Raw genomic sequence first — 121,656 nt, 5'->3', positions numbered from 1 at the left:
GGAAGTAAGATTGGAAAAAATTATGGATGGTGAAATATGGAAAATACTTCTCCGGTGGAAAAAGGAACATACCTGCATGTAAATGTTTGATATCCACTTACATTGATATCAGATAGGAGATGAAAAGGTAACTGAACTTGATCTTGGGCATCACAGTTTTACAAGTTCTCTTTTTCAGTATCCTCTTACCTAGATCATGATATTTTCCACCAATGCTGATTTTGGACCTGTGTAAACTCATATTACAGCCAGTACTGGAGATGGTTCTGATAACCTTATGTCAGGATTCAAAAATCCTGACCTATCCTAAATTCAAAAGCCATCCCTTTCTGTCCAAGGAACACCTGTAGCAGTTAAAAACAAATAGGCAGATTTAAGTTATGCATATTCTCAAAAGTCAGCTGGACTGGCTTAGGTATTCCCCTCACCGTCTATTCATCTCTGCCTGTGGCAGAATACCTATGGGGGAGCTTCCCTAATATGTTCTCCAGTCTGATTTGTCTGGAATAATCTCAGACTGGTCCTCCAGCAACACCAAGGGCTCACAAACCTGTGCCAGAGAATGGATGAATGTCGGTCGTGGGCTGAGGAGGTCTGCCTGTGTTGGGGCAGTTGTGGGGGAGCAAATACGAGAAAACCTGTTTCTTAGCACAGTGTGTTTAACCTGAGCACATACAGCTCATGTCAAAATACCAGGGAAGATGAGGAGACTGTTCATCTCAGCTTGGATAAACAACTCAAGTGCAAGCCTGTGGGGGAATGGATGTGTGTTCCATTTGAAACTGCAGATCAACATGTTTTAAAACCCATAATTAATTTATATGCTAGTCTGAAATAATACATTTGAAACTTACTAACAATGTGCAAATACAAAAAGCCTGTAAGCTGGAACAAGAGTGATTTCTGGCCTGTTACTTTGTGTCCTTTCAGCACAACTTAAACTGATGCAGATACATTTTTACATTTATAGTAAATGTCTTTTACAGATGGTTGTATCTTTCCTAAAGAATTTCTGAGCTGTTTGATGCTGGTTTTGATCTTTGAGATGACAGCTACGGCCATGCTGGCCAACTAATCAATTGAAATACTTTTCCAAGACAAAATTACCTGCTTTCCCTAAGGAATTTTCATGCATCACCATTTATTATAGCCTGTACCTGCCCTAGAGAAGAAATCTAAATTGGATATTACCTGATTGTTCAGAAAGTGCCAGCTTAAACTTTTTAAAACCTTACTTGAAGAGCTAGTACTGTTACAGGCTGCCTTTTCTCAAAAATCTATTAATTAGCCACTGCTTGAGCCATGTAAGAAGATTTTTGCACTGTTAGGAGGTGGAAAATGCAGGGTTGCTAGAAAATAATAGGAAAAAGACAAGGTGTGTATACTTAATTTAACCCCTTGTATATTGCAGCTAATGTTCTGAAAAACCTTAAAGCCCCTTTGCGATTTGTGAAGTTTTTAGGAAGGGAATTTTCTTGGAATGCACTATGTCTTGCTTTCTGCTTTGGGAATTGAAAGGAAAATACTGATACTGGAGGACTTTATTTACAAACCCAAGCCAGCCCAATGCTAGAAAATGTTAGAGTTCGCAGGGTACCAAAGCTGCCTCAGAGGCACAAGTAAAAGGGAGTCAGTCCATTAGGACTGAGAAATAACCAAGCTCTGTTTTCTGTGTCAGGCAGCCTACATTGCCACAGCAGTCTGGGAGTCCAAATACTGATTTTTAGGCTACCAAGCACAGAATAGCATAATAACGACAACTTGAACTTGTCCACCTTTACAGACTTCTGAGTCATCTTAAAATAAAATGGACTCCACCCTTTGCCACCATCATAAAAACCTGCTAACTTCAGTTTACATTCAGATATGACATAATGGGTTAAATCAAAATAATCTCTGGTCAGTGATGCTGTCGAAATCTCACTGCCTACAAATGATGTGCATGTCATAGGTTCCTTTGTATGCCATGGTCTTCCTAAAAACCAGCAGATGAAACAGAAGAAAGCAAAGGTAATACTTGCCATGCTTCATCTTGTAAGGTGTGAAGTCAGTAAGGCATTTATTCCTCAGCTCATACCTCAGCACCTTACTGCATCCTGAGATTGAGAAGTAGATGGTGTGGGGAATGTGACTATGGAGGAATAAACTACAGACCAGGAATTCCTTGCAATGCAGACTTTCTTAAAAGGGGACAAGACCCCATGAGGAAAGGAGCATATCCTGCTGCATTCTTCAGAAGCAGCCAAATCTATGGTAACCTGACAGTTGAGCATAGGGAGCAATCCATATTTCTCCTTTACAAAGTTACTTCTCCAGCTGAGCACTCATATCAAGGAGACACTGAAGCAAGTCCACAGGGTCTGCATATGTCTGAAGTATTTGATCAAAATGATCAGAAGGAGCTGTTGAAGCATTTAGCATGCTCAGCAGTGTTATGCATCAAGCAGAGTTCTGGTCAGATATCCTGTGATGTGTTGTGTTGTCTCTATTCTGGCCTCATCCTAAGACTTGGGAGTTCTACTACAAATGTTCATTGTGGATTTTCCCATTTCTCCTTTATTTTTGTTGGCAGGCCTGCTTCTTAAGAGTTCTGTATCACAGAAGAAGGGCTGGTAAATGCAGCAGTCCTTCAGCATTCAACAGGCCCAAATTACAACACCTAAAATACCCAAGAATCCAGATTAAAGTTGGCAGGTAGATATGGAGAGCAGGTGGTGGCATTTGTGCTCATCCTCTGCTGCACTCCATGGACACAGTGCACTGCTCTTCTCGGGCTGTCAGCGGTGACCCTGTACTTCTGCCACCTTCAGATGACCAGACACAGCAAAAGGACTGGGCTGGGTCAGCCCTTAATGTGTCAGGAGGTGTGTGGAGAACTGCAGGTCAGTGCAGTGATGGATCACGTGCAGAAGTTATTCCTGCTTGTGGCTGTTATCCAGCATTGTTTAAGTTCACTGCAGTAGGAGGGAATACATTCTCACTAACAAGGTGTATAGGAGAGACAGAGAAGTTGTGTACTCAGAAACAGAGGGGCTAGAAATGTATGTCAGCACTTTTGACAGAGATGTATGATGGATTCATAGCCCATCCAAGCCAGGAGTATCATCTAGACACAGATAACTAACTCACTGTTATCCAAAGTCACCCTGCGTTAGGCAGCAACTGCTGTACAACCAAAGAGTCCAAATAACAATACTTTTCTCAACTCTGTTTTGGGAATGAAGTATGTAGGGATTGCTTCTGCATCAATATAAAACTTTCTTCTGACTTTTAACTGAAAACCTTAAAACTTTAGTATTTTGAACACAACAAAAATCACTGGACAGCAAAAACTTCCATTAAACAAAATTTTCAGAATAGATACTGAATTCACAGTGTCTTATATTGTGCCTGATTAAGTTTTTCTTGTGCTGTCTGTAGAACAATTTTTACTTGGTGAAAGCAAAGAGCAAAAATGACATTTGGTCCTATGTAACCGGTTATAATGCCAGTATTTAAGGTCATTTGTTGTAGTTCTCAGAAGAGCAATCAGGAAAATTATGTGAGGAGTCTGATCACTATAAAAAAGATTTGCAAGTTTAGTGATGCCTTAGGAGACTTCATCATTTTGAATGCAGCTCATGGGAAAAAAATCCAATAAAGTTATCAGGTACTATATGCTAAAGTACTTAACTTCATATCCACCCATTAGCAAAACATGAGCCTCCCCACTTTAAATTTCAGGTTGGACTTTGTATGCCATACACAAGCCTTAGAGCAAGAGATGTTTTAAATAAATAATGCCTTGTTGTTTGTGTATACAGTGCTCCTTTGCTGAGATCTATGTACTTACTGGGCAGATCATAAAGCAAGGAAAAAAAATAGCCCCTTAACAATAAACAGTACAAGGTAAAAAACTCACCTTATTTGTCCCCAAACTTGAAGGACAGTGTAACCACATACCTTTATGTCTAGAGGTTAGTCAAGGGCAGCAGGTGTGGGTGTGGGGGATATCCAGTGTTTCGTAAGGCAAAATACCAGATTTAGATGTAACTTGAGAAGTTTATCCTGATTTTAAAAACTGAGTTACAGGTACGTGAAGCTGTACCCACGTACTGTTTGCAACAGATATCAGTCAAAACACAAGACTCTGAATAGGACAAAGAAAAGAAACATGGAATTATTTTGAATAATAATTAGTTTGAATAATAACTTTTTTTAATACATTTTCTATCTACTATATTCCATACAAGGAACTCAAAGCATCTATTATTGATAATGATCTTGTCAACCCTTGGAGGGGGAAAAAAGGCAAAATTTCCTCTTTCACAGTGCTTTTGTGTAGAAGTCCACAAGACCTGGTTGTGCTTTGCTTCTGTTATACCATCAGGGACAGTGGTCATGGTGGGGATAGGATGGTTTGTTGCAGGAGCTTCTGTGGTCACACTCTGTCAAGTGTGAAATAGTTGGCATACCATGAGGGACACCTGTCACACAGGCCTTGGGACTTCTGCCTTTTGTAAGAAGCAGGTACTTAGATCAGAAAAGCTGCCATTATTTCACCCTCCCTACAAACACCCCATCTCCTCGAGGCAGTAGTTTTTTGGATATTATCAATGACTTACTTGTCCACATAAGGGTAATATTTGAAAAATCAAATGAAGGTAAGAGACTGAATGGGCACATTTGCTGTGATGCACTGTGTTTTATTACAGCCTTCTGTTGTGGTCAGGAGAGTAAAAGCTCTGGTAACAGCTGGGCAAGCTAATGACAGAGAACTGAAATCAGAGAACTAAAGCTCTTGCTCACTATCTGCATTCAGAATACATGGGCTGAACCCAGACCAGTAGCTGAATCTGCAACTGCTTGCCTGGGCTCCCCTGGGGTGGTTGTTTTCAGTGACAGCAAATTTTCTATCTTGTTATTAAGAACAAATCTGCAACCCTGATATATGGTGTTTGTGTTACTTAAAAATATCAAAATTCTAAAAGGAGTAGGAGCCAAGTCTATGCTAAAGACAAAAAACAGGTGTCTCAAATGCTTTGCTCCCAAGTTCTGTCTTGGACTTCACAAAAAAAGACTAATCAAAACTGCAGTGTTCCTTTTCATTTGCATTCTGACAAATGAGCATCTGTCAAAAGCAGTGGGCTGTTTGAGGAGGGGAAAAAGTGTTGGACAATTTAAAGCCACATGAGTCCTGTGGGATATGCATAGAGAGGTGGGAGCCATTTTGTGGTAGAGCTCTCCGAGTGAAAGGGAATCTGTCGTATTGCCCTTTCCATTTCACAGAAACACAAGTCACAGAACAAAACATGACTTCCTTCTACTTGGGAAGCTCTTGTAAACCCCAAAGGAAGGTTGTGAATGTGTTTCGTGGGATGTGTAGTTCTCTTCCTGAGAATAATCAGTGCAGATGGTAATGGAGCTTCCAAATAAATGCACTGCATGCATTTAACTCGTTTGCTGAAATCTAGGGCTGAAGACAGAGTAGCTTTATTTTACAACTTACTAGTTTATGGAGCAAACTGGATACCAGGATATATATTCTTTTCCTACAGTCACTGAAATCAAAATAATTATTAAAAAAATAAAACAGTGATCACTGGGAGATGTGCAGCCCTTTCAATCTGTGAGGATGCTTGTTTCAAGTCTGTCGTTACAGAGACATGTAAGAGGAACAAAGGAACAACTAACCTTGAAAAGACTCATCCAGCTCTCATCCTTGCAGGACCAAAGATCAGTTTGTGTGCACTAGCAGATCTGTGTCATAACAGCCTTCCTCAAGGTATTTACGTGCTGCTTGGAGGAGAGTAATCTCAGAGTCACTAAGGCAGCAGTCCCAATTCTTGTCTGCTTTCCTGGGCAGTGTCACCTATGGGTGTTTGTTTCTCATCCCACATTTACAGTTGCTCTGCTATTATTCTGTATCATTATATGTTGGGGACATGATTCTGCCTCTGCTCTACTCTGGTGAGACCCCACCTGCAGTGCTGCATCCAGCTCTGGGTTCCCAAGCACAGGAAGGACATGGACCTGTTGGAGCGAGTCCAGAGGAGGCCACCAAGATGATCAGAGGGATGGAGCACCTCCCCTGTGAGGAAAGGCTGAGAGAATTGGGTTTGTTCAGTCTGGAAAAGAGTTGGCTTAAGGGTTACCTTACTGCAGCCTTCCAGTACCTGAAGGGAGCCCACAAGAAAGACACAGAGAGACATTTGATTATGTAGTAACAGGACAAGAGGGAAGGGATTCAAACTGAGAGTAGGTTTAGATTAGATAGTAGAAATAAATTCTTTGCGATGAGAGTAGTGAGACGCTGGAACAGGTTGCTCATACAAATTGTTGCTGCCCGGTTCTGGAAGTGTTCAAGATCAGGCTGTATGGGACTTTGAACAACCTGGTCCAGTGGAAGGTATCCCTGCCCATAGTGCATGATCTCTGTGATCCCTTCCACCCATAGAACCATTCTATGATTCTATTCTTTGCTTTTTGTTTGCATTGTTTGATGTTAAGTAAATAGAGTAAATTAAGAGATAATTGTCTGAGATGCTATTAAAAAATCCCCAACCAATTATGCTTATTTGAAGCTTTTTTGGCTGCTACATATTATTATCATTTTAATATTAAATAATTCCTTTTTGTTTCCCAGAATCTTGCTCTCTGATGTCCTGATTCTTATAGCTTGTGTGTTGCCACAATATTGTAATATGTTTTAAAAGTATCTATTTATAGAATAAAAAAAAAAAAAAAAAACCCAAACCAAAACTATTTGTCTACTATTGTCAGTAGTCCTTCCTATTTCAAGCAGAATGGGTGCCCTCTGCAGGTAACTATTTTCAGATGAGGATTTTGGATGTGTGCCTCCTATTACTTCTGAGTGTCAAGGTCTTTGCAGTACCAACCTGTACTGTTCTGTGTGTTTTAAAATTGATACTGCAATCCTGGCTGAAAATTCCAGCAAACAAATGGCACTGAGTGCACCAAGCAGCTGGTTTGCACCTAAATATGATTTTTCCCTAAAGTGTGGGTGTGAGGAGTGGTGTTGGGTTGGTGTTGGAGTAAATATTTTTCCTGCAATTTGACAGTGTTTTCATCATTAGGTTGGGTTTTTTTTTTTAATCTTGGTTTGTGGCAAGAAGGTAACTATAAGGTTGCAGTGTGCCTGACACCAGAGTGAAATGAACAGGCAAAAAGGCTGCCGTTTAAACACTGCTGAGAAGGCATCTTTCTCCCTTAGAGAGATCTTTGTGTATTCCACCTTTTTTCTTTTTCTCTGCAGTCAGTCGTGCCTATGCAGGTTACAGTGCTCAAGGTCTCTGGACTGTGTAAAGAGGGAGCTGGGTGCCTCTCTGAGGCCAAGTGCAGTGAAACAGGGTTTGCTTAGTGACACTCTAGGACAGTGTGGGGGCACAGGAGGAAAGAAACAGGGATGCTGGTGAGGTCTGAGCTGCACTTATGTCACATTGGTAGTAGAAAAGCCCTGCAGCTGGGCAGCAGCAGGAGCACAGTGAGTCTGGGGAGCAGGAGAGCATGTGGGGAGCAGCCAAAGCCATTGGCTACCTGCCTCTCCTGGAGGGAGGGACAACTTGCTGGCAGCAGCTGAACGTAAGGGCCTGAGAGCAACCCGACAGCAACTGTAATCTGAATTTGCATGTTTGTTTTCTCTTTCCTATCTCCCATCACTGCAGCGACCATCTCTTAGCTGAACACAATGCTTCACCTCACCCCAAAATGCTTTTCTGGCACAGCCAGCCTGAACATTATCACCACCACCAGTATCCCACCAGTAACAACAGCTACCTGCGGTAAGTGAAGAATGGGGGTGACTTTTAATCATCATCATAATAATTATAATGCTATAATACACAGGAATGCAGATTGTACGTGCAATCTTTGCTAATCCACAAGTTGAAGCCCTCAAATAGAGCTGCTGATTTGAAAGTAATTGGAGCAGTAGAGTCAATATGGTGGAGGCTTACTTTGCTGTAGCCCTACAATTTTCACAAGCCATGTCACTGTATGTGCATGCTGCTAATAGTGTTAGGAATGGTTTACTGCTTAATATGATATTCACAGATGTGTTTCATTTGTTGTTTTTTTTTTAATTACATTTGCAGTCTGTAGATAAAACTCCGTTTATACGAAAAAACACAGAAATACCTTGATGTCTCATAACTACTTTGATTATTTGCTGCAACTCAATTGATCTGCGGGACCAGGGTTTGGGCTGCTTGTCGTATCAGTGCAGCTAAATGCTTTCCATTGAAATTCTCATGGAATATACATCTTATTGCATCAGCATATTCCTGTGAGCTACGAACCTACTTAACCTCTGCATGATTGAAATATTATTTGTGTACAGTATTCAAATTTCCTTATAATTAAAAAAATGATTGTGCTTTGACAAGAGCTAGGCTCATAGATTACAGATAATCTTGATGTTAATTAAGTTTCAATTTATTATGTGGTTCACTCTTTGTATTAAACTTTAGCTTATTACTTTTTGGCTAAATACAATGTACATAAACATGACAGTGTTTAGTAATTTATCTTGACATGGCTCTTTCTATATTGGTAGCCTTACAACTATTGCTGAATCACAGCATTACTAGTTCTCTTGCAGAATTGTTGAGTAGCATGTTTTTATTAGAAATGTGTTAAGTTTTAGATTTTAAAACAAACAAACCAGCCAAAAAGAAACTCAAAGGAACTGAGCCTGTATTTGGGTTCCAAAGTCTGAAACTAATGAAACTGCAGTGGAGTTTTATAAAATCAATCCATCTCAGTACAAAGGTGAGAGTGATTTGATATTTAGATTGGCTAACACAAATAGATAGCAAACACAGCGCTGTTTCTATTGACTCAAGCAATAAAGTAGAAATGAAGGACGGGTGCTCGAGTTCCCTGACACAGCCTTGTTTACAAGTGACATGCATGGCTCCAGCACAAAAGGAAGAAAACCACAAGGGAAAGTGAGGGTGGAAAGTGTCCACTCACTCCTCCAGTCTTCCCTTCTTCAGCCTCTGTGCAGCCTCGAGGAGGTTGGTCCCCTCACAGCTTTTTTCAGGGTTTGTTTTCACCATGTCCTTGCCTTTCCTTTCCTCGCCTTTGCTCCTTATATTTGCCTCTATTTTCCCACCCTTATCTAAAAATCTGCCATTTGAGTCCCTCTGAAGTTGCTCTTCCCACACACTTTTGAGCAGCTGCCTTTAGGTTTGGATGGCAGCCTGCATCTGTGTTTTGGTATTGAAATGCAATACCAAAAGGGGGGGACCCTTCCACCATCAATTATGGGCTGTGTACAGGAGCTGATCTCTAATAAAACTGCCCCTCAAGGCCAACTACCTTGAGGAGAAAGAACATAAACCAGTTCAGGCACGAGGCTTCAGTCTGGTCTGAATTATTGAGTTGCTTGGCTCTGTCCTCAGTCCACCTTTAGTGAAACAGCACACCTCAGTCCCACACCTGGACATCAGTAAGGCGGGTAGAGAAACAATCACCCTCAGGGGAGGATGCCAGCCAGCAGCAGTGATAAGCAGAGGGAGAAAGGAATGTCCCAGGATCCCCACATCCCAGCAGAACTGTACCTGGAATGCTTCACCCCGAGGAACTTACCCGGGAATTTTTTTTTTTTTTTTTTTTTTTTTTTTTTTGGCAAAAGCAAAATTGCTTTGGCAAAATCAGCCTTCCAATGCCTGCACTTTCTCTCTACCACATCATGTCTCCAGTTCCAGTCACTGGGTCTGCAGAAGTGGAATGGCAGGGCCACAGGCAGTGTTGTCTCTGACAGGTTAGACTTGTGGATCTGGCTTGCTCAGAAGCAGTTTGTGTGCATTGCTGATCCTCAGGCACTGATCAAGGAACCTGCCCCAAAGAAACACATCACAGGCCTGGACTTAAAAACAGCAAAAATCAAACAATGCACACCTCTGCAGGAAACTTGTTGTCAATGAGCCAGGGATACAGATAATGCTAAAGAAAATATACCTTCCCTTTAATATTCATGTTTTAACAGAAAAAGGGCATTTTGTGTCCTAAAATAGGTGAAGATAACATCTGCAGAAATACTAGCAGTCACTTTGTTTATCACAGAAAAGCTACACCCAACTTTTAAAGACTGAAATGCAAGAGGATGGCTTTCACTCTGTCCACTCAGGATACCCTCAGGAATGATTGGAATTTATGTCACAAGAAAACAATTCCCAGTATAAAAATCAGCAATTTATGGTCTCGTAACTGCTATGTAGCTATGTTGGCATAGGTCTAGTAAGCAGAGAAACCAGTTTTGCTATGCATAAATCAAACTGTATGTGGCCTCTCTGGTCTTATATCCTATCTGTCAGAAGTAGAAAGTGTTTTAGTTTCTCACAAACCTCCTTTTGTAAAACTTACAAAAATGGGGTTTTGTGTTACTTCTGCTGCCTGGGTATTGTTGTTGTCTTGTCAGGCTTAAAAGAGGAATTTTGCCTGTGGTAATTTCAGTTCTTCTCACTCAAAGCTCTAACATGGTAGCTAGTGCCCATGTTAGTGGCTTGTCCATGAGCCCTTGCCTTCTTAATAAATTTCACTTTTTCTAAGCTTCCCCTTAGATGCAGATGAACTGCTCAGACAGGCAGAGAACTCTTACAGCAATTACAGCAGGAAAAACACCAGTACTTTTTTTTTTTTTTTTTGAGAAGATGGCAGTAATTTTAATTTACAAACTGCCTTTGAAGATCATAAATCATGGTCTGTGTACCTCTTTATCTTTGAGGATCCCATATGCACACTTTGAACAACAGCTAGTATTTTGTTCACCTTTAATGAAGTTAGGGCCTTCCTTCCTTTATCTTTTGCATAACTTGTGCAATTGTACTTAACGCATGTTACTATACGATCAAAATACATTTTACAGTCTTAATACTGTTCTGTAGTTTGTTCTCCAGACATAATACTTTAATGAAATGTTTCCTAAAATTATGTAAGTATTCTCTGAATTTTTAAATATGAAGGGATTTTTTTTGAGAGTAGAGAGGGGCCCACATCAATATCTATCACTATCAGAAGAGAGGATGTCAAGAGGACAGAGCCAGGTTCTTGGTGGAGCCAAGCAATAGGATGAAAAACGTAATGGGCAGAAACTGATGCACAGCACGTTCCACCTAAATATGAGAAAGAACTTTACTGTGTGGCGAGCGTGCACTGGAACAGATTGCCCCCAGAGGCTGTGGGAGACTCGCTCACTGGAGATATTCAGGAACCATCTGGATGCAATCCTGTGCCATGTGCTCCAGGGTGACCATGTCTGAGCAGGGAGGTCGCATCAGATGACCCAGCGTGGTCCCTTCCAACCTGGCCCTGGTGTTCCTCGAGGATCCAGACCTGAGATCCAACTCAGAATATTCAGTGATTCTGTGGGGTTTGGCTGTTTTTCTGGGAAGGCTCCTCGGTGTTCTCTGGAAAAACCAACCATGCAATGGTTTGGGTTGGAAGGGGCCTTAAAGCTCATCTCGTTCCAGCCTCACACCGGACCCGGCTGCTCAGGGCAGTCACGGCCCCGGAGGTCACTGGGGGGCGATGTGTGCCCGGGGGGGCAGGCAGCCGCCATTCCGGGCCCGCCGCCGCTCCCCGCTCCTGCCCCGCCGCTTCCGGGGCGCGCTCCCGCCATGCCGCGGGGCTGGGGAGGAGCGCAGGGATCGCTCGCGCCCGTCACGCTGACGTCACCTGGCGTGAGGAAGTGCCTCCTCATTGGCCAGGCTTCCCCCTCACCCCTCCGCGCCTGCCCCTGATTGGCCCTGCCGGCGGAGCCCAGCCAATCGGCGGCGCCGATCGCGGCTAGGCACCGCCCCGGCAGGCGCTCGGGGGTGGAAGCCGCCGCCATGTTGTCGTGAGCGGCGGCGGCGGGCGCTGCGGGACGCGCCGGAGCGGCGGGCGCGAGCCCCCGGGGCGGCCGTGACCTCCGGCGGCGGCGGCTCCTCCCCGGCGGGCGCCCGCGGTGCTGCTGCTGCCGCCGCAGCCTCCCCCTGCGAATGATGCGGCGGGAGGCGCCGCTGGGCTGGGTCGGAGCTCGGGCGGCGGCAGAAGCGGCGGCGCTGGGCAGTGTCCGGTCGGAGGAGGAGGAGGCGGCGGCCGCCCGGTCCCCAGCGCCCCGCGGCGGCCGGGCGGGCGCAGGATGCTGAGAGCGACCCCGCGCCCTGGTCGCGCCGCGAGGAAAGGGCCCCGCCGGGGCTGAGCGCGGAGTCGCCCCTGTCCCCCCGCCCCGCACGTGCTTTTTCCCCCCTCTCCCCCCGTCTCCTCCAGCCCGCTCGCCTGCCCGGCACCGCCTCCCCGGCGGCGCCGGTGCCGAGCGGCTCCGCCCCGTCCGGCTCCTCCCGCGGCGGGAGCGCGGCGGGGCCGGCGGAACATGGCGTGGGTGCTGAAGATGGATGAAGTGATCGAGTCCGGGTTGGTGCACGACTTCGACGCCAGCCTCTCGGGCATCGGGCAGGAGCTGGGAGCCGGTGCCTACAGCATGAGGTAATTCGCCCCGCAGCTCATCCCCGCCGCTGGGCGCCGCGTCCCCGCCGGCCTCGTCGGGCCGCGCAGCCCTGCCCGTGCCCCTGGGCAGGCTGAGGCTGCTCGGGAAGGAGCCGGAGAGTCTCCTTTTCCCCACACTTTTTTTTTTTTTTTTAAATAATTTAATTCTGAAAGCTTTTCCCGAGGCGTGGGCACGTGTCGGAGGGGCTCCCGCCCTGCCCTCCTGTGCTGCTGGCAGGTGGCGGCTCGGGAAGGGCGGGCAGCTGCCTGCGCTGGGGTGCTGTTCCCTTTATATGAGAAATTCCTGCCCTAAAACTGGCATTTCGCTGTGCCTTCAAGGTGTAACCGGACCCCACGTTCCAAACTATGGTCGTCTTACACTCGGTAAATGTAGTTCTTTCGTGATAAACAATAGGTGTTTCCTGCCAGGTTTAAAAATGTTCTTTCTCGTCCAGGTAAACGTTGTGGTTAATAGAGTGGTAGTATGGTTGTACTTTATTCAGTCTGTTTATTCTGTATTTCTGTGTAGCGATAGGCTTTTTTCTATGTAGTATGTCCTTAGTGATGGGGTTTTTTTCTTGCTGTGTAGCTCTCTCTTCGTAGTCAACTTGGCCGTTTCCTTACCTTTTGATTGTTTTCCAGGTTTTACAAAGTTAAAGTAGCATTTGGTTGCGCCTTTTCGAAACTAAGTTAAAAGTGTACTTGTTTGAGTAAATTTTAGCTTGCTCACGGGCAGAATGTGTCGATTCCTGAGTGACGACTTAGTGTGAAAAAAAGAAACTGTTTCATTGGTATTGCTAGACTGTCGCTGCATTATTGATAGAAGGCACTGTGAATGCAAACTTTGGGATATCATCAGAGTGCAAAGGAATAGCAAAAAACCAGTCTTTTAAATCAACAATCAAAATACCACAGTTAGCAGGTATCATGGTAGGAGATGGCATCCCAGGCTGTAAAGCACCCACACTTTCCATAACAGCATTAATTTTTCTTAAATCATGGATTGTGTCTGGAGAAGTAAAACGCTTGCGTTTGATAGTTTTGGTAGTCTAACCTTTAGAAAAGGCACGTTCTCTCTCAGGGGAAACTGAAGCTTGCAGGTGACCACGAGCTTCATCTATTATGTATGCTTTGAGGCAGTACTTCCCAGGTAAAATGTTTGGAAGTACAGTGTCTTTGCTGGAAGTTACAGAAGAAGGCTTCTGCTGGATAGAAATGTGGACAGTTCTGATAGTATTTGGTGTTGTGAGTTTAGTGGGTTCATGGTGGGACATGTGTTTGATGGGGGTTTTGTTCTGTGTGGGGTTTAGGTTGTGTTTTGGTTGGTTGTTTCTTTGTTGTTTTGTTTTGGGTTTTTTTTAAATTAAAAATAACGTTGAGAACTTGCCAGTTCAGAGAAGAAAGTGATTCATTTCTCTAGAAGAGAATATTCCTGATTTTATACTCAGCTTTTCTGGATTTTATCCCACTTGTGTCCCGTTTCTGTCTTAGCAAACCTTCAGACATTCATCCCATGAAGTGGTGTGCCAGTTTTTGTGGGCAGCTGTGCCTGGTTGTTGCCTGGATGGGTTCTAAGTGCAGACACCAGTGGAAAATGCATGTGCTCCTGTTCAAGAACTGCTCTTCTCTATCTTGATTCAGTTCTTTCTAGGATCTCTTATGATTAAAAGTTCTGCATTTTGACTGTTAGGTTTTTTATGTTTTCCTGTGTTTTCATAACTTCATTTCTCATCCAACTGATGCATTTACTTCAGTTTCTAGGAACTGTAAGATTTATCATCCTTATTGTTGTGGGATAGATTGTTTTTTCTGGTCAAATCATCCTGTTATGGTGGCTGGCTTTTTGTTACATATACCTGCCTATTGGGGCATTTTGAATTACCACAGAAAGAGTTGTAGCCATTAAAAGCAGCACTTAAAAAGTAATATTGTATAAGCTAAGCTGTATATTAGTCTTGAATCTTGTTACACACTTAGTCTGTGGAGTATTTTTGGAAAACATACAGCGTAGTGGTAGTATTTGTAGCTTAAGTTATGGACCCTATAGTTAAAGGGTTCATCTAATTGCCATTAGTGTTTGTTGGGTTCAGAGTGGTTCTCAGCACGTGTGTAAGTTATTCTATGTAGTGGTTAGATTTCTGCTTCAGAGAAATGATGGCCTGTCAAGTGATGTGAGAGGGGAAAACCTAGAGAAGTGGCAAAGCAGGAAAGATACTGCTCTGTCACTGTTCAGTGTGCCACTAGAAGTTAGTTACTTGTCGCTTTCTAACAAAAAAAAAAGAAGAAAATCAAATATTGCCTAGAGGATAGTCCTCAGAGAACTCAAGGTATATGGCCCCTTGATTTTGTTAGGAAGATCTGCATGTAATTTCTTTAACTGTTGAGGTTGTATATAAAGGAGTTGATACTTCCTGGAGGTGATGCTAAGTCAGTGCCCTTAGTCAGAATTTGTGGCATTACTCCTGTGTTTATTCTTCCTGAGAAAGTTGCACATGTTCATTGATCATCAGTCCATTGTAGGACTTTTGTTAGAAGGCAGCTAAGTGCCTCCTAAATTTCCCTGCAGATTCACACAGTTTTAAATAGTTTTCAAAATTTCCTTATAAAGTCTCAAAACCCGTTTTTTTCTGGTTGCTGTTCTAGCATCTTCTCATGCAATAAGAAACTGCCTGTAATCACAAAACTAAATTAAATCCAATTGGTAGTAACAGTTGTCAGATGTGTCAAATAACACCTGTATCAAAACCTGTATAAAAACATTGTAGCCTTCAGGGATGCTGAGTTTTGAGTTAATTTAAGGGAGTTAAAGTTAGTTTCCATTGATAATGGAACACACCCATCGTGTGTTCTTATGAATCCCTCATAATATCTGTTGTAACACAAAAGTAGCTGTGTGTGTTTGAGGATCACTCATGGTTGCTATGAACTACAAAAAAATGAATGCTATTTAAAGACAAGTTTCAAAGAACTGCCTGTCATCTTTCTAGCAGAATTCCATTTTTAAATCAAATTAATTATTTGATTATTAAATCACTATATATTGGGTTAATTGAGCATTAATAGACAGACAAGTACCTTAATGACTAAATTTTTATGTGTAATTTGAAAGCTTAGTATATGGATTTATTTAAATTCTTGCAGTTCCAATGGTGTTTGTAGTGGTACAATGTAACCCTGTCATGAAGAACTTGAAAATTTTTTCAAAAGTAGCTGTTTTGGTACATATTTGTAGGTTAAAACCTGAAGTTTATCAAGCTAAATAAAAAATAATGACTTCTGTTTCTGAAATGCAAAAGTCTCTACAAAAGACTATATGAAAATACATCCAGAAGAATGGGATGTATTTGGAGAATCAAGTCAGTTTGACTCTGCTGCATCTCCCAAACACTCAAGTGTCTTTGGAGAACGCAGCTGTCTGCTGCCTTGGTTGATAAGAGGGAAAGCCTAACGCAGTCTTCAGCCTTGTCTCCTTACTGTGGTGTGGGGAGCCTTGGCTGGTGGGGGGACTTTGTGTGCTAACCTCTTGAGCACAGTTCAAGCTGAAGTAACTCCAAGATTGTTAGTCAGGAGCTGGGGGAACATTGTCTTACAACTTAGAGCTTGCTTTTCAGGAGAGCTGTTCTCTTCTCACAGCTTTTGGGTCCCTGACAGCCTTTTTGGCTTCTGATAAACATGATTGGGTCATGACAGTTACTGCCTTAACTTCATAGTTGCTGTGCAGAACCAAAAAAGAGTTATCTCATTCAGGCCCTGGTTTTAGCTGCTTTTACATTATGACAGGCAAATTGCTGTTTATGTTTCCCCTAATGTCTCCCACTCTTTTGAGACTCTACTACTGGTTATATTGGATTTTTGAAAGAGGAATGTTTACTGATGGTATCCTGATTTTTTTTTTCTTCTTTTTTAGATGTACAAAGTGTTTTCTGCAGAATATGTTATAAAGCTTCTGTTTTAGTGGTCTATTTTTTTATGCATTGCACTGTAGAAAAAATAATTTTCACTCACATATAGACTCTAAAATGAAATGTCAGGTACTGATTAGATTTGGAGCTGGATTCTTTGTGCAAGCACACAAATAAGTAAATACCTGTGAGGAAATAGGCATTTGAAGGAAAAGTGTATCCATAAACCTAAGCTTTCTTGTTTTATTAGCACAGAAAAAACATGTTGAAAGGTAAACCTCATGTTCTAGATCATTGACGTTGGCTTGGGTTTGAGTTTTTTGTTGTTGTTTTCATCCAAGTTGAGTGTGGAATACATTACAAAAAGTCAGGGGCCAGTTTAATTTTTAAGGGTAAGACTTCAAAGTGCAGAACTGTTCCCCTGTCACCGCTCATGTTGGATGGACATAGCAGATTGAGAGCAGGACAGCACGTCTGCCTTCATGTGCTCTTCAGGCATTCTCCTGCGTAGGAGCCATCTGTACTGGAGCCTGCTGCATGTGAGAGTGGCTGCCTGACCTCCCTGTGTCAGAGGAGTTGATTTGTTATGGTGAACATTCTTACTTCTTTTCCTTAGTAGGAAGGACACAGGTTTGGTTGTTGGTATTTTCTTTTTTCTTTGACTGGTGGTTTCTTGTATTTTGTGCCGGACTCCCCTTAAATTGAAGCCATTCTCCATCTGAGTTTCTGTGCGATGGTCTGTCGGATTCCTAGAAACAGCATTACATTTGCACTTGTTTCTTATGTGTTGGATTTCTTGGACAGCTCCTGCAGAGAAGGTTGTTTCCCAGAAATTAATTCCATGGGTCTTTCTCCCCATCAAACTTGCTTTTGTGGACACAGGGAAAGTGTTAGGAAGTACCAGGTCTCCCATTGCCTTACATTTTCCTGTGGCTTGCTCATACCTCTGAACAGTTCAGAGCTTGGTCTTGAGATCATAACTCTTAATTCAAAGACTGCTTGAGAAAAAATTTTCTTAAAGGTATTTGTCCTCATAAAAAACATGCTTTAAAGTTTCAAAAGGCCTGTTCAAAAGGCCTTGGGATGCTTTAGTACTCACACCCAAAAGTATACAATCCAGAAGATAGATAAGGCAGATGATTGATGGAACATCAGTTTGAATTTTGTTGACATAGTAATTCCTGTTCTTGTAAGAACAGGAAGTTCTTCATTTGTTTTTTGACCCTATTATTATTATTAGGGAGGGGGTGTTTTTTGTATGTATGTGTTAGGTTTTTTTTTTAAATGCTTTGGACGTGTGTGGAAAGAAGGTTTCACGTTTTTAAGGAAGGTGATTTTGAAGGCTTACAAACACATTTCACAAGCATGGGGAGGATAAATTGCATTTTTCTTGGTCTTTTTGTACTATGCTTATCTAGAGTACATGACACAGGACAGCTTCTCACATATGGTGCATCCCACTGGATGCTCAAGTGGTAGTGTTCACCTTGCTTCCTCTTCTAAGCCTTCCTGCTTTTGTATGGTGATGTTTCATGTATGCACCTCTGTAGCATAAGTAGCTAAGACTTGTGTTGGAGGATAGGTTTGCTGCCTGCGTTTGCAGTGTAATGAAGACTGTTTCTGTTGGGGTTTTTTCTGGGTAAATTTTCCTCCTCCCTATAGGAAGAAAAGAATGCGTTTCATTTGAATGCTTTAGATAACACATGTGAGGAACTGAGATAAGACTTTTCTTACTAGAGCTAATAGTTTCAAAAACTTGGTCTCAGAGTTCCTTCCATCAGGAGAGTAAACCCTGCTAGATGGACTTTCTCAAATGATGCTAGATTACTTTCTCAGAAAATATAACAAAAGGTGCTACTTGTCCTTCCAAAGGTTACTACTCGCCCATGCAGCAGCTTGCTTGTAGTTCAAAAGCTCACTTATGAGACAAGTGAATGAGTCTTTACTTCACAAGATCAAAAGTTAATAATGGCAAAAAAGGAACAGAATCAGTCTCTTCAAGCTCTCTGTTGTCCTGTAGTCTGAAATAATTTCAACAGTAACTATTTTGGAACACTTGGCCATTCCTCCATCTGGGCTGCTCTGCCAGTGGGCACTTCAGTTTAGTTAAGAGGTTCTTTGCTGTGTGAAATAACTTAAGCAAAGCTGGCACTACAAGGCCCTGTCTCTGTACTGGCCTAGCAAAAACAAAATTTCACCAGGTGAGTAGGAAAATGACTAAAGGATGCCTACATGAGTATATATAAGCATGGAGGCTGCCAGGGATTGACTGTGGGCAGATGTTTTGTTTTGCAGGGACATTGGCTCATTGTAATGGGGGTCTGAGAGGAAAAAGGCTGGAACTGACAGAGCTAATCTGTTCTCTGTATTGTGTTTATGGGATGTCTTTGTGGTTTGTGTTTTTGTTTTTGTTTTTTTTTTTTTTTTTTTTTTTTTTTTTAATTGTTTGTTTCTTATTGTTGGGTGTTAAAATAGAGTCAGTATAAGATTAGAGAAAAAGGTAAAAATTCCGATTTAGCATCTCCATAGCTTCTGGTAATTGTTTTTTGGTTTTTTTTTTGGTTTTTTTTTTTTTTTTTTTTTTTTTTTTTTTTTTTTTTTTTTAATTGTTTGTTTCTTATTGTTGGGTGTTAAAATAGAGTCAGTATAAGATTAGAGAAAAAGGTAAAAATTCCGATTTAGCATCTCCATAGCTTCTGGTAATGTGATTGATGCAATAGCAAATATTATATGGAGTTTATCATCTTCAGCTTAAGTAAAGAGCACTGTTAAAAATACTAAGTTTCTGTTTCCCATTGTGAGAAAAGTCTTTGCATGTTTTCTTCACTTATGCTGCAGTGAATTTTATTTTGTAGAAAATGCTTGTTGCTGTGAAATGTAGCTAGTCCCTATTTAAACTGATCCTTCAGGTCTTAATTTGAAGTACTTTACTCATACCTTATTGACTGTTTTAATTGCAGCTTTAATCTGTTTTTAGATGGGGAAACAGTGTATGTTGAAATGCAGAAAACACTAATATTTCATTCTTTGCAAGTGAATGAATCAAAATATTATTTAAATGATATTTATTTAAAGATGGTCTAGGAAGGAGTTTACATTGCATTGGCTTGTCTTTTCCTTTGGAATGTACTAGTATTCAGAAGAGTGTTATAAGAAAAATTTGCCTTGTGCTGTCTTCTGGAGTATTTTTTAGAATGGTGACATTTAAGAATGAACATTGTGCTCTCTTTACAGCTAAATTGTGGGGTTGTAGAGCTGGATGTCTTTATTTTTCCTTCTTCTTCTGCAGTGGCAGTTAGTCATTATGCTTTGTAAGTATTAGCAAAAGCTGGTTTAAAGCTGCCTAAATTGGTGTATTTGTAGGCTTCCAATGCCATGTCTCTTAGCTAATTCGTTAACCACATCACGCTTTCTTAAGCCAGATCAGCTACATTTTAAACTTCAAATTGTGAGTATAAAATGAAGGCTTTAAAGATATTTTTCATGAGTACACAAAAGACTTCTCTTTAATCTTGTGTGTTATGTGAAGGCAAGTGCTGCAGAACTTAGTCGAAAATTGTTGTTTCTGCAGCAGAGAATTACAGGTAATTTATTTGGTGAGATACTTCTCGTGCCTTGGTTGTTGCACTTTGACTCATGTGTGTATTTTAAACATTGCCATTGTTTCCATGTTCTTGCCATTTTAAAGTTCCTCCTCATAATGGTACTTGTGTTTTGGGTGCTGAAGTGTGTGGCGAGCATGGGTTCCTGGTGTAGCAGTTCTGTCTTGGGACCAGGCTTCCCTCTGCTTGTCACTGTCACGGCACTCCCTCTTGTGTTAGGCTGCTCGTGCTGCCCTCCTGATGACATCAGGGCTTGTAGCAGCTCCTTGTTTTTCCTGAGTCATCCTCAAGGAGCACCCACCTATATGGATTTTGCTGTCCTACTCACGGATTCTTGGCTCTGTATGAGAAAACTCTTTTAAGGGTGTCTGCTTCTCTTAAGTGGTTATTTCACATATTCCTTTGTAACTTACTTAATTCTTCTCTGGGCTACGGTTTGAGGAGGTGGTGTCAGAAGTAGCTAGGACACGGTTCAGTAGGCTTGTAATGCTTTTTTGGACAGTGTACTGCCTTGTCCTGCTTACATCAGTCTTTGTAGCATCTCCTGTGTTTCTTCCTAGTGAAAGGGAACCTCTATGGGTGTCTTTTTTTGCTCTCTTTTTGGGGAGATACGGTACAGTCTCTCCAAGGTATAGACAAATTTCTTAGACTTTTTCACCCTTCATAAATATTTTCTTGTCAATAAAACGTCTTCCAAGTAGCTCGAGGAGTAATATCCCTAACGGAATGTGGCACTTGCTCTGAAAAAAAGTTGGGGTGCCCCACCTGCACTCTGCATATCTAAGACTTAAGCAGACCAAGTCTTACATTCTAAGCCTATGTGAAATGAAAATATTGACTGTCATTTCCTTTTTTGAATTTATTATGATATACGTTCTTCAGATATGAGCTGGAATTCAAGAGCAATTAATAGTTTTCTTTAAATAGGGCAGACTTGCAGACATTAGAAACAGTAAAAAAACAGTTTTACTTCAAAAATTTTAGCGTACAACCTACAAATAGTAGTGCAATACCGGCAGTTATAACTGTTTTACAAAATATATTGAGAACATGTTTGTGATCAGTGCAAAAGATACAAACAAGCTACATGTTGGTTAAAAACTAAATGAACAGGTGAGATGGTGTGAGATTTTAACTCACATTGGAAACATTTTTAAAGAAAGTTGCATGGATATGCAGATGATGTCATCATGAATGAAAATTCAGTGCAAGAAAAACTCCTAAAAATGTAATTTATGAAGTATTTTTGTATACAAGGAAGATTATTACCAATACAGATTGATTTCTGTAGAAAGCAGAAAATGTGTTTGCTGGTTGTAGTGAAGCTGTCTCTCTTACCACAGCTTGTGGACAGCATGGTTTGCTCTTTATTCTCTAGAAATGTAGCATTTCCAAAGTTTTTCTGGTGGTTATGCATCGTAGATAAGTGAAGTGAATCCTGGCATAAACTTTATATAGCTTATGTTTTGTAAATATGCTGCTGCTTAATCATTTTTGGGCTAATCAGTGTGCGAAAGCCTAAGAAAAGCTTGAGAATGCCAAGAGAATTAATAGCTTAGACATAATGGTACTAAATGAGGAGAGAGGTACTTTCATAGTGTAGGTAACTTACTTTGGGAAATACATTGTTTCAAAGAAGAAAATGAAAGCCTTTCTTTCATTTGCAAGTTTATTGGACAAGCTTGGCTGTGTTGACCGGTGAAAAGTTAAGAGAAAACTGAATTTTTTAAGTGGAGACAGATACAAAGATTAGATTTTCAAAGGATCAGCACAGCTGTTTGTCTGCTTAAGTCCCATGGTACTGTTTATGTATCCTCGCCTAAAGTTCTGGTGGAAAATGTTTTTGGTACTGCTCATATAGATTTTACTAATAAAATGAGTAACAAAAGTCTGTGTGTATTTCACTGTGGGGTTTTTTAAGTCACAAATAACTTTTTTTCTTTAACTTCAATCAAAAGAGGGCCAACAATCTCGAAGTTGTCTGTTTTTTTTTTTCCTTTTCAGTGATGTTTTGGCGCTGCCTATTTTCAAACAAGAAGATTCCAGCCTTCCACAAGAAAATGAGACCAAACATCCACCTTTCCAGTATGTTATGTGTGCTGCAACATCTCCAGCAGTAAAATTATATGATGAAACTCTCACATACTTGAATCAAGGTTGGTATATATGTGTGAATGCAGTTTGTGGTGCAAGTCTGAAACTGGAGTGGTATTTCATGTTTTAATACACGTGTGTCTATATACAAAATAAATGCATGTCAGAAATGAGGTTGTGGACATTGAGGTTGTAAGGATGCCTTACTAGTAGTCCTTTTTGTCCAATTTGTGGGCTCACAGCTATAATATAGTGTTACTTTCCCTTTGGATTCTGGTGGGGGTTTGGTTTTGGTTTTTTTTCCTGTTGTGTGTTGCCCCTCTTCATCCCCCAATAAAATCAAGCCAACAGAGCTTTTAGGAGACAAATTTCAGGCAGTAATAGCTGAAAATGTGGGACTAATTTGGCATTTATATTTAAATTTGATTGATAAGAACAAGTTAATTTGATATATGCATGAGGTACACACAGACAGCCCTCAAAAGTAATAATAAATGTTAAGATGTCAGTCCCTGAGGTGTTGCACAAAAGGAACCACTGTAATTGCTCTCAAATTAGCCAGACATGTCTGTCCAGAACTGTGTTATGTTTAAACATGATCACAAGTGCAGTTACCTTTGGAGTTTGTATACATTTACCAGAAATTAACTAGATAAATACTTCATGTGAATCAGGCTGGTTTTTTTTTCCTTTTCTCCTGGGTTTTAATTTGCATGAAAATTGTTGTTTGTTTTTTTTTTTCCTAGAGAGACCACTGACTGCTGGGTAGAATAATCTGAATGTAGTCATTGCCATAAGATAAAACCTTTCTCTGAGAAAGTTCACATTGAAAATTATATTGGTATCCTAAGTTTAGTCAGCTAGTATTCTGAACTCAAAATCATTTATCATTTGTTTTGGACCATATCAATGGCTTCATATCCTCCCACCTCTTCTTCCCCCTCCTCTGGCTCTAAAGCCCTAGGATCTCCAATCCTTTATCTAGTTCAGCTTTCTTTGTCTTGTGGATTTTGATTCTAAATCTCAGTAGACTGTGATGGAATATTTAACATGATTAGATGTTCATCTGAAGCTTATTCTAGAAGTTCAGATCCTGGAGCGATGATGGTTGGTTGTTCAGGGGTTTGCAGGGTTCTTACTGTGAAATCTGTTAAATGGGTCCGTTGGAAACATATTGGAGTTGTGGGACAGTGTTTTGGGTTGGCTGCTGCTCAGCTAGATATATATGGAACAGCAGAAGTGGTATGGAAGAGAATTTTTAAAAGGGAAGCATTCTTTAGGTTGGTTTACACAGTGCAGCAAAGCTTGGAGTTCTGTGAATGCAAGTAACTGCTTGCTTGCTCTCTTGGGAGAGATAGAATCCAACTTGGAAAGGGCAGTGGAGGTATCTTAGCCAGCTTGTGGCTGACCTGGTAAAGAGGGCTTTGGAGTAGGAACAGTGAGGAAGGGAGTGACTGACAGGAGCACTGTGGGGGAGTGAGGGCCATGGTTGATAAGCAAAGAGTGTGAAAGGGAACACAGCATCAACAAAAGGAGGCTTAAACAGGGTCATCTCCGGCATTTGGATATGAGCAAGTAAGTGCCTGTAGAGCATCATTCCAAGGAAACACCAAAGCCCTTTGTGGTGAGTCAGCATGGTGAGGTTCCTCTGGAGTGGGCACATGTCAGTACTGCAAGCAGCATAGGAAGTAAGCATGAGGATTTCAGAGATCTCTGTGATCTTGGGATCACGGTGACATGATGGGATGGCTTGCCAAGTGCCACCTTACAGTGTGGGGATATTAGCACTTAAGGAAAGGCAGAACAAGAGGATAAGGGAGGGGAGGTTAAGCATTATGTGGGAGAACAGCTGGAATGTCTGGGGTTCTGCTTAGGGATATGTAATGTTCCAGTTGAGAGCTTATGGGTAAGGATTATAGATGGATTTTGTCATATGGATGACATTGTAATGAGGGTCTGCTGTAGGCCACCTGACCAAGATGAATAAGTAGATGAGATGTTTTTTGAAGAGCTGGAGGTAGCCTCACATTCACAGGCCATGGTCCTTGCAGGAGGACCTCAAGCACCCTGATGTCTCCTGCAGGGACAGCACATCAGGGTGTGACTGGAAAGTGCTGATTGACAGCTTCCTGATCCAAGTGGTAGAGGATGGCTCTGCTATACCTCATGGAACAGGGAAAGGCTCATTGGGGTTGCGAGTGTCAAGGTCAGTCAGGCTTCTTTGCCTTAAGATGGTGGACTTTATGATCTTGAGAGGAAGAAGCAAGGCAGGAGATCAAGATCACATCTTTGAACTTCAGGAGAGTAGGGTCCCAGGGGATAAAGCCCTGGAGGAGAGAGGGCCCAAGATAGCTGGTTCAAGGATTAGCTCCTCGAAACTCAAGTGCAGCAAATCCTAATGAACAGTAAGTGAGGCAAAAATGCAGGTGGCTTGCATGGGTAAGCAAGGGAACTCAAATACCAAAGATAGGCATACAGAATGTGGAAGTAGGGACAGGTAACCTGAGAGGAGTACAGAGATACTGTCCAAGCCTGTAGGAGTGCAGTCAGAAAAGCCAAAGCCCAGCTGGAACTGAATCTGGTGAAAAATGTAAAAAGCAAGATGGTCTTGTGTAAGTATGTAAATAGCAAGAGGAAAACAATTGAAGTGGACCCCCTGCTGAATAGGACATTTGCCATGATGACACAGGCCACTGGAAAGGCTGAAGTACTGAATGCCTTCTTGGACTCAGTCCTTTCTGGTATCACTGGTCTTTAGGAATCCAAGGCCTTAGAGATGAAGGGAAAGTCTGAAGCAAGGAATATGTACCCTTGGTGAAAGAAGAGCAGGTCAGGGAATACTTAACCAAACTGAACGTGCATAAATCCACAGGTCCGGATGGGATGCACCCATGAGTGCTGAGGGCAATGGCCTGTGTCACTGTGAGACCACCATTAGTAGTCTTTGAATGATCTTGGTGACTAGGAGAGGTGCTAAAGACTACATCAAAACTAATGTTGCTCTGATCTTCAAAAAGGAGGACCCAGCAAAGTACAGGCTTCCTGGGAAGGTGATGAAGCAGTGTTTCCTGGTAACCATTTCCTGGTACACCATACTGCTGCAGTACTCCTTGCTTGAAGAGCTCCACTCCTGCAGAGGAAACCAAAACACACTTCTGAGGATTGATAGTAAATGAAAAATCATAGAATTAAAGGACAGAATGGTTTGGGTTGGAAGAAACCATCAAGCTCATCTTATTCCAACCCCCTGCAATGGGCAGGGACACCTTCCACTACCCCAGGTTGCTTTATGTAGCCCAGGTACATAAAAGACAAGGTCATCAGGAGTAGGCAGCACAGATTTCCCAAGGGGGTATCATGCTTAACCTGCTTGATAAACTTCTGTGCTGAACTGGGTAGCTTGGTAGACAAGGAGAGGGTAGTAGGCCTTGTTTACAAGTGATTTCCTTCAGTAAGGCTTTTGCTGGTTTCTCCCATGTGATCTTTACCAAGAAGCTTATGAAGTATGGTCTCAATGAGCATCCTTTGAGATACTCAGAACCAGCCAGGCTTAGTGCTGGGCAATTGGCTGTAGGTGGCCTTGCCTTGAGCAGGGCAATTGCCGAAGATGACCTCCAGAAGTCCCTTCCAAACTTGAACATTCTGGGATTTTTGTGAATGAAGCTGCCACAAGTTCAATGTGAATTTAGTTCACACTGGATTCACTTACTGTCCATAGCCTGTGTCACCTTGTTCTTCTGGCTGTTCTCTAGGAAAGAACAGAGAAAGTAGTGTATATAGGTGTATATAGGGATGTGTATATAGTGTATAGGGATGACAAAAATCAGTGCTGTAGTGCTTTTTACACTTTCAGAGTGGCTATGTGTCTAAAACTCCAAAATGTATTTATTCCTTTGTCTTGAAAATTTCCAGAGCTGTTTTTACATTTTCAAGTCTCGTATTCTTTGATTTTTACCTTTACCAAATCTACTGTCTTAATACTATTTTGTACCTATGAAAGGCTAGCCATACGTCTTGAAGAAACAATCAGAATTTTTTTTTCTTCATCCACCTCCCTACCCCCCCCAAAAATGTTGAGAGAGCACAGAGAAATATTTGAGAAAGTTTATTAATATTGCCAGATCCAAGAAATGCTGACTTTAAATGTAGTTGAACTTAAGTGTTATAGCTGTGTGAGTAGAATAACACTGGTAACTGAACAAATCACTCTAACAGGAAAAGTTTCCTCCTTAGAAGTTAAATATAGGAGGAGGAATTATATATTATTTACTCAGCTGCACTAGGTGAACATATATTTCATATGGATTTATGTTATCAATGACTATATCAATGTTCACATGCTGCTTGGGTAAGGAAAGCCTGTACATGTGTAGAGTATATACATAAATATGCTTATTGTGTTTGAGGAACAAATAAAAACCCTGAAACGGTCCGTAGTTGGAAGTAACATCAGTCTGTGAAAAGTGAAAGGAAATGAAGAAGTTATCTGCTCATTCACAGGGTTATTGCCTTGTAGGGCATGTCAGAATGTCTTAAATGTGTTGTATGTGGGACCGTAAAGGTAGCCTGAAGGGCAGTGTAGGTGATGATTTTACTGCATTTCATCTTAGTGAAGATGTTGAAATTTATTTTGTCCCATATTTTAGTTAGGGAAATACGATGATGCAAATGAATATGTGCTGCTCACTCTGGAAGGAAAAAAAAATCTTTGTAATTAAATAAATTGCTACAAGCTTTGCTTTTGAAGCACAACAGTTTATCATATTCACTGGAAAGATAGGTTTGCTTATGCTGTTGATATAAACAGTAACTGTCTCTTTTAAAGGTCTATTTCTGAAATCATACAGAGCATGAAATCATACAAAGACAGCAGGTATATGGATAAAATTAAACATGGGAGAATAGTACTTACGTTTTGGAAAAAGTATGAAAACTCTACAAAAGTTTTTTTGGAAGACCAGTTAATGGTTCTCAGTATGTTGCCATTCAGCATTTTTTTAAAAAAAGAAAGGAATTCAGCCTTGAAATGTTTTGTTTTCAGAAAAAAAAAAATAAAGAAGCAAGTAGTTACACTTGACACAAAATTAAATAATTAAACTTTGAAAATGTCTCTGGTTTTAAGGGGAACAAAAATGTCACTTTGTTTTGTTAATTTGCATGGTGTGAAGTGCATGTTGCTATCTGGGTCTCTCAAACTCAAGTTTCAGGTACTGATGTTCTCGTGTCCTGTGAACCAAAAGTTAATCTAAATGCATTAAATACAAAATAACCTTGTGCTTTTGCTCTTTTAACCATGCAATTTTTTTTTCTTTAAAGGTCAGTCCTATGAGATCCGGATGCTAGATAATCGGAAAGCTGGAGACATACCAGAGATCAATGGAAAACTGGTGAAGGTGAATTTAAGTTCACTAGATAGTGTTGCTAACAAACCTGAGACTGTTATTCTATGGAATTTTTTTTTTCTACTGTCACTAGGTATTGGTCAGAATATGTGGACCAGTGATGTTTAGATGTTTACAAATAAAAACGTATGGATATAAGTACCCGATGCGCGCTTGTGTGCGCTGTAGACCTAAGTATTTATGCAAAGCTTAAGGTAGTTGTCAGTAGATTTTGTATCCGGTGTCCGTAGATTTTGTATCCAGTGTCTTCTGAGCCATCACATTATCCATTTCAAGTGATTAGGAGAGGTGAGAGGAAGGTAGAGGATCATTTAGATAAAAGTAGAGGTATTGTGATCGTGTTTCTTAAGTGTCACAGAAAACATGTGGAGCCAACCTGTGGGTTTTGCAGCAGTGGGTTATTGGAGATAGATTCATAGGAGAAAGGATCTCTAATTCTGCTGCTTGTTGAACAGTTTGTTCCACAGCTGAGCCCCTTTCCTCAGTTCCAGATTTGTCTCCTTGTGCTTCAGTGTTAGTAGAAGGTACTGTTGATAATATTTTATGAAGTATGAAAATGAGGCGAACTGAAAAAATTAACCAATTTGGAGTGCAAGTGATTAAAAGAATGATGGAGGGATTTGGATTTTTCTTCTAAGCACCTGATGATTATTGATTTTATTGAATTCTCAAAAAAAACCAAAAAACAACTTATTCAGGTATTAGGAAAGAAGGGAAAAACTTCAATTAAAGTCACTTTGAAAGTGGTGCTGATAAATGCACCAGAGCAGTGTGCCTGTGCGATGCTAAATCTTTACCTGCCAGCTTTGGGCTGTGTAATTGGTGAACTTTGGCTTGCTTATAGAATCCTAGGCCTTGTTCTTATTTGCCTGTGGGATGCTTGTTTAGAGATCATTTCAGCAAGAGTTAAGCACGAGCATAAAAGTGGGATTTGAGTTCTGTAATAAACTTTTTACATCCTGGCATGGTGACTTGCTGTAATAAGCATGTGAACTGTTTTGCCCCCTTAGGTGCTATTTCCTTGTAGCCTTGAGTGTCTCACTTATGTAATTGTCTAGCTCTGTGTGTGGGTGATGAGTCATTTGGTAGGTACAATAAGGCAAAGCAGTGTAAAAGTTTAGAAAAGTCAATTTTACCATAGCAAGGTATTGTAATGCTGCATCAATGAATTTTCCATTTTGCACAATTAAATATTGGAATCCTAGTATTTTACCAAATAAATAATTCCATGGAGGTGAAGGTGGCTACAGATATTTCCAAGATCCAAACATGCCAGTTTGAAGTGCAGAAGGAATGGTGTGTTTGTGTCTGTCTGTTTGTCCATGTACATGCACGCACATTTGCTTTCCATTATCTTTGAAATAAACCCAAAGAAGTGTAATCCTTCTTGAAGAGGCACTCCATTTAAAATTTCTTGGGTTTTGTGGACACTTTCAGCTTCTGTTAATACAAGGAAGACTGTAGAATAACGGAAAAAAAAATGCAAATCTGTCTACATTCTATTTGTTGGGTAACAGTGAATGTATACAGTATTTTTCCAACCTCTTTGTAACAAATTACTTGATATGTGCATTCATTTAGCAGTGCCAAAACTGCCCACAAAAATAGGTATTGTTAGAGAATTGCTTCTAACTGAACAAAATTAATCATGTTGTAGTTGTTCTGGATGAATATTTCATCTAGAGTAGTTGAGAAAGTTTGGAACTTTTTAATTCTATTAAGTAAAATCATAGAGTTTTTGTAAATATCTTATAAGTACTAGGAAGGGAATTTTCTATTTTATTTCTTAAAATATGCTGTACAAGTTCACAGAGTTCCCAGTGAAAGAATGATCAAGTAATATTCACCACTTTTCTTACTAAATGAAATCTTTGGTGTTTGCTTTCTAAAATAATTTGGTGTTGCCTACACAGTGTTGCTCAGTTCACTGTATGTAATTCATAGTGACCTTTTGAGTATCCAACCAGATGTAATTCTCCCTTGCATTTTTACCACATTTTCAAGTATCTGCTGCTGCTCAGTTCTATTTCTGTGTTCTGGAATATTTTGGGATACTGATGCTTGCCAAATTTTTGCTGTAAATAATGTATTTGTTAGCACTGGGGCTATTTTGGGATAGTTTAGTACTTTTATCTGTAGTGACTCTGTGGCTCATCACAGACTTGTTTTCTTCTTTGTTAGAGCATTATAAGAGTTGTGTTCCATGACAGAAGGTTGCAGTACACAGAGCACCAGCAGCTAGAGGGCTGGAAGTGGAACCGCCCTGGGGACAGACTGCTCGACTTAGGTATAATTGTTACTGTTTGTTGCCACTGTATGGAATTCAATTTCCACATTTAAATGGATCACATTCACATTGATGCTGAGGCTTATGAAAAAGGACAGACCAGATTTCTGGATGCTGCTTTGTCATAGTGTGTGTTTTGAATATAAACATTCTTACCACTTCTACGTTCTTTTTGAATTTCAAGTGCTGTAAAAGTAAGATAGCGTCTCTGCAGCCATACACATTTAATATTCTTTCTGATTTTGATTGCTAAGTGTTGCAGTGATTAGGAGAACACAGACCGAAGTAACTTCCTCTGTTAGATTGTGAAAACAGTGCCAATATGGTTTTTGTACTTTGTGTAGCTTGATCATTTTTGGTGCATAACCTCAGGGGTGGCAGCAGGGAAGGAGAATGAAAAAGTGCCCAAAACCTTGAGCACTTTGCATGTTGAATCTACTAAGATTCTTTGTATCAGTCCTAAGAAACTGGTCAAGCCACCAAAGCCCACATTTTTCCATCCTACCTTGTGTATGGTGCTGTTAACCTTGTATTACAATTTATTTATAGTGTTTACTCGCTGTATACTTTTCTGAAATATATGCTGCTTATTTTAATAGATATTCCAATGTCTGTTGGAGTCATTGATATCAAGACAAATCCAAGCCAACTCAACGCAGTTGAATTTTTATGGGATCCAACAAAATGTACATCTGCTTTTATTCAGGTTTGAAACTTTATTTGACTGGATGTCTGTGTTTGGTGCCTTTCAGGTCACAAACAGCAGTATACTTGTATTACAAAGCTTCTTGGTTTAGTATTTGTGGGATGGCCATTACATACCATCTTGGTGAAAAAACATGGGTTCATAGGTCTGTTAGAGTCCCTAGTAAGGTTTTTCTATTTAATTTGGGTTTATAGAAAAATTTAAAAAAAAAAAAAAGCTTTCAAACAACTCTTTGAAGAAAGCTGTCATAGTTAAAATATTTAGTTGTGTGAAGTATAAGAATTAACTTACATTCCTCTCAGTAACTTACTACTGCTTTCAGCAGAAGCTTAGCTTAAGGATTCAAAATTAAAAGTATTGTCCTACAAGAAAAGGGTTTTAAATTAGGCACTCAAAAAATGTTTCTTACTATGTCAGTAGGATTCCTTGTAGGAATGCTATTATTTGTGTATTTGATATTCAGGGCAAATGAGCGTGCTTTCTTTGGAAATTATTTAGATTAAATGTTTGTATTCACATTGCTTACTTTTGTCTCAGACCTGATTTCATTGTAAAAAAGTATGGCTGTAAAGTTTCAGGTAGCAACGTTTCTTCCTCTGGCTGTCAAAATAGGTTAAATTCTATATTGTCAGTAAATTAACTGCGAGGTAGATAAAGATACTTTTTTTAGTAAGAGTTACATAATTGTTAAAATGTAGTCTTCTTGAAGATCTGTGAGATAAGTTAGGGAATAGTTTTGTTTATACATTTCCTTAGAAAAAATGGTAACAGACTGAAAATGGAACTGATATTATGCCACTATAGGTGGGTTGTTCTACAGCTCACTTAAAATTCCATAAGGAAGCAAAATAAATTGGGAGCACTGTCCAGTGAGATTATTCCTAATTCCTTCTATTGCACTGATTTGCTCCCTAGATACCCTTAAGGGGTCTTTATAGCTTATAAACACAGTGTTCACTCTGATCTAGCAGCTGAAGCAATTGCACACTGATTAAAAGGTCTCTGGACTTTAAAAGGAGTTGGGTATATTTGAAAATACTCCGAGGTGAGGGTGCATGAGATGAAAAACTCTTCCAGTCAGTGACCTTTTATAGCTTTGCTATATTTTTTACAAGAAACTGTTCATGTGATGTAGGTAACATATAATAAAGTTCATGCCTGAAATGCTTCTGAGGGTCCTTTTTCTTTGGTCATTGTTTTTTTTTCAGGTACATTGTATCAGCACTGAATTTACGCCTCGTAAACACGGAGGAGAGAAAGGAGTTCCTTTTAGGATTCAGGTTGACACTTTTAAACAGACAGAAAATGGAGAATATACAGATCATCTGCATTCAGCCAGTTGTCAAATCAAAGTTTTTAAGGTAACATTAGAAAACAGATCCTTAAGTCTCTGAGTTTTCATAAAGTTGTTACTGCTTGTAATGGTTAATGTCTGAGATCAGATTTCAGTTATAAAACCTTTTCCCACTTGTGTTTATGTTCACATAACTGTTCATTTTTAGCCCAAAGGAGCAGACAGAAAACAGAAAACAGACAGAGAAAAGATGGAAAAGCGAACTGCACATGAAAAAGAGAAGTATCAGCCTTCATATGACACCACAGTTCTTACAGAGGTAACAATAAAATTGCATTTGCTGACTGAGGAGAATATACATAGATGCAGCACATTACTGAGCTGCAGGCTTGGAAGGGTTGGGGAATAATTATTTCTGCATAGAGAGAAAATTTTTATTTGACAAACTTGTCCAGCAAGCAGCAATGTTCAATTTTAAGGTTTTGTTTAGTAAACTTGGATTTAGATACTCAATAGATGCTGTATGAAAACACACTTTAGATTAAACACTGTTTGACTGACTGTACTGAACCCTTGAGCAAGACTTGATACAGATTTCAAAATCTTGCAGCTGAAAAGTAAAAAAACCAAAACAATGAGGGGGGACTCTTAAAGTTTATTTGCCAAATTTGAGCTTCAAAGTCTGTTTTTCAGAGATTACTGAATTGAAGGCCAGAGCCTCATTAGGTTTTTGATTTAAACATCAGTGAGTTCTATGCAGTTTTCTAAATATTTCAGAAGTTTTTTAAAGGCTTTTAGATCTTTCCTCACTGTATAATGAAAAGAAATTGATCCACATCTTTGGTGTTTGTCCAGATGAGGCTTGAGCCTATAATTGAAGATGCAGTTGAACATGAGCAGAAAAAGTCCAGCAAGCGGACTTTGCCAGCAGACTACGGTGATTCTCTGGCAAAGCGAGGCAGTGTAAGGGACTTCTGCTTACCTTTTGATTATGCAAGATACCTTGTGCAGTGTTAGATATAGGAGAAACTTCCATTTTGTAAAGTAAAAATACTTTGATTGCTGTGTCTTAACTTAATTCACTTCTTTGTATCTCAATTACTCCATGTTTGTTTTCAGTAAAGGAATCCTTCCTAAATCTAACACTTAAACTGTTGCAGAGGGACTGTGTAACTTGAGTCAAGAGCTTTCAGTTTATATGACTTGAAATGAAGTAGCATTTTGCTTTGCTATACATGTGTAATTAGTGGAAGTAAGAACAGTTAAATTTAGTGGTTTGTTCCTATTTGTACTTATATTCATTAGAAGTTTTCATGTACATCAGTATTTTTAAAAAGCCATGTTGTGTTACAGATAGTTGTTATTGATTATTTCTTCAGCCATCTACATACTGTGCTCCAAGCAGGTTTAATGCAGTTTAGAAGAGTCAGCTCATCTTCATGATCTGTGTTATGTTATCCTATCTGTGCACCTCAGAGGGAATCTGACATATTCTATGCCCCCCCTGACACATATCCTGTGCAGTCATCCTGCCAAGGGTTAGCATTTTTGATTTCTTAAATGTTGTTCCTTAAGGAGGAATAATTCCGCATCTTTCATTCGGCAAGTTAATAAGGTGACTGTGGAAGGCCATTCTTTGACTGTTCTTTGAACACAATACTGTGCTGAAGCTCTTTACCAATAGTGCTTAAGCATGATTTGGTTGGTATTTATGATCTGTGAAAGTGATGTGTAAAGTTTTATATTTCAGTTATAAAATACTTCAGTATATGCTTCTTGTTGTTTGTAACCCATGTAACTGGGTGGGAAGGAACAAGCAGTATTAGTCAGATGGGTTCTTTGGAGGATATTTGGATTTTTTGTTTTGTGCACCCAAAACTATTGTATGCATTGAGCTGTCTGAATTTACCTTCTAATGTTCTTGGCTGTTGGGTTTTTTTTGGTTTTTGTTTTTTCTTTTGAAGTGCACCTTTATGATTCTTTAGCAGTGCATTCTTTTACTTGTTCCAGCTGGCCCTGGGGGAGAGCCGGAGAAAACAGACTTTTATCACTTTTGCTTATAAAGCGTCTTCTGAAGCTTGTCCTTGGATGGATTTCTGCGTTTTTCTCGTGCTGTTACAAATATTTCATTGAATGATTGTTGCATATAGGAAGATTAACAGAGAAAGGTATTTTTAAACAGATAAGACAAAAATCCGTTGTCCAGAGTAGGACAAACTGTAGGTAAATCCTAACTGGAAGTTGTCTAACCTTTCCTTTACAATCTCTTGGAATACTAAGCTTCTATGAATTACCTTCTACATTTCCTTAATTGTTGTGAAGAAGAGCTTAGATAGAACAGTACTGGACTTCTGATGTCTTACCCAAAGTACACCAAGGATAATGGCCCACAGGCTATTTTGAATAGGAGCTATGTACAGCTTTTCAGTTCTCTTAATCATGTAGCTCACTATTCCTGTTTCTCATTTGCCTGTAATAAAATGCTGCCTTGAGATGATTTGGTCAGTTTGTTGAGACCATTTTGAATTTTATCCACACTGGATGAAATCTTTTCAGCATCGCTAATTTTGTATTGTTTGCAGATTTCAACACATGCTAGTTCCATCATTACAATGTTTTCTATCATTAGCAAAATTATTAGAAATCACCAAGCCCATAAAAAATACCAAGAAACAGTATTTTTTCTGTATTTATAGAAAAGCCTTGGTTATTTCTATGCATTCAGTACTGGTTTTAGAAGGTGAATGTAAAACAAGGTAAAACTTGTTTGCTTGATGTAGAAAAGGAGTATCTGATCTATATCTTGAAGGCCAATTCATTGACCTTTTTCTTTTGTCACCAGACATGCTTATTTTTGTGGGCCCTGTAAATATGGACAGGAATGATAAATGTTTCTACTTAAAGCAGTTCTGTCCTTGCAAATCTGTCTTCCTAAACGTGGCCATCAGAAGTTTTGGCTGTTTCCAGACTTCCTCAGACGTGCAGATCAAGTGTCCTAAATTGTGTGGTACTGTTGTCACAGAGGTGCTGAGACACAAAAAGTGAAGACCTGTTTCCCTATGTTTAAGTATGAGATGGACACTGTTTCACATGTTATGTGAAACATAGTATATATGTCCATATATAGTATATATGCTGACTTAGTCAGTGCTGCTTACTAGTTGCCCAGAATTTTGACAGTAATGTTGATCCTGTCTATAATTCTCTTTGATTTTAATCTAAGTGTGAATTCTTATCTTCCTGCTACATCTAACCTAACCTTTCATTATTTGCTTTTTGCATCTCATTTTGTATGTTGGCTTTTTTTTATTTTACCCCTCCAAGATTCTACTGTTCTATTTGTTAGATATTACAATTTTTTTGCTGCTTTTTTTTTCCCTCCTATGTGATTATTTCCAGCACAGTCACAATTGGATTTGGACAGATACTGTGCTTCCTTCAGAAAACATTGAATCTAATATGTTTTCTTTCCAATTTAATTCTTATAACTTTCTAACATAATGTAAGGAATTTAGTGGAGCTTCCATTCTGAGTGGTTGTTCTGCTCTTCTGTCCTTTCAAAGAACCAGAGGGTTTTTTTCTAACTACCATCACCCATCTTTTCCTTATCACTTATTTTCATAAGAATGCCATCTAGATAAGCTTTTCCATTACATCTCTGAATTCAGTGGATGTATCAAACTTCAGTGCATTCACTGCAGTTCTGCAGTGTTTGTCTCAGTGTTGTCCAAACAGACAGGACACAGTTGAACTGCTCATTACACTCTTCACACTATGGAGCATTAACTTATTCAGTAGGTATAAAAGACTGCAAATTTAACCTTGCCTTCTGCACCTCAGAGTGGGTGTTTACATACATGTTACCTTCAATCAGGGGCCACTTTATGAAAGAGGCACTTTGTTTTCCTCTCTCTTTGTACAAAAATGTTAGTTCTTATCTAATGAGAAAGGGGTAAAAAAAACCCCACTGTTTTCTTTCTCCTGCTTTGAATTTGTAAAAGCAGGAAGATTTGTGTTTTAGTAGTTGGGCCTTTGCACTTCTTTCTGTCTGCAGTATTTTGGTTGATTTTTATAAAAATACTGTGTTTTATATGTCACAAGCTTGAATATATAAAATACAAATTGATTAAACTTGGTCAAATGGTCATTTTTTGCAGATAGAGTTGATTACAGAGCACATGGAAGTTAAAAGACTTCCAGGTATAGACCTTGAAATAAACTGGAGTATTAAATTGTAGACATGAAAGATTGCTCCGTACCATGTATAAGAAAATTGATGCTTTATTCTCTAAGGGGTGCTATGTGTTCAAGTATAAGTCTAAATTGGAGAACAAATTAGACTTCCTGTATTTTGGTTTTGAATTTTGTTTTCATGTTTATTTGGTCTTTGAATATAGTCTAGAGTTCTTTGTTAAGGTTCAGCTTTACTCTCTTGTAAGGCATGAATTTGGGCAGATTCCAGTATATTGGAGGTAGGAAGGGATATTACATTAAACCACGGCTTAGAATAACTTGAGATTTTGCAATTCCTCTGCAGTTAAGAATGTTCTGAGTTTAAATCCTAAATGATTGATAAGTCATACTTAGAAAGATCTCTTACATTTCTTTTTAACTCAGTAAAAGTTCATTCATGGCCTTTACAGAAGGCTGTTAAACATCTGAAACCAAAATAGTTTTTCCCTGAATTAATCCCCATTTGGAAATAAGACATAGTTTCTGGAGTATAGTAGTATCAGTAGTATAGTATGAGTGTGCTAGTAATGGAGGGCATTTAGTCTTGAGACCTCAAAAACATGATCTTGGTAAATTCATCAGTATATATTGATTGCTTATTACAGGTAAAGACACAAAGCCAGCCTTCTTTCTGCTCTGTGATGGCGGGGTTGAATGCTTCCTTGTGACAGGGTGATATTTTCTCCTAGGTTTGTGTTACTGGTCAGGGACTTCTGTATTAGTATCATTAACTTCCTGAATGTCCTTTGGTTAACTCAGTTTTGGCTTAGGAATGTAAGAAATATCCTGATGGATCAGTCCACAAGGATGAAGTCGTGTTCTGTCCCTGACAGTGACAATAGCAGGTGCTTTTTCAGGGAAGCAGGGCTGCTTTCTGTGATCCATTCCCCTTGTAGCCCTCACCCCCTCAATCCAGAATCATTGTGCTGCATGTTAGAAAAGAAAACACATCCTTGCTTAGCCTTTGTAGTGTTAATGGATTTGGTCTGCCAGGCATTTGCTTAATCCGGTTTGTGAAGTGCATGAGAGTGATTCCAAAAGCATAATCAGTTCAGGTTGATTGCTAGAAGACTTTCTTGTTCCTTGAACCTTTCAGAATTAAGTATCTCAGTGCTCAAATGCTCATTTTTCCCTCCCCAACCTGTAAGACAGAAACAAGGAGAACAGAGGCAATAGATGTGTTGCAGTAGTATTACACTTATTATTTATTGTTTCTTTTTAACCAGACTGTTGAGTCTCAGTGGATAGTTAGTGGTGCTTTTGCTGGAACAGGAGACAAGGCAGGAAACCATGTTTATGGGAGAAGAAAGGCTACTTGCTTTGGGTTGGTTTTTTTTTTTTTTTTTCTGAATACTTTAAATGTTTTCTGAATACTTCAAATGTGCTTCTTCCTGGATTTAAACCCAGAGCTTTGTTGTGATGAACTTCAGCTGGGTTTGAAGGACAGAAACACCAGCTGCAGTATCTACCTTGAAAATGGCTCAAAAGGTGTTCTCTGGCACCAGTGCATTCTCTGCCCCTGAATTTAAATATGTGGTGGCTAGAATCTTGTATTGGAATGGTTGCCAAGGATGTGGAACTTGCATCTGTGTGTCCACATAAACATCTTGGATTAAAATTTAGGAGGAGAATGTGACAAAATTAAAGAATTTTAATTGCACTTTCAGACTATTTCAGAACAAAGTTAATGTTACTATGTTGAGCTTTTATTTTAAAATTACAGCCTTGGATCACATATTTAGGGAATGAAGGCTACTTGTAACTACCTGATGTAACATCTTTAAGGTTAATATTAAATCAGCCTGAGAAGAGAGACAACAGGTGGGAATGAATGTACATATTTGGAGGAGGACTGTGTCACCCTACGAGGTTATAGAGGAGCATGCTCTGTCTGGGGACACTGTTTGTAGCCCAATGGGTGGCTTTGACCATGTAATCAGACTATGGACTCTGTGGTGAATAAAAATGCTAAATCTCAGACAGATAAAGCAAGTTCCTCATTTTTAAGCTATTTGCATGCAAGACAAATTTATTTTAATTCCATGTGCCATCCTGGGGAACTTGCCATCTGATGCTGAGAAGTGAAGACTGGGGTCCAGCACAGAAATGTTGTTAAATCTCTTACAGAAGGTGGCAGCTGGTATTGCCCTTATTTACTGTTTCCCCCAGATAAAGGAAGGATTTTTCAACACAAAATTGTTGAAACAAGTTTCTATTGGTATTAAGTCATAGTTGTTCCCCTCCACCCTGTTCTACAAGGCTGTGATATAAATCTGGAAATTTCTTACATGGTATTTAGCTGGTACATGATAAGTATATCAGAAATCTTTGTTGTCTGAACAGGCATGGTCTTAGCTTACCTGATCATGGGCTGCTTGCTTGTTTTAGTCATGTCTTTGAACATATCAAAACTTGTTTGGTTTTTGTTTTTCTTTAAAATACTAGATTTTTAGTACTGTTTGAAGCACTAAAAGGTAGCCTTGTTTCAAAAAGCTTTGTCACAAAGATTTTAAAAAATACCCAAAAAAACCTGACAAAATTAGACAGATGGCTTATCATATACTCGTGATGACTTAATCTTGTTTAAAAAATTCCAGTTTACCAAGCAGTTCAGAAAAATCAGTCCATGTAAGTAAGCATAATTTTAGTCCTGCAGTAAATGATTAAAAATTTTGAATTCACAAAATTTCCACTGAAAATTCTGTTTGTATTTAATTGTTCTCAGGGCAGAGACATGAAATTAATCCCCAAGGTGCAGTCTAGCTTCATAACTTAATATTATGGTACACATTTTGTTGTGGGGCAGTTTAAACAGCCCTTGCATCCATACAAGACTTTTTTTCCAGCAGGTGGCTGTGGGGGTTGGTTTGTTTTGGTTTAAATTGAATAATCTATACATTTTTTTAAAGAGAAGACAGTATAAATAGAAGCCTTCATAAAAGAACAAGATAAAACAGAGCTGATTTTTACCTGGAATATCTGCATGTAATGTGTGGGATAGAGGGAGTCTTTATTTGGAAGTGCAAATCAGAATAGTCTGTGGATAAACCCCTGGCTTTAAATGAGAGAAGTGTGCAATCAGAATAAAAAAGGTTTTGTCAAGAGAAACTTAAGTTTTAATTCTTTATCTTCAGTGCTCACCATGGCCGGATACTCCTACAACATTTGTGAACAACAGTCCTACTCCTGCTCCAACTTTCACCTCTGCTCAGCATAACACCTACAGTGTCCCAGACAGGTAGGTTTCTCTTCTGTATCCCCATTAAAGGCAGCATTTTAATCAGGCTTATTCAGAACATGTTCTGACTAAATTCAACTGTGTTCTGTTTGCACTGGGGAATTGGGAGATTCTTTTGACCTATATATTCATTTTAGAGTATGACATTTGTATACATTTTTTTAAACAATTTCTTGTCCTTTGTCGTATAGCCAATACTTTACCTTTTCACTGTCGTAATTTAGTCCTTGTCTATGGAAACTATTTTTAGCTTTCTTCAGTAAGAACAGTCTTCATTTCCATCATACACAGTTAGTAATTTGCAAGAAAAAGGCCCAACAAATATCTTCAAAAACTGTACAACAAAAATTGCATTGGTGAAAGCATTTTGTTTTCAGGTGTTAATTAAACTACTGTAACCAAACCTGCAGTTCATCCAAAAGTTATTGGCAGTGGTGTGGTCTGATCCATATACTGTGGAATGGTCTTCCTCTTAAGTTTAACAAGTTGCAATCCTTTAATTCTTTTAACTGTGATATTTATTGTTTTGGAAATTTCAAATTAATTTTCAACAAGGGTTAAATATTTTGATTTACAGAATTTTAGTAATACTTGGTTTTATTTTTTTAATCTGTAGCAATTCTTCCTCCCCAAATCATCAAGGAGATGGAACCTCTCAAGGGTCAGGAGATGTGAGTGTTTGCTTTCTGGTACTGATCATAAGTGTATTTGTGTAACTGTGTCAGAATATTTGATTTACACTTGATGTTATAAGAAAGTGTTGAACTGAGGGAGATCTTTTTTAATTGCTTGGGTTTTGTTTGGGTTTTTTAGTATCCAAATTATTGTATCCAATCTTTTTTCTTACAGCAGCTTCATCCTTCAGCCACAATCCAGGAAACTCAGCAATGGTTGCTCAAGAACAGGTTCTCTGCCTACACAAGGCTTTTTTCAAATTTCTCAGGTATCTGTAGTTTACTTTTTTCTTTCTTTGTGTTACTGAGCAGGCTTTTTGTGGGAAAAGAGTTCTCTAAGAATATTATGGTGTACATAATTATGCATATTTATTTACTAGTTTGCTAGTTAAAGAGCAGTGCAGTTCCCACTGTATGTCTGAAGACAAGACATGGCAGTAGATGAACTGTGTGGGGCTGTGTTTTGCTTCCTCAGTATTCCTTGGAATTGTGCAAAGAGTGGTATGACACAGTACTCACTACATGTAAATTCATTTTTCTTTGGTGACACTTGATGGGGACGGTGTTGTGAATGATGCCAGCTCTGCCTCTTGGCTTAGCTCGTGCTTCTGTCAGAATTTTTTTTTACCAGGCTTTTTCTCTGGGAAGGTTTATGCTTCTGCTGCTTGTTAGTTTTTGACCTGTGCTTCTTGTATGAGTGTTGCTGAGCTTTCTCTATAAACTGTAGTACCAAATTTCTAACAAAGACTCTTGGAAAACTTTTCTTCTTTTTCATTATTATCTTTTTAAAAGTCAAATACTAGCTGCCTGTTTGTTTTTTTTTTTGAAGCAAGAGGTGTAGCATACCTGAATTTTATTATGCTACCTCAGGTCTGGGTTTTTTTTACTATAGTATATAAGGGCTTTGATCAGTTATTTTTGCTGGCTTTTATTTGTGCATTCCTGGATAGCCTGTGGAGTATTTTCATGCATAAAGACTATTTTTTTTCCTGTTTTGCCACTCATCTATTACAGTGACTGATATTTCAGAGTGTTGTTTTCTTCTCTGATACTCATGCTGCTTCTCAAAAAATCTGTCCTCCCATTTTTTGCTTCAGCAGCACCTTCTATACTCGAGTGCATTGTTGTAACTTAAGTGCACTGAGGAAGTGATGGATGGGTAGTTGAATGTCTGGGGTAATTCACTGCGTGACAAAACATGGAATATTTTTGCTCTGTATTTTGATTATGTACTAAATACAGTGCCCTGGGGTGCCAGCAAAAATCAGTGTTTCTCTAGAACAGTCCTCTCTCTCCACAGAAATTCTGTGCCTTGCAGACTCGTATTGTTTCAAAGCTGTAAACAGCATAAACTGTAACTCACCACCTTTGGAAAACAGGTTTGATTTATTTGGCACTCCCTAGAGCCTGGTCTGAAGTTTACTTATTCCTGTGTCCCAAATTCTGTTTTTGTCATGGTGACGTTTGGCACTCTTGGTTTAAATGAACATACCATTTATTTTAGAAAGAATTTATGTGCTGCAGTAGTCTTCATTAAATCCTCATGTGTTTGTCCAGGTGCTGATTTATTAAAGCTGACAAGAGAAGATCTGGTACAAATCTGTGGTCCAGCCGATGGAATTCGGCTGTATAATGCACTGAAATCCAGGTGATGTGCTGACTGTGAGGCTGAGTGGGTTTAGATGGGGCATTCTGGAACTGGGAGATTTGGGAAGTTAGTGTCAGGATGGGCCTTGGTGCCTGTGTGATGTGCCTCAGGAGTTGGCAGCAATGTGTTTAAAACTCTCCTCCTGTGCACACCTCCAGGGTATGCCCAGGTGGGCTGTAAGGCTGCACCAATGCAGTTGGGCCCTGCCAGTCTCTTGGACATGGATGAATTTATTGCCAAGGCTCAAAACTGGTCATCTGGGGAGCTAAGAACAACCGCTGAGGCCTTTTGAGGTTACAGGTGTTGAGTGCTAACACAGGCAGTATCCCAGGATATGTCTAATTCTGTCTGAAATGGGTGTTCAGTACTATAGGCCCTCCTGGAAGAATTGCTGTTGTTACTCAGTAGTCCTGCTACAGGGGTCCAACAAGCAGCATCCATAGGAGCTCTGAATGGGTTGAAATTTTGTTTAAATTCAGCAGCATCTGAGAGCACTTACTTAAGTAGAGATTTAATTTTTTTGGACTTGGTGATAAAAGCCATATCAAGTGTGCTGTTATCATAACAAACCTACAGTTGTGGCATATCAGCCTCTGTATTTGCAGGGCACGCTGCTTTTGTGTGACGCATGGTTTCCTTGCCTTGCAGGTCCGTGAGGCCCCGTTTAACAATCTACGTGTGCCAGGAGCCCTTACGGAGCATCCAACTGGAACGGCAGGACGCGGGCAGCGGAGACAGCAACGGTGCAATATACGGTACGGCAGGCGGGGCTCGCCGCGCACGGCTGGGGCTCACGGCAGTGAAACTGGATAGGTGGGGAAGGGAAGGGAAAACAACGGGGAAGGGGCTGAGTTGCTGCTCCTGGTGTACAAAATATCCCTGGGATGTTGTATCACAGCAGAATTGCTGCTTTAGCAGCACAGAGCAAACAGAACCTGAAACCTCTCAAGGTTAAAGCATTGAGCGTTTTCAGTCCGTTGATAAAACTGACTCTAATTACATGGTCATGAATGAAGGCGCTCTGGAATCAGCTGTGCGTGTTGTTACAGACAAGGCATCAGCCATATAAATGTAGGTGCGTGTGAAAGCTTCATGCAAATAAAACAATTCTTTCCCATTTTCTGTTAGATTTTGCTGTCATTTTCTGTGCAACTGAACTAAAAATGTACAGCCTGGACAAGGAAAAACAGCCAAGTAGTGAATGCACTCTTGATTTTAGTATTATTTCCCTGACAACTGTTGGTTCAACACAGATGGAAACGTAACTGTTTATTCGTAAATCCATGTCACTCTTACAATTAAAAGAATGAAGCTATTTAAAATTATTCTTTACCTGCTCTTGGCTTTGAGAGAACTCTCTCCCCAGCAAAAATCTGCACAGGCTATTTCAATAGTGCTTGTGGATTTTCCTTGCAAGAATTGAGGTGGAGGAGGATTTGTAAATAAAATACTGCTGCTTGTCAAGCACATGTTTTCTCTCAAGATGTCTTCAGCCAGAAGAACGTGCAAATTTAGAGCAGCCAAGGGTTTCTTGCACTGATATCGAACTGTAAATACAGCTTCAAACTTAAACAGCTGCTTTGTCTTACTGTTCTCTTTGCTGTATTCCATTCAGCTCTGAGGTCATCTGTAGAAAGTTAATTCAGACAGTTGCAAAAGGCTTTATTTACCAAAAACCCAAAATCTACATCTGTATTTAAAGCAGCAGCATAGGCATGTAAGTGGGATGTAGGTATTACCTGATTCTTTTGCCACTGCCCAAAATGGCTGTCAAAACCATCTTTAGGTGACTCAAAAGATCCATTTTTAAGACTGTTTGACATGATTGTGCTTTTTTGTGCAGGATACAGGAAAAAATGTGGAAGATGCCTTCAGTCTCAGAGCAAATAGAAGCCTCCCCCATTAGGGTTGTGTTTATGACTTTTCCCTGAAAGAAAAGTTAGGGCAGTTCATGCTTTTAATGAGAAGAGGCAGAGAGTAATCTTAAAGTTTTAGGTTTAAAAATTTTTGAAAGTATAAAATAAACAAATAAACAAATTCAAATATTTTTTATATAACTATTGTTATCCATTAGTACCATGCTTATGTGAATGATTTTTTTTCTTGTAGTTTATCATGCAATCTACTTAGAGGAGATGGCAGCCTCAGAAGTCACACGCAAGCTTGCTTTGGCATTTAATATTCCTTTGCATCAGATCAACCAAGTTTACAGACAGGGTCCCACAGGCATCCACATTCTTGTTAGTGATCAGGTAATTGAATTTTTTTTTTTGTTTTTGGCATTTAATTTATGACTGGGAGTGGAGGGTTTTCTTATGCTTGCTCATTTATTACTGTTTTTCTGTTTGATAATGCAATCCTAGTGTTTGCTGGCATTTAGAGTATTTTTTCCTTTACAATAAAATGAACAGAAGGATTCTTTAAATGTGACTTTTCCTCTGCCTGACTAAACTGAAACTACAAGAAGACAGAGGCAGCTGGTTTATATAGTTCTGAGAAGCTGCAGCAGTTATTTAGTGCATATTTATTTTGAGCACACCCAAAGGCAGAGAGCATTTAAACACTGTTGAACTCTGCTTGTTCAAGTGTCTGCTCCACAAAGTTCCAAAACCATGGCCAGCAGTAATGGGCTCCCAGCTGGTTATCACAAGAGTAAAGAGCAGTATTTTAATAGTAATGGATTTTAATTTGGTATATGCCTGTCACTTGCTGAACAAAACCAAAAGGACATGATTGCTCACAAAAGGCTGTGTTTAATATCGGGATTGTTGAGAGTTGTTTTTGTTTTGTGTTTTGGTCATACTCGGAAGGCTTTAAAACTTTTTTTTTTTAGATGGTTCAAAACTTTCAAGATGAGAGTTGTTTCTTATTCACCACAATAAAAGGTATGTTGTCTTTTCTGACAGTCTAAAACTTAATCATTTATTCCAGCAAGGAGCCTTCTTTAAAAGTTATATGTTTTGCATATGCAGTGGCAGAAGATACTCAGAATTCTTCCTCTCCTAGCCAGATTTCAGCCTCTGTAGCATTTCAGGCTCTTCTCTGAGCTTTCAGTTCAGAACCAGTGCAGGATTTGGTAACAAATCTTATGTAAAATTCAGTCAGCCATCACTGGATAGGGATGCTGCTAATAATTGTTGAAAATGGTGAAGTTTCAAAATAGGTTAAAAAAAAATCAAAAATCCTGGCAGTAGTACCTCTGAAGTTCAGAAACTGAATCTTAACTGAGTCCTGAGAGTCAGCAGAACTGAGCATAACATTCTGTTATTCCTCTGCTAGTCAACAGTCAACTACATTCAATAGGCTGTTGTTGAATCCCACTATTCCATAGAACTCCAATTTATTTCTGGTACAAATGGCTCTATCAGTGGACAAGTCTGACTCTGTGCAAACTTTACCTACAGAAACTGTCCCTCTTTGAAGATCCAGTTACAAATAATTAATCATAACATTTTTGTTTAGCACAAGTAGGAAACCTCTTAAGTTTTTGTTGTAGATGAATTTATTTTCAAAACCAAGTCCATACTAGGGTGTTTTAGTGCATTGGCTTGCATTTCTGTCATTCTGTTCAGGAAAGACAAACAGACATTTCCTTTGGGTTTTTTCAGCTGAAAATGGAGAAGGCTTCCATATAATTCTGAAGTGACATCACAGACTTGCTAGACTGATACTCCAACGCAGAATGAAGTCCTGCCTAAAGACTGAAGATCATCCAAAACCTTAGGATCTAACTTCACTGTATAAGATGTTTCATATTGAAAACACAAAATGACCTTTCTAATGAGCTGTTTGATAGGTGAACTTTCTTATCACTGCCATAGCTAAGTGTCCTCATGAGAGGTATAATGCCATGACAGCTTCTGTACAGGCATGGAAGACAATGTAAGCAAAGGTGCTTGCCCTTCACTGAAATAAGGCAAACTATGGCCAGTAGATACAGTTTATAGAAGCAAAGCAGCGCTGCTTTTCTATTACCTGTATCCAGTTGGAGATGAATGTAAACTTATTTTGGGGCATTTACCTTTCTGTGCCAGTTTGTCTATTACGTGCTTGTACCTTACGCTGGTTTTATTTTTTGATGTTAGCAGAGCACATGCTAATCTGTGTGGAGATGAGTTGTTAAGGTGATAGTGATCAGGTTGTTTTTGAGAGTAAAGCTGTCAAAACAGCTTCCCGTGTAAATTATGTATAAGAGTGTATGTAAGAAGTGTAAATGCCAGAACAGGGCTTTTAAGAAGCCCTAGACAGATGCAATATATGCATGCAGCAAACTGCATTATCAGTAGTACCTTATTGGAGGGATTAATATAAATCCTATGGGGTACCAAGTAATTGTGTTTTGCTTTAATGAATTTAATGGAAAAGAATTGCCTATGCATCCTTTATGTTTAGTTTCCTAGGTTCTCTGCAGAGCACTGCTGCAGTTTAACTCTTTGCTTGTAAAATTGTGGGTTTAAAAATACTGGCAGTGAGAAGTGGGGTTTTCAGTGGAATTATGCAGATGAGGGAACATGACCCACTGGCACCACAGGGCTGTCATAGCTTTCAGCAGCATCAAATAAATTGCTTGAGAAACACTAAATACACACCCTGTAAGTTTCCTTCCCAGCAGGTGAATGCCCTGCTGGAGCTCCTATTCTGGACGATTCTCTTCTTACCTTTTCAGTTGACCTTCCTGCACCCTCCATCCATCCATACTGTACACCTGTTACAGTGCCTCTTCCATATGACCAAATAGTTACTTTTCTCTGAAACAGGCAATGTGCTTTCTTGGCATTTTGGATGTGTCTTTAAAGTCATGGCACAGCATTTCCTAGGCTAACATTAAGTTTCAATTGGTCAGGTACTTAGAGGGGAGTATTTCCAGAGGTATTAAGCAACAGAGGTGTTATTCTGTGCCTTTGGAAAGTTCCAACTTGATCTCTGGCTTAAAAGCTTGGGAATAGTTTGCTTTTTTTGCTGCAGTGTTCCATGTAAACTAATACTACAGCATGTAAAAAAGCAAGTTTGACTTTTTCATTTCCCCTTCCATAGCTGGCTCAAGTGCTTAGCAGAAGAGCTTCTGAAAGCTGTAGCATTTTGAAAATTTAAATTCATCAAACCTAGAATTTTTTTCCTATTTTTGGTTGGGTTTTTTTTTTCTGCACTGAAAGTAAAATTGTATGTACTTAAACATTTCTGCCTATAAGTTGTTCATCTTTGGGTATTGTTTGGTCCTAGTATTTTCCTGAACTGACAATTGTGTCTTTTTAGCTCACACCATAATTCAAATCCAAATGTTTTATAAAAGTGGAAAAATCCTTGATTGGAAAGTATCCAAATATCTAATTTTAAAGAATATTGAAAGTTGTACAGTAGTTTGTCCAGCTCACTTGAAATTGGAAGTAAATTATGGCACCAGCAAATGGCTTTTGTTTTTTAATAAGATGTACACATTTCAATTTAAGTATAATAAATGTTTTTCAATAATTTTGTAAATGTGCTTTTCTTTTTGTTTACTTCTTTTTTTTCTCCACACCCACATTCGAGACAGTCCATTGTTAAGGTTTAGATTAATTGCCAGACCTGCCCTAGCAAGAATCGTAGGTCAAGGTAAGGAGGGGAAGTAAACCAGCCCTGCAGTATATCCTGCACACAGTGCATTCACACGGATCTTCTGCTTCTAGTAGAAATCTTGCTTAGATTTGAAATAATTCCAACAAATTCAAGTTTGACATCAGCTGATTGTTTATTTAAGTGTCCTATATCTGAGTAGGTTCCATTTGTTTTTGTACATCTTCAATGCAATAGACTTACAAGGTTCATTATGGTCTTAGAAAAAAAAAATGAGCCAACAAAAGGCAACACACATTGACATTGGTACCAATGGCTGCCCTGGTACAGCTGAGAATAAAATCTGGTTGAAACTCTCATTAGACCAGCAGTGTCTGAATGGAACTCTTAAGTACGATTGTAACAGGCACTCCACTACTGTGCAAAAGAAGCCCAGATTGGCTTACTTGGTACTAGTAAAGAAATCTATGTACTGTAATCTAAGGTGTGATTTAACCCCAAAGCTGAGGTCTTAATTTACTGTCCCCATCCTCTGTGAGTCCACACAACCCAGCCATTGCTGGCCACAGAAGTTCATGTTCACACTCACTCCTTTTTAGAATTTGTTTAAAATTTGCAGGGGGGAAATGGCAGTACTGTCCAGTAGTAGCTTTTCCAACTGCTTTTTAATTTTCAGTAAACACAGGCCCTGAACTCTTAAAACACACACACACACAGTCAAACTTACACATAAAAAGCTTTCTGAATTGTCAAGTAGTTTCTCTCAGATAATTAAATTGCTTAATATAAAAAGTTTATCTAATTGTCTAGCACTGAAAAACTAAGGATGTAAGCATGGCCTTAAGAGTTAATACATAGATTTTTATCATCATTATTATTCAGAAGGTGACAGCTTCTTAACCAAATGTGAAGAGTTTGGCTTTCTACCTTTGAAAACCACAGGTTTGGTATGATTCAACTCCTGCCTACAGACTGATGAGCCCATATGCTTGTCCCTAAAATGGGTGGGCAAAACTGAATTCCTTGCTCCATCCTGTCTTCTGTAGCTGCACCTGTTTTCCTTTCATCTGTAGAAAAGCACATGTGCTACACCCCTTCCTCCTGCAAGCGCTGCATCCTTTCCTTCTACCCCGCGGCGGTGCCAGGGGACGCGGGGATGGCGTCAGCACAAGCACCATGGATGGCCGTGGCAGCAGCTACAGTAGAGTGCACGGGCTCTGCCACAGTGGATTTCTCACCCCTACTCAAGGCCGATGGCATCGGGCAGAACGGGCGTCAGCAATGGGCAAGCTTTGTACCAGCAGAGTTCAACTGAACCAAGTCCAAAAACTTGGGAAGTATTTCTAGTTCTATGGGTATCTGGAGGTACTACCTTACCTTTTGACATTAAATATGAAGCTGAATTACGAAAAAGAACAAGCTGCTGTTTTACTGTAAGAGCTTATGAGTGCTTTGCATTTTTTGGTCAACATCTGCTAAAGCTGAATTGTCTTTAAAACCTGATACTTGATCTGTGGTGTTATTACAGAACAGCAGGCTCAGTTCCTTGCCGTGGCAGCCTCGAGCCCCACGTTACAGCGGAACCTCACACCGAGTAGTGCTGACAAATGCAAATTAACTTCCAAGTTTTGTGAACTTCCACCAAGTAGCTGCTACGCTGCAATGCCCACATGTCTTTGACACGGTACCGCAGTTCTCATGCCAACAGAAGGAAGGAGTTACTAATACAAACCAAAGCATCACCAACTTAATCCACAGCTGCACATTACGTTAAGATTTTTACCTGGGAAAAAAAAAAGCTTTTCTTGTCACAAAACTGGATGACCGAACACCACCATTAGGACTTGTCAGGAAACCGACTCCTTCCACTGACTTGCTGTCCCATTCTTCAACAACATTTGCTGTGTGGCTGCCCTCACTGTCAGAGGATAATACAGCATCTGCAGAGGCGCTGTCCGCTCCCTCCGACCGACGGAGGGGGAGTTACTGGAGCAAAGTAAGCATGAACTTTCACGTGAGGTAGGTGAGCCTGTGGGTGAAAAGGCTGCATTATAATGGGAGAGAAAATAGAATTGAAAAGAGAAGCAGCACACCTCAACTGTTGTGCCAGCAAGTGCTATCTTATTAAAGCTAGCTATGAAGAAAGCATCTACACAGTGGATACAAGCGAAGCTGACCCATCCAGCAAGGCACACCAGTGTCTGGGCACTCAGCTTGCACAGGGCTCCCTCTGGTTCCCCAACAAAGCACTGATGAGCCCAGACAGCTCTGCATCAGGAGAGCCACGTGCTTCACTGCAGGGGCGAGAGGGGTGGACTCTGGCTACTGAGGGACAGCTTCTCTGAACCTTGTCTCCCATATTTCTGCTGCTGTTCTCATCCTGGAAAGGAGGATGACATAAAGTTGTGCTTCCACTTTCAATTTGAGTCTCTATCAGGGATTGATCTTTCCAGTTGCAAAAGTGTTTGGATGCAAATTTGGGATACAAAGCTGCAGACAAGTTTAACTTCAAGGCTAAAACGCTGCCTCCACAATGCAGGTGGCCCCTGACATAATGGGCGAGATACTCAGGGAAAAGGTTTGGGGCTGGATTCCAGCGCCTGAGGGCCCTACAGCCCATCAACTGAAATACCCATGCAGATGTTTTACTATTGGCTCTGTGTATTAACATATATTCAGGATTTAGCATGCCACTACACCATCCTAAAGACAGAGGACTCTACTTGAAAAAATACAGAAGGCAGAAGATCGAGCTCATCATTCTAACAGCAAAATGTCACGAGTTAGAACTGACAATTACTGATGTTTATAGAGGGAAGTTACACACATGGGGACCTAACAGAAGGACAGTCAGATGGTTTATCCAGCCTTCCATGCCTGGGACACCTGCAGGACTCCTACAATCTCTACAATCTACAAGCAGTACCAACAGCTCTGGCTTTTCTATGGGAACAAGCCAGGAAACACATACTCTGATCCGTTTGATTCCAGCTCGTGTGACTTGCTGACAGTCATACAGCTCAATTCTCTCCAGGTTGTGGCAGTTCTCCAGGTGTTCCAGAGTCACATCCGTGATGAGGAGACAGTTATCGAGCTCCAGCACCTGCAGCCTCTCGTGCCCACACGTGCTGTTGCTCAGATGAAGAATCCCATCATCCGTGATCAGTTCACAGTGAGATAAGCTCTAAAACAGAAAGGCAAACAATTAACAACATCCCTCAGCCATAAGTTATTCGAGCCTCTGGACATCAGAAGTCCTCTTCAACCTCCTTTGCTCCAGTGGTTAAATAGCTACAAATAATGCACAGCTGAAACCCATAAGAGTAAAAAAAGAAACTGCTTTACTTAACAAAATGGCTGTACTTGATTTTAACTTTGCTTCAAAACAAGCTGAGTCCCAAAACACATCACTGGCAAAACTCCTCAGGCCCCTTTGCTCTCTATGAATGTGGGAATTCTTTTCCAATTGTCCCACACAGTGCAAACAGCACTGTGCCAGAAACAGCTTTAAAGGATGATTGAGAACATGGGGGAATAGATGAGTATCTACTCAGGGGCTACTGTTGCACAGCTGCAACATGTATGTTCTCATACATACACCAGGACCAAGCCTGTGCACGTCCACACAGATGGAGAACAATCACAATAAACTGATTTGCCAAATAATGATTTCAAAGAAAAGCAAGCCATGAACATTTGGCACCTCAGGCTGTACAGACAAGGAGCAATAAACATCTTGTACAGCTGCAGGAGCAGTCTTTTCTGCAACAGTCAGCACAATAAACCAAAAAAATCTGCTCCTCTTCAGCATATTTTTTTACTCCCTTGAGTTTGAAGAACACGGAAAATGATGTTGCATCTCGGGCAGTGGCACCACATAAAGCACTCTCCTCATTTCTTTAGGGAATTCATGACTTTCGGAGAAGCACGGATGATGACAACAACAGGAAACAGACATTCCTCAGAGGCGGCGTAAAAAAACCACTCTTTGTCGCCACTGAAATGAATGCTCTCAAGTCTTCCCCAGTGAAATGTGCAGGATCTGTGAACTCTTCTCCTCTTGCCCTGGGCTCTGAGCTAGTGCCTTGCTTTATGCTCAGCCCTGTGTTTTGCCTGTACTTGTATCTAAGTCTAACAGTGCCTAGTTCTGAAGTAGCATTTCCTTGCCCCAAGTAGGTTTTTTCAGACAGCAACTGATGAAGAAACACTTGCAGCGGTCCAAAAGCACTTTTAAACTCAGAGCAAGCAAATAGCAGTGCTTAAAAAGGATCTCCTGCCAATCCCCCAACTCTAACATGTAACTTTTCCCCTCTCTGGGTACAACACATCTTTTCATTCCAGCCTGACAGGGCAACCTGGGGATTTCCAATTTTCTTCACCTCAGCTACAGTCGTGAGCATTTCCTTCCTGCTACCAGACACACGGGGTCCATCCTACTCTGTGAAACAATTTGCCCTCAACTTTTTTTGCTTTTGCTCTACAGAACGAACAGGGAACCCAAGAAAGGTTGGGAGACAGGTCTGCATCTCCCCTGGAGTCTGATGGGAGCCACCTCAGCAGCTTCCCTTCAGCTCCAGCTTGTCCAATTTTACATTCCAAGTGTGAGCACCTAGCAGGGATTCCAAATAACACCACGAGGGCAAACCATCTCCAAAAGACAGCAGAAATGAAGCTCTTGCCCCTACCCAAGTGTTTTAACTCCTGACACCCATTCAGGCAGTCTCTTAAGTCTTCAAACACATCAGCTCTCTCTTTTATCTCCCTTCTCTGTGTTCGTGCTCTGAGCACTTGGTTTGGCTCAGAGCCTGGGGACAATCAGCAGCTGCAGGGTTAACCAACGTTCATAACAGACCTGCTGTTCCAAGGAAGGACAGGAGGTTGTGTGAAACTGTTGGCTAATTAGGAGTGTTCCATCCCAGGAAGTAAGCAGCTTATAAAATCAGCTTTCCTGGGACACGGTATCTGGTACTGCAAGGACAATACAGAATGTACAGCTGAGTTTGTAGAACTTTGTAGAACAAATATGCCAAATTATATACACTTCATATTAAACCACAGGATTTTTCTGACTTTCCAAGCCTGCTAAAAAGCATTAATAATGTGGAATTTTACAAATACAATTGCTTGAAATCTTAAGAACAAAGAGATATGGTCAAATTCTTTGTTGTTGTTGTTAATACATACTAAATGCTGTGCATAAATCAAGTATGGCATGACACACTATTTCACATGCTGTGAAAAATTCAATTGAGAATTTCACATGCTGTGAAAAATTCAATTGTCTTCTCATCTTCTGGACTATCATGAGTATTTCAGTTTCTCTACAAATTTAAATGTATAATTAAATACTTTAACCAGAAATTATTTCTTAAGTGCATGAGGCAATAAAGCACTCTAATACTGAAGAAGATTTACCTATTTCCACCATCTACTGAGTCTCCAAACATGACAAAAGCAAATCCAGAGTCTGTCTCTGCAACTCCAAAATGTTTGTTCTAACTAGAAATACACTAAAGCACAGCTGCAAAGGAGTTTACAGGACATTGGAAGCACCAAGATTACCTCATGCACTGCCTGCCTTGTCTTGTCTTTTCCTGTAATTCTCAGCCACTGCTGTTCACACACAATCTCTGAGTATGTATCCTTCCTATCCACAGTTTATATATAAAGATATATATATATATATATATATACCAAAGAAATCAGCTTTTCTGGTTCCCTTAGAAAAGCTGTGATGTTTTACCAATGCCACACTTCCCTGTCTGTAGGCAAACACACAAAAGCCAGCAAAGAGGAGCAGGCTCAGAAAAAAATGCTTGGGATTTATGAGTTTTTATGGTATCTCTGTTGAAGCACTGACAGAACTGGTACAAAAGATGTCTTGCAAGAACTGGCTGCAACTGGGATTACAATATAAAAATGTGTCCCATATAAATGGCACCACAGTTCCTGACAACTCATTTGGTTTAACATCAAGAATGATGGTTCAGAAATGAAGCTGGATAGTTAATAAGGAAAAATAAAAAAACAACAACATTAAATAGTGAACAAGCTCCTTTTAAAAGGCATCTTTCCTCATGTTGCTACCTTAGTAACACTAAGTAACACTAATCATAACACAACTTAATTAAGGAAGCAGAACACCTTCCTTTAATCCCATCTAAGAACAGATTATAAAGATACTTGTTCTCTCACGTAGATTTAAGCAGCTATAACAAATCTACACTAAAAGGACAACTGGCCTGAAATACAGGAACTCCCACTGTAAGAACAATCCAGCAATTTTAAAGTACCTTGATTGAAGAACAAACAAATTTATGTTACCTCGAATTGGGTTTGATGATCTGAAAGATCTAAGCTACCACTCCCTAGAAAACAGTTCTTTGAAATCCAGTAAGCAGGGTACTCCACTCTCAATCCTCTCCAATTATGTTCAAAAGTCAAGTCCAAGGAAACCTTCCATAATTTATTATGTAAATGTAAAAAAAGTGCTTGGAAGAAACTGCTTACAGAGTGATTACATTGTCTTCTCTGGGTGGTTTTGTTTATTCAATATTTGATGTAAAGTGTCATACTCCCTAAGAAAACCATTACTGAACACTTGAGAATATCCATAAAGGATCTAAGTGCTTTAAGTAAATCAAATATGTAAGGAATCAAATATGAAGGATGTTAGCCAAAAAGTAAAAGTTTTTGGTTTTTACTCACTGATTTGGTAACATTTTTTTAATCACACAATGCATGTAAATATTTTAGGAGCAACGTGCTGCTTTTAGAATACTTATGAAACTTGCACATATTTTGCACAGTGTCACTGTACATCCGGAATTATTTCTAGACACAGAGTGAACAGCCTGGGTTTGTACTGAAGGAGTTGTCCCTGTGTGTCATTCCAGGGGGAGCACCACAGGCCACAGACCAGTAGTTACACTTACCAATGCTTGAAGCTTAGGACAGTGTATGGAAAGTTGTATCAATGTGCTGTCAGTTATCTGGGAATAAAAGAAACCAAACATCAGCTATAAGCAACAGACAGCAGGAGAGGCAACCCTCCAAAATGGTATCTCTTTCTCTACCAAATGAGGGTTCTGTTATTTCTGGAAAACAACTCATCACCTGTTACTCTCCAAGTATTTCCCTGTATAGAATTTCCCAATAATTATTTTATTTCCTACCATAAACACAACACTATTTATAAAAACCAGAGAACATCTAGACAAAGGTGTTAATGTATTGCATTCTTACACTGGACAATCAATATTCCTTTTCATATTAAATCTCACCAAAACACACTCTTCCAAGTCCATCTTCTCCAGCTCATGGCAATTCTACAATAAACAAAAAATGAACAGATAAAAAAATGAAGTAAAACAACATATAGACATAAAATAATGCACAGGGCTTATAATATGGGATAGCACAGCTTGCAAGAGGAAACTGTGATATAAATCCCTTCAAATATTTGATCACCATCAAATGACAAAAAAACCTGTTAAAATAAATAAACAGACGAATTAACAGGCAATACCCCCTCCCTCTGAAACATCTAGATTTCAGCCTTTCTCCTACAAAGTGAAATGTCTCCTCCTTGTCTTGTAAGGTTTGAATAGGACACACCAGTGCTCAGCAGCCCTGCTCCCCTTCCCTCCTCACTCCAAACCCATGGTATTTACAGCCCGTGCACTAAAGCCAGCTCCTCTGCACACACATGAACCCAACTTCTGTGTTTATCAGCTGCATCTAACTAACCTGGAATACGCTTCAGCACATGGCACATTTCTCTTCATTGTCATACATTAGAAAGAAGCCTTAAAACCAAATTGCTTTGCCAATAAATGCTGAAAATATTAAAATGGGGTCTACTGTAAGGGCAGAAGGAAGCTGCGTGTCACACCTGCACAATTTTGTCAGAGCAACATTCTGAGTCACCCCAGCAAGCTTTCAGAAGTGCTTTCAATATCTGATCATGACTGACTTCAAAAAAAGGATGTAACCTTGTGACCTTGCAGCAGACCACACAGTGCCAAAGCTTGGCTCAATTTCCAATCTGCTTTTTCCAGGAATAGGAAAAAAAAGGTTAAGAGCAGGCTTGAGATGACTACCAAGAGCCTGAGGACGTAGTGCTGGACAATCAGAAAACCACTCTGTTTAACTACTGTGGCTACCAAAAAAACACCCTTTCCATTCACATTAAATATCAGCAGCAAATCCCATTTACAGAGTATAATTTTTGTGTTCAGATTTCCTAACCAGCAAACACCTAAGTCTAACATGAAGCTTCTGACACTACCACTATGCTTACTGTACATATTTACAGCATGAACCAGGGCACAAGTGCTTATAATGTATAATGTAAGTGATCTGTAATTTAAAGTTATCTTCAGAACAATCAATTATACGCTGATTTTTTGGATGTAAATATCACAAGGGTGTGTGCCATCAATATAAGGGAAATTTGGATAGAATATGTAACATGAGTTTAGAATTGTGCTAAATAAACACAATTGAAACAAATGAAAAAAGAGAGGAAAAAAGTGAAAAATGCAATGATAGATGGCAAAATAGATCAAGTTGCAGATCTAAGTATAATCCAGAAATGAAATGAATAGTGCCCTCCTCCACTGGCTTCTTTCTACTTTAATTTTCCTCTCCTCATATTGCTTCCCAGCAGGACTACATCAATTCACAGCTGCTCGGCAGCAATGAAACAGGGCGAGCTGTGACCTTCTGAAATGACCCTTACCCGTGCGAGAAGGGTAAAGCCAGCATCTGTGAGATGTGAACATCGTGCAGCTTCCAAAATCCTGAAAAAGTTTTAAATGTTAAAGAAAACATTAACATAGAGAAAAGCAAATGCATTTGAGATATAAATCTCTCTTCTGCAACTTAAAAGTTCTCCATAGTAAAAGTATGTGTATATATACAGAAATACACACACACACACACTCTCCCCTATTTTTCACTGTGACTTGAAATTAAAAAGCAGAATTTTCACCCAGTTTATCAGAAGATTCTGACAGTCAGAGAACATTTAGTGGAAAAAAGTACATAATTAGGGTTATTTTAACCTTTTGCTTCACTAAAAGCATAGTGATCAAGTTTTCTTGTGTGTTATCTGAGGAAAGATAAGGAAAAATAAATCCTGAGTTAAGGAAAATGCAGATGAAGCCTGCATCTAAAACCTGTTATCTAAACACAGGCTGCTGGGAAACCACAAAACTGAGAAAGTGCTTACTAGAAATCCCCTCAGAGCCTCTGCATGAAGCACAGTGAAGCAAGTTACCAGAAAGCATGGAGCTAAAAACCTCCAAGCCCGGAGTAAGAACAACAAACTATATCAACACAACCTTAAAGAAAACGACAGTGTTTTGGAAAGATAATTCTAACACTCTTCCAAAGTCACTGGGAAGTAGTATCAAGAAAAAAAAAAAACCCAGGTCAACTGCCCCAAACAGCACAACTAATATGCACAACAGGCCTCCATCCCATTTGTCTTTGTTTTCTTCATGCTTTTTTTAAGGAACACTTTCCTTTGCAGGTGCAGTGAGTATCAAGATGAATTAGGGGAAACCACAGTGCCACAGGATGAGCAGCACAAACTAAGTGCAACTTACAGCAACCACTGCTGCTATACCGGGGCTGGCAGGGAGGAAGCAGGGGAAGAGGGACTTTTTGTGGCAATACTGAGAAGCCTCCAGATCCTTCCACTGCTCTGGGAGGCCATTAGGACACTCTCTCTAGAGAGAAAGTGCAAAGGGAAAAGCCACACTGTGTGCATGAACGAGTTAAAAAGTACAGGATGTGGGGCTCTGACTATGACTTTGCTGGATCAGCCTCTTCCAAGCCAAAAGCAAGAGGGCACCCAAGTTTAGAGCTGAGCAGCACCACAGGCTTGGAAAGCCACTTGCAGAGTTCCAGTCTTCAACAAGGTTCAGAAGTATGAGGGAAACTCAATCTAAGTACAAGACAGGCATCTCTTCCCAAATGGATGGTTCGAATACCTCTGGGACTTATTTTACAGACTTAGATTCAGGAATTCTGTGCCCTTCCATCAAGGGCAGTTAGCAGCCTGTCATAAAATACTCTCAGCTACTCTGAAAATTGCCTGTGATACCAAATAAGAAGGGGAAAAACAACACCACCACAAAAAACCACCGACAATTCAGGTCACATTTGTCACCCTTCTAGCTCCTTTCATCAATTACTTGCTACAAACCCCATCTCATTACATGGCTGACTTTAACGGGGGGTGGAGAGGCAATGACATCTGCATTGATATCCAAAATAGCGAGGACGCTACTTCCTCCACACCCAGTTGAAAAGGCAACTATAGAAACAGATGAATAAGAAACCAGAATATGAGCAGGTCTAGCTTTCCTGAAATTGGGTGTGCAGACAGGGCAGGAGAATGGGGAGTGAGCTGTATCACACATGCTGCATTAATCAGGCCCCAAAATGAAAAAAACAAGCGGGATGGCATTTGGTTGCATGGAAATAATGACCAAAGTTCTAATTTTTGCTATTGTTTTAGTGATTGTGCTTAAATACAGAGGGCTCTTCTTTTTTTCCTGTTACAGCTGACATGAATTTCCTACCCAGTGACTTGTGAAAAAGTACTTAACATAGGAGCTGATGAGGCAAAATGATATTCAAAGGGGATTCTCCACTCTTATGAAGAAATGTTCTCTGAGCCAGATTCAGAGTTGCATTCATTGCCTACAGCTGCTTTTTGGGCACACCTGGAATGTCTCTGCACTCAGCACCTCCCTGCTCCTGTGGAATTAAGCAGCTGGTGGGGCTGAAAGGAATATGATCGTAACTTTCACAGTCCCACCCAGACAAAGGCATTCATGGCTCACAGGTGCTTTTCTTGACAAGCCCTGCAAAAATACCTACATGTATTATAGCATTAAAAAGTGCTAATAAAGAAGAAAAAAAGAAATGGTACCAACCACCTGAAAGAGCAAATGTAAAGAGGGATGACAAGACATTTGTACGTTGATGTGAGATAAGAAATACGGCTGAAGGGTCTGCTGAAAGCTTGACCTAAGTTTTTGTCCAAGGAGATATTTGTGACTGATAACAACTGAATCAGGGAAATGCAGCAGTATCATGGAAAGCAGCATAATAGGACAATCAAGATCCCAAAGTGAAGTGAGAGTAGTATAGCACAGAAAATACTCAAAAATTTCCTGACAAGGTCAGCAAGTCCAACAGAGGCAGCAGTTTTTTTTTTCACACTCAACACTGAAATATTCAGAAGATGCAGAACAAGTGTGGAATTACATTTCCCTTTGATTTCCAACATAAATTTTATCAAGTACTTTCCATCCATGGTCCCAAAGTCTAGCTGTAACCAGCTGTATCCTCTGTCCTTCCATCATGCAGTAATCCTCAGCAGTAATCACTGCAAAGGGTCATTTTCTTTCCCTGTGCTGCTCCTCATTACAGGAGCAGAGCAGCAGACGCCTTCCCCCTCGTGGCTGACAGTTTTCCTACTGAAGCTGAAACAATTCCTGCTGTACTTGCACTGCTCTTGGAAAGAATTGCACAACTAGCAGCAGTTGAGACCTCCTTTTATTGCCCATCTGAGATGCTAATTGAGAAAACGAGAGAAATGGTGGAAAAAGACCAGCAGTAACAGCACAGCTTTCTAGGGAACTCCAGTAAGTTTGCCAAAAGGCTCCTAAGCTCCTAATAAATATGAACAGGGACACAAAGAGGACTGTCAGCCTGGAATTGTTTTAAGGACAGGTTTTCTACAGTAACAAAAGCTCTTTTTCATCCATTCAGCTAAAGGAACATTGTGTGTCAGCATATGGTACACTGGCATCTGAATGCAGCATCCCCTAATTTTTACAGACTACTCGCTCCTCCCCTATCTGTGATTTAAGGATAACAAGTTCTGACTCCTGCATGTTCCTATCATGAATGGCCATTTGTGATCCAAAAATATTTTTATTTAATTTACATTAAAATTAGAAGTATTATCTGTCTCTACAATATGTCTCCATAACCAGGGAGCTGCTGCATAACTGAGCCTTGGTTTGAAAGCCCACCATAACATATATGTTTGCATAAATTACACCAATGGGGAAGCTAATATTATTTTTAACTGATAAGCCCCTATTGTTCAAAACATCTCTCATAAATATCAGTCCATGCTTGCAAAGACATGAGCACACTTTATTTCAGAGTTTAAGAACACCAGGCTGTACTGCAGAGTATATTAAAAGCACTTTTATAATAAAATCTTTAAATATAATAATCAGATACAATTTAGCTATTTTCTAAGAAAAATGACTGCATAAAACCACATCACAGTACAAACATCAAAAGAAACAAAACAACCACAGATGATCTTATCTTTTAAAAAAGTAATGGGCTTTATATCTTCTTTCTTTCTCGCTTGTAGTTAGTACCTAAAATATTTAGCTAGAAGCACAGAATTAAACTGCTGGGTTCAGCACATCTGATTTGTTATATATTAACTCTTGTTTTTCTGATATACAGCGAACTACATTAATATGAAGCTATAGAGGACCATCCCTCAAGTTTATGTACCTAGTGTTTTGTTTGCAAATGCAACTCATCTTCAGAAGTGAATTTCTTAGATCAGGCCAGTAAGAACACGACATACAACACACTCATGACATACTCACTTCAGCCTTGGACAGTTCAGACCAAGTGCTGTGAGAGAAGCATCTGTCAGGTTGCTACAGCCTGAAACACAGAGTGACTGCAGTCTATGGCATCCTCTACAGATTTTCACAATGCCTTCATCTGAAATTTGCTGCAATACAGAAGAAGGTTGAAGTTACTTCCTTATCAAGTAATCAGCCAAGAACAAAACTCAAGACACTGCCACTGAACTGCTACTGTCACACTGTATATAACCAAGGCAACCTAGATTTTCAACTTCATGAAACCACTGAAGATAATCAACATTTACAATTCCTCCTTAACTACATATTTTTCCACAGACCTTAAGTTCTGCTGTAAGGCAGTGAGAATCACGAAGTGAGAGTTGTTTGTTGCTGTCTTCCTCTTTCACTTTGCTTTTTGTTTCATAATTTTTCACTTTTTTTTAAATTGTGCTCACTTCTTATATATTGGTGGGGTCCAGGTCTTCTGTTCCAGTAACTGTGTACATTTGGGAACAGTGCAAAAGAGATTTCAAAGCCTCACAGCCAGAGAGCTAACTACCTAATTTGCCCTGGAGCATTAGAACCCAAGGGCAAACCCCTCCACCTTCTGATAATTTTTGAAGCAAGAGTTACAGGGAAACAATTACATAATCCATTTTTTACAGAAGGTAAGTGTAAAAGCCAGACTTGCCCTAACCTATACATACCCCTTTAGATGAAAGATTTAACTCAAAAGTGGACATTTAATTTCTCAAAAACATTTTGTAGTAGATATTCTGTCAGGAGTAATTCCAAATTTAGAATATGAATAAATAAGTTTTCTCTCTGAAACAGGAACTATAAGAAATAGCCCCATTGCAGCTGCACACAAAATAGCAACAGGAACTGGATTACTGTGTGTGTGCAAATAATATTTTGTTTACAAGTCTTCTATCCTGAAAAAAGCTCTCTGTCCTCCTCCTCCTCCTAACACTATGAACTTAATTCTTCTGCTCTGTGGAACAGATTGTTTTATTTCCTGGCTTTATAATACTCTTGCAATAATAGCAAAGACTTCCGCTGTATTTTTAATAGAAAGCCTTGTATAAGCCCCTTATTTGAGTATGCTCATACAACTGTAGCATATTTCTGGTGCTATTACCACAAAAATAACCATTCCTAGATAATATCAGAAGTTTAGATTTTGCAACTAATTCAGTCAAATTATTATCAGCAGAAAATTAGAAGTATCGTTTTCTTTTTGGGGATTCAGAAGGATTTGTATAATCTACAGGTAAGAAGATAAGTTTTGGTGTTCTGTCCAAGTCAGGTATTTCTGGATTTGACTATCCAAAACCATGTTATTTTCTGGAACTGTTCTGTTTGCTTTGAGAAATACACATGATGCTGTTACTGGAAAAAGGGATGGCTTCAAAGGCAAGGACCATGTAAAATTTATTCTGCTGTAACAAGCCCTCAAGTCATAAATGAAAATTTTCCACTCTGAAATTGCTTGTGATTTCAATGCCCATATCACTGTCAGAAAAGAAAAGCATTCAAAAAATGCCTGCAAGTCCCTGCAAGTTTATAAAATCTTTCTCTAAAGATGGTACCTTTCAGATGTGCAGTTTCCAAAGCTAATGCTAGCTCATTCCACAGCTGCTGGAGCTGGCCTGGCATTTTACAGGGCCCATAAAACAGAGTCACTAGAATTACAGTGGGGGTCATACAAAGCAAAAGGACACCTGCTGTATAAAAATCTCTTTGATGATATGGAGCCTCGAAGCTTCTGGAAGCATGCTTCCAAGCCATAGCAAGCAGGACACACCTCCAGAGAAATACAGCTTTAAAGCACATGTAATTAGGTAGGACACACAGACTAGCAACTCAGAAAACTCAAAGGAAAAAATACTTCCCCTTGGGAGGATTTTTTGTTTATACTACATTACAACAGACATCCTGACCAAAGGAAAGCTCTGGTGCACTTCTGTGCCAATGCCACTGTTAAGTGGGAGACATAACAACTAATTATCATCCGACCGCTTGAGATCCTTCCATAAAAATAGTCAGAAAAGGCTGGCCCTGATATATCTCATTAGTCTCAGGCAAAACACAACAGAAAAAGCACTTGTGAGAAGGGCAGCAAAAGGATGAGTAAAAGGGGAGGAAATGACATACTGACTTTATTTAAGTGTGGTTCTGACCAAAAGAAGGAACTTTACTGCCGTTCTCTTTAAGTGCCCAGCTTCAGTGGGCACGTACAGTCAGACTGAAAAATTCTCTTTCACTAAACATCAGTATCATGGAAGCTCAAGCTTTGTATTCTTATTCTTATTTTCTGAAATTTTAATGTAACTTTAAGTAATCCCTAACACTTAAAAATACTCAACACTTTAAAGAAACCTATTAGGTTCAATCTTAACAAAAAATGTTCCCATGCCACATTCATTCTAGAACAATCTGTAAAACAGATTTGAAAGTTTTGCAGGTTTTTATGATGCCTTCTAGCAATAAAACTAGAAAACTTTTCAAAAATAAACAAACAAAAATATAATTTCATTATTCAACTCTGCATGACTAAAGCACTGAAATTCTAATTGATTTCAATATCTTTTAAGGCTTATTTACAAGGAAAGAATGACTTAGATATATTTAAAATCGAAAAGGAGTCCTTTCCCCAATCCTGAAAAGTCACATCAGAAACAATGAAAAAGACAATATAAACCAGAACAAAGAAAATTTGTGTTCTCTAAGTAGAATTACAAATACATTAATGATTCCCAGTCATTTCATTACTAATTAATGTGTTCTCCATTATTATTGGAAAGGCATGCCATTCTGCCACTTAGATGGTTCTGAATCATTTTCAGTTATGATGCCATTATGTTTTACTCTGTATTATGTAGCCCAGAAGATGACTTCTGATCAATTAGAAACCTTAGAATTATGAATAGACCAAAATGCTACACAGCTAATGAAATTTGAATGAATGCAGTTAATTCTTACTCCAGAGTTTACCACACTTAAAAGATGTAATGAAGGGGAAAAATAACCCAACACTTCAAGTCAAAACTCAGCTGTAGAAACAACCAGCTCATTTAAAGCTACTATTTCACACAAAATCCTGTAAACTCTAGAAATGTACTATCTTACTTAAATGCATAGCAGATCAATTGATTAGCATTCAAAATAATTTCTGATTTTTACAGACTGTACCTTTGGAAGCTTCAAATACTTACTGTACACGATTGCAAATTCAGGATTACAAGCTCATGACAGTGATTTTGAATGTGTTTCAGTGCTTCATCTTCTAACTGTATTTAGCAATTAAATTGGACATAGGAAAAGAAACAAGAAATTAAAAGCACAGCAAAGCAGCCCAAAAAATGTACACATCTTGCAATATTGAACAAAATACTACAACAAAAATGACATTTTTTAATTCATGGAGATTTCAAAAACCCAAAATAAAATTTTATTCCTAAAGGATCACCCAAGCAATTATGTACCTGTGTGCAACCTCTAAGAAATAGAGCTTTTAGTCCACTACACCCTTTCACCAGTGCTTCAATACCATCCTTCGTAATCTGATCACACCAGGAAAGATTCAAATGTTCCAGATTTCTGCAACCCTCACTGGGAGAATTAAAAAAATACATAAAGTTAAATCCAGCCTTCAAATAGTCATAACAGTGGGAAACCCAAATTAAACACACTGTTAGAAATTAATGATAGCCAGTGGACTGTGCCAGGCCTCCACAGAAAAGTCATGAGAAAAGACCACACACAAGCACCACAGTCTACACCCAAGAAGTCTTAGACATAAAATACAGCCCCTGCTGACCACAGCACAAAAGTTCAGCACCAATATTTTAACTTTATTAAATGCTGAACAGCTCTTTATACACTTTTCTTTAACACAGAACACTGAATATTCTTACCTTAAGCCTTTTAAAGAACTGTTTGTGATGGCTACGCAGGATGTCAGATCCAGATGTTTCAGCTTGGAACAGAATCTGCTAAGACTGTAACACGTGCTGCAAAACAGCAGACACACTAAAAATACCTTCAGCTACTTCTTTTTCCAAATTTTCCCATCAATCAAAAAACCTCTTTGACTTACCTGTCAGTGATTTTTGTGCACCCATTCAGATTTAAGTGTTCAATGTTTCTGCAGTTCTGTGCAAAGGTCCTAAAACACAACAAAAAAGTGAATTAATAAAATGTCCAAGGCAGTCACTAGAGTGCGCTCTGTCCCGTACCTCCTCCCACCTTGGTCAAAAAGCCTGATCTTCAAGCCACAGAGTAACTGCAAAGTATGCTTCAAACACATTTGTCTCAGTGGTTGCTTCTTCCTTTTCCTACTGCAAGTTTCTGGTCTTAGGAAATTGCTGTTTCTCTCTCAAATACCACTCGGGCAATGTGGTTAATTCTGTCATATATAAGTCAGAACTTGCTTCAAATACTGTAACAAAAAACTCAAGGTCATAAACAGAAAGCTTCAAGTGTTACATCAGTTAAACATTAGGCTTCTGGGAAGAGTTTTTGCACATCTCATTACTGAAGCCTTTGCAAGTCTTAATAAGGAGCTTGCTCCCACAGCAAATGGAAAGGGACACACCTGGTACAATAGTAAAGGGTGACCTAGGTCTATTGAACTACCAGTGGAATGCCCTGTAGGCTGCAAATTGCTTCTTTATTATTTTAAAAATTAAAAAGCATCAGTGTGCACTACTGGGTATGAACTTTAAGAATGATTGGAGCTATCATACTGTTGAGAGCCTGTATATATCATTATACTAATTAGTCTGAAGAAATGTATACATTTTCTTTTCATCTGTGCAAAGTAATATTTACAGCTACATTGCATTTAAGAACATTGTTTTTATGCCCATGTTTCCTTCAGCTGCATGGATTTTATTGGCAGGAGGGAAGGAAACACACAAAAACAGTTTTGTCTAGAGGCTTGCCCTGGTTAACAGATCTGACTACATGCTCAGCTGGTAACAACTTCTGGACGGATTGCAGCATGGATTGCAAACAATGGAAAAAAAAATCCAGCAAGCAGTTATATTGGTGAGAGTTTCCACTTCAATACTCAAAACAGCTATTCCAAAATTCATATACTGGAGGGAGATTTACAGTCAAAACACTCTTCAAATCACTTGGAAAGACGTTACACTTTGGAGGAACACCAAACTGCCTCTGAGATTCGAGCATGGGGCATGTCCTGACAGACCTGTCACAAGCATTCAGTGCTTACATGGCCAATATCTACATCAGTAATTGGCTATTTTACTCAAAAGTTGATGTAGAAGAAGGATAAATAGAGAAATTAGTATTGCCCACAAAACTAATAGATCTGGAAACAACTCAATGCAAATAGCCTTACAGGAAAAATCACTTTCAGAACAAGTATCTGAAAATTAATGCTGCATAAATTTACTCTAGAGACAAAAGTTATGAATTTACTTACTTATAAATTTTAGAAATAGCTAAAGGTCACAGGACACTAGCTTAATGCCCACTGATAGCAAAATCTTTGTGCTGATATTTTCCACCTGAGAATGGCTACAGCACTTGAGACTGAACACCATCCAGCCCAGGCTCCAGGGAGAGAGGAGGAAAGCATAACTGCAAAACAGCCAGACCCCAAGACTTCCTCCAAATGTTCTCTGAGCCCTAAAGCACTTGTGGTGCTCCACATTCAGCTGGAGATAGGATCTTAGGGTTTAAATACTCACAGAAATATCCAGAGGAACCTGGCTAAGCAGTTTGCATTGGAAAAAGCTTATATGGATGAAAACATTCTTCTGGGAACAAAAGAATGCACAGCTCTGTTCATATCCTGTGTAAAAGAAAGGTCACTGTCCTCTCTAGAGCCTCCCAAGATGCTCTTGTCACCTGCTTGTTCTTATTTAGACCAAGAAAAGAATTCCAGATCTTTCCTGATTTTGCAGGCACTCCATGTAGGTACCAGTCTTTATCCTTCCTCCTATTGCTAGGGTCACCTCTTGTCCAGACTAGATGATAAACAATAAAATGATCACTAATCTGGATACTCTGACTATTGAAGGAAGCCAGAATATAGTCTGAAAATATTTTAACCACTTGAAAATGGAGCAATATCAACATAATCCTAATGAAAGAAAAAGCCATGTTTTTGAAAAGCACAGCATTCATTTCTTAGTTCATTTCTAGAAAATAACAGAAGCTATATTTTGATCTCAAACTGACGTCTCATTTAGCCAATACTAAGGTATTTAGTACTTACCTAAGTATCCCATTTTGGTTATCAGTCAGGACTCAGAAACACAAACAGACATAACAGTAATCTAATTGCAGTTGGTGTACACATTAGGAAACAAATGATGTCTCCATCAAGGATTTTACTTACTTTAAAGAGGAGTCTCCAACACCAAGGCATCCTCTCAGACTAAGCTGTCTCAGGAACCCACCACACCTTTTTGATATATTTTCCACAACACGACCCTTAAACCAAATAAAAGGAAGATTTAGCTGAGTTTCATTCTGACACAATATTCTAGTCAAATTAAAAATCCCAGGAGTTAAGACTAGCCCCAGCTACACCCCACTACACTAAGAACTATAACTCTTTGAAATTCTTTTTCTGCTTTAAGAAAGAACAGTTACCTGTTGAGAATCTCCACTCACACTCGGGTACCATTCAATTCAATCTTTAATTCTCTCTTCCTTTTTTTCATTCAATCACACAAAGCTCAACTTTTTGTCACAGCAGATGCTACCCATTAAGGCTATTAAAATGATCTTCAAGGTTTATCAGATGGGTAGGGAATTGCCCCAGAGGTGGAATGGGAGGCTTGGCCACTCCTCAAGAGTCCCAGTTACTCTTACAGCACCTAAGTTGAAATTGCCCACAGAGACCTGCTTAGGCCAGTACATCACAACAGCCTCCTGTAAGTCCCTGTTTTACAGCTCCTGCCATAGGGATGCTTGCAACTGAAAGGTGCCAAACACCTTGGTGAGAGCAGCAACAACAGGACTAATACCTAGCAGCACAGTGCATTTTTAACTTCCTTTATTTTTTGAAAGAAGAAATATATGTAGAATTATAGGTCAGTGGATTTTTTGTTGCCATATTGTTACATTTTATTGTCTTTCTCTAATACTAACATTCTGGCCATCACCATAGGAAAATATTTTCTTATGAGAGCTTGCTTCTTGGTCCATAAGCAACATTGCTTATCTTACCACTCTGATGAATTTATACCGAAACAAAGAAACTGAAAATCTAACTTAAATCTTTCTAAGCTTTTCAATTAATCAGTATTATTTCTCAGCAAAGGCCAAATGCCTTTACTGTAAGGATAGATTCTTCAATGAATAATATATAATGCAAGTTCAATGTGCATTGCAGAAAAAAGGCAAATCCTAAAGAATTATTCAAAGAAAATACAAACAAACAATGAGATAAGTTTCCCAAAGTCATTTATTTCTTTAATCATGTAAAACCTCCCAAAAACCAGCATACTAAAGAAGACAACTTTTGTGCATTCAAATGCATTTAGCCGTTTGAATAATTTGTCACTCAAAAAAACTAGTTTTTCAACCTACCCCAGCTTACAATTGGTTCCACATACCAAGAATCCTAAGGTACATTTAAATTCAAGATCATACATTTTTTATATAAAACAAACACTTTTTATAGGGCCTCCCCCCACTTTATTCTCCACCATGTGAAGTCTTAAATAAAGGAAATTTCACAAAAGCTACTTTTTCATAATTTGATATTCTCAGATCAAATACTGACTGAAAAATCACCAAACAGCACCATGTCCAACTGAGCACAAATTTGCCAAATATAGCTGGGAGCTTTTACCTGTCCTAAATTCACAGACAAAAAAATATGATACTAAAACAGTTAAAAAGAGTTCTTAGACACCAAATGTGAAACTGTGTTGTTGAAAAATTGATTTGTGAAATAATTTCTTGCTGAACACACTTTTATGAGTAAATTCAAGAGTTACATATTGCAAATGTACTTAAATACTGAAGTAACTGAAATGCTCCAAACCACAACAGCTTTTTATAGAAATAGAAGATCATAACTTAGTTTCACTCCTTCTCCTGAATCCCATGTTACAAATATCTCAGCATCTCAGAGGGTAACACCACTAGGTAAAATATATGACAAAAATACTGAAAACTTGAAAATACAATTCTGTGTTTCTAAATACCAAAATGACTGCAGACACAGAAAAGGCCTATCAAAAGGAAGGACTGCAGACCTGTGGGGTTTTACTTTATTTCTTGGCAAATGAGGAACACAAGATTAAAGGCAACTGAAAACATGACATTAAAGCTCCAAATCTTCTTTGACACATTTAGATTGAGGCAGATGCCAAAAATATTTCTCCTAACTCTGCAAGATCCTCTTGTTTAAGGTAAGTAGAGCACAGGAGTTGGCAATAAAGTTTTAAAAGAGTGGTGAAAAAAATTTACCTTCTATGTTACTGTAAAGCTTTAGGAACAGTTTGTACCATGGTAAGCAAAATACAGCAAATGAAACACATCTGGATTTTATTCATGTAACTAAGAAGCTAAAACATAAAATACAGAAGCAAATCTATTATTGTAGTCTACATTTAATTTGTATCAACAAATAATAAACCAGTTCAGATTGAATCAAGGAATTGTTGTTCCCCACTAATTTTTTTCTTAATTTTCAGATGCCATATTTTATTTTGTTATGCACATCTATGATAGAATTAATGCAGACACGTTTTTCTTACAGAAGACAAGTCTGCCCTTAAACCTTTCATTATACACTGGAAAGGACTTTACTTCACATATACCTGCATTCACACAAGGTTTAAACCTTACAAAACAAATGGTCATAAAATGGTAATCAGATACACACCAAATCAAATCCAGCCAAGTCTGCAGTAAGAAAAGTTGTCTAGCATTTTAATGCCTCAATCTCCAAATGCTGTAGCCAAGTGTCCAGTGAGCTTCCAGCACTAGATGGCCCCCTCATAGAAGGATTTGGGACTAGCAAAACTATCCTCTAGATTGTAAAAGCAATTCCAAGAATCTCACTCCATCCAGAGGCACCATTTACACCTTTCCTTTCTGGAAATGAGCAGGCTTGAATTTCTAGAGCCTTATATGTATGTATGTGATATATGAAAATCGTCTGATACACAGCTGGCAACCAAAACTGAAACACACATCCAGGGAAAAAAAAAAAAAGGCAGACACAGAGTTCTTTTTCATCTGCTTCTTCACAGTATTATTTTCATGAACTTAGTCTTTAAAATGTGTGAAAACAAGCACAGTATGTGGGGCACTCCAAATGGGCTATGCTCTTCAACATTTCCATAGGAATAAAAAATACCGTTAAAATGAAAAAGACACTAACCTCTATATCCGTTTGGAAGTTAAAGAGGTCTATTCTTTGCCAATTGCTTCCATCCAGAGCTAAAACATTCCATGCCTACAGAAAACAAATACAGTTTATTTATTACCTCCACTTCCCACTCCCTTCATTTTCATCTCAGTAATGCAATTACAAACTTGACAATTTCAGGCAGCATTTAAAAAAAATCGTAGATATTAGTACTCATACATAGCTAAAAACATAGAATTTGCAGTCATTAATTGCAAATCTCCTAAATGGATTACATTTCAAAGGTTAACTTGTGGCTACAAAACATATGGCAAAGCAAGATATTAAATGTGAAGCACGCACACAGAAATATTTAGCCTTCCATTCTTAAAAAGCTTTGGTAAAGGTTTCTAATTAGTTACTTTTGCTATATCTAAATGGAAAAAAAGTAGCTGCAGATGAGATTCCTTTCAATAAAACCACAGTTCCTCAACCTCACTAGTTACTATTCGGAGAAAACAGAAACCTTTCAGAAAACTGCTGACTTTCCACTATTAGGACCAGGCCTTTCCTTTCCATGTGCTAAGTTACATGTACATGTTTAAGAGCTTGTCCTTCACTGTCAAAGCAATAGTTGTTCAAAGTAAAGCAAAATTAGGAAGCCAGAGAAACACAGATATATGCAGAAAATGAGAGAAAAAAAGAATACCACATCCCACTGACAAGTTTTCAGAGAAAGATACAATTTATTTAATCACTTTGGTTTTCTTATGCAGTTTTGTAGGTTTTAGATGAAACCTGATGTTACCTGACTCACAAGACTTACTGAAGTTGCAGGACAGGGTGATATGGGTAAAGAATAAAATAATTACACAATTATACATTAAAACAACCAATCAATTAAATCCCAAACCAAACCCAACTGTAAGAGAAGGAAGAAAAATGAAATTAAGTTCATTTATGCTGTATAATAATATAGTTGTATGTTGTATAATAATATAGTTCATTGTATGTTGTATAATAATATAGTTCATTGTATGCAGCTGATGTAGAAACGGAGTATTATTAATTTTATTTCAAGAAGAAAAAATGAAGACAAGCTAAAAATAAAAAACTTACTTAGCATGCCTTCACTACTATCTTGTGTGTGCTTTTTTCTCCACTAGTAGCCCATCTACTTAACATCCATCTACTTTTGTATTTGGCAAGAAAATGATGGATCTACTTCTTAGACACATGGTGCACATTAACCAGTTCCATACATGGAATTTTAAGCAGCAATTACGCCTGAAAAATAGTGTTATACAGCCACATGCTTTATAAAAAGCAAATGCCATCATGCCAAACTGGGCTTAATCCCTTCTCCAGATACAGAGCAAACAGGACTGGATATCTTTTCCACAGCCTTTAGGCAGAACTCCTGTACACAGCAACTAAGCCCACATCTACATACAAAACTGGGACCCCTGCTCATTTGCTTGAATAAACTAAGAGACCGAGAAAACCTTTTTTTTTTTTTTTAATCAGGAAGCAGATTACAGTGAATCCCATGATTTGGATGTAATTAAGAGAACAGCATAGGGAACACCAAAAAACTCCAAGAGAAATACATACCTTGGAAACTTGCGCACAGCGACACAAAGTAACTATGTCCAAGAAAGAAAATATTCTAGAAGGAAAGGAAAACAAGTACAATTAAAATGCTTAATTATAAATTCCAACTACTGTATGTATTCATGTTTCTGTAGTTCTACAGAAAGACATCAGTTACACAAGAAAGAGACTAAATGCTATATGAGTGTTTTACCAAATTGTTTTTGGTTATTGAGACTTACAGAATAATATCACAGCTATCATCTAAAGACAGTCAACACCAACATATGAGAAACCAGCAGATACTGCTTCTGAAAATCTATTTTCTGTTCCCTCTCCCTACAGTAACAGATAATTTTTTCTTCTTAATTCACAGAAACTAGCTTATATTCCTTTAATTGTAGCACAATTAAAGACATAACTTGCACGGATACTGATGGTATTCAGAGGTTGGGGAAGAGTAAGAAACAGATAAATCCAAGTCCAAGAATGTAAGGGACAAATACAAGGGACAAAGATCCAAATTTCTGAAAGGGTTCACAGTGACTACCAAGTTAACATAGTATCTTTTTTTAAAATTTACTCTACAAGAAACAACTACAGCTGAAAATTCAGATTTACTATTCTGATAATGAAACCAATTTTTCAGGGTTGTCAACTCTTGATAGTTTACAGAAAGAAATTTTTCACTATCAAAATGAATTTTGCAAAATACCATTTCCAAACACAAACAAAATTGGTTCAGAGAATGTTCTCAGTGAAAAAGAAATAATTAGCTTAAGCACAAAATATAGATCCTATTAAAAATAATTTTCTATTACAGAGAATGAAATCTATGAAATATATGAAAGATGTTCCTGTAATTCACTGATAAACTGCTATTTGATTGCCAAGGAATTTTTCAGTCATCACAGTCATGAATAGTAATAAGAACAATTTCATATTATAGTTAGATGTTAACATTGAGGAACAAACAACTGGTAAGAGATGTTGAATTTAATCACGTAACATTCTGGTTACTGTTTTTCAAATGAAAATCTGAAGCTAGAGCTCAAAATGGATGCTTACATCTTAAGCACTGTTTTAGCTGTGGTAAGAGCAAAAAATGTAATGAAAGTACTTCTTAAACATAACAACCTTATGGACATTTATTATGTTCACTTCAGATAGTAGTCTTCCAATATTTCATTTGACACCTGGAAATTTTTTTCTTCTCTTTTTTACCATAGAGTAATATACTTTCTCAAAACAACTAATAGCCAAGCAAACAGAAGGAAAGATGTTTTCAGAAGCTATGAAACAGTTTATAAAATCCTGTCAATAACATTTATTTTGATAGCATCTATTTTGACATTTGAACATCCTTTCTGAGGCCTATCCACTTCAGGAAACTTAGCAGCATTGAATGCACAAAGTACACAATGTGCTCAGAAAATCGCTGGACTGTTCAGATGAACACTGGAAAGTATTCTCTCTCTTTTAAGAGCAGCATAAATATCAGCAACTCAACAGGAACCCTTTTCTGACATCACCTTTCGCCCCACCATGAGGGAAATGTCAGCAGATGAGGTTGTGGAGATTACACGAGAGAGAGCTGCAAAAGCTTCCTGGCTTGCAGAAGCTTCCTCACAGAACCACTGTGAGAGTGGAACCTGAGGGTTATCTCAGATTTACAGAAGCACAAAAGACAGATTTCCATGTTGTTTGCACAATGAAAGAACTTGTGACACAATACTCTTGCCTAAATAAGAATGTGACATGCTTTAGAAGCAAGGTATCCAGTTCTACTGAAGTAAGAAACAACAGAGGAAACTGTAAAATGTTGAGGAAAGAGTATTTTATACACCCCCACCACTCTTGAGTTGTCTGGCAGTCTATCTTCATGTTTCATTGTTTATTGCTGTTAAGAGATTAACGCTGATGCAGGATTTCTGCTAAAAAAAAAAAAAAAGTTAAACTAAAACCAAATGGAGAACAGATGTATTTATTTTTGCTTCATTCTGTATGAAGTGACTTTCCAAAAGGTAAAAACTGAAAGTGGTTATTCATATTAAGAGAAGAAACATTTTAGCAAGTGTAAACATTTGTGATGCTTTTAGGGTTTTTTTTTTGTTCTAGAGAAAAACCCTTCCTGCAAGGCAGCCCAAGCTGTCCTAATCAAAACAGGTAACAACATTAAGATACATTACCAGCAATCAAAAGCACAGTTATTACCCTTCGCTTATACAGTACAATAGGCAAGAGATGCCAGTAAATACCTTTATAATTCCAAAGAGGCATCTTGCACATGTGCTTGAAAACACTTTTTTCCATGCTCTTCTATTTATTTACCCTCTATAATCAGTCTTTCATGTGTACCGCTAACACACACTTGCTTGTCTCCTTGAGGTCCTACAGAATTACTAGCATATCCTTACCAGACAGGAAAACTGATCAAGAAGGCACAAGACTCTGAGGTTTAAAGCCATTTCAAGTCTTTAAAAAACTTCAGAGTCTTCAAAGACTTTAAGTGCAACCAACAAAATGAGATGGGAACAGACAGTGACATTGTCTGGCATTTGGGTGAAGGACCATCAGCAGGCACTTGCAATTTTATGAAGTGGAAAAACCGACCAAGCAGGGCAGCTGCTGGTTGTACAGCACTTCTGTCCTCTATGACCACAGCTACATAGGTAGAAGCAGCCAGCAGCAGGATTCATTTCCACTTCAGTCTTTGGCATGTACTAACACAAGGAAATGGAAATTAAGTTAATAAATTCACAGTAACATTTAGGATAATCTGTTCTGAGTTCTAGTGTCCCAGGCTATTCAATTCTCCATAGTAAGCCTGTATTGAGCTCAAGAAAGAAAATACACTTACCAACACTTGGAGCCCTTCAAGCCTTTTCATCCCTAGGCACACACCACTCTGGACACGTGCCCCATGAGTTTGGCCTTGGAGACCTTTCAATGTTCACAGTCCCTGCAGCACATGTCAGCTTCATGCCAAAGGCACAAAGAGTTGTACAAGCTCAGAGTTCCTCAACTCCCTCACGGCAAACCAGCATTTGGCCAAAGCCTAGCTTACAGAAAAGGATCTATTCTTCATTTGAAAGACTTCAAGACACGGAAAATCATCACCACCTCTGGTAGTTTGTTCCACTGGTTAATCACTCTGTCAAAATGTTTCCCTTAATTCCAAGGTGAATGTCTGACTTCCAGCTCTATGCTGTTTTCTACTTTTCTTCACCAAATTAAAGAGTGCTTTAGCAGTTCATACTTTATCCTCACCAAGTTTAATTCCTATTTTAACAGTTGTTTTACTTCAGTTCTTTAAATCTCCTTTTCTCTGCCCATTATTTTTTCAGCATGTTTCTTCAAACGTAGACATCAGAAGCATGTGCAGCATTAAAAAATTAATTGGTGTCAACAAGGCTGTACACAGACATGAAGTATGATTTCATTACCTCCATTTTCAAAGCCATTTCAGGCCATTGTAACAGCTTTTTTGACACAGCATCAGACAAGAATCTTACAGAATCTCACCCATTTCCTGCCTGCTTAAAAGTGCTGCAGTCAGGATTCATATACTGGAATTTGCTTGATACCCAAGACCCACCAAAACTCAGCATAAGAGGGCCACAGACCTAGGTCACCTTTTTGAGACACTTTCACTGCAATTTATATGGTTCTGCTGAAGTAGTTATCTACAGTCTCCAGCATCTTCCGATGTATTTCCACATGTGCTTCATTATTCCCTTGTGCTATAAATAGACTGCCCAATGTCTTTCCAAACACAGAGACAGCTGACTCCTAACATTGTTTCTTTCCCTAAGGGGCAACAGAAAGAAACAAGCTATTTCTCAAAATCCCAACACTGTACAGTGTTCCTCCTACAGAGGGACAAATCAATTTGTGCAAGAGTCAAAATGCTTCTCTCTTATTTTTTAAGGCCCTTCCACATTCGATCACATAAAGAAGAAGCTTTTGAAGTAATACCCCAGCAATTACTCATTGTAGGTATTTTGATACAATGCTATAAGGATTGATAAAAAATGGATAATGAGATGCATGCAGTGAGTACCACACACAGACACTTCCTAGAAATTCTGGTCATACTCCCAGAATTTGGTATGACAGAAACACCTGGTAATTTCTAAAAAGTTTCACCAAAAACCTAAGATATGGATTTGTTTATAATTGACTTGTGAATAGAATTCCACAACCAGAACTTTTGATTTTCATGCTGTTTAAATTTATAGTGGCTTTGCACACAAGGACGATAACAAACTTTATCTAAATGAAAACCAAAGTAATAAGGATGAGAAATGCCTCACTGAAGACAGCACATCAACTAGATAACTTTCTTAGAAGACCCTTTCAACTTTACCACACTGTCCAGTTTTTACAAAACATGCACACAACAAATCTGTTATATCTTCCCCACTTTAGACTATGGATTTCTTACTGACTTGTACAATTCCTTGCATAGCAAATCTCTCCGCATTAAAGTCCCTCACATGCAATATGGAAGAGTAAAGCCTACATGCATAGAAAAGTATCAGGGAGAAAAAGTACAGCTTTCACAGCTTTGATTTTCTTTTTTTAGTAGTTTTTTCTCAGCATTTTCTCCATGCATACCCAAGTAACAGTGGAAGTGGGCATCAGACACTCTTAGTTCACTATTTGTGAACACAAATTGTGTCTGAACACACACAGTGGCAAAGAAACTGTCTTGTATTTCTCCTGAAATGTCATACTTAGTAGATAGAAACCATATTTACAATTCTTTATACATGGAAGGTTTCTCTTCACCTTCTGTCCTCCATTTTACTAAACACCCTACAGAGGTAGGAGGCAACTCACGGTTAAGTGTAGTCCAGCAGTGCGTACAAATACTAGAATAAAAATATGCAGGCCAGAAAACATGCAGGTAAGACAAACAACTCATAGCCATAATTCAGAAAAGCAGAATCTTTAATGAATATTAAATTCAATAAATAAACTTATATCTATATGATTAAATTAGCAATGTTAATGCTGGTGTACTTTTGAACTTCACCAACTTTGTAGCTAAATCCTGTAATAGTTTATTCAATAAAGCCACAAAAGAACACTTGTCCTGGAAAGATAAACAGAGAGGCATATTTAAATCTTAAGGAATTTGACTATTTTCTATTAAAAAACCCAAGTATCTTATCTCTCAGGATTGTTTCAATAGCAAAAGTCTGAGGAACACCAATTGCTACACAAAGAACACATCCATTGACTCATCTTATGCTTGACCTTCCAGGTCCATTATTAAAACAAACCCCCTTTCACTGCAGATGAGCTATTTTTGTCAAGTAAAGCATTTAAACTAGGAACTATGTTACATGCTCCAAAACTTTCCAGTAATTTAACCGTGCAGTTTCCGCTTGTAAACAACTCAGACCTTTCTCGGGTGATCTCCATAAAAAGTCTTTCAGTAACAAATGAAGCACCAAAAACCACTTCTTTACAAGCCAAACTTCCTTTTCTTTCACCAAGGTACTTTTTACTAAAGAACATTGACACAAGTATTGGCAATTGCAAAATACTAAGTTAAATAGAGGATCTGACAGCTATTTTCCATTGCAACAGAAATCAGTTTTGCTGGATTCATTTTAGAAAGGAGTGCATCTAACCTTTCATGGTCTACATGTTACTTGCAAGACAAGTAGATCCTATTAATCATTCTTTGAAAATGAGTTTTATTTATTTGTAAAGTATGACCATGTATAACAACACAACAGCAACCTTTTCAGATACTCTCAGTATCTGAAACAAAATGCCCAATGATAAATTCAAAAAGGGCCAGTTCTCTTTAATTTTCCAGCCTCAGCTAGTTTATATTTTTTATATTGATTTTATTTTATGAAGTGATTTTATGAAGTACAAATTTGGCAACTATAACACATCCTACTAAATAAAAGCAGTCAGCCTAATGATTAGTTCACAGTGGTTTAAATTGAAGCACACAGTCCTGGCCATTCCAACTGTCTTACAAACTCTTTTTTTCTCATGAATGAAGAGATTATAATCTGGGCAACAAACAGCCAAAAATCCACCATACCCACCCTGCACATTAGTGCCTAGCTAGAGAAGTGGGTAACTAACATGATGCACTGGTGACATGCAGCCTAGGGACATTCCATAAACCACAGATATTATGTGCTTTGCTTAGTTGCTGGAGTTGGATTCAGCAGGTCTGATCCAACCTGTAGCTCTGCTACTGGCCTGAAGGATGATCTTGAACAAAAGACTTTTCTTCCTGATGTCTGTTTGCATAATGAAAACACAGATAATAATGTTCATCTCTTCTGTAAATACTTCATGAATTACAGACCAAAAAGTCTAAGTATTTTTATGTATGGTTTTCTATTTAAACTGTCTAGCATCAATATTTAAGAAATATTTTTTTTTCTTTTCAGAAAGTAAGAGTATCTTTTGACTGCCTTTTTGTTCTTTGAAGGCACTTTTCACACAGAAATGAGGAAGAACATTCCCCCCTCTGCCTCCATATAAAAAGCAGATTTCATTGTATCACTAATACTTCTGAACATTTAGTTCAGATAATGAGCGAATTAAGAGGCCGAGTTTAAATAAACTCCAGTTTCAAGGTAAATAAAGCCCTATATTGAATTAAGTCTTCACTAAATATGATATTCCAAAAAGAGTTTTAGTAGCAAATAAAAGAAAAACAAAATGAAACAAAATAAATGGTAAAGTACAATTCCAAAGGTTGTGTAAATCATTGCTATATTCCTTTGAGCTGTTACTCCTCATTCAAATACTTATTTACTTTTGGTTTTTTTGTTCCAGTGTGACTAATCCTTTATCACAATCATGTTCTTACTGAGAGATAATACCTGTAACTTGAACCAAGTAAAGCTAAAGCACTCCATTTATAAGGAAGCCCCAAGCAGAAATGTTAAAGAAAATACTTGCTTTTCAAAATTCACAAATTTTACCTAGCACCTTGACACAATAAAATCCCACTTCCATTTCCATACCTCCTCTTCCTCATTAACACAGTATACAAGAGCACTAGCGTGCAATTTTCTGCATCTGTTCTTCAAGCCTCTCACTCACATTTTTAAAGGAATTCCATTTGAAATATCACTGCCCAAAACATTCCATTTTGAGCTTACACTGGCACTTGTTTTGTGAACAAAACCAAATCACTTAAAAATACTGAATAGATGATGGCAGCTACCTACTCCAATTTCAAACTGAATTGTTTATATAATCATTTGCAAATGCTTAGCATCTCGTACAAAGAAGGCAGAAATTGTGTACAAAGTGCCGACTGGTGAGACAAAGAACTGAAAAACACAAACTTGCATCTGGAACTGATCTTGGTAAGAATTTCATAAGCAGACAAACAATGCATGTAGCAGTGTAAAAAAAAGGTCAACGTGAGACCTTCTCCACATTCTGAAGGGGGTATACTGACCACCAAGCATTGATTCAGCCTTCAGTTTCTTGAGGCAGAGCCCAAGTTCTGTCCTGAACATGAGATAAGTCACTGGGAAGTTTTAAAACACTATCCCTCTTCAGAATAAAAGGAAATTTTTCTCCAAAAAGCTGATTTACTGTAGACTTACTGCATTGTCTGTGTGTATCTGAAGTTAGATACACTACCTTGAAGTCTGAAGACACAGAGAAACTAAATGACTATACATTGTAACATTACATAAATCATGTTAAAAGAAAAATACCATTGACAATGTGATACTATTTTTTAAATTGCTGCCAAAGCACAAAAGTATTCTGAAAGAACCCTGTATATCTTATATAGTCCTAAAACAATTATAATACTATTTTTGCAGGTAACGATCAAAAAGTTTAACTAATTTCCAAAGGCTTTATCTTGTCCATGACCTGTGCCTGTGGCTCATTCAGATCACTTACTCAGTTTAATTTCTGATCACTTTTTCAGACGTAAGGACCACTGGAAATGAATATATGACTCCGCAGAAGTGTCGGGATTTACTATTATGCTGTCATCTGTTGCATTGTTTCTGCTTCCTTCTTGTCAGGGTTAGCCTCCACATTTCTAGTTAGCAAATATTTAAAGGATACTCACAACATATTGAATAGTGTGAATTAGTGCTGCTCTACATTAATTCTTTGGACAGATGTATTTCAGGCATGTTAAATGAAAAGACTTAATGAAAATTACTTGCATAAGGCAATATTAGAATTTGCTTAACAAAAATCATAGATTTGCGAAAATATACAGAAATCTTACTTTCGTAAGAAATATAACCCCTTCAGTTTATAATCTGTGAACAGTTTACATACTTGTAGCAATTTGTCTCTTTCTAATTCTAAATGGTTTAACTGTAATTGTTTGGCAAACTACTATAGAGGACTTTGAAGACTTGCAAAACACTCTAAAATCAAAATAAAAGACTGCATGTGGATTATAAAACTGGAATGTTTCCCGGGACTGTCAAACACTAAACAGCAGTCTCAGCTATTCAGGGTGAAATATTTCCCTATTTAATTATACAGATCCTTGCAGTGGGGAAAATAATGTATGAGATGACAGATTTTTTCCTTTCCCCTTCAAAACACATACATTGTTTTTCTGCTTACAAAATTCTTACCAAGCAAGAACTGCTCCAGACAAAAGTTTTATATTTTTCAGTTCTCTGATTCACTAGTCAGTACTCTGTATGCTAAGATACAGCAGCCAAACTTTACAGAAATTGTGGGCCATCCAAGTAGCTCCACGACCCAGCTAAGAAATACCCATGGCATTATTATAACGAAAAACATTATCAAAACTTTATTACATGAAAACTTCAACTTTCAAGCTGCATATTATTGCCTAAAAGGAGAGCTGCTGCTGGAATGCCACTCCTGGGTTCCTCTCCTAATTTCAGTCCCAGAACTTTACTTATCCTCTTCTAAATCTGACTGACCACTCAAATTTTGAGACTGACAGCTAAGATCTACTCTTAAGTACATGCACTCAAAAAGTATGGTTTACAACAGAACTCACAATAGTTTCTATATTTGTGGAACAATTTATTGAAGTTGGTACTTTGTAGGCAGAAAGGAAATTAAAATGGTTTAAGCAGCGGAAGGGGACAAACATCTTTGTTCCTTAAGCTTGCTACTTTTGTAAAAAAATGTACAGTTTTCACACTACAGAGCATTAGCAGGTAAAATACAAATGAACAAATGTTATCCATCTTTCTACATGCCAAAAGAACCGGTTGTATTTCCCTTTTCAAAAGTGCATTAGTACTTTTTATCAATTCCCTCCCCCAAAAAAAATCAGGACATTCTAACATTTAATTACATAGACTTCATTTTTTTTTGTTTTCAATTTATTTTCAAATGCACATGTAACTGTAATAATCCATTGTTTTAGGGTTTTCCCCCACAATTATTAAAAAAAAAAAAAAAAAAAAAAAAAAAAAAAAAAAAAAAAAAAAAAAAAAAAAAAAAAAAAAGAGATGAGCCACTTTAAGGCAGTGACATCTTACTAGAAAAGTTACCATTAAAATTGTATTATTGTATTAGCCTGACTTGATTTCTCATTCTTCTGATGACAGGTAAGAGTTTATGAATTTCAGACGCAAATTCAATTCTACAATGAATGTCTTGTATATTCAATTGATGCTTTCTCATAAACACACAGGCTAACAAAAAAAATAAAGCTACAATCATCCAAAAACTGTTTAAATTACACAATTTATAATATCACCACACAATTCTTAAACATCATACAAATGAGTATTTATTCAACCTTTTACTTCTTGCAATATGTAACAGTAGAGGGGAATGAGCATTCCTTGCCAACTGGCAAACTAATAGCACTTCAACAGCTAACAGGGGTGGTAATTTTTCCTTTAGCCTGAATACTACAAAAAATTTTTTAGGAAGCAAACTATTTCACAGGTAAAAATATACTCCAATATTACAAATAAAAATGAATGTCCATAAACCAGAAAAAGTTACAAATGAAATACCTCCCTTTCTCCACTTCAGCTATACCACCAACCTCAAAGTATAACTGGCCCCTCCAAACAAGGGTCTTCTTCAAAAGCACCACTGTCCATATAAATCAGATATCCTCTTCCTCCTCAGCCCAGTTATCTGAGTCTCCTTGAGAAAGAACAAATCATCTCTCATTTCTTACCCTTTCAAATGAGTTTTGTGCCTGAGAAGCTCGAGGTCTCAACCATTTACTTCGAAGCACAGTAGTTACTCCACAGAAAATGTGCAACAGACATGACACTGGCTTGAAAACCTTCCAATACAATTCTGGTTGTTACATTAGTAATAGCAATAATTGCAATCATAATATTAAAAGTGATGATGATAATGAACTGCAGTAAAAGACCAAGGGAAAACTTTGTTCAACTTTAGAGCATGTAAGTATAGCAACACTATTCTATGAATAAATTTCAAAGTGGTTTTATTTTGTAAGTCTACCATCAGGAAAAAGTTTTTCAATTTTAGAGGAAAAATTGGACTGACTGCTTGTTATAAGTAGATTACATAAATTTAAATACTTCATGCAAATGAGAACAAGACCAATTCTGGAAATTGAATTCCAGAAGAATTGAATCCACAGAAGAAACTGTTTACATTTAATTTCCAGGTATTTGTAACAAGATATTAATCACATTTTTTCCACAAGTCCAATAGGGGTTTTTTAAAAGCGGGCTGTAGTGCTAACAGCTTTCATACAAGCAAAAAGCAAAATAAGTACATTTGATAACACTTTCAGTAGTGTTTACTGTTCAATTCCAGCTCTCTGAGCAAAATGTTTCCACTGGAACTGGTTTACTCTCCTTTTAATTAAAAGGTAGACTGCATAGCTAATAAAGGAAAAATAATTAGAATATTAATTACACCCAGTGCAGCAATATTTAAGCTCTCCTGTCATTGTCTTGCCATAGGGCAAGACAATTTTAAAACATGTTGCAGCATGAACAGATACTTTCAGGAGTCAAAAGGCATTCAGACTCAGGCTTACATCAGCCTTTAGATGCCGGCTCATAAAACAAATTCTCCACTGATAAACCTTTAGACAGGCAGGTCTGTGCCCTGAAACTTCCTTAGATATCTACACCCTGAAGGAATGAGAACCCAGATGCATGTCCCTGTCTCTGACATGCTCTGCCATTGGCCTCGTGAGTTTGTCCCTGCAGCAGTGCAATTTCAAAAGGAGATTTACAGAGCACCTCTCCCACACTTCTCCTTCCACTCCATTTCAAAACTCTGGTGATCACCAGTCTTGTGGGTATAATGAAATATGCACTTTATTTCTCTCTGGCAGAGCAGATCCATGAGATCATCATGTTCTTTATGGAGAAAGCTGACAGTCCCAGTTCAGTTTCTCAGATCATCAACTCTTCTAGCTACATCTGCAACACTACTTTAGTAAATCACCATGCAATTGCAAAAAGGACATTGGTGCACAAAAAATAGAAGGTTGGCTGAATCAGCTCCGCATATGCTTGGCCTGGGATATTTTATGTTCTTTTTCCAGCCCCACGAAGCCTTTCAACCATGCAAAAAGCTTCTTTAGACACTGCTGTAATAGTGTAGTGGCAGGGATTAGCTGCACCACTTCCTCAAATCCAAGCTAAGCCTCAAGTTTCTTTGTACTAAGCTATCTTGAATATAAGAACAAACAGCTAAGCCACTGGTAGAGTCCAATTACTTGGACTTGTGTGGATTTTATCCTGCTGAATTCTTTAAAATCAGAGAATCACAGAGTGGGTCAGGTTAAATGGGAACACAGAGGGTCATGCAGTCCAACCTCCCTGTTCAAGCAGGGTCATCCTGGAGCACATGGTACAGGATTGCATCCAGATGGTTCCTGAATATCTCCAGTGAGGGAGACTTTACCACCTCTCTGGGCAATCTCTTCCAGTGCATGGTCAACCACACAGTAAAGAAGTTCTTTGTCATATTCAAGTGGAACTTCCTGTGTCCCAGTTTATGCCCGCTGCCTCTTGTTCTATTGCTAGGCACCACTGAGAAGCACCTGGCTCCATCCTCTTGGCATCCTCCTTAAACATTGATGAGGGCTCCTCTCAGTCATCTCTTCAGGCCCAACTCCCTCAGCGTCTCTCTTAGGAAAGATGCTCCAAAAGGGATCCTTACTATTTCAGTGCATGATACTTTTCACTACCTAAACCATATAAACAAATTGTAATCAATTACATAAATGAGATACTTAGCATCCATAACAGTGAAAAGGACAGTAATTTCCAAAAATATTGGGGAGTCCTAATGCTTGAAAAGAAGTGCTTCCAGATTTTTAGCTAAGGAGGCAGCATCCTACATTGACTTTTATCTTGTGGTTCATGTGTGGCATTGAGTTCAACAAAGCAAAAGGTATGAGAATTCCTGTTCAGGGCATCCTTCAGTGACTGTCTTTTTTCCTCACATTTTCCAAACAGTTGTAAGAGTCTAATTAAGTCTGCACCATATGGAATGTATCTCAACAAAAATGAAAAGCCTTTTAAAATTCAGTTCATTTAACAACAGTCTGCTTTTTAAAATACCATTGAGAAAGCATTGTGATAGTCACAATGATTTTAAGAGCATTTTCTCTGTGCACAGGATACACAATACCATTGAGACATTCTTCCACTACAAATCAGACTGAAGCAGTGTCATACGCACAAGCTGACCCAAACATCTCTTCAGTATATTAAGAAAAAATCATCAGCTCTATTTTAATAATACCACTACTAAAAATTGTAATTGCACCATCATAACCGAACATTTTTTCTTTTTTTTTTTTCTTTCACCTTAAGGATTAGTCTGTAACAAATCCTCTCTGTAGGTACAGAAAACGTTGCTGGCCTGATTCAGTTCCAGCTCTGCAGTGGCCACATCCAACCAAGCAATAACTCCACATTTGGCAGTTGGTTTATTTTATGCTTGAAATCAACTTTGAACCATATGAGATCATGAAGACATCCACCAGTCACTTACTGATCCTGGTGTTCTAGGTAACTTTTGCAAAGATGATCTACTCACACACCAGCAAGCTGATAAAATTTATGAGTAACCAAATTACTACAATAAGAAAGATCCCTCTGTTGGTTCTGCCTTATACAACACAGAATGGCAGTAATGGTAATAGAGAGAGCTTTTCACTTTATTATTTAGACAGAGCAGTGACTTTTTTGGAAGCTCTGACACTGAATTTGTATTTTATTTTTGTTATAATAAAGTTCATGGCACAAAGAGTGTGAACTACATTGGAGAATTAGGCTCTTCAGACAGATATAAAACATTGAGAGTGTGTAAAAGCTGACTACTTGGTACACCAAAGTTTTATGGACATTTTATTTCACTTCTTTTTCTGACATGGTACAGTATAACTTGAACACATTAAAACAAATCAAGGCAACAAGGTCAAGAATTCGAAGAACTCAATCAGGTGTGTTATTTATTTCAAGAGGATTTAAGAAAGAATGTATAGCACTTGATAGCCTGTAAGACACATAAGCAATGTACAATCCTCAGGTTTTTACTCCTTAAAATGTTATGTAGAATTACCTTAACAGAAGTTCTTTGGGTAGTTTTTTGTTAATAAGGGCTTCATCATTATTTGAGAAAACCTAGAAACAGAAAGAAAAAACTCTATTTTAAAAACCAACAAGAAAAACATCTTTTGAAGAGGCTATTCACCTTCTACTTAGGTGCTTAATTCTCTTCAATTACTGCTAATATTAAGTTTTCAACATGTTAGTTGTCAATACTATAAAATTATTTCAATGCACAAAACAAAGCCACAACCCCATATACACCTGCTCTTCCTTAGTGCTAATTTAACCACATAGAAATTGCGGAGCAACTTAATAATTACGAAGCAAGCACACTTACACTGCACAAAGAAGTATTTCAAGCAATAGGGAAACTTCAAGCAAGACATGTACAAACACACACTGGCTGCACAGTTCTAAAACTGTCCCATTACAAAAAAAACCCAAAAAACAAAAAAACCTGGACTCTTCCCACTTATTCAGGGAATTCCTTTCACTGTCTACAGTGCAAATACTTTGGTCCATGCATGTGAATATGGATAAAATATAACAATCTGCACGTTTAAAGAATTTAGTGCCACAGATAGGGCAGCAACTGCTATATAAGCTAAGTAAGCAAGTCAAGAAATGCTACAAGAAAAACTGAAAGTACCTCTCACCTGAACTTAATAATTAATATTATTAATACCTATCCTAAGAGGGGGAAAAAAAGAGAAACTAAAAGAAAACACCCAAGGAAAAAAGCAGGCAATACTAAGGTTATATAGTAAACATCCAAATAGAAAAACTAAAACAAAGATGTTGACCAGATTTACAACTTAGTCTAAATATTTAAGTTTGAGAAATTTTACCGCAGGAACACAGCACTAAACAAAACAGAAGGTGAAATGGAATTTAAAAAACCATGGGAAAGACTGGAAGATGTCAAAGTCACAAGCAATCATTTCCTGTGTTAAGAGAAGAGCTTTTGCTGTCCATAATACCAGAAACAAAAACTAGGAAGAAGGATCCAAAACAGGCGAGTTTTCTGAATGCTAAAAGGTAAACATGAAAATCACACAAAACATTAAAACAACTGGAAGAAATCTTCTCCCTTTATTAAGCACATGCTGGTCTTGACATCACGGTATTGTTGTTCATCCTTCTATCCACACACATTGAATACTTGGAAACTATCTGCTTGGCTCTGTCTTCATAAAGGAAGGGAGACAGCAAAAATTACACACCTGGGAATTTTGAAAATATCTCCCCCAAAAATATTGTAAGATTCGAAAACTTGAACCTCCTGGCTGCTGCCAAGAACCTTTTTTCTCATCCAGTACATCCTAGACTGATTTCAAGTTTAACTGCATACTACTGTTTCAATTTTGACACAGATTTCTTCACCCACTACCTCTGTGCACGGCTATCCACATCTCTAAAGACAATAAAGCTGTCAACTTTCAGTAGGACTGAGAAGTTTAATCAAGCTTCCTTTTTCAGCAACTGGAGCAGCACATTTATTCACAGATTGGGGACTACAGATATTCAAAGCATAAAACAACCACGAACACATATTTCAATAGGACAATTCCAGCTCCTTCAGAGGATAGGCACTGGCATTAAGCAGTTCCACATGGCTGACCACAGGCTCAGCTTTGCTCTGGTTGTTTTAGATCCAATATCCATTGCTGCTGATACTTTCAGCCTTTAGGCTGAAATATACCATGTACATCAATGACATTTTTAGAACTGGTTGACTGCTTCTGACTTTGACAACTCATAGATTTATGAATTATCCACATGTGTGCCATTTTTACATTACATGCTACTCAAAATTTGCAGCTGGGGGCCTGAAAACAATAGCATATATTGGAATTTTCTTTTGTAAAAAGAGTCTGTATGCCTAATTGTGTTTACAGCAAAACTCATTCAGAAATATGCCATCCTCATAGAAGCTGGGATCACTCAAGAGTCAAGTAAGGAAATATTCCTGTGCCTTGTAGGTTAGGAACACAAATCACAAAAAAAAGGATGTCACCTCCATGAGAGCATGCAAAGTCTGCGGCAAAACAGGCAAGTTAACTTACATCTCATTAACTCTGGTTGAGAATCTGAACATTCAGTATCACAGACTTAAAAATCCTCTTTTAACTTAAATTATTTCATAGCTGCAGGTAATGCCTCAAAATTTACATCATCTAGCAGACAGATATATGCATAAGCATATATTTTTAAATAAAGCTACTTTTCAGAATGCTACTAGTTTACATGTGTACTGTCATTTTGCCTGTATAAAAAAATCTTTTTTTTTTTCACACTATAGATTCTCAAGTACAGAGTAACATGGAGATTATATACATATATATATAGAGAGAGAGAGATACACACACACATATATATATGCTCATTGTGTGAGGATAACACAGGATTTGAGTTAGTGAGGTATGAGGCAAGTTGCTCTAAAGACCTGAGCATGCATTATAGCTCTCTGTGTTAAACAGTACTTTCAACTACTTGTCAACAGAAGTGAACTGGCTACAAACCACAGCACAGTAGTAAGTATTTTCCCACTGAGACCAAGCTGAAAAGCTAAATCTACAACCAAACCAGCAACTCTTAGGAAAAAAGCTTATAATCTTTATGTTTATGTAAGAATATTCTAAAGTTCAAGTTGGATGGACAAACTATTTTGAATACATGACAGCTTATCTGATCAATATGGTTAATTTAGGAATCCCAGCTCAAACTGGAAAAAGCAGAGCTTTTACTACATACCACAAGAAGAGTGTGACCTGCCCAGCCACACAAAATACCACACCCGCTACACCAGCCACAGATGAGGCCACAAACACATTCAAAGCAGTTTTCCCTCAAACAGCAACTTTTTTGTGTTCTTGCATGCATTAGCAGCAGTTCTCATACAATAACATATTATCGCTATGGAATAAGCACATCTAGAAAAATGGAAGTGTCTCTTTATGGTACTCTTGTACTCTGTGAAAGTTCATTAGCCTCTAGAGCCATTTGCATCTCAGGAGAAGAGAGGGGCTGCTTTAAAGGCTCCTCAATAAGTTTTCCCCCTAATAGAGAACAGACACAGGACAACTGGAGTAGTAATTTTCTAGATAAACATTTGTAATATGATTTCAAATGCATGCAAGCAGAGAAAGAAGGCAGAATGTGCAAACAACAATATATTCATTGTTCAAACAGTTTCTGATAATTTAAAACTTCCATTAATGAAGCAAGAACCCTAGTATATTCATATACTGTTCTCTTTATTTTTTACTTAATTTTTATCACATAACCTCTAGTTTTCTGTTTCTATTTATAAAAAAAAAAAAAAAAATCCACCAAAAACATTTAGTTAAGGAAGTGTCTGATCACTGTAACAATATTATAGTATTCTTGCCAAATATATTTTTTTTCTTTACTTACAGATCGTGCTGATAATGACATGCTCTCAGATTACCTGTACACAGTAATCCAAAATAACAATTAGAGAATACCCTGAATGTAGAATGAATCTTTCTCCTCTCATTGCTTTTGTATTTGGTAGCAAGTCTGACTGTGTTAATGATGGTATCTCAAACTCGGCAAAAGTATGGTTTTAACTGTATAAAATCCCCAAATACAACCAACAAATCAGTGCACAAGGAAAAAGGATGCAATTGAACATATGTAATAAATGTTACTCTAATACTAGTTTTAAATTTCCTGTGAACACAAAAAGAGTTACAGAAGATCTCTACATTCTAAAAGAATTGCAAGAACAAATAACAAAATCAAAATCTACAAGCGACAACTGTAATTCCTTATTACTTGAATCTTGAGGTATTTCTTACATTCCTTAACTGATCTCTCTTGAGATCTTCCCTGTACTTTTGGAAGATTGGTTATGAGCTAAAAAGGGAGCATTTTCTTTAAAAATTACCTGATAGTTTCTTACACTTAATTTCTTTAGCAACTACATTTTAAAAAATTTCTTTATAATATAAACAAAGCAACCGTTGTGTAAATCATGAAACCCAGAAAGGATAATTTCTCCATTTGAATTCCCTTTCCATATTATTAAACATACTAATTGCCACTAGTCCTAGAACATAACTTCTTGGTACAGCACACTTAACATGCCACCATTGAAAGCAGCACATTAATCTCTTCTGGTCTAGCAGCTAGTGATAAGGGTCTCCTGTTTTCACCAGAATTAATGAGACAAAGAAATCTGTTCTGACAGAGTTATTTCAAGATCAAAATAAGGTTATACTACTAATTTTGGTGACGGTCCTTATATATCTTTTTTTTAAGCATGCAATTTCAGTTGTCATTCAGTCCTCTATTGAAGAGGACTATTTTCTTAACAGATGAAACAGTTTTGGTAGCAGCTCATCCATTATGGCTCAGTTCCACTGAGATATTTATGTATCTAATTTCCACTGAAATCAGAGTAGATAAGGACTTTCAACCTGTCAACTTCTCAAATCAAATGTTATTAAAAACCCAGACTCTCAAAAATAGCCTTGCTTAGTAGCATGCTAAAGGAATTATGGGCAAAAGTAGCTTTGGGGAAGATGAAGTGTGAAAGACTCTAAAGAGCATCAGCAAAAGGGATATATACTGAAAACAAGGCTGAAGTATTTATCAATTCAGGAATAAAACCAACATTGGGTCATTTTCACCAAAGAAGACAAGAGGCTGGAATTAAATCCATATATTTCCTTCCTTTCTATGGTTGACAGAGCACACATCCTATTTAAATTGTAAATACAGCCATATGTATAAAGTATCAAGTCTTTCAGGTTTTCATGGGCAAGAAAAAATTTTATTAAATATTATCCATGCAGTAATAGTCATGGTAAAATCAAATTCTAAAGGAAAATCCTGAGAAAATAAAGTTTTAGTCAGTACCTTGATGTGCAGATTTTTGTTGCCAAACAAAACCCAGCAGCTTGCGGCACATCTCTCCTCCTCTATTGAGACACCTAATTGTTGCCTGTGCAATTTTCTTTTTGCCATGGTATTGAAAGCACCCGGTGCTATAGTGGTAGGAAAGCCACCAAATTGTCTTTGCCACCCAGAGCAGCTCACAAGCAAACTAAAGTAACAAATGGCATCCTAAAAAGCTCTCTATTTAAATACACCACAAAAATGGAGGAGGAAGAAGAGGCAAAACAACCTTCCTTTACCATAAATTTCAGATTATCCCATATTACGCTCCAGTATAAGTATATAAAATTCTCTGATGCTCAGGGAATTGCTGCTAGCTAGGGCTTCCTCCAGAAATGTACAATCAATGCATCAGACAGGCAGAACCATTTAAGACCATGCAAGTGGCAAAACGTATCCAGGCAACAAAAGGAGCGTTAGACAGGATATACATTGCTGACAGAAGTGAAGTAAGTGACATCGAAGACACAACAGCTGATGACACAGGACTTCTGCTAAACTAGAACCCACGGTAAAGCTTTCTGTATAATCAATAAAAACTATAACACACCAAAATGAATCTTGAAATGCAATCCCATCTTGAACCAAGCTTGTCTATAGCAGAGACAGACTGGCAAAATCTTTTATTTCAACACACAGACACTGTCTGCCCTCCAGGCTCTTGTTCCTATGCTCCAGCTGTTCACCCTGCTCTGGCACAGGCTATGCCTTTGTGCATTTTAAAATCCAGCCTTCCCAGCCTGCTGTGGTTGCTAACGTTTTCTTCCCTTTGGACACACACTACTAGAGCCCAGGGCATGGTCTTCAGTAGCCTTACAGCTTCCTCCTGGCTGCCAGATACTCCCTGGATCTTTTTCACTGGTCTTTCCTTGGGATATTTTCTCTTCTAACATTGTGATGACAAATTGACTGAACAAAAGCAACACCCCATATCAAATACTTCTGTTCTTATTGTGCTGGTCATCTTAAAGAGTTAAGGCTTAACTTCAGAGAAGATCAAATGCACCTGAGCACATCTCTCTGTTTTTCCTTAATGTTTCCCAGTGACCTAAGGCTGCTTATAAGGGGCATAATGCTTTTAAAATTTCCCCAGAATAAGTGCTGTTTAACATAATAAAACCTTCCAGGCAGAAGCAGCTGGCCACACTGCCCACTTTGCTGCTTGATTCTCTTCCAGAAAAGCAATCATTCTTGTTTTGCCAGCACAGGTATTCATACCACATCATTCACATTTTACTGGAGGGCATCAGCCTGGTTCTCAAGGCTCTGTTCTTACTGGGTGACAGAACAAGGTCACTTGTGAACTTCAGAGCTGATGTCCACAGTTGCACAACTCTACCTCAAGGCCTCTGGCTGTTCCAACTCAAGTGCCTCCCAGTGCAGAGCAGGAAGTGCTTGGAGGTTGCCTTTCCTGCTGCCTCAAGCACACCAGCCCATTGTTTGCTGCTCAAATAGTTCTCATCATCCTTTCCTGTGTGTTTTTCTGAAGGGCTGTCACCTATTGCCAACAGCATATTTGGAAATCACTGCTCAAGCCTTTGATTCCTGCAAGCAGACAGGGTATTAAGGTTAAACTGACCTGTTAGCTGAGACATACCCTAATGCAAGACTCACCCTCTCCTACTAAGTCACCAAAGAGACAGCAATCCTCTGACTCCAGTGGGATAGCTCCTATTTTTGCTTGTCAGAAAGGGGAAATCCAATGGTTTGCAGATTAGTGATTGACCTAATTACTTGCAGGTCTAAAATTCAGTTGAAAGATAACATTTTATCAATACTTGCTATCATGTAACTGGTGTTTGGCAGCCAGCATGGCAGAAAACATTATGTTCAATCCCATACCTCACTAAAAGAAAGAGGCATTACACTTTATTGGCAAAAAAGCTCTGCTTTCCCCACACTACTCTGAGACAGGAGCTACATGGAAGACTAATCTTTCATTCAGGTACACCCAGCTCACAATTGCCTTTCAAGGCATCTAGTTCTAACCACTATCAGTGATGGCAGAACAAACCTACACCACATAGAAAAATAAACCACTCCTTACCAAGTTCAGATGAGGAAAGAAAAGTAAATAAAATAAAAAATCCAACTACCACATAAACACTAAGAATTTTGGAAAAAGCTGTTAATTGTATCCCCGGATATTCTTTAAACATATGCAGAGAGACAGCTGAAAAAACAGGTTTGACAAAGTTTTATCCTCATCATCTGTTAGTCATATACTGATTGGCAAATCTTTCCTTCAATTTGCTTTCTCTTAAAAAAATAATGACTGAACTTTTCCTTTTTCAGATAATTATCCATTACTTATCTTTTAAGATTATATCCTTCCAAACAGTACATGATGATGCGTTTAGACATCATTCCTAAAAAAACTAAATTAAAATAAAGCATTTAATTAGCAGCCCAATGTATAAAGTACTTTGAAGTGGAATATGGGGAAACCCATATCATCATCTTTATGGGCTTGGAAAGCAACAGACCCATTAATTAATGGGAGAATGGCAGAAAATTAAAATCATATGGTCGAAGCAGCTGTTGCCTGTAACCCATCACAAGGGGACAAAGTAGCCCCTCACAATGTTGATTATACATCATACAGATTCTTAGTTCTTGACCGGGTAAATGACAAATCCCTCTTTAAGAATCAAGCAGAGTCTCAATGGAATTTGCAAAAGCCTAAGTTTGAAACACCTGAGAAAGGTTCTTTTCTTTGACCACTCAAGTAACTTTGAGACTGTAAGCAAAAATACTGGAGAAGATTCTAAGGTAGTTCCATCACAACATCCACAAGGACTGTATGCTCAAATTACTAATTGTGTAATCACAAAAATAATCCAGCTGGTGTCATGCCATTTTGTAGAATCATGCTATAAATACACGTTCTCAATGGCATTCAGAACATGATATGTTCCTGAACAAAATCAGTCCAAGAGAAAAGTTAGTGCCCATTCATTCCAATGTAGAAACATTTGCCTAGGGATAGCCATGTAGTTTCAGCCATCCAAATTTAATCCACATCACAGATTCAGAGCCCTTAGGAGAACACCTATCAAAACTTCTCTGAATCCCCACTTTCACATATAGCTGTTTTTACTGACATACATATGGCTAAGTTTTATTCCCAGTCTTCAATATCAGCACACAAACCAACAGGCTGATGGCACGACAACAGAGACCTGAAATCCTCCTGGAGTGTTCACACAGAGATTCTTCTGGAAGTCAATTTCCCCAGGAGTTTGCACCATTCTAATCAGAACTGACAGAGTCCTCCCTCCAGTCACGCAATCCCATATCTAGAAAGGCAATTCTTCTTATTGCACTTACTTCAAACTGTAAATGAAATCACAGCTTAAGTACTGACTGCCTGTTTAAAGCAGTGAGAACCCTTGTTCTAAGCACCTGTAAAACAGAAATTTTGAGTGCCAATCCTCCCCCTCTATAACTGCTCTTCAAAAACACATTTGAGACATAAAAGGTATGGCTTATTACAGGAATAGCTCTATCGTTTCTACAAAGCCATTTCAAAGCAGTACTTGATCTGCCTCATAAACACTATGCCAGAGGTTTTTCCCAGTACTGAGCATGAAATCTTTACTATGAAGGGCAAATCTTCTCTGCAAGGCAAATCTCCCTAGAAAATGAACAAGAAAGAAACAAAAAAACCCCTGCTTTGTGGCTACATATACCATACATGTAGTGCGTAATTAATAAAAGCTGCCATACATGTAATGCATTATTAATAAAAGATTTCAATTATAAAAGACAAAACTAGGTACCTCTTCATGGTTACAAGCAGTAATTACACTTGACTTCAAAGGAAATAACATCATAGTAGCATTTCCAAAACATCTTTTTCAAACTGTTTCAAGAAAGGTAATAGGTTGAGATTTAGAAGAGAAACTGGACACTCAGTATTTGCCAAAATGTATGTTTCTGCAGAAATAAAATTATCTTGATGCTTTTGTTTCAGAAGTAGTTCTGAAAATAGTCTATAATCTGCAAGCACACTTGGACATTTTGCCCCTTAATATTTATATAACTACCATGTAACATCAAGCTATGATATGGAAATGCCTTTTCTCTGTGAAGCTCTGACCTCAATTTCAACCTCTGAAGACAGACAAACTTGACATACTGGTAGAGTTTCACATTTATGCATATTTGATTATGTTCTTCTCTCCTTGATTTAAATTTACAGAACATACTGGGTAACCAGCTGCACAGCAATCAAATCCAATGAAAACCAAATTTACTGTTTCCTTCTGCCTACCAAGGAGAACACAGGAAAACAATAGAATACAAAAAGAAGAGTATAACTAGAATTAAGGCAAATATTTTGAGTGTTGCAGCTTAATACCAAATATTGAGTACTTTCTTGTGGGCTACACAGCAGGAGATCATAGCTCCAAACAGCCAAAAATGTGCAAGTCCAGAAAAGGGCAAATTTCCAGTCCTCCTTGAGCAGTGGTTCCTCCAATGCAAAGATAAAAACCCAGGGGGAATCCCTTAAGAAATTGGCTGTAGTTGATTTTGTCAGCTGAGGTGCCCTTGTGTCAACTATTACTGCATTTCCATTATCTCCCTGTACCCAACAGAAATTATTTTACTCCATTTAAACATTTAAATTCATGCTGCAGTTTTGTTTGAATGGGTTTTGTTCTGTTTTGGTTTGGGTGGGTGGGGGCAGATGCATAAGAGGGACATCATTTGAGACAGCAAAAATTAAGCTTTTACAGATCCTGTGCTTACTCGTCCTTGACCAGGTATATAACAAATCCCTCCTTAAGTATCAAACACTCAAAGGCAAGTTGCAAAAGCCTAAATTCAAAACACCTGAGGAAGATACTTTCCTTTGACCACTCTCAGTAACTTTGAGACTCTACAGAGACATACTGAAATAGAATCTAAGGCAGCTTCCACCACAAAATGATTCACAGGAACTACAGTTGCATTTTCGATTAATTTTGTCACAAAAATAATCCATCTGGTTTCACACAGTGTTGTAGAATCACACTATATACACAGATTTTCAGACATTCATAGTACAGCACAATGTTTTGAAAAATTAGGCTGAGAAAAATGTTTGATCTTTACAAACCATTTGTTCTTTAGTCTCAAGAACAATTAGTTTAAGCTTTGTGAGATATGCAAGTAATTTATCCTGATCCTGAAAAAAAACCTGAATTGACAGAGGAGATACCAGTAGTATACAGTGAATTTTAAGTTCATCATTATACACTTTTAATGCCTCATCTATATGTTTTTCTGCATTTTTAAGAATGCAAATCTGCTTTTCACCACATAGAAGTTACTCTGTGTTTACAATCTTCCTTCTCAGAAGCTTTACAAAGAATGAGAATGTCCCACTCTGCATTAAAAGTTCAAGTGGGAAAGTTGTTTTGTAAAAGCTCAGAGGAACAGCTGGACTCAAGCTCTATCACATTCACATCAAGTCACCCAAAATACATAGGTCAGGTATGATGAGAAATTTCAACAGCTCTTGCATTGTCCTAAAACACATGGAGGGGTTAAAACAAAACAAACCCGAAAAGATAAACAAACAAAACCAAAACAAAACACAAAAAAAACCAAATAAAAAACCCCAACAAAACAAAACAAAAAAAGCAGAAATCTATGGAGAATATGGATCACCTTCCTAAAAAGATTATTAGAAAGAATGCAGGTGGATGTTGTGGCTATTGTCTAAACTAGCTTGAGGGAGAACTCCTTGGTGTCACAATTTCACCTGATTTTATCCTACTTAGCATATCCCACTTATGTGCATTTCTAATTCAGTAGAAAGACTACCAGAATTACCAGCTGATAACAATTTACATTAAATTAATGCAGCCATTCTGACTTCCAAATGATGAAACAGCTGAAGTACTGTCAATGTGTAGCTTTCTGCTGGGATTCAGATCAATATTGTCACAGTGCCAAGACTAGTACTATTTTTCTACACCTACCTAAAAATAGTTGCCATGCTTCACAGAAAACCTGACTTTTATTAGTAACTTTCCACATCTGCTAGCCCCATGCAATCCCTCATTTTAACTAGGAAGACCAAATATCTGTTGTAAAATAAGCAAGCAGTAAGCTAATAGTCCTTCTGATTTTTAGGAACATTGATATTCCCTGTACTAAAAGGTCTGGTGTTAATTGCACAAAATTAATTCTATGAAGCTATGAAGAATTAAGAAGGAAAGAACAATTTGCATAGGACTAACCCTGTAAGACAGAAAAATTCGAGTACAAGCATGAATTGAACAAAATACTTGAAAATTTTTAAAATAATACCAAAAATGGTGGTTAACAGCTTAACAGCTGTCAAGTGCAACTAAGAAGCTGCCCAGTATAAGAATCTGCAGAGCAGATGGTATAATTTCTGAGATTTACCCTGTGCAATTAAAGCACCAATGCGGCTTTGCAGATTCTATGTCTGCTGAGTTTAGACCACTAAAGGTATCTCACTGAGAATGTCAAAATGGACCACAAATAAAACCTCCATGCCTGGAATTTGGTAAATGGAAAATATTAATTTATAGAATAATAGAATAATTAAGAATGAAAAACATCTCCAAAACTGAGTCCAGCCTCTGTCCGAATACCTCCATATAGTCAATCAAGACATAGCCCTAAGTGCTACAGTAGTTTCCTGAACACCTTCATGGATGGTGACTCTGCCATGTCCCTAGGAAGCACATTCCAATGCTTAACAAGCCTTTCAGTGAAGAAATTTTACCATATGTCCAACCTGAACCTCCCCTGGTGCAGTTCATAAACATTTGGTTAGTTGTTTTTCAGTCTGTAATCTATCTTAAATTTAGAACATGAGAGAAATCCATTTTCTTGAACTGACTTAAGATACCGCATCTTCTCTGATGGAATATTAATGTGAAGCAGAACATGTCACTGAGTCACAATCACTCCACCTTGCTACACTATCCACTAACCTCCTCATTCATGGAGGTTTACTCCTTGTAGCAACAGATACATCCTAAGACCTTTGCAAAGCAAATCCAAACTGATTCTACACAGAAGCATACTGCAATCATGCATAGTCTATCCATATTTTTATTCCGCCTCACATTTTTGTTTTCAAGGTTGCTTTGTTTGGGTTCAGAACATGCAGGCTAGAATTGTGAAGGAACAGAAGGCAATGCGCAGGGGAAGAAAGAGAGAGTGCATGAACAAGCCTTCAAGTAAAGGACAAAAAGTTGCAACACCACAGGAATATAGTTCTTCCCTTTGTGAGGCTGAGTGCTCCCTCCGCCTCCCCAGAACCCGATACAGAAAACCTACAATCATTACACACACGTAAATATACACATGCAGTGATTGCCTTAAAACACTGTGTACTTCCTCATGTGGGAAAGGCCAGCAACTGTGCCTTCTTGCTGCATCTATCATTGTAACTATCACTGTGAAGCAGTAAGGCATCAGACAATTAAGTTGTAATTGAAAACAGGGCTCAAACCAATCATCTTTCCAAACATGCTGTGCCTGTCCCTACACACTCCCCCTTACATGCCTTGTCATCTTCCTTTCACAAGCATCTGATGCATCTCTGCCCTGGCACTCGTGGCACACACGTACTGTGTCACATCCCCACATGCTCTCCCCACAGAGCAAACCACAGCCGCTCTTCCTCCTCTGCTGCAGCCCTCCTCACACATGTGCTCCGTGTCGTGCCATCCCCACATACAGGTGAAACAAACCTTGTGCCCACCACACTCACCCCACAAATCTATTATAAATGCATCCGTGCCCACACATCACAACACCACAGCCATGCACGCTCACACCCAAGCCACTGCTGCTCTGTACACACAAAATACATTACCCTGTATCTGCTACGTACGTACAGGACTACGGATAATCCTTGCCACACCCATAGCATACATGCCTTTAAAAATATCCACAGATTATGCCACACCCAATATTCACTATATATACACACACAGGAACAAGCCCAAGCCAGACAGCAGCAGGCAGACACAGCTACATACATACGATGCCATGTCATGGCCCTGCACACAATGTCACATCTCTGCTACAACACAAACACACCATACCCGAAGCCCAAATCACAGCAGGTACACACAGAGCCATAGCATTACGCTCATTGTGTATCTGCTATCTCCACACATCCCAGGCCACACCCTGTGTCACGGCACATGCATAAGGATACAGCACAGCGCCCAAACCCAGCATCCCGCGCATCCACACGGTGACACCCCATCCCTGCCCTGCGCACCGACACACGCCCTGGCTTTCCCTCTCGACTTTATAAGGGGACGACACACCTTCATCATTCCCCAGCCGCCTTACACACCCATATAAACACACCATCCCTCCTGTGTTATCCCGGCGGACAACACACCTGACTCGCGTCACACGCCAGGCAGAGCCCTGCCATGGCTGCTCCGGGAGGAGGAGGCAAAGCGCCTCAGCACAGACAGCGAGGGACAGCGCAGCCCCACCTGCTCTGGGCAGGCACGCAGACAGACAGCGGGGCAGACAGACAGCGGGGCAGACAGACACTCTCCTGTCCCTTCACCTACAGTGCGGGTGGGCGCAGCCCCGCGCCGGGCCTCGCGCCCAGCCCCGCATCCGCACCCGCGCTCCCCCGCCCTCCACCCTCGCCTCGGGCTGAGCCGCCCGGCCCCGGGGCCGCTCCGCACGGCCCGGCCGACACTCGCTACCCGCCCCGGGCGGCCGGGCCAGCCCGCTGCGGCCGGGCGGCGGGGCCGTGCCGCGGGCTCCTCACCATGGCAGAGGCGCGGCGGCGGCGATCCCGGTTGTCCCGGCGACGAGGAGCCCCGAGGAGGGCGCCAGGTCGCCGGAGCCGGGGCGGGGCCGCCGCGCGCCCGCGTGACCGGCACCGCCCCTGCGCCGTGGGGCCGGCCCACCCCGCACCGCCTCCCGGGGGAAGGCGCTGGCGACAGCGGGAGCGACTCTGAGGGCGGGAGAGGGGTCGGGGCGGCTGCCCGCCCTCCCGGGGCTCTGCTGGCGGGGTGCTGCCAGCGCAGGTGTGGCTGCCTCCTGCGCCTCCCGTCTGCAGCCTGGCGTTGGATTTGTGCAGTGATCTCCTGGAGACGCAGAATCATGGAATCGTCAAAGCTGGCTAGGACCTTAAGGATCATCAGGTCCAACCATCAACCCAGCGCTACCACTGGAACCCCTAAACCGCTAAACCATTTCACCGAGAGCCAGATCCAGACACCTCTTAGACACCTCCAGGGATGGGGACTCCACCACCTCCCTGTGCAGCCTATTCCAATGCCTGACCACACTAACAGTGATTTTTTAATTTTCTAGTATCTAGTCTAAATCTCCCTGGTCTCAGCTTCAAGCCATGACATCTGGTCGTCTCCCTGCAAGGAGGCAGAAGAGGCCAGCTCCCACCCGGGTACAGCCTCCCCTCAGGAGCTGTGGGAGCGATGTAAAGTTCAGCCCCAGATGCCGCCATGACCACCGCGAGGGCTGCAACTTGCAACCACGGCTGTAGATGACCGGGGGACCGTAACATCCTAAATTGCTACGGAAAAATCCACAAAAGCCGGTCTGTCAGCCAGCCAAGAGTGTTCAGGCAATGCGTGCTGTCAGTAAGAGCACTGCTGGCTTTTGCAAACACTCTCTGTGTAAAACCACTGTCAAAGCCAAATACAACATTGTTAGTAGCGCACTTACGGGTCACATCTGTTCAGCAGTCACAATACCCCATGCAAAAATGAGGAGATGGGAAAAGTTGCCCCAGCAGGTATTGTTTTCTGTTGATTCAATCCTTCAGGTTTCTAAGAATCATAAGTGGTCGTTGCAGAGACACAGGAGTTTGCTATTTGGAACGGGCTGTGTTCATTCCTTTAAGGAATAAAACATACTGGTTTGATTAACAGTAAAAAATAGTTTCTTATGAAAGTGTCCTTTCTCAGAACCCGCACGGAAATAGTTGGTACATGCACATATCATTTGTTGGCACACCTTTGAATCTGCTGTCTTCTACTCTCCAGATTTTGGAGAATGACCTGGTTGATACAGCTGATCTGCTTTGTATAGTAGGGAAGAAAGCCTCAGAAATGTGCAATATGTATAAACAATTTAGGCATGTTCAGCTGCATTGCAGAAGGCCCAGACTAGCAGTTTCTAAATTCTATTGGTTCACATTTAGAAAAAAAGATTACTATCCCCTGATACAATTTTTTAAAAAAATTATTTTGCATGGTAAATGTCTAGATGGTATTGTAAGGATAGTGACAAATTTCCCTATCACTACAGTAAAAAATAAAGAAATCTAGGGAATTAGAATCAGTTATAATTGCAGCAACCTGAAGGAAAAAAAAATCTTATTTTGCAAAAAGAAGGGGCATTACAAAACATACACCATCTTTAATGATGAAGAATCCAGTATAATTATCTAAATTTGGATGTGTTTTTGCAAGAGATGCAAGACAGGAGGCAAATGTGTGAGCAGACTCTCCATTGCCTAATATCACTTCTCATTTGATTGAAAACTGTCAGAAGGAGCAAATTGTTGCAAAATAGATTTAAATCAATATTTTATGTATAAAAAAGACTATGGGAAAAAAGATTTCTTGTTTCATCCCACAAGACGGAAAAGTCAGCCATACATTTGCCACCTATGTATATATTTAGGATGTGAGAGACAGAAATCCAGCCTTTTGGGTCTGGACCAACTAGTGGTGTTATAGCACCACACTACTGGCTTTTTTTACTCTGTTTTGTCCATATTGTGGTGTCACCTGAAAATTCAAAAAAAATTTTATCAAAAAACCCCTGCGAGTGGAAAAAGTCCACCAGGTGGGACAACCACAATCTCATAGCTAGAAAGTCATTTTTATAAGAGTTTTAAATTTAAGAGTAAATTTATTTCCATTACCTTACTCTGTAGGGGATCCCCAATGCAACACCTGGGCAGAGGCACCCAAGCAGAGACACAGACGCTGTTAAACTCGATCCATGCTAGAGGATGACTTGGCTGCTGCTCACTCAGGCTCATCAAGAGTTATTCCCAGCTGCAACAGCAATTTACAGACATCTTTGCCATTTGGCATTTAACCCATTCCTCCCAACACTGACAAAGTGGCACGGTGCATCCTCAGCCACCTCACCCCTAGATGGTGAGAAGTGGCTCTGCTGCCAAGCAGAGCAACCATTCAGAGGGGCCTTTGCAAGCTGCAAAAATGTAACCTCAAATGCTGATGGGAATCTCAGGACACTAAACAAAGGCAAATGCCAAATCCTGCGTCTATGATGAGGTATCCCTCTGCAAGAGCACAGGCTGGGGCAGCTCTGTCCATCTCTGGTGGACAATGATCTGGACATGAGTGAGAAGTGAGCTCTGCACTAAAAAACTGCATTAGCAAGGGAGTAGCTTGGAGGCTGGGAGAAGTGATTGTATCCATGCATTCGACACCCATGAGACTGCATGTGAAGTGCTGTGAGCAGGTCCGGGTCCTCATCATCAGAGAGATGTTGACAAAATGGGCAGAATCAGGTGTAAGAGCGCTACAGTGTTTGAGGGCTGCAGACTATGCCAAGCAAGGGGAGACCTAGTGTTCATTTAATCTAGACAAGAAATCCAGGTGGGATCTAATTGCAAGCTTCTTCTACCGAAAATGGGGGTTACAGAGAAGATGAAGCCAGACTGTCCTTGAAGGTGTCCTGTGAAAGACTAAGAAATAACGGTCATGTGTTGCAAAAAGGGAAATTCCAACTGGATATAAGCAGGTTTGTGGCAATAAGAGTGGCTGTGCGCTAGAACAAGGAACACAGAGACAGAGGTTGTTGGAGATTTTCAGCATGTGGCTGGACAAGGACATGAGTAACCTGCGCTTTCTTACAGGACTTACAGGAAGCCTTCTGAATGTCAGATTGCCAACCAGATAGTATTTTCAGGCACAGATAGATGATGTGTGAAAGCCTTGTGTTTAAGACATACACATAACACCCATTTTTCCTAGATTTGATAGGCCAAGGGTGGTCCTTTTGTGTTCTCATTATTCTAGAAAAATTCAAAGTGGTATTTTTAGACTCAGTTTTGTGTTAGTGAATCTTTGCAGCAGAAAATTACTTCATGCAAAAAAAGAACAAAAATTCAACCAAAGTCTTTGAACTTTACTACAGTCACTCAAATAATAATAATAATAATGTGTTGCCAAAGTTTGACAGTTATCATCTGTGTGAGATACTTTGATAAGCCATGGCATCAGTCCTATAAATGTCTATGTGATTGGTTACCCTTACCTACTGATACAGTTCAGTAAGGACAAAACCAAAGGGCTGCTATGGAGGTTCCCCCATATCCAGCTCCAGAATTTTCTTACTATGTACTTCTTCTAATATGGTATATTCAAATTGCATTTCAGAGCACACTTTCATTTGCCATGCAGAAGGATCTCCAGTTGGATGTTTTAAATTTAATTTCCAGTTTAAGTAAGAGGTGTTGAAATTTCTATCACATTTGCCCTTAGAAAATATTTGTTTGGGAGAACTAGTCTGATAAAAGTTTGGAAAGGTAACCTGGGTTCCAGAGAAGGGCATAGTACATATGTTTAGCTGCTGTTGCATCTATCAACAGTACAGAGGGTACAGACATTTGGTAGCAGTGTGACCATGTGTGGTTTCCCCAGTAGCCTAGCATAGCTGGCTTGGAGTTATGTTTAAAAAAATGAAGGAAAATTAGAGGTATAAAAAGTCATTGTTGTAAGATTTGTGTGGTTGCAAATAAAAATAAAACTTAGGTTCACAAGAAGAGTGGTATTTTATTGCATATCCTAATGTTCTGTCTGTGTCATAATAAATACCAATAAAACTTACTGTTTAATACTCCTTTGAATTAGTTTCCATTTGTTGCAGTCATGTGATTATATTAGGGTGGCAGGAGCAGTAATGGAATAGGACACCCTTTGCAAAGTACAATAAAGCCCTTTTTTTATACACTGTGCTGCAGTGCTTTTTGGGGTTTTTTATCTTTTTAATTTAAAGACATTTATAAGCTACTCACTAAAGGATACAATACAACTCTTAAAGATGCTTTGCAAGGGCTTTCTTTCTTGATCTTTGTACTTTGGGGGAACGCCTGTATATTTATTTGCATAAAAGTACCAGAAAAAAAATCTCAGCTTGTTGCACTCAAATTATTCATAAAATTTAGCAGACCTAACATTTGAATTTAGGTTATGTGTGTCATGGCTTCCAACAATTCAGCTGTTTGAAAATTATGTTTGATAAACCCATTCTAGGCTGTAAATTGTATCTTGGAATTTTCCAGTCATGTTAGTTTGCAACTGTGAAATAAAAGCCTTTTAATGTGGTTAGTTAACTAAACTAAAAATCCTTGCATCTGTTTTGTCTTAGGAGATAGAAACCTGAATGGAGTTTTATTGGATAAAAGCAAAGGAGAAGAAAAATACTAGAATTTTAAACGAAGAATGAAAATTATTGTGGTCAAATGCCTAGGCAGGGTATCTATTTTCTCTAAACTTTGAAAACATTCTGTTGCTTTAACAGGAGAGATATTTCATGCCTCTGGCATTTCCATTATGATATATTTCTTATTTGAGATTTCTTAAATTTGAAGAATGTGCTTGGTTCTTTGAAAAATTAAACATTGTAAAACCCTGGACTCTTTGGATTAGACTTAAATGCAGAGAGGTCCTTCTCATCTGGCTCACCAGCAAAAGGTTGGAGCACAGTAAAGAACACAGATGATGAGGCAGCAAAACACCTAATTTATATAGTCATTGCTCCTTTTGGTAATGAGACTTTCCCAAATTACCAGTTTGAACTTCATGCCTGAGGTTTTTCTTTTGTTGGCATTCAGTTGCTTCAATGCACAGTTTTGGACACAGCTGAGTTTTAAGCATCTAAATTAGCTGCTTAGGCTAGAAGAACATACTGTCTTTGTAATGACCTCTGAGAAGTAAAGAATCCATGTGCTCCCCATTGACTGTATAGGGAGCCTGGAATTACATACCTCAAGATGCAAACACAAATATATGTACAAAGCGAAGCATAAATATTTATGCTGTGAGGATGTTTAGTGTTTAGGGTAATGGACCCCTGGGTGGGACCACTGTATACAGAAACAGTGCGAGTCACAAATGGGATGCCCATTTAGATGTCCATATAGAAATGATGGATAGGGTAAGATTTTTTTAATTTTTTTTTTTTCATGGATTTTCAGAAGGATACATTTCCACTGAAAATTTCAGTGTACTTCTGTCGTTGGCACTGTTAGTTCTCAAATTATCTGATGGAGCATTTTGTTCCCAAATGCCCAGGAATAGTTTTTGTTTCTGTTCTAAATCAAGATAAACTGCAGCATGGCCCAGTATGACCCCTGTTCAATGTCATACAGCTGGGCAGAGGCAGGGTTAGAACTAGAAGGAAAGCATTACTGAACATGGTGTGTACACTTCTGGTGTGAAACATGGCCCGCCTGAATGTCTTCCCAAAACTAAATGAACATTTGCAACCTCTTCTCCAGCCCTCCAGACTCCCATTACTAGGTAAAGTACTTGTACTTTGATTTCACAGGGACTATCAATGGCAGCAAGCACTGCTTTGGATAGCAAGTGTTTGCAGATGGATCCCTAAATTGCCTTCTGTGGAATAAAAATGAGAACAAGGGTTTTGAGGGAGGTTGAAACAACTGCTAAACCTATTACTAATGGTTGATTGGAAATGTTGTAACATATCCAAAAAAGTGTGCAATAATGTAGAAGAACACCCAAAATCAAGGCCAGGACCATATTTCTAAAGAATTTCCATAATTTCTACATTTTTATGTAGGAAATATCTCTTAAATATTGGATACATAAGAGGTAGAAATAGCTTTCAGTTTGATTTACATGAAATGGTGACAAAATCCTAATGGCAGTGCTGCAACTAGCTGTTGTAATAAGCACATTCATGAAAGAATAATAAATTGTGAAGGGTGAATCACACTTACTTCATATTGAATATGTTATTTAGACAATATAGGGATCTATACAGAATATACTTTTGTGTCCCTTCACTGCCAGAAAAATAAAGGCACACCAAAATAATGCAAAATATATCAGTTTTCTTTCCTCAACAGTCACAGAATTAAATTAATCTGCATTCTAATTCTACTGGCATTCATGAAGATAGTTCAGGAATTCATACTCTGCAATTCACTTTTTTTTTCTTTTGATTGTACTTTATTTGGAAAATAGAAAAGTATGATGCTGTTTTAGTTTTCTGGAGGACAAGCACTTTGCAGGAATAGAGATTTTCCAGAATAACATCAAGTAACAGCCACAGTATACCTCATATAGAGAAAACATTTCAGAGATACAGAATGGAAGAATTAAGTACTCCGGGGAAAAAGATCCCGATTTCAATAAGTCTATTGAAAAAATGGCAGACATCAGTGGGTCAAGGCTTGGCATGATTTAGGATTTCCTTGGAAGTCCATGAACATTTTACATGCAGTGCTAAGTGATAGAAAAGCATTTACCTCATGTGTGGAGGGACATTGATCCATCCAATAATTGCTGTTGGTCCCATCTGACATAGGTGTGATGTCCCATGACTCCATGGGAGGAAGCAAACTGTTCCCTCAGTTGTTTCTTGTAGCACCTGAACATCACCTGCCTCAACGGAAAATGTAAGTGACATCTGCAGACAACACAGATGTTGTTGCCATTCAGCTGCAATGTCTCCTTTCTTCTGCCAGTTAATGTGTTATTTAAGGTCACTTGCTGAAGCATGCCTTACCTCCTGTGCTGTTCATCTGTAGGGTTATTGCAAAGCCTGTGCATTTGTTGCATCTGTTGCGTAGGTTTTCTGCAGCAGACTGATTGACCTTACATGCTTCCACTTCCTGCCAGTCACAGTCTGGCTAACAAGGAAGGCAGGAAGCAGCCAGAAAATGAGCAGGCTTGGGATCTCTGAAACTGTGTAGAGAAGTCAGAATTTGGAGGAGAGTGAGGATGGATGAAAACCAGATGTTTTACAGAGGAGTGGTGGCAGTGAGGTGAAGCAATAGCAGATTTCAGACAGAAAGAATTATCATTGTTAAAAGTGTGAGTTTGATGCTAAGAGATTAATAGCAATAATGTATTGTGTGATTTTGTGTAGTGCAATCTTCTGTTCTGAGAAAAAGTATCAATCCTAAAGTGGCAGCAAACAAGGTCATCTTGTGCAAGGAAGGTAGAAAAGAGGCTTTTTACATACCAATTAAATTACTTGGCTTGGAAATACTTATTTTATAACATTCTGCAGTGTTATTATTTCTTCCTGATGTTTTCCCTCTGATTTTATGTGGTTGCACTGGAATTAACCATGGTCATCCTTCTGCTGTACTCCTGGCATTTACAGACTACAGCAGCAGAACAGGGTTGAGGTGTGGATTTGGGAGATAGGATGTTGGAAGAAAAAAAAATCAAATGGAAACGCCAGAAATCTCTACATTTCCCAAGAGTCAGCTCTATAGATGTTATTAATTGGGAAGAAAGGCATGGTTTTGGACTAGCCTTAAAATTTTTCAGAGTGCAACCCAGCATTCTTCTGAGTGCAGAATGTCAGACAGGGTAAAATCAACACAGAGGAGGTAACTAAAGTGTCCTTTTCCAGCAGCTGTTTTTCTGAACAGTACACATAATGATTTAGTATTACAGCATCACAGAGTAATTCAGTTTGGAGGGGATCTCAGGCAGTCATCCTGTCTGACTTACTGCTCAGAGTAGGATTGGCTCAAAGATCAGAGCAGGTGGCTAGGGACTTTAGCCAGTTTGGTCTTTAAAACCTCCAATGACGGAGATGACCAGTCTTTCTAGGTAACATGTTCCACTCCCTGGTTACCCTAATCGAGAAAAAGGATTTCCTAATATCTGGTGAAAGCCTGCTTTTTATCTTGTAACTGTTGTCTCTTTTGCTTCCATCCTGTACCACTGTGTGAAGAGCCTGTCTCTACCTTCTCAACAGCCTCCCAAGAGGTATTTGCAGTCTTCTATTAGTTCCAAATTCTGCTATGCTCCAGGCTTAACAAGTTGTGGTCCCTCAGCCTTTTCCCACAGGACAAGCACTCCAACTCTCTCTAACCATTTTGGTGACTTTCCGCTGCGCTTACTCCAATTTATCTTGTACTGGAGATTGAAAACCTCATGCAGTACTCCAGATCTGGTCCAATAAGTGCTGAACAGAGGGAGATAATAGCTTCTCTGAAATTACTGGATGTGTTCCTGTTAATATAGCCCATGATGCAGTTGGCCTTTGTTGCTTTGTCTTGCTGACCCCCAGGACAAGAGAGCTGTGACCCAGATGAGGAGATGCTACTTTGTTCTGGCTTTACCTCTTACACCTACCTCTTTTGTTGGCACAGTCCTGAAACCTGAAGGTTCCAGCTGTCCTGCAGATGGATGAATCAAAAGGTGTTTCTTCTCAGAAAAGGTAAGGATAGTCTAGGGCTGCAGATATTGCCAGAAGAGCTGCAGCCTTTGTGTTGTGGACCTCATAGAAGTACATGTGTTGCACATGCCGGCTCTACAAACACAGTGTCTGTGTTCCCTTTGTAATGATTGGAGACAGGCAGGTTCCTTGTTCAGTAAGGCAGGAGTGAGGCACTGACTGTCTTAATTTTTCTTAGCAATGCCTTTGCTCCCATCATTTGATTTTTCTCAGCTGATCAAAAGTCTGAGAATCTTAATTTCACACCCTTGTTGCAAATCTGAGATTGCTATCAAAGAAACATCAGCTCCACTTGCCTTATCAACTTTTTAATTTTGCAGACATATTTGTTTTTCTTTGCTTGTCTTTTTACCCTTTCCCAATGAAAATGACACTTGGCAGCAAGAATGGCCAAGCTACAGAAATGAGCTAGGAAATGATACTGAGAGGCAAGGCATTTGCGTAAGCATATTTGTAGAGAACTAGGCTTTGGGTGGGTGGAATGTGCCTATTGCAAAGGTTCTGTGGTAGAATTTACTGGAGCATAACATGGAGGATTTGAAAGACACGGATAAGCCAAACCAATGCATGTGTTTGTGTTTGTACTGTTTAGAGTGACATTTACAACACAGGGTGGTAAACCAACCTCATTTCAAAAGGAACCAATTCTCCAGGCACCATGTAGATCAGCGGGAAGTGAAGCCTGTGCTCAGAAAAAGGCCAGAAGAGAAACTAGTTCATTTTGATGGACTACCCAGCACTGCACTGGGGTCATGACAGGAGTGAGCAATGAAGGAAAAGCTGGAAGTCAATGTACTTAAAGATCAGAGAAAGAAGAGCAGTGCAATTGCCTTTAGATTCCATGGTAAAATTTTTCACCTACCAAAAATTGATTTCTCAGTAATATTACATTGAAAACAGTGACGCATTGTGGTAACAATATCCTTTATTAAAGTTATTTCCTGCAAGGTGTTTTCTGACAATTTTATGGTAACCAAAGAATAAATCAGCTTTTGTGTAGCACTTAGCCTAGTCAGATACCAGAATATATCATACTTCAGCTCACACTAGGTGTGGTCACAGGTAGATGTAGCTGTAATATATTTTCGTTGACTTTCACCAATTTAGGAGCACATGATTTGGCATTCACAGTAGTTGTTTAATTAAAATGTTACTAAAACTACTCTCATGTGGTATGCCACAACTTTACACCATGCATTCATATTCTCAGAGATGCTATTAAATGTAACAGTTATTATTTTCCCTGTAGTTAGAAGTAATACAGTCAGTCCAAACATCTGCTACAAATTATACATCAAATTACCTAAACCTGTCATTCAAATAACTCTTTCAACTTCTACAAACCAAACAGTTGTGTCCAGTCTGTGTCCAGTCTGATGACAGGTGTACTTGCCCATAAGATTGCATGTACAGCTATGCATGGACATTTAGGCTGAAGTTTTAAAAGAGGAAAAATTACAAAAGATATTGAGACCTCTGAAGTTTGGAAATCAGTAGTAGGTAACTGAGTAGGTGCTGACTTATGAGTCAACTTTCTGACTCCTCCTGCTCATTGTTAGAAAATGGTTTGTTGCTGGTGTTTCCATAGACATGATTTGTAGTCAGTTCCAAAGTGCGGCAGAGCCTACATGCACACAAAGAGTGTTTATTTTACAATGATAAACAAAGTGAACAGCTACTTCAGACTGGTGATTATATTGCACTGCAAGTCTAGGAAGAAAAAACATTGACTTCCTAGCACCACTGTTTTCTTTCAGAACCACCAATTTCTTTCTTGCTTTCACACCTTCTAATCTCCAAATTGTTTTTTTTAAGTGGCACAGCTCACGTGCATGTAATGCTTTTCACCCAGAATAATGCCAAAGTGCCATACAGACCCAGGATTGTAATAGAAAAACTTCACAACAAATGCATGGTTCTGTATTAGCACTCTCTAGAAAAAGGACCCTGCATACATGCCAGAAAGTATGTCAGGAAGAGAGCATGTATAGTCATGTGTGATATAAATGGTTGTGTCAAGAGTGAACATTAATGTACAACCTTCAATGCTGTCTGTATTCACTTTCCTTTTAATAGTTCAAGTGTGTTAAAGACGTGTTAGTTAAGGTTTCATGATTTGTAGGATAATCAGTAGATATTCTGGCTTCTCTAAGTCAAGGGAGAAAATGAAGTAAAAACCATAAAATGTACTATTAAAAAAAAAGAGAAAATTGTCATTTTGAATTTAATCTCACCATATAAATTGGGTTTTCATTTGCCTTTCGCTTCTTTTGGTTTTTTTGACAATAGATGTCTACAGCTCTCCTTTTTCTGTAAAGGGCAAAAAAGCACAGATTTTATGATGATTGTTTTGTAAGTGAAATTAGAATTGAATACTTTTTGTTTTGCATTTAGTGTCCAAAACATTGTTGTAAGGTGTACAGCAATTGTAAAAGCATATGATATTACAGACCATATGATATTACATATAGCTAATGCTTGCATTTTTTGAGTGTTACCTGTATTTCCCCATAATTACTTATAAACCTTGCCCTTGGTAAGTCCTCTGGGATATAAACAAGCTGAACTTTGCAGCTATTTATTGTATCTAGAGGGGATTTAATAAAAATCTTGCATAAAAGCCTCTCAATTTCAGGGAATTTCAGTTCTAACTTTGACCCTAGTGTTTCAGCAAGGTCTAAACCAGGCTAGATATCTATCTCCATAGTTACAGTGGCAGCTCTATGCCCTTGTAATGATGTGAGACTCTTTCTCCTTTGCTTGTATCTCAGATCTCCAAACTTTTCATAGAAAATCTACTTTGGAAGGAACTACTGAACAGACCAACCTTGCCAAAACTGTGGGGCCTAAACATGTAACACCTCTGCAACTTCGATTTCACCACACAACGAGAAATGGCACACACTGTACCTTGGTATACTCTCAGAAAGTATTTCTCAGTCCTGGGTCTGTTTATACATCCCATCTAATAGTTCTTGCCCACCTCTTGTATCTCCGCTGCACCATTTTGTGCCCATGAGAACTGGTCATGAATAACACATTTCCATGCACTCCCTTACTGAGACACACCAAAAATTTAAAATAGTATCTTAACAACAGGCCTATCATGATGGAATGAATTTTCCCAGCAATGCCAATTGCTAGGCAAAACTCTGAACTCCTTATCCATAGTGATAGCCCTATTGACACAAGTACAAGGCCAGGCATTCAGCATTGTTTCCTCATCGTCATAAGCAGAAATGCTCAGTGGTATAAAATTAAATTCCTTGTCACAAGTGTGACAAAACTGGACCTACTCTACCATTCTCTGCCTTGTGGTTTTGATTATTTGCTCAAAACTCTGGTGACCTTTGCAAGGGTAGGAAGTTGCTGTGCCATGACACAATGGCAGCGATCACCACCATCCTGCTTAGTGGTTTGCCTGGAAATTGCTTGCAGTTTAGGAAAGCTTTCCTTTTAATTTAGTGCATATGTGAAATAAATTATACTATGGAATGGTGCTGTCAAATATTTATTTAGTATCTCAGTACTTTAACTCACTTGCCAATCAGATAAAATTAGTTTTGAATTCTTTTGTACTGACATCATTTTCCTAACTTACAAATTCCCTCTCAGACAGAGAAGTAACAAATGTTTGCATTGGCCTGTTGTGAATAGCAGCGATGTTTAGGAATTTTAATGTACAGTTCAGTGTTTTCATAATGTCACTATGAATCAGTGCTTAATTTTAGCTGGAGACAACTTTGTCCTTAAACAACTTTCTTTGTGTATTTTTCTATTTTCTAACTCAGCCTGAGTGTTAATGTTGGCTCCTTTTAGGTTATTTGCATGGGGTTTCAAAGGCATAGGATTTCCCAAGACATCATTAAGCAGCAACAGTGGCTGCAAAGCCAAGTGTATACTGCTGGATCAACAAGATTGGCTTCTAACAATCAAATAGGAAACATAATTGAAAATAATGACTAGTATTTTGAGAATTGTTTTACTGTATGTGTTACAGTGCCAACATCTTTCTGCATAATCCTGCTGATTATCTCTTATATAAATAACATATTAACTTGTGAAGTTTATGAAAATAAGGTCTGCTCTAGAATGTGTTGAAGTCCATGCAAGCAGTTTAGCTTTTCTTCTGTGATATTTTCTTCATAGAGGATGATAAATTGCTGCCTTATACTTTAAGCCTTTATTTGAAAAATTTGTACAGAATTAAGTTAATGACATGCTATATAGACGTTGCATCTTGGATTCACTTTGTATTGCTAAAGGTTGTTCAAAATCCAAAAACTAAACACAGACAAAAATTAATCCACATGGTTTTGCTGAATTTGCTTGCTAAAATGTAGTAAATCTTGAACACATAATTGTTCTAATAACACTGCATTCCTACTGTGTATTTACTTTTTTTCTTTGTGTTTTGCATGACAGAATTTTATTGCTGTCAACTTTCAGTCAGAGGATAGAACACATTTGAATAAATTTTGCATGACCTATGTTAAAAAAAAAGGAAACCGTGCATGAAATGATGGGAAACAATTCATTATGAAACTCCAGCTTTCAGGTTTCTGGTTGGATTTTGTACCCTAAAGTTTTGCCTCTGTGGCTGCCTTATTTATGCCCACATCACTAGTGAGGGATCACCAGAGCAGACGGGTTCTTGGGACCGCTGGTGGGAAGGTTCCCGAAGTCATTAGTGGTGAACAGTAGAAACACAGGAAGGTAAAAACATCTCTGCTCCTTGTCTGCCTGGAGAGAAAGTGTATCTCTTAGTATGTATGCTGACTGACAAAGGTAAAACTTGAATGATTAAGTTAATTGGGTACCTAGTAAAAAAAGTTACTTTCTTAAGTGTGTCATTTTTTAGAAAGAGGCATCGCATCAAGGCTGTAATTCTAATAGTTATTTTACTCTTTGTTGATCAAAAGTCCTAACTGTGCTTTTATAAGGACTGATTCTGTTTCACTGAGGCATATCAGCCGTGTACCAGAAGTTATAATGGAAACAGAAATTAGATCTAACTTGGCTATACAGCCTAACCTGGTAATAGAGTCCAGCTTCTGTGGGGCCATTTACATCCGTGGTCATATGGAACAGTTTGTTAAGGGATTATCCAAGAACAGATGAGCTCAGGCTGAAGAAACCCCAAATAGTACTTTTGTACTCAGAATTTCTCAGTCATAAGCAAGCATGTAACTTTTTTTTTTCCGCAATGTGTTCTGCACAACCAGACCATAGAAAATATTGCTTCCACCATTTACAGTGAAGAAGGCCAAAAAAAGAGGCTGAGGAACTGAGGAGCTGGAACTGTGGTGTTGTGGTGTGTGGATGGACTGCCGAGCTTTTTTTTTTTTTTTTTTTTTTTTTTTTTTTTTTTTTTTTTTGTGGTTCATTGAAAAAAACATTTAAGAACTATAACATTGTAGGTTAAGCTACCAGCACTGGAAGGGAACTGGGTCTGCAAGTAGATATTTTCCTTACAAAGTGGTCTGCTGACTGAAAATCTGGAGCACCATCAGAGTTCAACTAATTGAGCCAGACAGCTTGTTAGACTGTCTTATAAAAGCTGGATGTCTGGCTAGATAACTTTTGGCACTTTGAAGAATAGGGAGGCAGATTTATGAACTGGACAAATGAGTGTTACAGTCAGGAATTTTTCTAACAGCTTGGCTCTATCTCTGACAGACCCTTTGACTCTCGAAAAGGTGCTGCTTCAAAGGCCACTTTCTGCCAGCTTTTAAATGCACCATTCAGCCTCAGATATTAAAACAGATTTTAAGCACCTTATCTTCCTCTGCAGCTCAGGAAAGGAACAGGGTAAGTTTAGAGCTGGTTTTATTCCCATTTACTCAGTAACACGAAAACATAGAAATGACAAGAATGTTTAGGAAGGAGACAGGTGTGCCTGCACACGGAAGAGGAACAAGGTGACATTAGCACGCAGAAACAGCTTGGCGCACTTCAGAAAAGGTGAAACTGAATCTGTGATCTCCTAGCGTCGCTGAGGCTTTAGAGACATCCGTCTTCCCCATGCCATGTATGCAGTCATGGCAGGCATGCACCTCTGCAGTGCGCCCACAAAACCCTCATGCTCTCTTCTGCTTGGACAGGAATTGCTGAAGCCCTTCCATGGCTGGCTCTCAGCAGCTGAGCCCTAACTCGCCCGCTAGCCTCCGTATGCTCGACCCCAGCAGGAGCCCACAGCAGAGCTGCCAAGCTTTCTGCATTTGTTTCTGCCCTGACGGCGTTGCACGTCATTCCAATTCAGATCCATCAAACTGTCCGCCGCAGAAACTGAAACACCGTGGGCAGAGGAATACACAAAATTAGAATTTCTTGGAAAAACCCCAGTCGCTATAATTGTAAATAGCTGTTTTTCTTCTTTGTATGCTATTTCCCTTATGGATTCCATAATTTCTGATTTCTGAGCTTTAGATCAGCTCAGAGTGGAAGAGATAAATTCATGCCTGGAAGGGATTGAAAAATAAGATAGCAGCTGCACAGAGAGACACATGACATGGGGTATTTTCAGTATGACCAGGGTGCCAGACACCTTGTCTACACAAACAGAAGGAAAACAACTGAGAACTGGAAACATCATCACAATTTTTCTGCTCCCTCTCATAATAAAACAAAACAGAAAATACAAAGGTAGATGAGAGTTAAACACCCACCACAAAGGTCTTGTCAAGTTTGGGGAAGATTTTTATGTAAGCTAAGCTGTTACTGAGGCATCTTTGAGGCTGTTAAAAACAAAGCTAAGCAATACCCCTCACACCCAAGGCGAAGATAGATGATGCTGTGGCTTAGCATGTTCCCTTTTCATTCCTGAGCTCAAATCACGCTCACCACTTGTCAGTGTTGTTACACTGCCACTCTTTTTTGCCATTATTTGGTCTTTGTGATCACAAGATGACAGGTGGCCTGGGGGACCAGCCACAGAAATGAGGCAGAAGAGTATATTGTTTTCAGAGCAAGACTCAGGGCCCATCCACACTTGGGAACTGAGAAAGGAGGAAGCACGACAGTCACAAAATTCCTCTACTCCTTATTTCAATCACCACTTGTTTTCACAGATTTTCAGGGTACACACTGCTGTCTTGCAGGCAACATATTTTAACAGTCAGTCCTAAAAAATCCTGCACTAAGATTTAAGGTAAGAGTAGAAGAGGAAGCAAATATACGGAGAAAGCTCAGACTGATTTTTGGCAAATCCTCTGCTTGATCTGTGCTGCACTGTTGCCAGCTCTAAGTGTTCCAAAATCATACGTGATGAGGGTGGCTTAAAAATAATCAATTTGGAGTTACTTTTTATTTGCCTTCTGGCTTAAAAATAATCAATTTGAGGTTCCTTTTATTTGCCTTTGGTTTCTTAGCCTTCAGGGTAAGTTCAGATAATGTTTTCTCAGAAACCATGTGTGCTAGAAAGCTGCTTTCTCTTTTCCAAATAAAAATTGCTATTTCTCAAGTCCAGCCCTAGCCCTACGCTAAGGTTTCATGTACCAAATAACATAAGATGTGCAATAAACTCATTGCAGGTAAAATCATCCATCTTGTTCACCTCATATTTTGTTTTGTTTGCTGTAGTCTAGGGCAGAAGAAGAAGTGGACAAGTTAGCATGAATAAAAACATGAGAACAGAGAGCTAGGGAAGGAGAGGCGGCAACTTAAGGAAGCAAAAAAGAGAAAGGAGGGCAAGGGTGGAAACCAAGATGAAGCAGGAGGATGGAAATACTTGCCATGGGAAAGATTTAGGAGGAGAAAGCGAAGCTAACAAACAGCAAAGATAATTCTGCCTATACCTGTCCTTTAGTATGACAGCAGCTTTGGAATTCTGGAATCTATTAGGGCTATAAATAGCTATGTATCTGTAATTAATTATTTCAAGTTGTGCCAGTATTTAGCTAGGAATTAGTGCTGCCAAAGCAAATGGGCAGCAGCAGGTGGACTTTTGGAGACCAGGTATTTTCAAACTTCTAAATGCTGCACACTTGTGTAGTTCTGCATTTATGTGTCTTCTACAGGACCAAGTTAATTAAATTCAGAGATCTTTAGAAAGTTGTGTTGGAGGGACAGTCTTAAAATTCTTAGGTCTGAATTTAAGCCTGCAAAATTTGCTTTCTTTAGCAGGTAACTCTGATGAGGGCTATTACACTCTGATTTTTGACAGCCTGAGTATATGACTTGCAGAAGATTTGAAGGAACAATTCAGCAAAACACAGAAGTCTGGATATTTCTTCAAATGAAAAGCTACTTCTTTATTTTAGAAGAAGCTTCCCCTTTTACTCTTCTGTATGTTTTTGCTACTGTGTCTCCTGTAGCATTCTTACCCCTTTCATGTGATGTAGAATTGTCTTTCCGTTGCTCTAACTTTTTAATGTTCCTCTCTTTTGCCCAAAAATCAGAGCCGTCCTACTTAATGTACATTGAACTGCCTCCCATCTTCTTTTAAATATGTCAGGGAGTTTGCAAGATTTCTGTAACATGAGTTATAACATGTTCTCTTTGCAACCATGCAAAGAGCTTGTGAAATAGGTGTGTCATGTTTAGTACCTGCTTAGCCACTCCATATGTGGAGTGTCCCTATGGAATGAAGAGTAATTAATGTGGTATCTAGTTAGGGAGGTTGGATTTAGCTTTGTTGTAGTTGGTGAGCCATATTTAATCTTGGTAAATGTCAGGACTTCCCCCCCTCCCAGATTTTAAATGCAAAGCCAAAATTACAATAAGGTTCCTTGTATACAGTCTACCTGGAAGGAGGTGTTCTCGCTGAGTGATGAATACATAACCAGAGAAACACTGATTCTGTGACTTGGATAAAAAGCTAAGATGGCTATTGTGATATAACTCTGACCAGTAAAAGGTCAAAAGAAAGAAAAAACTTGAATTTTCATTAACTTCTCTCTATTGCACACAAAGGCACAGAATATTTACACTTGGCATTGACATGCAAAGCTCTCTTTCATATCTCCTCCCTTAAGACTGCTTGGCTTAGTAGTAAGTACTGGTTGTGCTCTGCAAAGGCAACAAATAGACTGAAAGAGACCAAAAAAGATCAGGCAAATAAAAAGAAAAGATGGATTGATAAATATGTTATGACTAAAGACCAAACAACATTGAGACAGGACTTATTTCAGGCATTATGTGTTGGTCAATAATTCTTTGCTGCTTTAAAATTGACTTTTAGTAAAGTAACTTGCTCCGCAATACCTCAGCTACTGAAACTAGATCATATTTATTGTATAATTAAATACTGGTTTATTTATCAAAATGGGTATTTATTAAATAGCTTGCTATTTAACCTTCCTATCCCATAGACTTTTTTTCTTTTGTGATTATTAAACTTTAAATCTAAATTAATTTGATCCTTTAGAGCATCTTTTTCATACATTTAATGAAACGTATCACATGCTCATGAGGCACACAGGAAAAATACAAAAATTACAAAATACAAAATACAGAGTGGGAAGCCTTATCCACATATGTAATTTAGGCATTATCAGCATATAGTGAAGTCTGCACCATTAGATCCATGCCTGGAAATCACCTATTGCCAGGTACTGAGTTGCAAACATAAAGAACCAAGGAACATATTTCTCCTTTTTTCTCTCCCTCCCTCCCTTCCTCCCTCCCTCCTTCTCCTACACCCACACGAGCACACCCACCCACACGTGTGGGTGTATGTGCATGCATGCACGTACACACAAAAAGCTTCTGTTTCAATTCCCTTCTGCCAGCCTCTTTGTACAATTACAAACTGCAGATGTTCCAAACTTCAGGGCAGGGCTCAGTTTTGTTTGCAAATGAAATATATAATTAATATATTAAAAAAAATTGCTCATCTCCTTAATAGGAATATTCAACCCTTGAACTGGCCTAGGAATACAGAGTTATTAAAAATTTCCTTCTACTTATGAAGTTAAAATGATCAATTCTTTGAGGACACACAGTGTTGATTTTTCTCCTTTTTTTTTTTTTTTTAACCAAAAGAGGGATAATAGGTCTTTTTTTTCTAAATAAATATTTTAATATCAAAAAATATCCTGGCTACTTCCACTGCTAAAAGAGCATGTTTTGGTGTCCATTTAAATTTAATGTAACAACATATTTATATTTTCATGGGTTTTTTTAGCTAATAATAATCCACTACTATTTTTGTAGTGGGTAATAAAAATCAATGGTTGCAATGTTAGTAGCCTGGCATTTGTGGGCACACCAATTACAGTTCCTTACATTATTTAACTCAAACCCATTTGCAAGAGCTGGCCAGTTCCAGGGGCTGGCAGTAATTCATAGACTTTTAAGACCATATTTTGGTACACAAATTATGTTATTGCCCAACCCCCATCACCATTAGGGGGTTGTGGGGTTTGCCTTAACAGTTGTTCCATTGTTAGCTCCTGATGACTGGACTTACTGCAAGGATGGAAGTGTAGCAAACTTCAGGTGTTTTGGATGGCATTTGTCATGTAGTATGAACATGGTTTGAATGTTGTGTATCCATTTTCCTGAGACAAACTGAAGGGTGCTTTGAAAGGGAGAAAAACAAGGTGATGCTTCCAAATGACCCTTAACTATTGTAAAACTGATGGCAGGTAGGTCTGCTGATATAAGTGCTTGGGTGTTTGACACACACCCCACACCCACACATCCCACCAGAAGAGCTGAGTGTCACCATGAGACTCAGAAGCTGAAATGTTGGAGGAAAGATGCAAAAAAGATGCAGGAGAAGAGATTGAGAGGAACCTGATAAACATATTTTCTGAAAAGATGGAAGTGGAGGAATTGAGAAAACAGAAATTAGGCTTCCCTAGCCTAAGAGGAAAAGAGCTTGATAATTTTCCTTCTAGCCTCTTCTCCATGCTTCAATTCTCCAGACTCTCACAATAACTTAGAAACATCTGCATCTGCATGAGCTCTTCTAATCTACTCTCTGTTATGCTAATTCTTCCAATGATCTTTACATATCACCCAGAAGCCTGATGCTCCCAAATGCCATTTCTGTGCTCCTCAAGTACCTGTGCATGCTGTGTGGAAAAAGGGAAGATGGGGACTGTGGAAGGTTATTTTCTCCCCAAGTAGAAATGGGCAGCTATGACAGGAAAGACTTAAAGCTTCTTCAGCATTTCCCATTTTCCTATTCTTTATTGTCTTACCAAAAATTATAGTGACCTCAGTAATGACATGCTTGGCTTGTGCATGGAGGGAAGGCATTTCAAATATTGATATCAACAGCTTTGCTTTCAAATCTCTGTACTCAGTTCTGCAGAGTTAGGAAACACGACAGCTTTATCCTAACTGCTACAGAGCATTTGAGCAATGTCATTTTCCCCAAGTGGAATTAGGAAAACACAGCATTTTAGAGTCTGCATAAAACTCTACTTAAAATACTACTGGCTTAGTGCAAAGCACTGTCACAGGTTCTTGCATAAGCTTTGCAAACTGCAAATCATCCAGGCCAAAACTCACTTATATTTCCTGACTGTATCATGGCTGGTTACCGTGAGAGTCTGCCGTAAGAACCCTCTGCTTCAGCAGAGCCCTGTACTCCCTTTGGCTCAGCTGTTCCTTTCACCAGGACCTTTAATTCCAGGCACTGAAGTGAAGAACTTTCTCAGTTGCCTTTGCTCAACTCAGCACTTGGTCACACCCCCAGCAGCCAAGAACCTGTGGGGTGGATCAGAGCCACAGGTTGATCCACTTAAATGTGCAATAAATAGCTTTTAGTTGAACTGGTTGGTGATGTAAAATGCTGGGGTTTAGGCAGGCTGTGTTTAAGAGGTTTTCTGTTTAAACGATTCGAAATAGACTGGTGACCCACTCCCAGGAGGTACAAAAAATGTCAAGTCAGTTTAGCCAGCTCGTAAGTTTTTGGAGGTTTAGCGTTTGACCAGCCAACTTTTGAACACCAGCCATGGCTCTGTGACACACCACCCTGAGTCAGACACAGCACTAGAGGGCAGAGCAAATTCCTGATGAGAAATTAGGGTGCCTTAAGGTCCAGGGAACATTCCTTAGAATGCAGTTAAAGGAACTCCTTGGAAATAGCTGGAGATGGAAGCTGAGATGCAAAAGTCAAAATATTAGGTGACTGGTAAAATAAATGACAAATTAATTGCTATGCTGGAAGCATGACAAACCCTACAACCATGGCCTTGTATTTTCCCCACTGCTGGTTGTGAGCGTTTGCAGCTCTGAGGGACTCCTCCTTCTTCTATATTTGCAGGGATCTGTTTGCAAATGGAAGGACTGGATGTGTCCCTTTGAAAACCAAAGCAGAGGTGCTGGAGCACAATTCTGCAAGGGGAAGGAAACTCCATGCAATGAGCTGTGTGCCAAGGAGGTGGCAAATTTGCTGGGGCCAAAGCTGGCCTTGTAGTATTCCTGGGTCTCCATGCAGTGCAGCTCACAGGTGGTTGGAGGAAGTTAAAGCAGGAGTGGATGGAGATGGTGTGAGGTTTTGTGATGAATACTAAAGGTCAGCTCTCATGTGTTGGTCCCTGTTGACCCTGTGTGTGCAGGGCATGTAGCACAGCACCTGCTGATGCAGGTACAGATGCTGGTGTGGGCAGCCTGCTTTGGAGGGGACTCACAGCACCAGTGAGAGGTCAGGAAGGGACTGTCTTTTACCTGGTTGGTGCCCTGGGACTGTGAGAAGATGAGCCGCATTCCATACTTGCTCATGCCACGCCATATATCCAGTGTGAGGCATTCAGCAACTATAGACTGGGTAGATGCAGGCAGCCTTGGATTTAATCGCTCTCTCTCATCTAACCGCAGGTCATGGCTAGTGAAGGTTGGAGAGTGTGAGAATAACTGGATAAAATAGTGAAATGGGAGTGTTTTGTCTGCAGGCATAGAAATCTAGGCAAGGTATTAGGTTCTTATCCACCTAGACTTTTACAGATGCCTACAGAGAACAAAGATAAACCATTTGGGTAAAATTATATAACTTTCTACACTGCTACGTAACTTTCACTCTTTAAACTGATGCAAGGCCTTAAAAAAAGAAGAAAGTAAAAGTTACCACACTCCCCCAGCCAAATAACACCAACCAAGAGCAGCCAAAAGAGTTTGGCTTACCTTTGTTTGTCAGAAAAAGTAATTGAATTAATTTTGTATATCACTAATAGTGCAGCTGCTATTTTATGACCAGATACCATCATTCTTTTCTTGAAACTGTTCAGTCTCCAAGAAATGAAGTATGATTTTTACAGTTTACATGGCAATGATTTATATGAGGGTCATGGCCTGTCACATGACAACACCTGACCCCACATAGCATGATGTAAGTGTAAGAATTACACTCTTTCTTAGGGTCAGCAGCTCCATGACACAGATCCCTGTGTTCAACCCACCACCCACAAAGCGGGGGAAATATGTCTTTTCCTTTTTTAAAAAAATTTCTCCTTTTTTGTCAGCTCCCTGAATTACTTTCAGGTAGTTCTGCACATTTCTACTTTTTCCTTTAATTAGGTGCAAACACTCTGTATAAATAAAATAAAAAGTTCTCTGCAGCTAGTAGACTGTTGCAGACTGCCAGACACTGAAAAATGTTTGTCTGTGTTGCCATTGCCTAATAATTCACATTTTATAAACAAAGAAATCTTTCTCTCCCACTTTTTTCTCTCACATTTCCAGTTAGCTTTTGGGGGTTAGAAGCTTGGATCCAGCTGCAGAATAAGTTTGGATTCCAGTATACAGTAGGTGTACTATCCATGGAAACAATAGGTGTACAGTACTACCAAGGTTCCCTGCCTGCCTTTCAGTCACACAGACTCCATATCCTTTAGGAGATGTCATTGCAGTGCTTGTATGTAAATGCTGTATAATCTGTTAGGTATTTTAGATCCCTTTACGTGGTCCTTGGGAAGCCAAGTCATAATTCTTTACGTCCTTTTTCTAGCAGGGGCACAAGGCATAGACTTCCCCCATTACAATGGCATGATACTATGGAAGTATCTATAAAGAACATATGTTGATTCAATAAGAGTATATCAGAACAGTGTGTAAAGTTGGTTATCTCTGTTTATATGTGAAGAGAGAGAGTCTGGAGAGGCTGTGCAGGCTTAGGAGTTGATGTGCTACTAAACTGCAGAACCTAAACACTCTTGGTTTCCACAATTATCTACAGAGAGCCATTGTCTACAGAGAGCCATTGTCAACATATCTGGCCCATAGGAAACCAGTTATTTGGTTGCATTTGTACATGGATCAACTGGTATATGAAAGCTGGGAAATGGGAACTCATACCTGCGGATGGTATCACTGCAAATACTTATAGAGTTATCCTATAGTGCCATAATTCTTTGTAGGTGCTGCAGCTGAGTGTAGGGCACTGAGAAAACTATATGCCTCAGTTATTTGTGCACTTAGCTCCTTTCAACTTCAGCTCAAGACAAGACTTCAGAACTTCCAGACTGTATTACAAATTCTAGTAACCATGCTGGTTAGAGCAATTTAGTTGTCACCTTGCTCTCCTTCTGGATCTCTTTCTTAAAAAGAAAGTAGTGAAAATTTAGGATGATAAGTAAACCTGAAGCATATATCCCATTTAAATTCAGTTCTTCAAACTAAATTGTGCAGACTGTCAACATCTATTGAAGCTATTGCATTATGCAGAGAATCACGTGAAACAGAATTGCATGCTTTAGTGATGGAAGAGAGAGGTATCTTTTTCTGAACATAAATTTTATTTCTATTGTGCTTTACTCTGATATGAAAAGTGACCATTCCTGTGACTTTCTAGCATTCTTTCTTCAAAGATCAGTTTGTTGGCCAGCTGCAGCACTTTAACACATCTCCCAACATCTCCCCAGCTTGGCTTGAGATAGCAAATGTTTCGGAGTGTCTATGTGTTCAAGACTTTAGGACCCTAGTCCTTATCTTGAAGAGGCTCAAGATCAGTGTTAGAATCTGCAGAATTGGAGCAATGTTTACAGTATAAATTCTCAGTGCCAGAAAGTAAATATTCCTAGGAGTGGATATGAAGAGACCCAATACAATAATATCTACTGTAAATAAAATTGTTGCTGTTTG

General features: G+C 39.0%; 2 protein-coding genes across 5 annotated transcripts; one reads left to right on the top strand and one right to left on the bottom strand.

Moving 5' to 3' along the window:
- Positions 1-11,829: 11,829 nt before the first annotated feature.
- On the top strand, positions 11,830-47,029 carry UBP1 (upstream binding protein 1). Of its 3 annotated transcripts, none has more exons than XM_041425207.1 (16): positions 11,830-12,471; positions 21,980-22,131; positions 27,386-27,462; positions 29,653-29,758; positions 30,358-30,464; positions 31,673-31,825; positions 31,967-32,077; positions 32,614-32,721; positions 39,126-39,229; positions 39,846-39,900; positions 40,082-40,172; positions 41,461-41,551; positions 42,200-42,306; positions 43,661-43,803; positions 44,385-44,436; positions 45,160-47,029. In XM_041425207.1, exons 1-16 carry the CDS (start codon positions 12,359-12,361, stop codon positions 45,195-45,197), a joined length of 1,608 nt encoding a protein of 535 aa, XP_041281141.1. In that variant the 5' UTR covers positions 11,830-12,358; the 3' UTR covers positions 45,198-47,029. The 3 variants fall into 3 exon arrangements, with proteins under 3 accessions (XP_041281141.1, XP_041281140.1, XP_041281142.1); XM_041425206.1 differs by having other exon boundaries at positions 40,079-40,172; XM_041425208.1 differs by lacking the exon at positions 32,614-32,721 and having other exon boundaries at positions 40,079-40,172.
- Positions 47,030-47,212: 183 nt separating this feature from the next.
- Positions 47,213-98,008, bottom strand: FBXL2 (F-box and leucine rich repeat protein 2). Of its 2 annotated transcripts, XM_041425210.1 has the most exons (15): positions 97,934-98,008; positions 84,242-84,303; positions 70,715-70,769; positions 69,134-69,208; positions 66,128-66,222; positions 63,854-63,922; positions 63,672-63,767; positions 63,240-63,366; positions 62,970-63,044; positions 59,767-59,897; positions 55,848-55,908; positions 54,388-54,432; positions 54,040-54,096; positions 50,076-50,288; positions 47,213-49,133 (listed from the first exon to the last, which is right to left on the bottom strand). In XM_041425210.1, the coding sequence occupies exons 1-15, from the start codon at positions 97,934-97,936 to the stop codon at positions 49,026-49,028; spliced, it is 1,272 nt and encodes a 423-aa protein (XP_041281144.1). In that variant the 5' UTR covers positions 97,937-98,008; the 3' UTR covers positions 47,213-49,025. The 2 variants fall into 2 exon arrangements, with proteins under 2 accessions (XP_041281144.1, XP_041281145.1); XM_041425211.1 differs by lacking the exons at positions 69,134-69,208; positions 70,715-70,769; positions 84,242-84,303; positions 97,934-98,008 and having other exon boundaries at positions 63,672-63,786; positions 66,128-66,212.
- Between the last annotated feature and the right edge of the window lie 23,648 nt (positions 98,009-121,656).

The sequence above is a fragment of the Onychostruthus taczanowskii genome, unplaced genomic scaffold (assembly GCF_017590055.1).
Source record: "Onychostruthus taczanowskii isolate IOZ18803 unplaced genomic scaffold, ASM1759005v1 scaffold88, whole genome shotgun sequence".
NCBI lineage: Eukaryota > Metazoa > Chordata > Aves > Passeriformes > Passeridae > Onychostruthus > Onychostruthus taczanowskii.
The sequence above is the reverse complement of the archived record's forward strand: the minus strand, read 5'-3'. Positions and strand labels throughout refer to the sequence as shown.

Excerpts from the sequence above, each read along its gene's own strand:
- FBXL2 (XM_041425210.1), bottom strand. Across the intron at positions 63,045-63,239 it reads TTCTTAGAGGTTGCACACAG|TTAGAAGATGAAGCACTGAA; the intron begins GTACATAATTGC and ends TGCTAAATACAG. Across the intron at positions 59,898-62,969 it reads TGAATTTGCAATCGTGTACA|CAAATTTCAGATGAAGGCAT; the intron begins GTAAGTATTTGA and ends TCTGTATTGCAG.
- UBP1 (XM_041425206.1), top strand. The coding sequence starts at position 12,359 with ATGGCGTGGGTGCTGAAGATGGATGAAGTGATCGAGTCCGGGTTGGTG. Across the intron at positions 40,173-41,460 it reads GCTTTTTTCAAATTTCTCAG|GTGCTGATTTATTAAAGCTG; the intron begins GTATCTGTAGTT and ends GTGTTTGTCCAG. Across the intron at positions 42,307-43,660 it reads CAGCAACGGTGCAATATACG|TTTATCATGCAATCTACTTA; the intron begins GTACGGCAGGCG and ends TTTTTCTTGTAG.